The sequence below is a fragment of the Panthera pardus genome, unplaced genomic scaffold (assembly GCF_024362965.1).
Source record: "Panthera pardus isolate Hobbes unplaced genomic scaffold, ASM2436296v1 HiC_scaffold_13, whole genome shotgun sequence".
NCBI lineage: Eukaryota > Metazoa > Chordata > Mammalia > Carnivora > Felidae > Panthera > Panthera pardus.
In genome coordinates this window covers 161585190-161729368 of record NW_026526688.1, presented here as the reverse complement: position 1 = coordinate 161729368, position 144179 = coordinate 161585190, and the positions used below count along the sequence as shown (strand labels likewise).

The following is a 144179-nucleotide window of genomic DNA, read 5'->3' as shown; positions in this document are numbered from 1 at the left end:
ACCACCCCAGGGGCGCCTGGGTGGCTCAGTCGGTTAAGCGGCCAACTTCAGCTCAGGTCACGATCTCGCCATCCGTGGGTTCGAGCCCCGCGTCGGGCTCTGGGCTGACGGCTCAGAGCCTGGAGCCTGCTTCCAGTTCTGTGTCTCCCTCTCTCTCTGCCCCTCCCCCGTTCATGCTCTGTTTCTCTCTGTCTCAAAAATAAATAAATGTTAAAAAAAAAATTTTAAACAATACCACCCCAGTCCTCCTCACCTCAGCCCTGGCAACTAGTATTCTGTTTCTTGTCTCACGAATTTGACTATTCCAGGTACCTCATATGAGTGGAGTTATACAATATGTGTTCTTTGTGACTGACATTTTTCACTTAGCATAATGTTTTCAAGGTCCATCTATGTTGTAGCTTACGTCAGAATTCCTTTCCTTCTTAAGGCTCAATGATATTCTATTACATGTGCATACTATCTTTTGTTTATCCACGCATCCATCCATAAATATTTGACTTGCTTCTACTTTTGGGCTATTGTGGATAACACTACTGTGAACTTGGGTGTTCAAATATCTGTTTGGGTCTTTGTTTTCACTTCTTTTGGTATACAACCGGAGGAGGAATTGCTGGATCATGTGACAATTTTGTGCATAACTTCTTTAGGAATTGCCATACTGTTTTCCACAGCAGCCACACCATTTTACATTCTCACCAGCAGGGCACAGGGATTCCAATTTCTCCATATCGCTGTCATCACTTGCTTGTTTGTTGTTTGGGTTTTGTGTTGTTGATGCTGTTGTTTGTTTTTGCTTTTTACGTTTTTTAAGAAATGTATTTATTTGGGGGGAGGCGCAAGCAGGGTAAGGGCAGAAAGACGGGGGACAGAAGATCCGACGTGGGATCTGCACTGACAGGCTGACACCATCAAGCCCGACGTGGGGCTCAGACTCACGAGTTTGAGTTGGGCATTTAAATCCCAATCAAAATTGCCCCGGCACTCTTCTCAGAGCTAGAACAAACAATCCTGTCATTTGTATGGAACCACAAAAGATCCCAAATAGCCACAGTAATGTTGAAAAAGAAAACCAAAGTGGGAGGCATCACAATCCCAGACTTTAGCCTCTACTACAAAGCTGTCATCATCAAGACAGCGTGGTATTGGCCCCAAAACAGACACATAGACCAATAGGAATAGAATAGAGACCCCAGAATTGGACCCACAAATGTATGGCCAACTAACCTTTGACAAAGCAGGAAAGAGTATCCAATGGAAAAAAGACAGTCTCTTTAGCAAATGGTGCTGGGAGAACTGGACAGCGACATGCTGAAGAATGAACCTGGACCACTTTCTTACACCATGCACAAAAATAAACTCAAAATGGATGAAAGACCTAAATGTGAGACAGGAAACCATCAAAACCCTAGAAGAGAAAACAGGCAATAATCTCTTTGACCTCAGCCACAACAACTTCTTGCTCAACATGTCTCTGAAGACAAGGGAAATAAAAGCAAAAAGGAACTACCAGGGCCTCATTAAGACAAAAAGCTTCTGCACTGCAAAGGAAACAATCAACAAAACTAAAAGGCAACCAGTGGAATGGGAGAAGATATTTGCAAATGACATCAGATAAATGACATCCAAAATGTATAAAGAACTTATGAAACTCAACACCCAAAAGACAAAGAATCCAGTGAAGAAAGGGGCAGAACACATGGATAGACACTTTTCCAAAGAAGACATCCAGATGGCCACCAGACATATGAAAAGATGCTCAACATCACTCATCATCAGGGAACTATAAATCAAAGCCACATTGAGATACCACCTCACACCGGTCAGAGTGGCTAAAATTGACAACTCAGGAAACAAGAGATGCTGGTGAGGATGTGGAGAGAATGGAACCCTCTTGCACTGTTGGTGGGAATGCAAACTGGTGCAGCCACTCTGGAAAACAGTGTGGAGGTTCCTCAAAAAATTAAAAATAGAACTACCCTACAACCCAGCAGTAGCACTACTAGGAATTTATCTAAAAAATACAGGAGTGCTGACTCATAGAGGCACAAATACCCCGATATTTATAGCAGCACTTTCAACAATAGCCGAATCATGGAAAGAGCCCAAATGCCCATCAACTGATGAATGGATAAAGAGGGTGTGGTTTACATACACATTGGAATACTACTTGCCAATGAGAAAGAATGAAATCTTGCCATTTGCAACTACGTGGATGTAACTGGAGGGTATTATGCTAAGTGAAATAAGTCAGTCAGAGAAGGACAGATATCTTATGGTTTCACTCCTTTGTGGAATTTGAGAAACTTAACAGAAGACATTGGGGGAAGGGAAGGGGAAAAAATAGTTTCCAACAGACAGGGAGGCAAACCATAAGAGACTCTTAAATACAGAGAACAAACTGAGGGTTGATGGGGGGTGGGGCAGAGAGGGAAATGGGTGATGGGCATTGAGGAGGGCGCTTGTTGGGATGAGGCCTGGGTGCTATTATGTAAGCGATGAATCATGGGAATCTACCACCAAAACCATGAGCACACCGTATAGAGTGTACATTAGCCAGCTTGACAATAAATTATATTTAGAAAAAAAGAAGGAAGTATCTGAAAGATTAAAAAGAAGAAAAAAGAGTTGGACACTTACCGAATGACCACCCACGTGCCCTTAAAAACACATCTTTAAAGAACACATATTTTTAAAATGCCAGGAAATATAGTGGCCCAAATATTGAGATAGAGCTTACTGAGATGGAGTGTTAGAGACATGCTAATTAATAAGTGTAAAATTGCTTCCCCAAACTGTAAAGAACTAAGAAAATAATCATGAAGAATAAGAATAGTCACAAAAAAATTTTAACTCTTGTGACCTGTTTGGAATGATTGATCTGGAAGATACCAAAAGAAAATTCGTTCTTGGACTAGTCCTCGAGTAGCATAAAAACTAGTGCACATTTAGAATGAGTTCTTGGTCAGTGTCTGAATTACTTTCGTAACTATTTTTGAATTTATTCTGTCCCCTACAGTGTGATATATAGAGATATTCAAGACGTGGATATATATAAAAAGTTCGTGTTTTCTAAAACACTTTCCTCCGTGTTGAAAGTTTTATAGCACCAAACAATTTCCTTTCAGTTACTTTTATTTCCTAGACTTTCCTTATGAAGTTGAAGTTGGTAAATCTCTTCCTCAAGAGGCCAAAGCACACAGAATCAGGTATAGTCTTCAAGGTGGCCATGCCTGAGCAAAAAATTCCATTCCCAACTTCCATTTCTCTCTTTTAAAAATTTTTTTTAAATGTTATTTATTATTGAGAGAGAGAGAGAGAGAGAGAGAGAGAGACAGAGCATGGCAGGGGGAGGGGCAGAGAGAGAGGGAGACACAAAATCTGAAGCAGGTCCTAGGCTCTGAGCTGTCAGTGTAGAGCCCGATGCGGGGCTCAAACTCACAAACCATGAGATCATGACCTGAGCCAAAGTCAGATGCTTAACTGACTGAGCCATCCAGGTGCCTCACCCCCCAAACTTCCATTTCTGATACAAATTTTTAGTATGCTAGAAACAAAAAGAAGTTATTTTGAACTGGTAAGAGATATTTGTCAGATGCTAATGGCAAATATCTTACACTCACCATATCCCCCATTAAAGTTGGGAACAAGAAAAGCTGCCCACTCTAATCATTTTAGTTAACGATTTTCTGTAGGTTCTATCTAGCAAGCCATAAAAAAGGAAAGTGGATCAAGAGGTATCAGTGTTAAAAAGGAAGAGAGTTAATTATACAAATAAATAAAGACCCAAATTGTTACTCAAACATGCAGGGCAAGTTTCCAAAAAGTTTCCAAGCTTTTGAACCCATGAAGTCCAATGGCTCAGTAATATTTCTCAAAAAACCTATCTGATGGGCAGAGAGCACATATTTCTTTCAGTCTACTGAGAAATTCACAAACTTGTAAGAAGTTGTGCCAACAAAACATAAATCTGAAGTTCAGAATGCAATATTTTTTTTTAAATAAAAATGATCTATGTAAAATTAAGTGGATTCTGAATTTACAGACTATCTTGTCCTCTAATAGGCCTTGAACTTAAAATGCAGAAATATGATAATATCTTTTTTCTTTGTATTGCTTAGAAAACAATGAAATTGTATCCTTCTAAAGACCTCTCATAAAGCTGCACAATTTCATAGGCTATATTTAGAAATAAGCCATACTTTCACAGCACAGAGTACTAACCACTATATGATCACAGCAAAAATAAGCCTCCCTTCCAATCATATCAAGAATTGCAAACCTTTTCCACCTTTTGGCAATGGAACTGGTGGCAGGAAAAGAGTACTGAACTAGAAGATAAAGGCTCGCCTGGGTTTTAGCTCTTGCTCCTTTTCCTATGAGCTGTGTGTCCTTGGGCAATTGTTTAACCTTTTTGGTCTGCAGTTTTCTCTTATCTGTAAAGTTGAGAGCTGTGAAGATTAAGACATAAGTTGAGTACAGTGCTCTGCAAGCTATAAAATGCTGTGCAAATATTGAGCTTTGAGGCAGTTCCTAAATCCCAACAACTGTGAGAGTACTGACAATAAAAGATACAGTCTTTGCAATGAACAAGAAGATGGCCAGAGTGGTGATGGATGTTGAGACTTTGTCATCAGGGTTGTGGCTGAAGGCCTTGGCCAGTAAGCTGTAGACCCCATACTCAGGTTTCAGGGAGGAGGCATCAGTATTTCCCTCCTGTGCCTGGAAGTCCTGCCGTATTATTTGGTTTTCAGTAGTGTCTGATTTTAAAAAATATTTCTGTTTTATTCAGACAAGAGTTGTCCGTCCCCCCTCACCCATTTTTTTCTCTCATCATGACATTCCCTTAACCTAAAACCCAGAAAGCGTGAAGGCTGTCTTCAAATGGGGACTTTGGCTGACTTCTCTGTACTTGTAGAATCTTTCCAAGAGGGGTGGATGGCATTCAGATGCGGTCTCAGAACAAAAGTCAACACGGGTATCTGGGGTGGGGGGGAAGGGGAGGAAGCTGAAGGATATGGAAAAGGAACGGGAGGACATTGGACAAAGGTTCAACCTTTGAGGCACACGCGCACCGGAAGTACTGAGTGGCAGGTCTGGACGCCCTTGGGAATTCTCGGAAGAGCATGCTCATGACAAGAGAAGTGGGGGGCCGATACCTAGTTAGAAAATTGCGCAGGAACGCACAAATTAAGATTGATGTTTGGAGCTCCAATTTCCATACTTTCTATTGTTTCTCCTTTTTCAGAATAATGAGTCTTTCTGCCTGTCTTTATTCAATCAAGTAAGATACAGTGAGTTTAATGAGTTTTGATTTTTCCCAGTCAGGAAGACCTGTCAATATTTCATAGGCAAGCAGAAAGAGGCACTAAAAGAGCCCCATTAAAATATTTTAGTCACTTCTGAAGATCCAAAGACAGTTCCTTTTTGCAAAGCTTTATTCTCTTTTATGAATTCCTGTCTTGGCAGATTTGTCTTGCGATCACTCAAAGATCGGGCGGCTAGTACAATGTACCTGAGTCGGTTACAGATCCAGCAGGGTGGCCTGTCACTTTGCCTGGGTAGCTGTCAAGCTGCAATTCGGTGGTCAAAAATGTCCAGCTTGCTAGCTATTTACAATGTCAACAAATGTTTGCTAATATCAAACCATCTGTGAACACAGGAGTTTTGCACATTTCCTTGGCTAAAAGGGCTTCCTCAAAAAAAAAAGAAACTTGCAAAATAGTGGAGGTGTTTACTAGAGACATGAAGATATAATTTGAGTTGTGATTTTTGTCATAATAAAGAGTGAAGTGAAGTTTTTGAGAGAGCTGAGCTCTCTCATTGTGTTAATCAACAGATATGTGTATGATTATAAAACATCACTGTCTCCATGGATGTGGCTTCCGTCAATGGAAAATATTGCATTTACTTTACATAAATAATTAGAAGTGTGCTGTTCTGAGTGCTCCTTTGAAAGTTTTTTAAATTGTTACTTTATTTTTTTCCAGCTTTATTGAGGTATAATTGACAAATAAAATTGAGCATAGTTAAATTGTACAACAGAATAGTTTGCTCCTTTTTTTGTCTATTTGTACTCACAAATGTATCAAGGAAAAGCTTTCCTTCAGATAGAGTGGGGTAGATGTGAGTTGCTTTATGACACCTGGGTGTGTGAATTGTTACTGTGATCTATGTATTCGAAATGGAGTAACTTGAGTTCTTAGTCCTTACTAGCAGATTGGTAAGAAAGTCAATATTCATGCAATCCCTATCAAAATAACACCAGCATTCCTCACAGAGCTAGAACAAACAATCCTAAAATTTGCATGGAACCACAAAAGACCCTGAATAGCCAAAGCAATTTGAAAAAGAAAACCAAAGCTGGAGGCATTACAATCCCAGACTTCAAGCTGTATTACAAAGCTGTAATCATCATGGCAGTGTGGTACTGGCACAAAAACAGACACTCAGATCAACGGAACAGAATGGAAAAACCAGAAATGGACCCACAAATGTATGGCCAACTAATCTTTGACAAAGCCGGAAAGAATATTCAGTGGAATAAAGATAGTCTCTTCAGCAAGTGGTGCTGGGAAAACTGGACAGCGACATGCAGAAGAATGAACCTGAACCACTTTCTTGCACCATACACAAAAATAAACTCAAAATGGATGAAGGACCTAAACGTAAGACAGGAAGCCATCAAAATCCTCGAGGAGAAAGCAGGCAAAAACCTCTTTGACCTCTGCTGCAGCAACTTCTTACTCAACACATCTCCAGAGGCAAGGGAAACAAAAGCAAAAATGAATTATTGGGACCTCATCAAAATAAAAAGCTTCTGCACCGTGAAGGAAACAATCAGCAAAACTAAAAGGCAACCGACAGAATGGGAGAAGATATTTACAAATGACATATCAGATAAACGGTTAGTATCCAAAATCTATAAAGAACTGATCAAACTCAACACCCAGAAAACAAATAATCCAGTGAAGAAATGGGCAAAAGACATGAATAAGCACTTCTCCAAAGAAGACCTCCAGATGGCCAACCGACACATGAAAAAATCCTCAACATCACTCATCATCAGGGAAATACAAATCAAAACCACAATGAGATACCACCTGACACCTGTCAGAATGGCCAACATTAACAACTCAGGCAACAACAGATGTTGGCGAGGATGCGGAGAAAGAGGATCTCTTTTGCATCGTTGGTGGGAATGCAAGCTGGTGCAGCCATTCTGGAAAACAGTATGGAGGTTCCTCAAAAAATTACAAATAGAACTACCCCACGATCGAACAATTGCACTACTAGGTATTTATCCAAGGGATACTGGTGTCCTGTTTTGAAGGGGCACATGCACCCCAATGTTTATAGCAGTGCTATCAACAAGAGCCCAAGTATAGAAAGAACCCAAATGTCCATCGATGGATGAATGGATAAAGAAGATGTGGTATATATATACAATGGACTATTACTCGACCATCAAAAAGAATGAAATCTTGCCATTTGCAACTACGTGGATGGAACTGGAGGGTGTTATGCTAAGCGAAATTAGTCAGAGAAAGACAAATACCATAGGGCTTCACCCATATGAGGACTTTAAGAGACAAAACAGATGAACATAAGGGAAGGGAAGCAAAAATAATATAAAAACATGGAGGGGGACAAAACAGAAGAGACTCTTAAATGTAGAGAACAAACAAGGGGTTATTGGAGGGGTCAGGGGTGGGCTAAATGGGTAAAAGGCATTAAGGAATCTACTCCTGAAATCATTGCACCATATGCTAACTAACTTGGATATAAATAAATAAATAAATAAATAGCCCCGCAGTGGAAAAAAAGTTAACATTCATTATATTTTGGGGAATTTCACCCTCTTGTTAAGGTCTTCTAAAAATCCACATTGGGTGGGTGGGGTTTGCCCTGTCTAGCCAATGAGGACGGGCCAAGGTTTTAGCTGAAAGCTTTGGGCTTTACTGCTATAGCTTCTTTTTTGCTACGCGACTCTGTTGCCCAGAACAGCTCTCCCCATCTGTCAGATTCTGATGCCTAGGGCAGGCTCAAAGACATCATTCTGGTAGGGCTCTCCCCCGACCGCTGCCTCAGCCATAGTGACCCTCCCTGTTATTCCCAAGGCTGAGGTGGTCAGGCAATACTTCACTGAGACGTTGTCATTTGAATTAGACCTGAAGGAGGTGAAGAGTTATCATATAGGTGTCTGAGAGAATAGCATTCCAGGCAGAAGTTACGGTCTGTGCAAAGGCCCTGAGGCAGGAGCTTGCCCGGAATGTTTGAGGAGCAGCAAAGTGGCCAGGGCAGCTATGGCAGAGTAAAAGGGTAGTGAAAGCAAGATTATAGTAGTGTAGGGTTCTGGAGGCCACTGTGAGGACCTCAGGGTTTACTTTGAGTAAAACGGGCACCTACTGAAGTGCTTTGAGGATCAGTCTGGCAGTGTAGAGAACAGATTGCCCATTTTCCTAATGTCCACTTCCAATCTTGCCTCCACCTCTGTGTTTGGGGATTGTGCCCCTTAGATGGTGCACAGAGGAAAGCTTCAGTTGGACCCTGAGTTGGTTACGGTTCTTGTAAGTGTGCCTTAAGAAATATGTCACTTGGAAAGTGAATGCCGGTGGCAGTACGGCTTCACCTGCTGTGAGTCAAATAAACGTACAGCTGCAAACTTTGCAAAGTGCTGTCAAGAAAAAGTACGTGACTGAGCCAAGGGTTGCCAACACCCATCACAAGCTGGAAGGGGCAGGAAGCATTCTTCCCTAGAGCTGTTGGGAGAGGGCACGGTCCAGCCGACACTGAGCCTCCAGAACTGTGATGATTTGTTTTAAGTTTTTTAAAAAAACTTTTTTTAATGTTTGTTTATTTTTGAGAGAGAGAGAGATAGAATGCGAGTGGGGGAGGGGCAGAGAGAGAGAGGGAGACACAGACTCCGAAGCAGGCTCCAGGCTCTGAGCTGTCAGCACACAGCCCGACGCGGGGCTCGAACTTACGAACCATGAGATCACGTTGAGCCAAAGTCGGATGTTTAATCGACTGAGGCACCCAGGCCCCCCTCCAGAATTGTGATTATTACACCACACACGCACACACACACACACACAGAGTAGAAAGTACTTGGATAGCGTATGAGAGGAAAAGAGACTTTGGTTAAGTCTCCTTGAGCAGGAACCTCTAAACAAGATCTGGAGAACGAGTAGGGTTTAAAAAAGTGAGAATGGGGGTGGAGGGTATATTTTTGCAGATGAAACAGTATGTACAAAGGCTCTAGAGAAGGTGAAGCCAGTGTGGGATTGAAGCACCAGGGCAGGGAGAGGGACAGGGCCGAGCGTGGGACAGTACATCATGTAAACAACTTGGGTGTTAGGATTTGGCCTTAAATCTTTAAACACTGTCTTAGTGCACTCAGGCTGCTATCAGAGAAATACCACAGACTGGCCTATGAACAACAGAATTTATTTCGCACAGCTCTGGAGGCTGGAGGTCTGAGAGCAGGCTGTCAGCATACTCAGGCGAAGGCCCTTCTGGAATGCAGACTTCTTGCTGTATACACATGTGGTACACGCTGGGGAAAGGACAGTCTCTTCAATTAAATGGTATTGGGAAAACCGGGCAGCCACATGCAAAAGAATGAAACTGGACCACAGTCTTATACCATCAACTCCAAATGGATTAAAGACTTGAATCTAAGACATGAAGCTCCTGGGAGAGAACAGATGGTAAGCTCCTTGACTTTGGGGCGATGATTTCTTTGACACCAAAAACAAAGGCAACACAAGCAAAAATGAACACCAAACTAAAAAGCTTCTGCACAGCCGAGGGAACCGTCAACAAAATGAGAGGGCAACCTGCCAAGGAGAAACTGTTTGCAAATTATTCTAATAAGGGGTTAAAATCCAAACTATATAAAGAACTCCTACCACTCAATAGCAAAAAAACAAACAATCCAATTAAAAAATGGGCAAAGGAGCTGAATAGACATTTTTTTTTCAAAGAAGATATAAAGATTGGGGCACCTGGGTGGCTCAGTCGGTTTAAGCATCCAACATCAGCTCAGGTCATGATCCCATGGTTTGTGGGTTTGAGCCCCGTGTCGGGCTCTGTGCTGACGGTTTGGGGCCTGGAGCCTGCTTTAGATTCTGTGTCTCCCTCTCTCTCCTCCCCTCCTCTGCTCAAGCTCTGTCTCTCTCAAAAATAAATAAACATTAAAAAAAATTAAAAAAAAAGAAGATATACAGATGACTAATAAGAATAGTGTAAAAGTTACACTGAAATTGTACCTTTTGAATTGTGCCAACAGATACACTGAAAATATGTTCAACGTCACTAATCATCCGGAAAATGCAAATCAAAACCACAGTGAGCTATCTATCACCTCACAGCTATTAGAATGGCTCTTACCAAGACAAGAAATAACAAGTGTTGGTGAGGATGTGGAGGAAAGTGAATGCTTGTGTACTGTTGGTGGGAATGTAAATTGGTTCAGCCAGTATGGAAAACAGTATGGAGGATCCTCAAAAAATTAAAAATAGAATTACCATATCATTCAGTAATTCCACTCCTGGGTACTTATCCCAAGGAAATGAAAACACTAACTGGAAAAGATATCTGCGCCCCTGTGCTTATTGTAGTGTTATTTACAATAGCCAATATATGGAAACAACCTAAATGTCTATTGATCAATGAATGGATAAAGATGTGGTATATATATATATACATATATATATATGTATATATATATATACACACACACACACACATATATATACACATATATATATGTATATACATAAACATGTGGTATATATGTATATGAAGTTTGGAATATTATTTAGCCATAAAAAAGAAGGCAACCCAACCACTTGAAACAACAGGGATAAACTTCGAGGGCAGTATGCTAAGTGAAATGAGTCAGACAGACAAAGGCAAATACCATATGATCTCATTTATATGTAGAATCTAAAACAAAGAAAAACAGAAACATGACAAAAACTGGGTTCAAAGATGAAAGAACAGATTGGTGGTTGCCAGAAGTGAGGGGTGGGAGGAGCGTGAGTAGAATCAGTAAAGGAAGTCAAAAGGTACAAACTTCCATTTGTAAGATAAATATAAACTTGGGGATGTAATGTACAGCATGGTGGCTATACTTAATAATACTGCATTGCATATTTGAAAGTTGCTAAGAGAGTAAATTTTAAAAGTTCTCATGAGAAGAAGAATAAATTTTGTAACTCAGTATGGTGATAGATGATAAGTAGACTTACTGAGGTATCATTTTACAAGATATACACATATCAGATCGTTATGTTGTACACCTGAAACTAATATAATGCCATGCCAATTATACCTCAATTAAAAAAAAAATCCCTAGCCCCTGAGATTGGTCAGAATTGCACCAATCAGAATGAAGCGTGAGGGTGTGATACTGGGAAGGGGCCTTGGGAGAGAAGATCTCTTGTTGTAATCACTTTGTTTACATGAGGGAAGTCAGTCTGAGAATGAAACCAATGTGCAAGAGACCAGGGTTGTGAAAATCAAGGAATTACAGGATGGGAGCCCTCATCAAACTTAGCCTGAAATCTTCCCTGGGCCTTTTCAGTTAAATGAGCCAATACATTACATTTACCATTTAAGCCAGTTTGAATTAGATTTTCTGTTGCTACAACCAAAATTACCCTAATCAATGCACGTGTATCTCCTCTCTTTTAAAACTAGACTTATCTCCTCACCTCTAAGAAGGTTTCTATAATTGACCCTCTGCATCCTTATGTTACACTTGCCTGTTGAACGTTCTGCATTACCTGGCATATGCTATACTTTTTGCACCTAATAACAACTTACTATTAGTGTTTTCATAGCCTATTTTTCATTCTTTTTTTCTTTCAGTCTGTGTCCTTATATTTCAAGTGTATTTCTTGGGGTGCCTGGGTGGCTCAATTGGTGAAACGTCTGACTCGATTTCGGTTCAGGTCATGATCTTGTGGTTCATGCATTTGAGCCCTGCGTCAGGCTCTGCACTGACACTGCAGGGCCTGTTTCAGATTCTCTGTCTCCTGCTCTCTCTCTCTCTCTGCCCCTCCCCTGCTCGTACGCATACTCTCTCAGAAACAAATAAATACATTTAAAAAAAATGGAGTGTGTTTCTTACAAACAGCATATAAAAGAGTCTTTTTTTTTGTTAAAATCTAGTCTGACCATTTCTATTGGAGAGTTATACCATTTGTATTAAAGTAATAACTGATATGGTGGATTCACTGGTTGTTAATTTTTTTAAATTTTTTTTTTAACGTTTATTTATTTTTGAGACAGAGAGAGACAGAGCATGAACAGGGGAGGGTCAGAGAGAGGGAGACACAGAATCCGAAACAGGCTCCAGGCTCTGAGCTGTCAGCACACAGCCCGATGCGGGGCTTGAACTCACTGACCGCGAGATCATGACCCGAGCCGAAGTCGGCCGCTTAACCGACTGAGCCACCCAGGCGCCCCACTAGTTGTTAATTTTAAAAAATATTTCATCTGTTCTTTATTTCTTTGTTTCTTTGTTCTTCCTTTCCACTCTATTATTATTATCATCATCATCATCATCATCATATAACTTAGTATTCCATTTTATTTCCTCCACTGACTTTCTAGTAATACCTCTTGGCATTACTTTTAGTGGTTACTAAAGTTTGTGATATGCATTCTTAACCAATCCTTATTGTAATGTTTAATAAACAATGTAAGAACTTACTACAGTGTAGTTCCATTCATTATCCTTCTGACAGTATGCTATTGTTGTCATATTCTTTTTCTCATCTACTATAATACATTGCTATTATATTGACTTTTAACAGTCAATAGTCTTCTAAAAAAACATTTTTTAAATTTTTTTTTTTTTCAACGTTTTTTATTTATTTTTGGGACAGACAGAGAGAGACAGAGCATGAACGGGGGAGGGGCAGAGAGAGAGGGAGACACAGAATCGGAAACAGGCTCCAGGCTCCGAGCCATCTGCCCAGAGCCTGACGCGGGGCTCGAACTCACGGACCGCGAGATCGTGACCTGGCTGAAGTCGGACGCTTAACCGACTGCGCCACCCAGGCGCCCCTAAAAAAACATTTTTTAAAAGACTATGTTACATTTGTTCACATCTGTGCTCTTTATATTGACCTTCATGGGTATCTTCTGGAGTCATTCCCTGCAGCTTGAAAAATTTGCTCTAGTATTTCTTCATAGTGCAAGTGTTTAAGGGGACAAGTTCTCGTTTCTGTTTTGATTTTGTGTTCATTTAAAAAAAATTTTTTTTAAGTAGGCTTCACACTCAGTATGAAGCTCGATTAGGTGCTTGAACTCACAACCTTGAGATCAAGACCGGAGCTGAGATCAAGAGCTGGACACCTTACTGGCTGAGCCACCCAGCAACCCCTTGAGTTCATCTTTTAAAGGATATTTTCACTGGGTATAGAATTCTAGCTTGACTACTCTTTTCTCAGATATCATTCTATTGTGTTCTGGCTGCCATTTTTTTCTGATGAGAAGTCAACTAACATTTTTATTTTTGTCCTCCTAAGTATCATTGTCCGATTCCCCCCAAGCTGGTTGCTTTTAAGATGTCTCCATGTATAGTTCTCTTTTCATTTATGTCACTTATTGTTTACTGAGATTCTTGAATATATGGGTTGGTTTCTTTCATCAGCTTTGGAAAATTCTTTGACATTACCTCTTCAAACATTTCTTTTCGCCCCAGTATCTCCTCACTTCCTAGATTCCAGCTATCTAAATGCTAGATTATTTAATATTGCTCCATAGGTCTCTGGCCTCTCTTTGTTCTATTTTTTTTTCTCTCACAATTTCATTCTTTCTTCAGTTTGGATAATTTCTATTGGCCTATCTTGGGGTTGACTAGTTCTTTTTCCTTTGAAATATGTCTGTTAAGGTCGTCCATTGTATAGTTCATTTTATTTTATTTTTTTTTAGAGTTTATTTATTTATTTTGAGAGAGAGAGAAAGAGAGAGAATACATGGAAGAGGGGCAGAGACAGAGAGAAAATCCCAAATGGGCTCTGCACTGTCAGCACAGAGCCCAACGTGGGGCTTGATTTTTACAAACCACGAGATCATGATCTGAGCTGAAATCAGCTCATTGGCGCATGCTTAACCAACTGAGCCACTCAGGCGCCTGCACAGTTCATTTTAGATACTATAATTTTTTTTTAAGTCCTCTTTTTAAACTTTCCATTTTTCTGCTGGAATTCTCCATCTCTTTGCTCATTTCATTCACCCTTTATCCAAATTCTTTAACATATTTGTAAATAGTTATTTAAAAATTCTTCTCTGCTAATTCCAACACTCGGGTTACCTGTGAACCTGCTTTCATTACTTTTTCCTCTCGATTAGAGGTCATATTCTCCCACTTTTTCACGTGTCTTGTCATTTTTGTTTTAGGCATTTTGTGTACGTTTGTTTGTAAGTAATATTTACCCCCAGAAAAGGCAATGCCCTTTCCTCTAGCAGCAAAGCCAGTGTGAGGGGCTGATCTCTTCAGTCTACACGGAGTTCGGGGTTGGCATTTTCGTTAGTTTCAGTTCAGTTCACCTCTGGTCTCCGATGTCTTGAGTGTGATCAGCTTCTTCCCTCCAGCAGGGCTTTGAAATCTAAGCACCACGAAACAATGAGATCTCCGAGCTTTCTGGCAGAGCCATCAGTCTCTTGTGCCACAGAAGTCAAGCAGGTAATTTAAACACATGAAGTCATCCAGTCCTTGTGATCTATCTGGAGGGCAGGGGGAGCCACAGGTCAACTCTGCCCTGTTGTTACCATGCAAAGATTTGGGTCCAGCTTGTCGCTCCCTCTTTTTCTTTTTTCTAAGAGAATCCTGAAATTGAGAACTTTCTCCAAAATTTCCCAATATTTCATGTTGGCAAATAATTCAAAAATTCCTTTTTTTTTTTTGTTTAGCACCATTTATTAAGTGATCTCAGCTGTTGTTGTAGCTGCTGCGTGTCAGCTGGTTCTTAAGACATAAAATGCTCTTCCAATTCCTCTTCTCCAGGACGGAAGGCTCTTCCGGGTAGCACGCCAACAAAACAAGAGACTCCGATGATGCCAACTTCAATGATGGTGCCATCCAGGGAGGAAGAGGGTCATGGCACGTTCAACCACAGCTTCCAGAGGTTTTGTAAAAGGAGCCTTTGGGGACCCAGGCTGCCTGGCATTTTGATGCTGTTGGTGTGGGTTTTGTACTCCATAATGGTGTTGGGAGGTAGGTTAAGCACTCGCCGAAGCACTCGCTGAATCCTGGATTTGGGCTGTGGTTGCTGGGTCACTGGCAGTCTTATTCCATATTGAAATAATGTCCTCCTGAAACCGGACAGAGATCACAGCCCCACACATCTCCTCCCCAGCCATGAACTGTCTCCACAACATGGCCAGGATAAGATTCTCCCAGCGATGGGATGCCAAGCCCTTCCGCAGCCGAATAATCCACTTGCCATGGTTTTTATTTGCATCATCCTCCCACATAGGTTTAATTCCTTCTTTGAAGAGATGGAAGTCACTGTGGCCTGTCAGGCCCCTGGGATGGACCATGTGGCTGTAAAACCACAGAACTGCTCCACAGAGGCAAAGGTGCCGTTCTGTTTGATATTCTGTTCATAGCTCTGTGAGCTAGTGGGACGGCCAGGGGTTCTCCTGGAGTACCAGAAAGTATAGTTGTACTGCAGGGGATGCTCTGCTGGTCCAGGGACAACAGCCTTCCTCTTACTGCTGCCCTGACTTGTGCCTCGTTCCGTTTTTTCCTTCTCACCATCTTTCTGTGTGCTGTTTTCTTCATTCTGATCATGGTCCCCACTGTCATCGTCTTTCAATGCGTCGAACTTGTTCATCCTCTCACTGCCACCGTGGTCACTGCCTCACGGAGTGACTTCCCAAAAAATTCTTTTATTTAAAAAAATTTATTTTCTAGTTTATTCATTTTTGAAAGACAGAGAGAGACAGAGCACAAGCAGGGGTGGGGTGGAGAGAGAGGGAGACACAGAATCGGAAGCAGGCTCCAGGCTCTGAGCTGTCAGCACAGAGCCCCACGCGGGGCTCAAGCTCACGGACCGCGAGATCATGACCTGAGCCGAAGTCGGACGCTCAACCGACTGAGCCACCCAGGCGCCCCACAAATTGAATTCTTCGTCTTTTCATGCCAAAGTCTTATTTGCTCTTCATAGAGACCTATTGGCTTCAGCTGTTTACCTGGTTGGAATGACCAAGAAAGGACTGTCAGTATCTCTGCCTGCAAACGATGTTAATATTCCTGTTTCTACAAAGTTACCCGGAATATACAGGACTATGGGTGCTGGGGTGCTATATTTTGTAATCAAAACCTAAAAGCCACTCCTTGCTTGTATACCTCTTCACATACACACATGTACTCTGTCCTTCCTACCTCCCACAAGCCCAGACCCACAATCCTGAGCTGAGATGGATGCATTTGATGATGTCTTTATTTCTCCTTCCAAGCTCTGAAAGAAAAACTGGCTAGAAGCCAATGAACATTAAGAACTCATTTCTTGGCAAGCAGCTACGATTATTTGCTCAAAACATATTCAGAGTTGTCACTGTGACAACTTGGGAAGGAGATTAGAATCAGTACCATCCTTTCCCATCCCCAGGAACTTTACATTTCAATGCCTCACTCACTGAACGGTTCAGGAATAATCAACAGGACCCAGATTTTTCTCTTTCAGCTTGAAGGCGAGAAGCTTCAATGACAGGGGTGTAAAGTCTTCGAAGATTTGATTAAACCCCTTTTCCCTCTCCTGCCCCTCAATGTGGGCATTCCTGAAGAATCTGTCTTTTTCTTGTTCCACATTCTCTTCCTCAGCGTTCTCGTGTCTCCAGTGGGGACAACGATTTCTTTTATAAGATCAAGGATTGGGGCACCTGGGTGGCTCAGTCGGTTGAATGTCCGGCTCTTGATTTTGGCTCGGGTCACGATCTCATGGTTTCAAGCCCCACGTTGGGCTCTGTGCTGACAGTGCAGAGCCTGCTTGGGATCCTCTCTCTCTGACCCCATCCCCGCTCTCTCTCTCTCTCAAAAAAAAAAAAAAAAGAAAAAAGAAAAAAAAAGATCAGTGATTAACGATTTTATAAAGGATCAATGATTTCCTGCTATAAAATTTGCAGATCTAACATCGCTTTTTTTATGTGTGGCAAAATATACACAACACAAAATTTACCACGTCAACCACTTTTACGTGTGTGGTTCAGTGGCACTGATGCATTCACACTGTTGTGCAGCCACTGCCACTGTAGGCACCTTATGTGGGTGGAATCACACTTTTGTATTTGTCCTTTTGTGACTGACTTATTTCACTAAGCATAACGCCTTCAAGTTTCATCCATGTTGGAGCAGGGGTCAGAATTTCCTTCTTTTTTCATTCTGAATCATATTCATGGTATAGATATGCTACCTTTTGTTTATCTGTCCATCTGTTGATAGACATTTAGGTTGTTTCCACCTTTTGGTTATCGTCAATATAACAGATATATATAATGCTATGAACATGGATGTACAATATCTGTTCTAATGTCTCTTCTAGCAAGCTCTGTCCTGAACACCACATTTCCTTTCCTTTCCTTTCCTTTTATTTTATTTTTGTTTTTTTTATATTAAATATAATTTATTGTCAAACTGGTTTCCATACAACACCCAGTGCTCATCCCAACAGGTGCCCTTCTCAATGCCCATCACCCACTTTCCCCTCCCTCCCACCCCTCATCAACCCTCAGTTTATTCTCAGTTTTTAAGAGTCCCTTACAGTTTGGCTCTCTCCCTCTCTCTTTTTTTTCCCCCCTTTCCCCTCCCCCATGGTCTTCTGTTAAGTTTCCCAGGATCCACATAAGAGTGAAAACATATGGTATCTGTCTTTCTCTGTATGACTTATTTCACTTAGCATAACACTCTCCAGTTCCATCCACGTTGCTACAAAAGGCCATATTTCATTCTTTCTCATTGCCACGTAGTATTCCATTGTGTATATAAACCACAATTTCTTTATCCATTCATCAGTTGATGGGCATTTAGGCTCTTTCCATAATTTGGCTATTGTTGAAAGTGCTGCTATAAACATTGGGGTACAGGTGCCCCTATGCATCAGCACTCCTGTATCCCTTGGGTAAATTCCTAGCAGTGCTATTGCTGGGTCATAGGGTAGGTCTATTTTTAATTTTTTGAGGAACCTCCACACTGTTTTCCAGAGCGGCTGTGCCAGTTTGCATTCCCGCCAGCAGTGCAAGAGGGTTCCCCTTTCTCCATATCCTCGCCAGCGTCTATAGTCTCCTGATTTGTTCATTTTAGCCACTCTGACCAGCGTGAGGTGGTATCTCAGTGTGGTTTTGATTTGTATTTCCCTGATGAGGAGTGACATTGAGCATCTTTTCACTGTTGGCCATCTGGATGTCTTCTTTAGAAAAGTGTCTATTCATATCTTCTGCCCATTTCTTCACTGGATTATTTGTTTCTCGGGTGTGGAGTTTGGTGAGTTCTTTATAGATTTTGGATACTAGCCCTTTGTCTGGTATGTCATCTGCAAATATCGTTTCCCATTCCGTCGGTTGCCTTTTAGTTTTGTTGCTTGTTTCCTTTGTAGCTGAGCACCACATTTCTAACTGTTGCTGGACGTTTTCTCTTAGCCATGTTATAGCTGATCCCTCCTTCTGAATGAAACCCCCATTCCCCCAGCAATGCATGCTTAGGAAATAGAAGGTACCTTTACTTGCATCCATTTTTAGTGTCCCTGCCTGAGAGTAGGCCCTTTATAGCACTATGTTTTAATATCCTTAATTAATTGATTGACTAACTCCATTAGGCATATTGTGTGTTTTCCTGCACCAACACGGTAACTATGCCATTCTCTACACCGGAAGAGCCTTCTTTCCCTCTGTACCTTGCCATCTTTTTCTTGACACCTTCCTGTGCACTTTGCACACACTAACTTCTCCTTCTCCTGGATCTCCTTAGAGATCATTATAAACCTCTCTTTTAGCTCATAGGAAGTAAATGCCTTGGAATTTCTTTGTCCATTTTCCTCTGCCTTAGTTCCCCATCTAGGTTGTGCCTCTTGGAGTGCAAAGGCTGCATCATTTACCTATCCATTCTCCACTGACCTAGTATCTACATTTTTGGTCCTGTTCTAGGGTCAGACTGGCTTCCAGCATGCTCCTGGATTTTAAGGTGCTCACACTTTAGTGGAGATATAGCACAAAAGCAAATCATTATAATTCAACGTGAAAACTTCTTTAGAAGAACCATGGGCAGGGCTAACTTTACCAAGGTGGGGGGGGGCGCTGAAGAGGGCTTACACTTCTTGACATTTCCGCTTTGACACTGACACTGAAAATTACAGAAGTTCCTTGTGGGTGATATCTCTTGATTTTCACAATTGATTTTTCTCTCTCTAGAGAAGCCATTAACCTTTTCATACATGTGCCTGCAGTATCCACATGTATATATATATATATTTTTTTTTTTTTAATTTTTTTAACATTTATTTATTTTCTAGAGATAGAGAGAGACAGGGCATGAACAGGGGAGGGGCAGAGAGAGAGGGAGACACAGAATCCGAAGCAGGCCCCAGACTCGGAGGCATCAGCACAGAGCCTGACGCGGGGCTGGAACTCACGAACCGGGAGATCATGACCTGAGCCCAAGTCAGATGCTCATCTGACTGAGCCACCCAGGTGCCCCTCCACGTGTGTATTTTAAACCGCTAATTGTTAAGAAAAATAGTCTGGGACTAAGGAATTGGAATGACAACCCTCACCTACAATTCTACTTTATGATGGATACATGTAATTGCCCCTCCCTCAAGCGCAGCGCTCCAGGCGGGCAGGGAAGAGACAGGGTATATGGGTTACATCCCAGAAGCTTGGATGATTGATGGGGGAGGGGTGGTTTGGAGAGCACAGGCGACTGCACTCAGGTGGTACTCAGCTCTCAAAAGAAGGCATGGTAACAATGTGAGATGATGTCATTTTGATGGGAGTGGGAAACTGATAAAGAGCTGTCTTCGCTTAGCTTCTCTTCTCACGAGGCCTGTGCCCAAAAGCTGCTCAATACAGTTGATTTCATGGGCCAGAGAAAGAAAACCCTTTCCCCGCGTCCGCGGGAAAATCTACCCCTATCGGGATGCCATCCCAGCCCATTAATGCTGTGACGATGGATGTGCCTCACCTGTAAGTTCAATTAAAAGCGAGGCCATTCATTTCTTCATTAATCCATCCACTCCTTCCTTCATTCAGTAATCACTTGCGGAGGCTCTACGGGAGGGGCTCCGGGTAAGTCACGCATAGGGGGTTTATCTTAATGGAGTTGATAATCTCGGGGAGGACAAGACAAAATAGTCACAAATGAGAATAAATTAGAAATTGGTAAGTTCTGTGAAGGAAGTACAGTAGAGACGCTGGCCATAGAGAAACATGAAAAAGGATCCTCTGAGCTTGCTTAGAGAAGGGCTTTCCAAGCGGATGATATTTAAGTTGACAGAAAGCTGAGAAGGAGCCAGGCAACCTTAGAATAGAGGGAAGAGTGTCTCAGAGGAGACAGAACAGTGTGTGAGGGTCCTGGGCGAGGGGGTACAGGTAGAAAAGGGAACGAGAGAGCACAAATCCCAATTAAATACACTGGTACGATGTGCTAGTCAGAGTATAGATGAAGCTACCAGATTGCCTGGTTCAAGCCTCAGTTCTGCCTCTTACGACACGCTGTGACCTCGTGTAAATTGCGAGTTCCGTGTGTCAGTTTCCTGATCTATAAAATGGGAATGAAAAAATAATCCCTCTCTTGCAGCGTTTCAAGAGAAGCTACAAACTCAAAACTTTTTCATGTAAAATCTCCCAATTTTCAAAATGTGGTCACTAATTTTAAAAGTAGGTTTTAAGGACTGAGCAAGCTAAGCCCATCTATGAGCTCATTATGGCTTGGGACTCACCACTTTGCAGCCTTTTGTTTGGGACCTCATGTGCCATGCTACATAGTTTGGATTTTTTTCCCCAAGTGGGAATTCATTGAGGTGAACCGCCGACAGGGTCTGATCTACTTTTTAAACATGACGTGACTGCCCACTAAAAAATGGATGAGAGATGGCAACAATAAAGCAGTAAGACCTGGTAAGACTTCAGTGCAGTTTCTGGAAGAACTCCACAACACTTTAATGGCCTCGGTCTCCTGAGCAGTTACCTCCTTTCCATCCCATCCAACCAAATTCCCATTAGTTCAAAGTCGTTTTTTGAGATTTTCCTAGATCAGAGCACCTCGGTGTGTTGGTTAAGTGTCCGACTTTGGCTCAGATCATGATCTCATGGTTCATGAGTTCAAGCCCCACACTGGGCCCTGTGGTGACAGTGTAGAGCCTTCCTAGGATTCTCTCTCTCTCTCTCTCTCTCTCTCTCTCTCTGCCCCTGTCTCCCTCCCTCTCTCTGTCTCTGAAAAATAAATAAACAAATAAATAAATAAATAAACATATATATATAAATAAATAAAAATGATCGTCCTAGACATTCATTTACTTAGGGGAAAAAAACCCAACACCGTAGACATTTTCTAGAGTTGTTTTAAGTTCACAACAAAATTGAGTGGTAGGTTTAGAGATTTCCTAATTACTCCCTGCCTCAACATGTGCATAGGCTCTCCTATTATCAACATTCCCCCATCAGATTTACCCATTTTTCACAATTGATCGATCTACACTGACACAATGTTATCACCCAAAGTCCCTAGTTTACGTTAGGGTTCACTCCTGTTATTATACATTAGACATGTTATTAGACAAATGTATAAGGACATATATCCACCATTATGGTACCATACAGAGTAGTCTTCCTGCCCTGAAATTCCTTAGTGCTCAACCTATTCATCCTTCCATCCCCCTTTCCTCTGGCAACCACTGATCTTTTTACTGTCTTTATAGTTTTGCTTTTTCCAGAATGTCATGTAGTCGGGATGTACAGTGTGTAGTCTTTTCAGGTTGGTTTCTCTCACTTAGTGGTATGTATTTAAGTTTTCTCCATGTCATTTCATAACTGGATAGCTCTCTTCTTTTTAACACTGAATAATATTCCATCGTCTGGTTGCGTGACAGTTTATTCATTCACTTACCTACTGAAGGACATCTTGGTTGCATTCAAGTTTTGACAATTGAGAGTAAAGCTGCTGTAAACATCGATGTACAGGGTTTTGTGTAGACAGTTTTTCAATTCCTTTGAGTAACTATCAAAGAATATGATTGTTGTTGGATCATGTGATAAAGGTATGTTTAGTTTTATTTTTAAATTGTATTAAATTTTATTTTTTTAGAGAGCAAGAGAGCATGAGCGGGGGAGAGGGGCAGAGGAAGAGAGAAAGAGAGAGAGAAAGGAAAAGAGACAGAGCGAGAGCGAGAGTGAGCGAGCGAGAGAGAGAGCGAGAGAGAGAGAATCTTAAACAGGCTCCATGCTGAGCATAGAGCCTGATGAAGGGTTGTCCCATGACCCTGGGATCATAACCTGAGCCGAAATCAAGAGTTGGATGCTAATTGACTGAATCACCCAGGTGCCTCAAAAGTATGTTTACTTTTGTAAGAAATCACCAAACAGCCTCCCAAAGTGGCCACACCATTTTGTATTCCCACCAACAGTGCATGACAATTCCTAATGCTCCATAACCTTACCGGCATTTGATATTGTCAGTGTTCTTGTTCTGGATTTTGGCCATTCTAATGGGCACATAGTGCTATCTCATTGTTGTTTTAATTTGCATTTCCCTGATGGCATATGATGTGGAGCATCTTTTCATGCACTTATTTGCCATCTGTATGTCTTCTTTGGTGAGGTGTCTGTTAAGGTCTTTGATGCATTTTTTAAAAATCAGGTTGTTTTCTTATTGCTGAGGTGGTTTTTTTTTTTAATTTTTTTAATGTTTATTCATTTTTGAGAGACAGAGAGAGACAGAGCAAAATTGGGGTTTGGGCAGAGAGAGAGGGAGACACAGAATCCGAAGCAGGTCCCAGGCTCCGAGCTGTCGGCACAGAGCCCAACAGGGGGCTCGAACTCATGGACCGTGAGATCATGACTTGAAGTGAAGTCGGATGCTTAACCGACTGAGCCACCCAGGCGCCCCTCTTATTGCTGAGTTAAGAGTTCTTTGTATATTTTGGATTTATTTACTTTTGGAAGCCCTTCCCTACATTATCTATTTATTTGCTCATTCGTTCACTCCTTCACTTAGCAAATACTTATTTAACATTGTCCTTGATATCAGACACTGTTATAAGCATTAGTTCTCACAGCTTTCTAGAGGTAGGGACTATTATTATCTCATTTCACAGACGTCTTGCCCCAGGTCACACTTCTGGAATGGTGAAGAGTTTTTATCTGGGCAGTCTGGCTCCAGAAGGCGTTCAACGTATATTTATTGGATAAATGGACGATACTGAGATGATTTTTCTTTTTCTTTTTAAGCCATTGTCTTTCTTTCTTTATTTTAAATCTTAGTTAGTCAACATACAATGCAGTATTGGTGTCAGGAGTAGAATTCAGCGATGAGTCACTTACATATAACACCCAGTGCTCATCGCAAGTGCCCTCCTTAATGCCCATCACCCAACTAGCCCACCCCCCACTGACCTTCCTCCATCAATCCATCCTCCATCGAGTTTGTTCTCTGTCTTTAAAAGTCTCTTGTGGCTTGTTTCCCTCTCTTGAGATGCTTTTTCTAGTCACCCTTTCTGCCTGGTTCTCTGTTGTCTCTTCCCTTTTCCATGATCTCCTGATTCCTCTCCTTTCTTGTCTTCCTCAAATTTGTAATCTCTTCGCCTGACAAGAGATATTTTTCCTTTCCTTGAAGTGAAGTGGGTGCTATTTTTCCCCTCCAAATTTTCATCCTCATTTTCTAATGTGTGCTCATACAATACTGTTTCCCACTCCACCACCAAAATATACGGCAGCTTCAGCAAATGGAATCATGGGTTAAATGTAGAATACTTGAAGCATATTAACATCGAAGAAAAATAGAAGAGAAAGAAAAAAGTTCTACTTTGCACTGGAAAAAAAGGTGGTGGACAAAAATTCTCAAATGTCTTGACCTTCTAAATCTCTCAATAATAGATATTTGCTTCCCTTTGGAAACCACCTATGAAATATTTTCATGTTTTAAATTTGTTTTGGTTATTAAACTTATATAAACTACAGAAGCAGAAATTAAGTTAGAAAATTCTTGTCAGGGTTGAAAGTGGCACTAACTCATTAATCTAGACCTCTTTAAAATGAGACTATTTCTTGGGGCGCCTGGATGGCTCAGTTGGGTAAGCATCCAACTCTTGGTTTCAGCTCTGGTCATGATCTCACGTTTCATGAGTTCAAACCCCACATGGGGGTCTGCACTGAGAGTATGAAGCCTGCTTGGGATTCTCTCTCTCTCTCCTTCTCTCTGACCCTCCTGTGCTCTCTCTCTCAAAATAAATAAATAAACTTAAAAATAAAATAAAATAAAATGAGACTATTCCTTGCAATGAATTTTTTTCTCTTCTTTTCTTTTTTTAAAAGTCATCTGCATACCCAGAGTGGAGCTCAATATGGGGCTGAACCCCACGACCCTGAGATCAATACCCGAGCTGAAATCAAGAGTCAGATACTCAACCGACTGAGCCACCCAGGCACCCGGCAATAAACGTTTTTAATTTCTAAAATGCTTGTCACCTGAGACCATGCAATTACCAATAAATACAAATGGTCCCATTTTCCTGTAAACAAAAGTATTTAATAATATTTTGAACGCTAGATAGTGTTTCATGGGAGCTCTACCCAAGGTCACTGTTAGCCCCATGAGGGAGGTATACATTGAGAAGAGAGGATTCTATTTTGTAAGGGAAAAAATGGGCACCGAGAGGCCAAGTGACCTGACATTTTACTAGAGGAACAAATGAAGCTCTGGAGAACTCTAGAAAGCCCAGAGGACTTCTGGAGATCACTGGCCCTGAGGAAAAAAGGAAAGGTGAAGGCTTAGTTTGTCCTATGTTGACTTTTTTTTTTTTCAACCTTTTAACTCACATATGATACTGAACTATTCCCCACTCTTATATACCATTAGGGCACACATTTAGAAGAGCTTTCCTGGTATTTTGTGTTTGTCAAACATGAAGAAAGCACAGTGTAGCAGAAACAATAGTACGCTGAGTTCCCTTGAGTCCCGGCCCTGCCAATAACCAGCTGTGTGTCCTTGGGCACATCCCTCACTGCTCCAGCCTCAGTTTCTCAGCCAGCAGGAAGAAGAGGTAGGACAAACATGGTCATGAAGCTGTTTTTCAGTAGTAATAGTCAACACCATGATTCTTTTGCTTTATTCCTTTTTAAGTTTTGTTCTTTACAACAAGGTCACAAGAGACACCCCGCGACAGAAAAGGTGAAGTCACAGTTGATGCACATAACTTTCTCCCTTCTGGTTTTGGTTGGGTATCTAATAATTTCTTTCTAAAAAATTATTTGCTTGGGAGCCTGGGTGGCTCCGTTGGGGAAGCATCCGACTTTGGCTCAGGGCATGCTCGAATGGTTTGTGAGTTCGAGCCCCCACAATAGGCTCCATGTTGATGGTGCAAAGCCTGCTTGGAATTCTCTCTCTCTCCCTATCTCTCTGCCCCTTCAGCTCTCTCTCTCTCTCTCTCTCTCTTTCTGTCTCAAAATAAATAAGCTTAAAAAAAAGTATTTGCTTTGTGTGTTTTCACAAAAAAAGGAGCAGTTAACCACCAGTCTGGGTCATAAGAGAGTGTCCATTCTGCTCAGTGGAATTAAATCCTGTCTAGCAAGGGCAAAATTACTGGCTCACAGGTAAAGATGCTGCAGGGGGTTCCTGGCCATTGATTGATCTGATTTCATTCTGGCACCTTCTCCATGCTAACCTACTACCCAGACCTTTCCCTTACAACACATGGATAGTGAATGGCTGCCTTCCGTTCTGCTTTGCTGTTAAATCACATCAATATATGCGTACCACATTTCTAGAAAATAATGTATACAGTATGGGGAATATAGTGATGTCAAAGGCACCTCCCTACCCTAGCGAGATGCAGATGGGCATCGAGAAACGTGCTCTTTCTTTTGGGGTATGCCCCTTGTCTTCCCGTTTGTTTGAGACCTTTCAGCTGCAAAGATCAGAACACTCTAAAATTGCCCTTAGCAAAATGAGGAACTCCATTGGCTTTTCACACCCAATAATTCAGGCATAGCTGGATTTCAAGTCTCCGAGGATATCACTGGAGTCAGGTCCATCGGTTGGCTAGATCTCCCCCGTGTTGACCTTGTTGTCAGGCAGGCCTCTGTTGGAGAGGTGAAATCCAGCAAGCAGGTGGCCTAATCCCGACAGCTTGCATTCAGCAGCATATAGAGTACCCATTGCCTGGTCCCTTCAGCATAAGTGATGGCCTCAGCTGAAGTGGTCTTATTGAGTGGGGTGCCATCTCTGAACAAGCCACGGTGACCGGGGTTTAGGGGTAGAGGGGCGCAGGGACGCTCTGATTGGTCTTAGTCACACGTCAACACAGGGAGCTGAGAACGTGCTCAACCCCACCCATCTCAGAGGCAAGGGCTGTGAGTGGTGGAGGAGAAGTAATATTTCCAAAGAGAAAGGAGGGACAACATCACTCCAAGAAGCGTGAATGAATGCTGGGCCGGCCAAGAGGACCAATACTGACGTTATCTCATAACATGAATTGATTCAGAATAATAAGTGAGGGGGGGCTGGAAAGGCAGAGAGGACCAGGAGGTCTACCAGGTATAGGCTAGAAACTTGACCAGCCCAGGATGGTCTTGTGCCAAGGATCGACTGGAGTATGTACTATATTCACTATCTACTTCTCTGGTTATTTTCATCAGTATTACAAGTTAGAACTCTTACAGATCCTTGGGAAAGCTGTTCCTTACAATGAGTACCAGAGTTTTAGTACACGATTATTTAAGTGTTGAAAAGGGTTTCTTTTTTTCCTCCCTCATTGCATTCTGGCTTTTCATAGGGTGCAATTTTGCTGCATTTATAATCATTATGTACTTTGTTTGGGGAGAATGCATTTTGTCATAAAAGCTTTTCATACAGCGAGAGGAATGATCAGCCTCGCGATCAATATTCCGGCCCAACCTGCTTTTTCCCTCCGAGAATATTGAAAATAGGTTGCAAAACTCAGACACATAGCAGTTGAAAAGCTAACGCCAACTTGATTGTCTTGAGAAAGAATTCATCTGTGCATGACAATATTAGAGCTCTACAAAAAAAGACTCCGTGTATGCCTCTCACTTTCCCTTTCACAAAGTTACCATTTAAATCTAGCTTTGTTTGTGACATAATAATGCCGTGCTTGTGCACGAAGTGAGACTAAACTAACGCAAAGACTTTTCTTATGAATAGGAAAAATGAATGTTTTTTTTTTAATTTAAAGGAAACTGTATTTAAAATGTAATTTTTGGAAAATATAATAAAGTCAAACATAAATATTGTGAACAGATGTTTCTTAAGAAGTTTTTGAAATGAATAGTCGCCATCTGGAGCCATTTACAATGAGAAGAAGGTGAGCACGCACCTGTTCCTTTCTTTAAAAAGATGTAATTTCTGCACCAAATTATAAACAAGTATGGCAGTTTCCATAAAAATGCAATATTCAATTTGCCAAACTGTTTAGAAAAATATTGATAAGAGTGTGGTTTAGAAAAGGATGCTTCTAAAAGGCTCAGTCTCTTTTCAGATTCCATTGCTTACTTGTAAAATTTTAAAGATAAAACTCAGGACACCTGGGTGGCTCAGTCGGTTAAGCGTCAGACTTCAGCAGGGATCATGATCTCTCGGTTGGTGGGTTCGAGCTCCGCGTCGGGCTCTGTGCTGATGGCTCAGAGCCTGGAGCCTGTTTCCGATTCTGTGTCTCCCTCTTTCTCTGCCCCTCCCCCGCTCATGCTCTGTCTCTGTCTCTCAAAAATAAATACACATTAAAAAAAAAAAAGAGGGGCGCCTGGGTGGCTCAGTCGGTTAAGCGTCCGACTTCGGCTCAGGTCGTGATCTCTGGGTCCGTGAGTTCAAGCCCCGCGTCGGGCTCTGTGCTGACAGCTGGGAGCCTGGAGCCTGTTTCAGATTCTGTGTCTCCCTCTCTCTGACCCTCCCCCATTCATGCTCAGTCTCTCTCTGTCTCAAAAATAAATAAACGTTAAAAAAAAGACAAAAAAAAAACTTAAAAAAAATTAAAAAAAAAAAAGATAAAACTCTTCAGAGCGAGTGACTGTTCTACGTTGTTGGAGACACACACAAACCTCAGTGGCCACTGCCACTGCTGCCATCACCGTCCAAGGGCCCTATTTGCCCATGACCACAGTTTAGATACTCCACGATATGAGCTGGATCTCCAATCCTTGCAGCCTTGGTAAACTGATCACATTAGTGGCTCCCGTTCATGGTCTCCCGCAACCCCATCCTTTGCACCAAGACGTGGAGTTTTTTTCTCCATCCTTTGAATCAGAGCTGACCTTGCGACTTGGTTTGAACAGCAAAATGCAGGATAAGGGACAGCCTGCCATTTCGGAGCTTGGCCTCCGGAGGATTTGCACATTTTCATGTGTCTCGTGGAGCCCTGCCACAGCCGGGTAGATGAGCCCAGGCAGCCAGCTGAGACCCCATGGAGGAGAGCCCAGCCATCCCTGCAGGGCCACCCCAGAGCAGTCTGCAGCCAGCCGAGTCCCCAACATGTGAGAGAACCAGCCGAGATCAGCAAAGCGGCCGGTATCATAGACACTTAGGCTTTTGCTGACAGCAAGAGGAGTTTAATTTCTTGACGATCAATAATTGACAGGGGGCGATGCGGGTTGGTAAAGAATTTTGCCTTCTGGCTGCTTGTACTTTTATCTCCTTGAACAATAGTCAGGTAGTTCAAAAGAGAGGATGCAGGGGACCTACAGGTAGATCTCAATCTACAGAGTGGAAGTTCTGAAAAAATGAAATAGGAAAAAGAAATTGGATGCAAGACTATGGTTAAATAACTGAAGAGGAGAATTGCTTTTTAATAATTACAGCATAGTTTTGAATATAGTTACAAATAAGGCTAATCGCTGTGTTGAAACCCATTTCTTCTACGAGTGAATGCTTCTTGTTTCAACACCTGGTTCCACATGCTGTATGTTTTTTTTTTTTAATTCAATTAATTCATTTACACATGAATTCTACTTGTTTCCTGGCTGATGAATCTTAATTAGAATAGTTTCACCGTAACTGCACTGATTGGGTTATATTAACTCGATTAACAGAGCGACACTGTTAGCTATTGACAACGGATTTCAAAGAATAAAGCAATCCAAGGTTGTCTTTTACGTTTGTGATGATCATTTACTGGTCACCTCCCTGGCATCCGTCTTCTACTTTTCCTTCTGTCCTTCAAGATTTCTTTCCCTTGGTCATGTGATTTGGGTGGGAATAACCTTACTCCAAATTCCAGGGAGAGGCTCTGGTCTGCCTGTTCCGTGGCCACTTGTGATGGTTCTGGGGTAAAGCACAACGCAGTCGAAGTCAGTAAGATGCAGGGAGGTGTTTGCTGTTTGCCTGATGTGGAGAAGCTTGGCTGTTTCCCAGCATGACGTGAGATCTGGAATCATGGAGGTCATTTTTCTCTAAGGAGAGAAGATTCTGGAGTTGTCAGGGGGCCACGAAATGAGACCTAAGGGTGAAGCCACACCATAAAAAGTAGAAAAGGGGGGGGGGGAGGGCTTTTGAGAAACAGTTTCAACTGCTGGATCCAGCCTTGCCCGATGTTAATTTTGCCTGTGGAGTTTTCTCGGATGTGACTAACAAATCCCTATTTTTATTTAGGTCGCGTTGAGTTCTTTTCTTCTCTTGTCGCTGAAAGATCACTAACCAATGAAGCCTCTGTCTCTTACTTTATAGCTTTGCTGCAAGCATCCTAATTCCATGTGCACTCGCAGGACAGTGGTAAGCCTAGCTGCCTTCCGTGCACCTTCTTCGTTCGGGCTCTCCTTCTTGCCTGGACTATTGCAGTAGCCTCTTAATTACACTGTCTACTTCCAGTCTGTGCCCCTCTGATCTATACTTTCTCACTGAGTTAATACCTTTTAAGCGCAGCTATTATCATCATCCTCTGTTGCTTAAAAACCTTCGGTGGTTCCCCAGTGCCTACTGCATTAAAAACAAACATCTCTTTTTGACACTTCAGGCCTGCCTCAGTGGGCCCCAGCCTCTCTCCTTAAGGCTGCCTTTGATCTCCATTCTGTATTGGTAAATACAGAAGATAATTTCTACTCTTTCTTATTTGACGGCTCAGGAACGTTTAACGTGGTTGGTTGCTTTCCTAACACATTCTCTGGTTAGGAGATATTGCACTCTCTCTTTTTGGTCAGCTCCTTCTCTACCCAATCATTAACGGTTGGAGATTTTTTCCAGGCTGTATTCTAGGGCTGTTGCTCTCAGACCATACATATTTGCCGGGTGTCTCATCAAGTCCCGTGACTTAAAAATTCCTTTTAAATGTCAATGACCCCTCAATGTGAGCCTCCAACTGAGACTTCTCTAAATTTCTGACTTAAATATCCACTTGGCCATCGGGCATCTCCAATCTCAGACTTGTCATCTGATCTTCAAACCTGCCCTTCCTCCAGGGTCTCCCCCTCTCACGGGTATGTGTCACCATCTATGTGGGTGCTCAAGTGAGAAATGTGGAAGTTGTGCTTGGCTCTCCCATCTCCCGAGTCCTTCAAATCTAATCAAAACACCAAATCCTGTCAATTCTTACTGCTGAACAGCTCTTGTCTTCGTCACCTCTCTCTGCTCCCTATTATCACCCTTTACTGCAAGCCAAATCACCTGTCCCCCTAGACTGCTACAATAGTCCCCTAACTGGCTTCCTTGCCTCCACTCTGGCCTCCTTGCTGTCTTCCCTCCACCTGGGTATTATCTTTTTGAAAAGATGTAAAATATAATCATGCCAGTCTCTTGCATGTGACTTCTCGATGACTTCCTAATGCTTTGAGAATCAAGTCCAAATTCTTACCATGGCCTGTGAGGTCCTGATGAGCCAGCCCCTGCCTACTTCCCCAGCCCATCTTGGGGCCGTTCTGCCTTCCACTCTGTTCACCACACTCTGCTTTGTTCTTGGGCCACCTTGGGCTGTTTTCTGTACCAGCGATATTGTCGTCCTCCTTTCTGCTGCCCAAACTCAAGGGTCCCAGCCCAAATATCCTTCCCCGACGCCCCCGGATTGGTGGCAAACCTCTCCCCATCCTGAGCCCCCTTGCACCTCTTTTCTTCTTACGCTGTTTATACTTGTGACCTGTTGTTCAGTGTCTGTCTACTCTCCTGGACCTTAAGCTCCCTTAACGTGGGGACTGTATCTGTTCTGTATAGTTTGCCCCTGAACTTTAATTTTCCATTGGAAAAAAATACTTGGTACAAAGAAAATGATATCCAAAAAGCACCTTCTTTGGGATGCTTACCTAAAAAGAAACACAAATCATTTCTTTTTTTTTTTATTCATGTTTATATAAACATAAAGAATTGGAACTAAACTTAAAAGGAAAGTATGTGTTTTGCATAAAATAAATTTCTTAAAATATATTCCTAGCTCTTAAAATAAAGAAGTGTATACAGATGCCCTTTTTAAAAGGATATTTAAAACCCATTATTTAAATAAGTCTCTTACAAGGCAATCAATTCGGGGAAGCAAAGAAGGAAACTCTCAAACCTCTCAAACATATTTCTACTTTTGTACCTATTTGTTACAGCAGATGGAATTGCTGGCAAAAAAAGTTAGATAAATGATGTAAATAGGCAATTGCTCACGACAAGGTTACAAGTTAAAAATTTGAATTATAAACATTGACTAATTGTCATTACACACGATTTCTTTTGATAAGATCCTTTTAAAAGTAGTCCCAGTTTTAGTTTCATGCGCTTAAAGATAAAATGTATTTATCAAAAGAAAATGTGGGCTGATTGTTAGTTCAGCCTTTGTATTTGGGGTAAATGAGTCAGAATCTTCTAGCACCTAAGCTTTTCATAGGTGGTAGACTAAGATTCTTGGAAATATTTATTAACTCTTTCTAGCCACAGAAGCAAGCGTTGAAGAAGCTACTGTTTGAGAGCTGTGCTAATGGAAAACATAGGAGAGAACAGAACGCCCAAGGATTTCCTTTTCTGATTCACTCAGTAAAGTTCCTCCCCATGGCCATCGGTTATCAGAGCCTTACTTTTAGATAGTTTGTTTGTTCATTTTAAAGAGAGATAGAGTATGAGTCAGGGAGAAGGGCAGAAGGAGAGAGAGATTCTTAAGCAAGCCTCATGCTCAGCTCAGCGCGGAACCTGACATAGGGCTCGATCCCACAACCCTGAGATCATGACCTGAGCTGAAATCAAGAGTAGGACGCTCAACCGACTGAGCCACCTAGGCACCCCTAGATGGTCAGTTTTAAAAATTAGCATATTATAATTATATTTAAGGTCCCAAACACAGCAAACATAATTTTAGGTATTTTGTGATCTTAATGATAATAATTGATATTCTTCATAACATTATGCTAAGTGCCCCGCCTACATTGCCGTGTCTAACTGCCACAAAATTCCTATGTGATAGGTACTGTTATTTTTTATTTCCTTAATGCAGTGGAGGTAACAGAGGCTCAGAGAAGTTAAGTAACTTGCCCACCGTCACACAGCTCGGGGGGAGCCAGAATCATCAGCTGTGTTTCTGACCCCAAAGCCAGTGGATTCAGCCACAATGGTGTACTGACACTTGTCAGATTATGAATTTAAATGCTACCGTTCTGGTAAGGTGTGGCAATGATGCTACCAACCCCAGATTACACAATAAAAAAAAGTTTAATTTGTTAACTATATGTAATTTTTCTAACTCCGGAACTATTTTCCCTCACAAAGGGTTTTAACAACCAAACACGTTTCTTTTTTTCTCCCCCGGAAAGGAGAGGGCTTCTCCTATCTCGGAACAAACAATGGCTGTCAGTATCAGTTTGATTTTCATTTTTTTTTTTTTTTTTACGTTTATTTATTTTTGAGACAGAGAGAAAGACAGAGCATGAACAGGGGAGGGGCAGAGAGAGAGAGGGAGACACAGAACCGGAAGCAGGCTCCAGGCTCTGAGCCATCAGCCCAGAGCCAGACGCGAGGCTCGAACTCACGGACCGGTGAGATCATGACCTGAGCCGAAGTCGGACGCTTAACCGACTGAGCCACCCAGGCGTCCCTTGGTTTGATTTTCAAATACTTCTGTTTTAAAATAGTTTCAATGCTATGTATGTAGATAAGGCCTGCCCATCTCCCTGTCGGTCCAGAGGGAAGATATCCTGGAAGGCAGTCTGATGGGAAAACTGCACACAGCCCTGGGGAGATCTGCCCTGGGGAAGGTAAACTACACAGACACTTCGAAGATCGGAACATTTTCTGAAAAAATAATATAGCTTGAAGCCTACAGTCCGACTCACAGCAGTGAGTGCTGATACCGATCACAGGCCGGGTGCTGGCCTCACTATTTTTACCTGGTTTTCCTTCTTCCTGCGGCCCTCCCTCCAGAGCCTCCTGTGCCGGTTGGAGTCTGGCTGGGGCTCTACTGAAACATACACGAGTCTCCCTTTTTCCCTGCCTGTGCTCAAAGACACATCAGTAGGTTCCTACTGGCAGTGGAAAGAGAAGCACACAGGCCAGTCCCTAAGCCTGGCATTAAATGAGCAGCAGGCCATTAAACGAGCTGAGGTCACCCCACTCCATGGCTACACCTTGCGCTAGGCCGGTTTCCATCCCGATTGTGCCCCAGGACAGAAGTGGGGGGGAGTGAAGAGGCATTCAGAGGCTCCCGAGGCCCAGGGAGGAAATGACTAGGTGCCAGATAAGGACACATCATGAAAGCAGTGAGCGCTGGGGAATTTATGACCTGCGCTGCCAGGGCTCTACCTTTATCACCACCAGCCCGAGTGAGGTGAGATCACTGCGTGTCACAGAGGGGGACTCTGCGGCTCAGAGAGGTCATACGCCCACCGTCACGAAGGCGGTGCAGAACTGGGATTCGAGGCCCGGAGCGTGTGACTCTGATCCAGCCCTCTCTACCGCAGCACGGAAGGCAGGGACAGAGGCTGGGGTCCGGGGACTCAAGGCCTGCAAAAGCGCAAGGATTAGGCAGCTCCACTCAGCACCTCCAAGGCTGCGACAGCCTGGGACATGGCCCTCAGCTTTTCGGGAGGATGTAGTCTCACTTGCTCTGGGACTCCAGTCCAACAATGATTCCTACGCTTGACTGCATATTCCAATCTCTCACCTCACTTACTATTTTCTTAATGTTTATTTATTTATTTTTCAGGAGAGGGCAGAGAAAGAGGGAGACAGGTAATCCCACACAGGATCCCCATTGTCAGCATAGAGCCGGACGAGGGGTTCAAATTCACAAGTCGTGAGATCGTGACCTGAGTCAGATGCTTAACATACTGAGCCCACCCAGGCACCCTTTTCCCCTCACTTCTTTTTAAAAAAAATTTTTTTTAAATGTTTATTTATTATTGAGAGACAGAGAATGAGCTGGGGAAGAGCAGAGAGAGGAAGAGACAGAGAATCTGAGGCAGGCTCCAGGCTCTGAGCTGTCAGCACAGAGCCCGGCGGGGGGGCTCGAACTCACAGTCTGTGAGATCGTGACCTGAGCTGAAGTCGGACGCTTAACCGACTGAGCCACCCAGGTGCCCTTGAAATTCCTTTTTTAAAATGTTTCTTTCATTACCCTCCATAGCCTACGGCTTTATGATCTTTTTCTCCTAACAGCTCCTTCTCTGTTTCCTTCATTGACTCTTCCTGCTACTACCGAATCCTGGCTTCAGACATTGTGAGGTTAGGTAGGTCAAGTTCCAGTCCTTCATTTATGGACTATTCAATCCCCCTGTATCTCAGCTTTCCCGTCTGTAAGACAGAGCTAATAATGCCTATGTGCAGTGTACCCTAAGAAATGGGAAAGGAATATTTACAGCATTTAAGGTAGCTCTTGGCAGAAAGTAAGCCCCCAATAAATGGTGGTCATTGTCATGACTTCATCGTCTCTTAGCTTCCACTTGCCTTTCTGTGCTGCTCACTGAACTTCAACCTCGGGGAGCTTTTCTAGTTCCAAGACCATATTCCAGTCTGTCTTCCAGCTCCATCAGCTCAAAATATTTAAGACCAAAGCCATCTTCCCCTCACACCCACTCTAAGATAAAGTGCCTCTTCCCGTTTTTAGGATTCCTAGAGATTCAGGTTGAAATGCTCCTGGCTGTCTTTGACTCTCTCTCTTCTCTCTCCTCATCCACGTCTAAGCAGTTCCAGATCTGATTAATTCCCTCTGAGGTGCAGTTTCAAGTGTTTCTCCTCTCCTTTTGATTCCCAGCGTCACTGCTGGCCCCCTGCCCCTCCCATCTTCGTACCTCATTAGCTTATATCTGGACTATTTCAGTAACCTCTTAACCGGTTCCTCAACCCATGAAGATCTGGTGCCTACTTCTGCCTGAATAATTTTCCTAATGCAAGACTCCGAAGGCCTTCAGAATCAGGGCACAGACTCATTAGCCTGGCTTTCAAGGCTCAAGTTGCAAGCCTTTCCAAAAAGGCTCCATAAACTGACTGGTCCACACCATTTGCTTAATAAATGCTTTTCGACTATTCAGATTCCGGCCAATTCCAGAAGAAATAATGGCATTATTTCTGCCAGGTGTTCCAATTGGGATTTTGACAGCATTCTCCAAAAACGTTGTTCTTTTCCAAGTCGCGATGACCTCATAGTACCAGTTCCTATAATCATTTTTCTGTGCATTCATGTTACCCCACCTCTGGGCTGTAGGCTTTTGTGTTCCTTTACATACTTCTTCTCCTTTGCCATGATGAACGGAGTCAAGAATGATCCTAACGTTTTTAGCCTGAGCAACCTGAAGAATGGGGGTAGGAATATGGGAAGGGATGAGCTGTGTTGAAAAACAAAATTCACAGGTGATTGGGTGGCTCAGTCGGTTAAGTGTCTGGCTCTTGACTTGGGCTCAGGTCATGATCTCACGGTTCGTGAGTTTGAGCCCCGCATCAGGCTCTGTGCTTCATCACAGAGCCAGCTTGAGATTCGGTCTCCCTCTCTCTCTCTGCCCCTCCCCTACTTGCTCCCTATCTCTCTCTCAAAATAAAATTTAAAAAATAAAAATAAACTTAAAAAAAAAAAAGACTATGGTGCACTTCTGGGAGAGCTTGAAACGATAATTAGGTTAGGTATTAAGTCTCTATATGGTAACTTGGCCTAAGTGACTCCATTTTGGTTCTGTGGTTTTCTTTTTGCAGATAGAGAAATGGTGGCTGGAGATGGGATGGTTGACTGAGACTACAGATGAGATGCATAATAAAGGATTATAGGATGAGAAAATCTACAGACTACCTTGGGAGTGAGTGACTGAGGTAGGGTAGAAACAAACTCATTAGAAATGAGAAGATTAAGGGATGCCTGAGTGGCTCTGCCGGTTAAGCTTTAAGTGTCCAACTCTTGATTTTGGCTTAGGTGATGATTGTAGGGTTGTAGGGTCAAGTCCCACATAGGACTCTGCACTGGTAGTGAGAGCCTGTTTGGGGTTCTTTCTCTACCCTTCCCCTGCTCTCTCTGTCTCTCTCAAAATAAATAAATAAACAAAACAAAACAAAACAAAAAAAGAAATGCGGAGATTAAGAAAATGAGAGGCCAAGATACTGGGAAGAATATTGTAGATAGTAAAATCAGCAAGCGTTATGAGAGCACCGTGTAAAACTCTCAATATATGTCTGGTCAATTACATCAGGGAGGGAACATTTTATAGAGATATCCTAAGAGGAATGTTTAGACTAGAACATTGCTCTGAGAATACATTCCCATGCCTTATAATTTCAGTTAGAGGTGAACAAACTTTTACCCTAAAGGGCCAGGTAGTAAATACTTCAGCTTTGCAGTTTGCACAGTCTCTGCCGAGATCGGCACAATCTGGCACAAAACAGCCATAGACAATATGTGAGTGAGCATGGCTGTGTTCAAATAAAACTTTATTTATAAAAACAAGTGGAAGGTCAAATCTGGTCCACAAATTGTAGTTCCCTGACTCCCGGTCTGAATCAACACTGCCCAATAGAAACATGGTTCAAACCACAAATGCAAGCCACACATGTCATTTCTTTTTTAACTTCAAATTTTGTACTTTTTTTTTTTAATGGCTTCAGGAGTAGAATTTAGTGATTCGTCACTTACACATAACGCCCAGCGCTCATCCCAACAAGTGCCCTCCTAAATCCCCATCGCCCCACCCACCTCCCCTTCAGAAACCCTCAGTTTGTTCTCTGTATTTAAGGGTCACTTATGGTTTACCTCCCTCTCTCTTTTTATCTTATTTTTAGTTCCTTCCCCTACGCTCATCTGTTTTGTTTCTTAAATTCCACGAGTGGAATCCTATATTTGTCTTTCTCTGACTAATTTCGCTTAGCATGATATACTCTAGTTCCATCCACGTTGCTGCAAATGGCCAGATTTCATTCTTTTTGATTGCCAAGTAATACTCCATTGTATATATATACCACATCTTCTTTATCCATTCATCCACTGATGGACATTTGGGCTCTTTCCTTACTTTGGCTATTGTTGATAGCACTGTTGTAAACATTGGGGAGCATGTGTCCTTTTGAATCAGCATTTCTGTATCCTTTGGGTAAATACCTAGTAGTGCAATTGCTGGGTCGTAGTGCTATTTTTAACTTTTTGAGGAAACTCCATACTGTTTTCCAGAGTGGCTGCACCAGTCTACATTCCCACCAGCAGGCCACACATGTAATTTTAAGTTTTCTGGTAACTACGCGAATAACGTAAGGATTGTGCAAGGTTAATTTAAATAACATATTTTATTTAACCCTATTTAAGTTTTTCATTTGTTTATTGCTAGCATACAGAAATACAGCCGATTTTTATATACTGATTTTATATCAAGTAACTGTCGTTTTGAGCCAGTATTTTCTTCTTAAAGTTTTCTTCTTAGATGACATCCCCCCCTCCTCTCCACCCTGCCCCGTAGGTGATATATTTACAATATTGAATCTCCCCTCCATTTTTTAAATGTTTTATTTATTTTTGAGAGAGAAAGAGAGACAGAGTGCAATCGGGGAAAGGGCAGAGAGAGAGGGAGAGAAAACCTGAAGCAGGCTCCAGGATCCTAGCCGTCAGCACAGAGCCCCACACGGGTCTCAAACTCACGAACCGTGAGATCATGACCTGAGCTGAAGTCAAATGCTTAACCAGCTGAGCCACCTAGGTGCCCCAAATCTCCACTCCGTTTATGTGGTATACCTGTTAGTTTACGTAGGTCTTTTTTTTTTTTTTTTTTTTTTTTACTTTATCAGTATTTTGTAGTTTTCTGTGTAAGGATCTTATACATATTTTATTACATTTATACCTAAGTATTTATCTCTTTTGAGGGTGCTATTGGAAACTATCCAAAATATTATTTCTTGTGTGTAATGAACATAGGGAGTATTGAGTTATTTTACATTTTTTTCAAGCTGAGTCTTCTAAATCTCATGTATTTGCAGCACATCTCAATTTACAGTAGCCACGTTTTAAATGCTCAATAGTCATGTGACTAGTGGCTATTGTATTGGACAAGACAGATCTGGAATTTTTCTTGCTTACTTAAGATCGAAAGCTAAGTGGAAAGTAAGAAGAACTCTACTAAATTTGTATTGAACTGTTTGTTCTTGGTGTCTAAAGCTGTTCTTTTTGTAGATTTTTTGGTGGTAAAATTGTTGTCACTTGTTTTGGGCAAAGTTGAGTTGGTTTTATCATTTTAAAAAATTTTTTTAACACTTACTGATTTTTGAGAGAGAGAGACAGAGCACGAGTTGGGGAAGGGAGAGAGAGAGGGAGACACAGAATCCGAAGCAGGCTCCATGCTCTGAGCTGTCAGCACAGAGCCTGATGTGGAGCTCAAACTCACAGAGTACGAGATCATGACCTGAGCCGAAGTCCAACACTTAATGGACTGAGCCACCCAGGTGCCCCAAAGTTGAGTTGGTTTAAAGGAGTATCAGTTAAAGCAAGCCATGTCATGCTGGGGTGACAAGCAGCCCCGGTGGCTTCACAAAAGTGTCACATAATGTATTATAACACAACTTAACACAATCAAGCACATAAGCAAAATATCCACTATGAGTCAGTCATTCCCGAGTCAGGCAATGAAGGCTCCATCTTAACCCACGAGTCAAAGTCTCAGGGGCAGGAATGGGGCTATGTCTCTTAAAACTCATCGTTTGGAAGTGTAATATGTTACCTTTGTTCCCATTTCATTGGCCAAAAGCAGTTATGTGCTTACACCTAACTTCATGGACGAAAGGGAAATGAAATCTTACCTTGTGTTTAGAAGACCAGGAATTTGTGTGATGAGCCCTGGTATCTATCACAAGTCAGCAACCTGCAGACTTCCCCAAATGCCAAAAATTGAGAAACAATCGTCATCTAATAAGTGACTACTCTGATATGCCTGATTTGTAAAAATACATATAAAGGAAAACCAGGTCAAGGACTTTTCAATAAACAATGCTGGAAGGACTGCTTACCCAATCCAGTGGGAAAGCAGAATTAGATTCTTCTATTACACCATATTCAAACGTCAGTTCTGGCTGGATTAAAGACAAAAACAAAACTCTAAAACTTTTAGGAGAAGACATTAAAAAAAGTATCTGTATAAGTCCAGGGTTGGGAAGGGTTTATTAAGGCACAAAATGCACAAATCATTCATCCATTAATTCATTTCTCCATTTACTTAACGAATATTTATTGGAAATCTACTGGATGCCAGGCATTGATCTAGGCACTGGGAAGGATAAGACAAACACAATTCCAGTCTAAGGCCATACCATCCTGAACGTGCCTGATCGCATCTGATCTCGGAAGCTAAGCAGGGTTGGGCCTGGTTAGTACTTGGATGGGAGACAAATACAATTCCTAATCCCAGAGAATTTATAGTTCAGTGGAACCACAGAGGCAAAGAGGATTACAAAATGTAATTAAATCAAATTTAATTATGTTACTATAAAACCCTAATTAAATTACATTTAATTATGTGAAAATGAAAAAGCTTCTGAAGAACAAAAGGTGTCATCAACAAAATCACAAGACAGACCACAGGCTGGAAGAAGATATTTACAATGCGCACAACAAAAAAAGATTAATATCTGGAATCTATAAAAACTCTTCCTTTTTTAAAAAAGTTTTTTAATGTTTATTTATTTTTGAGAGAGAGAAACAGAGCACAAACAGGGGAGGGGCAGAGCAAGAGAGAGAGAGACACAGAATCCAAAGCAGGCTCCAGGCTCTGAGCTGTCAGCACAGAGCCCGTCGCGGGGCTTGAACCCACGAACGGTGAGATCATGACCTGAGCTGAAGTCGGACGCTTAACCGACTAAGCCAGGCGCTCCTAAAAACTCTCCCTAATCAGAAAGAAAAAGACAACCCAAGAGAAAAATGAGCAGGAGATATAGAAAAGGAAAGCTGAATGGTCAATAAACATGATGAGATGTTCAGCACCATTCATAATGAGGGAAATGCCAATTACAAATGCAAATCATTAGGTACCATTTAATGCACAGATTAGCAAAAATCACACATATGACAATACCATGTACTAGCCAGGTTGTCGACCCGTGAGACTGCTTATACAGGGCTGGGGAAAGTGCCAGTAAGTATGACTTTTGGAGAGCAATTTGGCTAAAGATATTCTTACCCTCCCACCTAGTGATTCTACTTCTCCCTACACACCTCAGTGAAATGTTTGCACCTGAGCTCAAGGGAACAAGCAATGTTTATTGCAATGTTTATTGCCGCATTGTGACTGTGAAGAAATGAAACCAATTGAAATATCCACCAGTAAGAGATTAGATACATAAACACATTGTAATCCGTTCATGCTACGGAAAAGGATTCAGCAGTTAGATGACCTTGAACTGCCTGTATCAAAATGGGCACCTTTCAAAAACATAATTTTGAGTGAAAAGAACCAAAACTGAAAACAAAAGCAAACACCATGCTCCTATGGTTGCAGATGATACTGGGTTGTTAAGTTTTAAAACTTGCAAAGCAATGCTGTACCTTGTTTATGAATATAAAACCAGATAAGAAAGGGTTGAAAACATACTTGTGAATGAAAATATTAAATTTCAGGGGAGAGGAGACAAAGGAAATAGGAAAGGAGAGAGAGCTGCAATTATTATTACTTTAATACGATCAGAATATTACAGGAAAAAAATGAAATTACGCGACAAACTTTTTTTTAATGTGTGTGTTTGAGAGAGAGAGGGACAGAGTGTGAGCAGGGGAGGGGCGGAGGGAGAGGGAGACAGAATCCGAAGCAGCTCCAGGCTCCGAGTGGTCAGCACAGAGACCTACAGGGGCTTGAACCTACAAATCTCTAAATCATGTCCTGAGCCGACGTTGGACATTGAACTGACTGAGCCACTCAGGTGCCCCAAGACAAACGTCTTTTTTTTTTTTTTTTTTAATGTTATGTATTTATTTTGAAAGAGAGAGCATGAGCAGGGGAGGGGCAAAGAGAGGGAGAGAGAATCTCAAGCAGGCTGGCTCCATGCTCAGTGAGAAAACTGATGCAAGGCTCAATCTCATGACCACCAGGAGATCACAACCTGAGCCAATATGAAGAGTCAGAGGCTTAACCAACTGTGCCACCCAGGTGTCGCCAAGACAAACTTTTTTTTAGTTTGAATCATTTACAAATAAGTGGTTGAGGGGCACCTTGGTGGCTCAGTCAGTTAAGCCTCCAACTCTTGATCTCGACTCAGGTCATAATCGTGCACATCGTGAGTTCAAGCCCCGCATCAGACTCTGCACTGGTGGTGTGGAGCTTGCTTGGGATTCTGTCTCTCCTCTCTGCCCCTCCTCCGCTTGTTCTCTCTCTCTCTCTCTGTCTCTCTCAAAATAAATAAATAAACTTAAAAAAAATTCTTAAAAAAAGAGTAAGTGGTTGATGGGGCACCCGGGCAGCTCAGTTGCTTAAGCATCTGACTCTTGATCTCAGCTCAGGTCTTGATCTCAGGCTCATGAGTTCAACCCCCAAGTTGGGCTCCAGGCTGGACATAAAGCCTATTAAAAAAAAAAAAAAATAGAAGTGGTTGATGACATTATGCCCATCAGAACTCAGGCAGTTCAATGTGTATTTTCTAAAACAAGAACATTTATTTAGATAACCAAAATACCATCATCAAAATGATGAAATGAATATTGATATTGCTGTTATCTCGTCTTCAGACCCCATTCAATCAAAATGATTTGATTCGGAATCAAGCACTGCGTTTAGTGGTCATGTGTCTTTAATCTGCTCTGTCATGGAATGGAATGGTGCCTCAGTCTTTTACTGATTTTCACGGCCCTGTTGCTTTGGAAGATTACAAGTCAGTTATTTGCAGCACGTCTTTCAATTTGGGTTTGGGTTTCCTTGTGATTAGATTCATGTTATACATCGTCAGCAGGACTATCACAAAAGCGATACTTCCTATGTCCTCACAGTTTGTCAGATGGTGACAATTTCAATTTGTCTCATTAATAATAACGTTCATTTGGATCGTGTGATTACAGTGGTGTCTCGGGAGCTTCTCTATTGTAAAGGTGCTGTCTTCTCCTTTAGAGGTAATAACTATGTGACTTTCCCATTCTTCTTCAAACACTCAGTTTACTCATTTGTTTAGAGCCGTATGGGCTCACGATTCCTGTTTTATTCAACCGGCTATACTTTATTACTGTCGTTTAATTTTATGTTGAATCATGTCCTTTTTGACCATGGGGAGCCCATTCTGTCTCACTTCTGTGTCCTTTGACAGGCCTCACCACTGTTTGCCTTCTTGCTTTCTGGTACAAGATGTTTATTCCAGGCTCAGCTTGCACTTTCTTAGTCCTAACTCTGGAATCAACCAGTCCTTCAAGAAGCCCCCACTCCCCTTAATGGAGAATGGGATTTAGAAGTCAAGCTCTGAGTACTGGTGTGCCCACTGTTAATGGAGTGTTACTGCTCCCTCTGGACAGAGCTAGGAAATATAGGTATATGTATGTGTAAACATGCATTTACATCCACTGTTTTTGTTGTTGTTGATCTCTATATATGGAAAACCATATGTTTTCACCAACATATCTAATTCCAGTCCAACATCACAGAATTTATTCTAGTTTTCTCCCTTTCCATAGAAACCTGGCTCCTATTACCCTTATTATATTTATATATTATATATATATATTTATATATTATATATTATATATATATTATTATATTTTATATATATATATTATATTATATTGCCTGAAATATGGTCATCTCCTATCTCTTCCAGCACCCTCTTCCCTATGGGAAAGCTTTCTTCTTCCCCCCCCCCGTGTAGACATCCTCCTCACCCCTCCTGGGCTCTGACTCTCCACACCCTTTCTTTCATGTGGGGGTCTCTTGTATCCATTGTGCTTAAACTTTGTTTCTCCATACTGGGCCACTGTGGCTCCTTCTCCCCAGTCATGGAGGCCTACCATGCTCTATCTACCTAAAAGGAAAGAAGAAGGGAGAAGGGATAGGAAGAGGAAGGAAAGGAAGGGGAAAGGAAGGGAAGAATGAAGAACAGAGAGAGAAGGGGAAGGGCAAGCAAGGGAAGAAGAAGCGGGGGAGAGACAGGAAGGGAAGAAAAGGAAAGGAAACAGGAAAAGCAACGTGTAGTGTTTTATTTCTTAAAAAAATGTAAAGACAGGGGTGCCTGGGTGGCTCAGTCAGTTGAGCATCCAACTTCAGCTTAGGTCGTGATCTCATGGTTTGTGGGTTCGAGCCCCACGTCAGCCTCTGTGCTGTCAGCTCAGAGCCTGGAGCCTGCTTCGGATTCTGTGTCTCCCTCTCTCTCTTCCCCTCCACCTCCCCCAATCGCACTCTGTCTCTGTCTCTCTTTCTGTCAGAAATAAATGCACATTAAAGAAAAAGGTGAAAACAAATATGGTGAAATGCTGAGATTTGACAAAGCTTGGGTAATTAATGGGTATATGAATGTAAAGTATCCTCTGTGATTGGTTTGCTTTACAAACCATACGCGGTGAAGTGTTTTTCTTTTTAAATTTCCAGCCCATCACAGGCTAACATCTTTGTAACTACAATAAAAATGAACATCTAGAAAAGAGAAATTAAAAAACCAAACACATAAGATACAGGGCCCTGAATTTTTATTATTAGATGCAACATAGTTGACTCCATGAAATCGCTATGAAAGTTTCTTTTTTTTTAATGAATTTTTAACGCTTATATATTATTATTGAGAGACAGAGAGACACACAGCGTGAGCAGGGGAGGGTTAGAGAGAAGGGGAGAACAGAATCTGAAATAGGCTCCAGGCTCTGAGCTGTCAGCACAGAGCCCGACGCGGGGCTTGAACCCACGAGCTGAGAGATCACGACCTGAGCCGAAATTGGTCGCTTAACCAACTGAGCCACCCAGGTGCCCCCACTATGAAAGTTTCTAAACACCCTCTCTCCATGCCTGCAATCTACCCTCTACTGACCAGAGTGGTTGTGGAAGGCAGCAGCCAGTCCTGGCCCGCAATGTGAGTGGCACTGCAGCCCACACTTTTGATGCAGGCTGGTGGGGTCAAAGGACCCAGAGAGGGGGGGCTCGCAGCACCCAGCCAAGAGGGTCCTTGACTTCACGCAGGAAAGAAATCGAGCATGAGCCAAGAGGAAGTGAGAACAGAGTTTCTTAAAGATATAGAAGAGTGTAGATATGGACAGAGTGTCCGGGAGACTCAGAAAGGAAAGCAGCATGAGTGCTGCCTTTGCTTGGGGCCCGCGGTTTTCGCTGGGGACAGTGGTCCGGTGCAGGTGTCTTCTCAGGTATCCAGGAGCAAAGACGAGTGTTTAGCTGTCCTCCATAAGTCACCTATACTCCAGAACCTGGGGACTCGATGAGTCAGTGGTCTTGGAAAACATTTGTGATGACCAGTCCCTCCTTAGATGTTATCTATTGGGCTGGAACACTCCAAAGAATTATTAAATCCTTGACCTTTACGAGGACACACATGGTCTGTTCTATAAGGCATGTGTAAGGTGGGGGTGTAGGTCCCAGTAAGAATAGAAGCAGGAAAAGGAGTGAAAAAAGTAGTTTTTCATGGCATCCCTTTAGTTGCCCTGTCTCATTTTTTCATGCTTCACATGACATAAAAATAATAATGATAATAATAATAATAATATTAGGATAATAATAATAACAATAATAATAATAATAATGAGATTAGGAGCACTGGGGTGGCTCAGTGATAAAGCACCCGGCTCTTGGTTTCAGCTCAGGTCATGATCTCACAGTTCATGAGTCTGAACCCTGCATCAGGCTCTCTGCTGTCAGTGAGGAGCCTGCTTCAGATTCTCTGTCCCCTCCTCCCTCTGCCCTTCCCCCACTCGTTCTCTCTCTCTCTCTCTCTCTCTCTCAAAAAATAAAATAAAATTTAAAAATTTTTTTAAAGTAAGACTTAAAAATATAATAAAACCAACGGCCCAGATTCTACTTTGAAAAGTCAAAGTGGTGCTCTTGAATTTGCGGGTGTCTGTATGAGGGCTCCAGATTCTTTTTTGCAGGCATTCATTGTTTTTTCTTTTTAATTTTTTTTTAACCTTTATTTATTTTTGAGACAGAGCATGAACGGGGGAGGGTCAGAGAAAGAGGGAGACACAGAATCTGAAACAGGCTCCAGGCTCTGAGCTGTCAGCACAGAGCCCGATGCGGGGCTCGAACTCACGGACCGTGAGATCATGACCTGAGCCAAAGTCGGACGCTTAACCGACTGAGCCACCCAGGCACCCCCAGGCATCCACTGTATTGTCAAAACATCTTGCCAAAATAATGGTGTTGGGGGACCAGAAAGGTAAGGTGCCCTGACCCTGACCTCCTGGAATCTAGGAAGGAAAGGAGGGAAGGAGCCAAAAGAGTAGGAGAAGGAAACGGTAAAATGGTGGCCCACAGAGCCATTAGAAGTCCGCTTACAGAGTAAGATCTTCTGCTGGGGAGGAAGTGGGCAAGCGTTCCCGGAAGGTTACATTAGAAAAGTTGCATCCGGGGTGCCTGGGTGGCTCAGTCAGTTGAGCATCGACTTTGGTTCAGGTCATGATCTCGCGGTTCGTGAGTTCGTGCTGTGCATTGGGCTCTGTGCTGACAGCTTAGAGCCTGGAACCTGCTTCAGATTCTGTGTCCCCCTCTCTCCGCCCACCCCTGCTTGTGCTCCGTCTCTCTCTGTCTTTCAAAAATGAATAAACATTAAAAAAATTTAAAAAAAAAAAGGAAAAGAAAAGTTGCATCTGTGTTCCTGGCACCGCCCTGGACAAGGCCAGCTCCTTTCCATCGTGCTTCTGGCTCCTGAGCCTGAGTCACCCGGCGAGGGCTGGCGGCCACTCTGAAAACCCCACCTTTGGCTCTGCGGTTTGCAGACAGGCCATCTCCCTGGGAGTCTTGTCTTCTGTCCTCTGCGTGGAGCGTCCACAGTCCCTGTCGTTTCTGGGATCCTTGTAAACAGAACCACCATGGAAGACGAAAGATAAGGAACAGATGTGATCACCACCATCTGAGAAACAAAACAAAACAAAAAAGAGGTACTGCACAGTTTCTCTACCGGCCAACACGGACAAGACTCAATCCAGATTTCCATCAAGTTGAAGTTCCCGTGGTGCGGGCTCACAGCGGGGAGCGAGCGTCCTCGGCACAGAGAGACAATGGGTGTCTCAGGGTTTCCTTCGAAGGTACATGTTTTTAGAGCAACCATTTTGATTTGAAAACATTTCAGGCTAATGCCCTCTCCCTAGGAGCCGCAAACACCATTTCTTCAAGTGTGATTTTCCCAGCAAAATATTGACCAGCTTTTTTTTTTTTTTTAAAGTACATTTAACTTGGAATTTTCCATAATAGTTCCAAATGTTTTTTTTTTTTTTAATGAACTCTTCAGTGCAGCCATGTGGAAAATATTATTCTTTATATTTCCTCTGCTAGAAGACTTAGACTGCATTTTCCTTCAGGCGAATGGTGCTGCTCTCTATTGGCTAACAAGCCACCTTGTGAGGTGGCCCTGAGAATTTTCTGGAGGCCAGGGTGAGGCCTGGACACCACTCCCAGGTGGTCTGAGCACAGGGTGTTCAGAAGCCAACTCTGCATTCTGGGTCTGGAATCATCCCTTAACTGGCTCCTCAGAGTAGTGCTGCTTTGCTCTGTGAGACCGTTTTCCTTCCAATGCATGAACCGGGATTTTGGGCCGTATGTGCGGATTAAGAAAACCCATGTCGCTTGTCACAAGCACAAAAAGAGTGTTTCAAATGTTCCTGGAAACCTTTCAACTGGTTCGTGTCCATGCCTCGGTCCTCCCTGCGACTTTTCTTAGTCCTCCGCTCCTCACGACGCGGAGAGGAGTTCCTTCTGGTGCAGAATGATTGCAGGGGTTCAGCCAGGCAGACAGGCTGGGCGTAGGTAATGGATGAAGTCATTGATGTGAATGACTAACTGACATTGTAAAGTTCTTTAGGGATGGGGTGAGGGGGGTTGCCGGGCTGGGTTTCTGTCAGCGTGGCCAAGAAATAAGATTTACAACCCATCAAGGATTTAATACCCTTTTGTGGACATGCTCCCAATGGAACTTATTAAATACAGAGGCTTATTCTAAAGCAAAGAAACCTGATGGGTGTGAAAGTACAGGGGAGAAAGCCTAGCCTTTATTTCCAAACATTTGTTCAGGACAGGATTTTTCCCAATGAAACTCCATTTAAGTGTGGTTTTTCTGATGCTGCTTGATCCCATTTGTTCTAATCTCTGACTACCAACAGAAAATGTCTAGTGAGAGCCTTCTGCATTTGTAGCCAACATTGTTTATTTTATTGACGAAGGTAGCACTAGTTCTAACCCAATGGCACGGTGGATTACTAACCCTAGGGGATCAAGGAATATTAACTTGCACCCAAAAGAATATGACTCTTTTAAAACATTTTTTCGTTTTAAAAAAATGTTTGTTTATTTTTTAGACAGACAGAGACACGGAGAGGGCGCACGAGAAGGGGAGGGGCAAAGAGAGAGAAGGAGTCATAGAATCCGAAGCAGGCCCTAGGCTCCAAGCTGTCAGCTCAGAGCCTGACGCAGCGCTCGAACTCACAAACCCGCGAGATCACGATCTGAAGCTGAAGTCAGATGCTTAACCAGCTGAGCCACCCAGGCGCCCCCAAATAATAGGAAGAATGAGAAGACATGCCACAGCCTGGGAGAAATGCTTTTGCCAAACATGTACTTGATAAAGAACCTGTATCCAAGAGATACAAAGAAATCTTAAAACTTAGCAATAAAAAAATAAGCAGTCCAATTGAGAAATGGGCAAAAGACCTGAACAGATACCCACCAAAGGAGATAAGTAAATGGAATAAGCATATAAAAAGGTGCTCAGCATAGATACCATTAGGGATCTGCAAGTTAAAACAATGGGATGTTACTAAATTCTTCTTAGAATGATGAAAATCTTAAACACTGACAAACTCCAAATGTTGCCCAGCATGTAGAATGTCAGGAACACTGCTGGTGGGAGCGGAAAATGGCACAGACACCTTGGAAGACCCTTTGGCAGCTTCTTACAAAGCTAAACAGTCTTACCATCCGATCCAGCAATCGTGCCGCCAGGGATGTGCCCAAATGAAAACAAGGTCCAGACAACACTCTGTGCACGTGAATGTTTATAGCAGCTTTATTTGTAACGGCTCAAAACGGGAAACCACCACGATGCCCTTTCATAGGCGAAGGGACAAATAAACGAGTGCACCACACAATGGAATATCACTCAGTGATAAAAAAGAAATGAGCTACCAAGTCATGAAAAGCCATGGAGGAATATTAAATGTATATTTCTAAGTGAAAGTAGCCAGTTTATACATGCCACATATTTTATGATTTCCATTGTATGATATTCTGGGGAAAAAGCAAAGCTATAAAGACAGTAGAAAGATCAGTTGTTGCCAAGGGTTGTATGGGGTGGGGGAAGGACGAAGAGGTGAAGAACAGGCTTTTTAGGGTGGTGCAGCTATCCACCCCGATAGGTAGGACACTATCATGGCAGATGCATGACAGTGTGCTTTTGTCAAAATCCACAGAACTGCACAACACAAAGAGTGAACGCTGATATTAATTGAGGCCTCTGTTAATAATTACATACCAATATTGGTTCGTCAATTGTAACAGACGTACCACACTAACGTTAAGACATTAACGATAGGGGAAACTGTGTGTCCGTGTGGGAGGGGTTTATGGGAACTCTGCATTATCGTTCCATTTCTCTGTAAACTTAGAACTGTCCCACAAAGTGAAGTCTATTAAAACAACGACAACAGCAACATGACTCAGGTGATCAGTTTTCATCCTAAAGGAAAACTCGTATCTTCTGCTTTCTTCATCTCGTATCTTCTGCTTTTCTTCATCTTCTTCGTTTCTGTGCCCTCGTCTATCTTGTCTACCACTGCATCCCCATGGCACATAGTAGGTGCTCAGTAAAGATGGCTGAATGAGTCTGCTCACAGAAGTTTAGCCAACAAAACTCTGCTCTTGTGCCTTTTATACTCTATTTGATCAGATAAACTTTGACCAACTGCAATTCACTGTAATAACAGTTCACATGTGTGGAACATTCAACGTGTTGTCAGACATTTTTCTAAACGCTTGACGTGTCGTAATTCATTCATTCCTCATAACAACCCTATGACATAGATAGTCGTTTTACAGATGGGGAAACTGAGCCATAGAAAGTTTAAGTAATTTGTCCAAGGTTAGAGGACTAATCAGTGGTAGAGGGAGGATTTGAAGCCTAGCTCCAGGGGCCCCACTCTGGACAATTCTGCTAATGTAGGAACTGTGGGAATAAGGAGATGTATCAACAAATAACCTCCTTTAAGGAGGTTATCCTTAAATATCCTTTAAGGGTATTTCAGCCCATCAGGATAGGCTGCACAAAGACTGCAAACAATAATAGAGGCCTGACCTCTTTCCATTGGAATGTTCACTCAGGGCCAGTCCAAATTGGCATGTGTCAGGCTGTTGAGTCGTTTCTCTGTGTCCTGAGTTTAGTTTCCCATTACACACCATCGCAGTCAACATTCAAGAGCTATTGACATTATCAACTAATTGCTTCCTCTGTGTTTGTCCACCACCAATTAGACTCAAACTCCTTTAGGTCAGGGATAACTTTTTATTTTTAATTAATTTTAAACAATTTTTTAACGTTTTTATTCATTGTTTGAGAGACAGAGAGGGACTGTGAGCGGGGGAGGGGCAGAGAGAGAGAGGGAGACACAGAATCTGAAGCAGGCTCCAGGCTCTGAGCTGTCAACACAGAGCCTGAGGCGGGGCTCGAACCCACGGAACAGGAGATCATGACCTGAGCCAAAGTCTGCCGCTTAACCGACTGAGCCACCCAGGCGCCCCAGGGATAACTTTTTTTTTTTTTAATTTTTATTTAATTTATTTTTAAAATTTATATCCAAGTTAGCATATAGTGCAACAATGATTTCAGGAGTAGATTCCTTAGTGCCCCTTACCCATTTAGCCCATCCCCCGTCCCACAACCCCTCCAGTAACCTTCTGTTTGTTCTCCATATTTAAGAGTCTCTTAGGTTTTGTCCCCCTCCCTGTTTTTATATTATTTTTGCTTCCCTTTCCTATGCTCATCTTTTCTGTGTCTTAAAGTCCTCATATGAGTGAAGTTATATAGTATTTGTCTTTCTCTGACTAATTTCGCTTAGCGTAATACCCTCCAGTTCCATCCATGTAGTTGCAAATGACAAGATTTCACTCTTTTTGATTGTCGAGTAATACTCCATTGTATATATATACCACATCTTCTTTATCCATTCATCCATCGATGGACATTTGGGCTCTTTCCATACTTTGGCTCTTGTTGACAGTGCTGCTATAAACATGGGGGTGCATGTGTCCCTTCGAAACAGCATACCTGTATCCCCAGGGATAACTTCTTATATGTCACTCTCTACCTGCATGGTAGGTGGTTAATATTTTTGCATTGATTAACTATTGGGAGAATGCTCAATAAGAAAACAAACTTAAGTCCAACTTTCAATAAAATAGAGCTCAAAAGTTATCGTGTGTGTGTGTCTGTTTTTTTTTAGGACTTTCCATGGCAAATTTCCACTTTATTTACATTTGATTAACTATGAAAGTCCTCATGTTTCATATGCACCATTATCTTTGATGGCCCATGAGAGGGCAAAGTGCTTGAGTAAACCATTAACCTACAGGTAGAGAGGAGCTCACCTTTCCATCCCAGAGCTCAGAGGTCAAGGGTCAGAAATCACCAAACCTATAGGGAGAGGAGTCAGTCTTGGGGCATTGGAGATCTGTGTCTTTACCCTGATATTGTCCACGACTGTGTGACCGAGGCAGATCATTTAATTTCCCTGAGCTTCAGTTTCCACATCCATTCCATGAAGCTAATTCTAGCTGCCCTGTTTACTTCTCGGTGTTTTTGTATCAACCGAGCCTTTGGTGGGTGAAAGATCAGGATGTTACATAACTTGGAAGAGAGAAGGTGATGGGAAAGGATAGTGATGGAGTATTTTGTGATTCACCTTTATTACACTCTGCATCAGAGGCTTATTGTTTGAAACAGGGCAGCATAGAAACACTTTTGTTTGCTGCTTTAGAATATACGAGTTTCCAGAGGAGAGTTTGCTCATCTGGGTCAAGGACTGCTGAAAGACACCAAGTTTAATCCCGTTTTCTCTCTTGTTAAATTTCCCTCGAATGGGCTTGAAATATTCGTAACCACTCCAGTGTGTGGAACTGAGTCGTGAGAACTGAGTGCATACTGGCTGCTAATGGCAATGACTGTAAAAGTATGTCTCCTACTGGGGGAAAATTGAAACAAGGACTGAACCATCATCATTCCACAGTTTTTCTACCGGTCAGTCGGTGGTTAAATAAAGACGAATAGCAATTAAGGGTTAATACATCACCCACATTCTAGGTCATATTTGTTGGCGGCCGTCAGAGCACTCTACCGTCATTGGTAGGTGACAGACACAATTACCAGGCTACCCAAGAAGAGTTTTTTCCAACAGTCAAATATCTCTTAAAGAATTGACAAGGTACGCTTACGATGGTATCTTGACCAGCCTTACCTTTGGAACCAGAAGTCAATAAATAAGGTTTTGAGAGCTAGATCCAGGCTCGAGTAAGAGGTATGAGAATGGTTGAAGCAGGGATATGGGCCTCTTGTCCCTTCACGTTCGCCTCCATTACCTCCCACGGATACTGCTATTGATCCCATCTGTAGGCATGAAGACAACTGGACAGGGAGCTTGTCCACTGTCCAGCCATCACTGTTCCTTCTTCCCATCCCCGGAGAATAAGGAAGCCGAACAGCCTTGACAGAAGCTCCAGAAGCAAGCTCCACCAGTGTGGAGATGGCCAGGAACTGTCAGGCTCAAGGCCACTTGACCAGTCTTTCCCCCACTGCCTCCTCAGCAAAGAGGGGTGGTACCAAAGAAGGAAGAGAAGGAAGCCTCATAATTAGGAGCCATTCCAATGTTTCAGTACATGCCCACTGTCATGAACTACTTTGGAGCAGAAGCCCTGGGGGAGGGAAGGTTGAGGGGTGTGTGTGTGTGTGTGTGTGTGTGTGTGTGTGTGTTTCCAGTTGAAGGTTCAGAAAACCACTTTGCAGTTTGGGGGAGGCACTTTGGCCCTTGGAAGTTAGTTTGTGAGACATGGTGCATTTGTCTGAAAGTGAGATATGGGAGGTGGGAGGAGGGGAGGGGGTAAGAAAATATTTGGGGAGAAGGATGCATTTCGGGGATTGCAACTTCCTGAATCACATGGATACCAAGCTCTGGGATCATTCTGCAGACAGGACTGTAGAGAGAGGAAAGAAACACAGTGGGGATACTGCCCAGAGCAGTAGCTGAGATCGAAGTCCCCTTCAGGACTAGGTTCTGGAGCCCCACACTCATGCAGGATACTGTCTGAGTTTGAGCCCCCATCCATTTCGGAGCCTTTGGCGAGGTGCTGCAAGGTGGTCCTGATGTACCCCTGGATACATACAGCCTCAGGAGACATTTCATGGTAAGAGGCAGGGGGCTGAAGAGGGTGGAAACTATTTGGGACCAGGTTACTTAATCTTTCCAGGCCCCATCTTCATCATTGGTAAAATAGAATAATAATGATCATTTCTGACCAGCAATTCTGCTTCTGGGTATTTACCCGACGGAAACGAAAACACTAATTCGAAGAGATAGATACACCCTTCTGTTCCCTGCAACATTATTTACAATAGCCAAGGTATGCAAGCAACCTAACTGTCCATCGACAGATGAATGAATAAAGAAGATGCGATATATATGCAATGGAGTATTGCTCAGCCATAAAAAAAGAATGACATCTTGCCATTTGCAACAATGTGGGTGGAGCTGGAGGGCATTATGCTAAGTGGAATAAGTCAGACAGAGCAAGACAAATACCACATGATTTCACTTACATGTGGAGTTTAAAGAACAAAACAAATGAACAAACAAAAGAAAACAGAACTGATTCGTAGATACAGGAAACAAAATGGTTGGGGTCAGGGCGGGGGGACATTAGGGGTGGGAGTGAAACAGGTGAAGGGGATTAAAAGGTACAAACTTCCACATAAAATAAGTCACAAGGATGTAACGTACAGCAAAGGGAATAAAGTCAATAATATTGTAATGACTTTATATGGTGGCAGATAATAACTAGATGTATCGAGGGGATCATTTCATAATGTATAAAAATGTTGAATCACTCTGACGCACATCTAAAACTAATAGAATAGGGGCTCCTGGGTGGCTCAGTTGGTTAAGCGTCTAGCTCTTGATTTTGGCTTAGGTCATGATCTCATGGTTCGTGGGATTGAACCCCCCGTCCAGCTCTGCCCTGCCTGCATACAGCCTACTTGACATTGTCTCTCTCCCTCTCTCAATGCCCCTCCCGTGCTTGTGCACTCTCTCTCTCTCTCTCTCTCCCACAAAATAAATAAATAATTTGCAGAAGTGAATTGCATTGGGGCGTCTGGGTGGCTCAGTCGGTTGGGCGTCCGACTTCAGCTCGGGTCATGATCTCACGGTCCGTGGGTTCGAACCCCACGTCGGGCTCTGTGCTGACAGCTCAGAGCCTGGAGCCTGCTTCCGATGCTGTGTCTCCCTCTCTCTGGCCTTCCTCCACTCACACTCTGTCTCACTCTCTCTCTCAAAAATAAATAAACATTTAAAAAAAAAAAAAAGAAGTGAATTGCATATATGCAAATCACTCCCATCTGATTATTGAGTATATTCATCTCTGTTTGTTTGTCTTTCAGGAACTGAAAGCCCCTGGGATCGAGGACCTTTTCTTATTCTTCTACATATCTGTTCCTGGCAAAGGGCCTGGCTCATGGTAAACAATGCAGAAGCTATGTCTGGTGAGTGAATGAATGAACGAGTGAGTGAATGAATGAACAAACAAATGAAAAACACACCGAAGTGAAGAAAATGGGACTCTGAGAACAACGTGTGATTCCATGTGCCTGTTATTTTTGCTTGAAAATTAATTCTCAGATCTCTGCTGGGATCTTGGCTGACATACATTTACTGGGGTTGACTAGATTATATAATTGCTGTTTTCTGTCTCTAACTACTGTGATTATGACTCAAGCAGTGGATACATTTACGGTGCTATGTAAATAATGATTATTTTAATTATGGTTTGACCTGTACAATGTCTTCTAACAACGTAGCTGGCTGTGCGTTTGGGTATGTGTACTCTCCAGAGTGGTGGAGAGATCTATTATGAAGGTACAAAGGCATCTCCCCTCCGTGCACATGGTAATTTTAGAATTATAACACAGAGAAGTACAATACCGCTGTAATTATAGCAAGTTTGCAGAAAGAAATGGCTTTGAAATAGTATATAAGTGTGTTGTATTTAGATAATATAAAATTTAATTGTATTGATATTATTGTATTTTTGGTGGCAGGAAAAGTGGGTAACGGCAATTTTTCAGGCTTCGTGTAAGATTATGAAAGCGCCTTATAAATTTAAGTGTGATTTGAGCAATGTAACTTGTGTCACATGCTAAGTCAAGTGCTTGGCGTGTAGTAAGTGCTCACTAAGTATTAGATATCATCATCTGGCAACAAGCATATATGTAAGTAAGCATTTGATGTAAATGCTGTGCTGTATGCATTTTTAGAATGATCTCCAGGAGGAACTCAAATTTCATCCACGTGGTACCTGGTAGACCATTATCAACTACAACAAATGTTATATTTTGTACTTGAAATGTACAAGGGACCATTTTAGACACTGGATGGGGTGGAGATAAGGTTGGGGCTTTTGGGTAGGATGCAAAATGAATACCAGAGCACCTGCTTCTAAGGCAGTTACAATAAAATGAAAGAAACAGAATGCTTATGGAAGAGATCTCTAACTGAGCACTTACTACTTTCCAGGCACTATTCTGGGTGCTTTACTCCTACTAATTCTTGTTTATTTTATTTTATTTTATTTATTTTTAATGTTTATTTATTTATTTGAGAGAGGTGGGGGGGAAGGAGAGAGAGAGAGAGGGAGACAGAGAATCCAAAGCAGGCTCCACACTATCAGCACAGAGCCCTCTGGGGGCTCGAACCCACAAACTATGAGATCATGAGCCAAGCTGAAGTTGGACACTCAACCGACTGAGCCACCCAGGCTCCCCACTCCTACTAACTCTTGTGATCTCCATACAGATGAGGAAACTGAGGCACAGGAAAGTTGAGTAAAGTGTCACAGAGAGCAAGTAGCTGACAAGGCTCCAATCTAGGCTGTCTGACCCTAGTCCACACTCCTGACTCCTACTGTAGATTGCCCCTCCATCGTGTGAAAACAGCAGGAACAGAAGTATCATCTTCAGAAAGGGGTAAGAAGACCGCTCCGGGAGTATTCCAGCCAAGAGATTGGGAAGGCCTCTCCAAAGACTGGCTTCTGAGTTGAATTTTTGAAAGACTGGGGGAAAGAAATGTCGAGCAAGAGAGAACAGTGTCCTAGAGCCTTTGACAGCCCCCACCACACCCTGTAATTCTGGAGCGAATGCCTCCCGTGGCTCCTACATCAGCTATAGTCCCCCGCCCTGCTGTAACCCTTACTACGCTTGGCTGCCCTTGCCTGCTTACCCGTCTCCTCCCCCATGAAACATACACGCTGGAAGTCTCTGTATCCTGAGCACCTAAGAGACCCTCAAGGGTTTACTGCTAGGATCTACCACTGATTACTCATTTTCTGAAATTAGATGTTTTACATAGCAAAATGACTACATTGAACTTAAAATACCAGTGCCCTGCAGAAATGCACATTTATATGGTGCTAAGATACACTGAACACACAGCTCATTATTTGAAACATACTTCTGCAGCTAAATCAGTAGGATTATTGGAGCCAAAGTAAACCTTTTAAATGCATATGTCACAGAGGATGAATGCCTTCCAATTATCTGGAAGTTAATATGGCATTTTAAATGAAAATGACAATAAATCCTACTCTTGTTCTCATCTGAATACTCTGTATTTTTCTATTCTACTCACACACAGAGAATGCTTAGCCTTGCCAGTCCAGTAGGGAAGGCACAGCAGCGGTTGTCAGATGGGTGCTATTTGATGGAATAGACTATCGAGGAAAATCAGGTGTGCACAAGGGAGGCTGCACACATTTAAGAAATACACATTACCAACTTATAATAATTAATGCATTTTCTCTTTTTTTTTAGTGCTTATTTATTTTTGAGAGAGATAGAGACACAATGCAAGTCGGGGAGGAGCAGACAGAGAGGGAGACACAGAATCCGAAGCAGGCTCCTGGCTCTGAGCTGTCAGCACAGAGCCCGATGCGGGGCTCGAACCCAGGGAACAAGAGATCGTGACCTGAGCCGAAGTCAGATGCTTAACCAACTGAGCCACCAGGCGCCCCAATCAATGCATTTTCAAAATTCTTGCCAGAAATATTATTTTTCACATTATTAAATTCTGTCCCTATTGTTATTGAAACAGTAGAACATTTGCAGCTTATTCCTCCCTACCCTAAAGCTACTGGCTTTAAGATCTGAGCCAGCTGAGCCCCCAATTCCTATACTGCTCTGTAGGAATAATTAAGTCCCTTAATAATTTAATGTCCCTCTTGGGAGACATTAGGGTGCTTCCTGGGCATATGGAAGGCTATTTGATTTTTTTAAAAAAAACTTACTTCCTAGAAAACCCAGATGTTCCCCTAGGGACTAAGTCATTTCTTCCTTTAGAAAACCTCTTTGGATGAACTTCAACTCTGCTTTTTTTTCCCCAGAGACTTCCTGCTCATGAATAAGCTCTGGGCTGCTTGTCTAAGAGTTGCTGGTTCATCCCTCAGGTCCCTCTGCCTGTCCACTTCTGGCTAAGCTTGTCCAGGCACCCAAGTAAAGACGCCTTCCTTCAGTGGATGTCAAAACTCCACATTTAAGGATGATATTAAACATTATTTCACTCATAGTCTAAAACAGACTGGATTTATTCACTTGTTCTTTCAATAAACATTTGTTGAGTGCCCAGCCTATGCCAAGCACTGTCTCCCAGGTGTAGGGGCTAGAGTAGTTTTCAAAGGAGACAGATTCCTCATCTTCATGAACTTTACAGTCTAATGGGACAGACAGAACAAAACCCAAAAAAAACCCCACAGGGAAACAGAAATATGTAACCATAAACTGTGGTAAGTGCTGTGTGATTAGTTCTGTGAAGGGAAGCACAGGAGGGAGCGGTCAGAGATCTCCTCAGGACAGACTTTAAATAAGTGACAGGAAGGGTGGGAGATAGGGTGGGACAGAAGGAACTTTTCCCAGGCTAAGGAAGAGGAGTGTGCTGGTCCAGAGGTGGGAAAGGGCTTGACAGATTTGAGAAGATCAGTGTAGAAACAGGAAGAGAGTGATACCGGGTGATATTGGAGGGGTAGGCAGGGCCACTTTAAGGAATCTGGGTTTTCTTTTAAATTCATCGAGAAGCCTTGAAGGTCATTAAGTGGGAAGTGATATTGGTCAGATTTATGACAGCCCACTGTCCATGAAAATGACTAAAATGAAAAAGACAGACAAACATCAAGAGTTGGAAAGGATACAAAGTGAATGGAACACTCATACTTTGCTAGTGGGGGCAGTGTCCCAACACATTGGGACATTGGCAGTATCTACTAAAGCATGTACATTTCATGACCCAGCAATTCCACTCCCAGGTATATTCCCAACAGAAATGGGTTCATAGGCTCACCAAAAGATAGGCATGAGAATGTTTATAGCAGTTATTCTTGATAGCTAAAAGCTCGAAACTATTCAAGTATCCAACAACAATGGGATGGTTAAATAAATGGTGAATTCATACAACAGAACACTTTCCAAAAATTAGAATAAACAAATTACAAGTACAAGCAACAACATGGATGAATTTCATTAACAAATGTTTACTGAAAGGAGTCAGACACAGAAGAGTACATCCTGTATGATTCTATTTATCTATGATTCATATAGAATCTGTAATTCTGTGACAACGTTTTCAAGCAGGTGAAAACCAACCAATGGTGTTGGAAGTTAGGACAATGGGTACCCTTGGAAGAAGCTAGTGTAGAAATTGCGGAAGAGGACTTCTGGGATACCAGTCATGAGTGTGTTCATTGTATATAAAATCACTGAGTTATACACTACGGTTTGTGTTCTTTTTGTATATATGTTACATTTCAACTATATATATTTGAATTCCATAAAAAAAATAAGAGTTTACATTTTAGAAAGAGTACCCTGACTGCTGTGTGGAGAATGGATTGACAGTTGGCAACAGAAGATGTAGAGAAACAACTGGAGGGTGAGTCCCGATGAGAGGAATCTCTTGGCACTAGTGGGGTGCAGTGGAGAGGGAGAAGAAGGGACAGATTTTAGATATTCTTGGAAGGTAAAATCGATAAAACTTGTTAATAGCCTGCATATGGGGAGTCAGGGAGAAGGAAAAACAAAGGAAACACCTGTCTTTGAAGCTTGGGCCACTGAGAAGATGGTGGTGTCATTACCCGAGATAGGAAAGTCTAGAGGAGAACCAAGCTTGGCTGAAAACCCATAGTTTGTAAATCAAGGCTTCCCAGCAGCTCCACTGGGTACAAGGCTGATCTCAGGGGAAGTGAAGAAGGTTAAAATGACTCAGAACACCTACAGCCTCGGGGTACCTGGCTGGCTCAGTTGGTAGGCTTGGTAGGATGTGCAACTCTTGATCTCACGATCTTGGTTTCTAGCCCCATGTTGGATGTGGAGCAAAAAAATAAAAATTTAAAAATAAAATAAAATAAAATAAAAACAACCTAAAAAACCCATCTACCGCCTTGTTAGACCTAAGAGATTCTGTGAAGAGAAAAAATGGGGAACATTCTCATTCACAATGAGATCATTTCTTCCCGGGATTTTACTGTCTGTTTCCAATCGCTCCCCACTCCCTTAGTTCTGGATCTAACATGCAAACTTCTGCCCCCAGGAAGGCCACAGGGATATCCCTATATTCCTCTCTCAGCCAGAAAGTAGAAAGTTCCCTTCTCTTCCCCTTTAGTCATAGCTAGCCGCAATGGAAGAAAACACTTTTACCAGAAATAAAAGGAAAGGAACCCAAATGTCAGCCAGAGAACATGAAGACGGGAGGAAAGCAAGAGTGTATTCTGAGTTGTCTAGGGTCTGGCTCAGACAACGGGGCGCTGGGTGTCTGTAATGCTGAAAGTGCTGGGTGTAGACAGAGATGTCATACCAAGGCGAAGCTGGGGGGGCAGCCAGGACCCTTTATGGTGGGTTTTGCAGGCTGTGCCAAAGGTTCTGGAACTTGATCTTATTGGAGTTGGGACAGACAGTTGGGAGGCTGTGATCAGTCTAGAGGAGAGATGGGGAGACGGGCTAGTCAAGGATAATGCCCAGCCTGGAGGGACCTTTTGGACTGTGATATCAACAAGTGAGGGAATGCAGGTCAAGGAGCAGGTTTAGAGAAGTAGCTTGAATTGGGTCAGTTGAATCCTGACCTGGTGACAGCTTACATCTTGATTCCCACAAAAATCCCCATGGCTCCGACCACATCCAAGCCCCAACCCCGGGGACTTGAATGAATGACCCACCGCATTTGTTCATACGCTAATGTGTGCTTCTTAACACATAGATTTTAAACTTCTGGGGATAGCGTTCTATTTCTTGAAATTTCTTTGGTGTCTCTTCCTGGCCACCTAACACCCAGCTTTGCACATAGAACGTCTTCAAAATGCCTTTAGAAGTTTGTGGCATTTATATAGTGTGAACCATAATAATAGGAAAAAGGCCCAGGAACATGAAAACCTACCCCACTCAGATTCCAGGAGGAAAAAAACATTTTACTTCTGAGTTTCTTGATTCGCAACTCTACCCCTATTATGTCCACATAGACTCTTTCTAACTGCAAAGAGCATGATGGTGGTGGGGAGACCACTGCTGGGACCCGGGAGGATGTCCGTTCTTCCCCTACCTAGGAATGACGGCTTGTATAAATCAGCAACCTCTCCTACTCAGTGTCTGTGTCACTGTTCCTTTTGCCCACGGCTGTGAGGGACATCGGATGAGCTCGCAGATTCAGGAACACTTTTGGAAGGTGGAAAATAGCATGGGAGCATGGGGGTCGCAACAGTGGAATAGAAAAACTGAAATGAAAGTGACCTGTACCTCCAGCGTCTGGATTTGAGAGTATCCGAAACACTGAAATGTTTTTCATCCACCCTTCAGGTAATATGTAGACACCGCTGGCCTTCATCCTCTGGATGGTAGGCGTGATGGTGGGGTAAGGATGAGCTATTTGCCACACAGCTTTAGAATGAAACTTATCAATGGTTATGGACAGGGCTGTGCATTTTAGCCGAGCATCTTGGCAAGATCACGGTGCTCAAAGACCAAATAGTACACAATACCCACAGTACCCATCAGACCGGCTCCTGCTCAGTCATCCAGGTGGGGTGGGGCAGGGAACTCTTGAATGGCCAATTCCACTTTCTCAGGTTTTATTGGTGGCTTGAGGGAAAGCAGACAGCACTCAGATAGGCAGATAAGATAACCACTATCTGAAGTGTGAGTCTGCACTTTTAAGCTGTCTTTTATTTGGAAATACATTCAATCTCATTTAAATAGTGGGTCAAAACTTAAAGATTCAACTCTATACAACTATAGACAACTCATTTTTTTAAGTGGGCAGAATAACATCATGTGAATTAAAAAGAAACTTTTTAATGTTTATTTTTGAGAGAGACAGAGAGAGAGACAGAGAGAGAGAGAGCGGAGGAGGAACAGAGAGAGAGGGAGACACAGAATCCGAAGCAGGCTCCAGGATCTGAGCTGTCAGCACAGAGTCTGACGCGGGGCTCGAACTCACGGACCTCTAGATCATGACCTGAGCCGAAGCCGGATGCTCAACCAACTGAGCCACCAGGCGCCCCTATAATGGGAATTTTTACCTGCAATAATAGTTTAGTAGGCTAGGTATTAGGTTACACCATCAGAATTGTTGATGCATAACCAGTTTGGGACCCACAGAGACAATAGTTAATTATGCCAGAGTTGTCAAATTTACCCCAGCTTCTGTCACTGGGAAATTCAGGTGACTCGGGGATCTTCATTTATAGAAGTCATTCTTTACCTTTTGTGTGACAGTCTGGCGTGTCTCTGATTACCACAAGGAGTACTGAAATACATCTTAAATCAAATTTACAATCATGCCACTGTGTCCTGAATTTGGTAGACGATGGGTTTGGGGCAGAGCATTAAGTGCAAAGACCTGAAGTCAGCCCAATCTTGCCTGAACTCAACTAAAATGGACATAGGTATTGGATCTCAACCATCAAAATTCTTCTTAGAGATAAGTGTGTCTGTTGTTATCTGTGTCCGTAGTAACATGACTCAGCCATAAAAGCATGAGTGTTTTTTAATCGGATAAATCACTCTTGTTTAACTGGCCTCACTGGTTCCCAAGCGGAATAAGGGGGCTCACGCACAGTAATAATATCAGGGTTTTCACAGGGCTGCCGTGGAAAACTATTGGATCAGAGATATTTTCCTCGATGCCTGCCCCTTTCAGAGGGCCATTTCCATAGGAGAACCTCGGAAAATTAAATCTTTTAGCTCCGCAGTGCAGGACAGTCTGTCCAAACACTGTTCTTGTGGTAATACGTGCAAAATGTACTACGATATTCCTTACCGGCAGGTAAAATTGTTGTTTCAGTGTCTGAGAATTCCAACAGTCAATGCCGACTAAATGTGATGGGGCACTGATATTTGTTACAGGTGCCAATTTTAGACCTTTTAATTTGAGCTGAACTTAAGCGCAGGTCCTGAGTTAGCTCTTTGAAGTCCTCAGGCGCGGGATGGAAACTGGCTGTAGTGCTCGTTGCATCCTGTGCCCTCCCCCCCCTCCGCCTTGTACTGACACACAAACCTTAGTGTTCTGAGGATGAGTCCAGACGGGGTCAGACCTTCGAGACGAATCTCCGGCTTGCTGAGGGCTGGCCTGGAACTGAACCAGTTTCTAGGGGTGACCGGGGAGTCTTAGGAAAGGGAGAGGCCCTGACCTGGTTTCTCTCCAGAGTATTCGGGAACCCTTGGCTTCTTTTTCCGGCACTAACGTGGACTTGCGGAGTGGACTTGGATCCTGAGCCGGCCTCTTGCGCCCTCTAGTGGTGCAAAGTCACAGTCGGACAGAGGTAGAACTCCGCCAGGGGTCTGGCTTTTCTTGCTTTCATTGGAGTTAACCACTTAGACGTCTACCAGTCAGTGAAGTCATTTCATAAATACACTCAGGGAGCAATGCAATAATTAACCAAATGCACACACAATAAGGGAACTGGTAACATTTTGTATTATCCTCGATGGGCCTTGGGTTCTCTGTTTTGTAAGGCAAACTCTATCTAATAGGCTGTATGTACCCAGTGGATAATTGAAAACGTGCTTTAATCAAAGGCAATCATTCTGTCATTGTCAGCCTGTGAAACATTAGCTCAGGGAGTTGGATGACAGCACGCCTTCCTCTTATCTCCGCAAGACAGCCCCACCCTCAGGATGATAGAAGAACCAGGTTTGGCTTTGTCACGAATCTCCGTTATATTCAAATTTCATGATAGCCAATCTCAAGGGAGCGGAAGGGTCTCTTTTGAACAAGGACAATCCCCTAGATGAGTGTGTTCAATCATTCTGTGATTTGGTATCAGAAAGTTACCGTTCCTTGGGGCACCAAGAACTGCCATTTCCAGAAACAGCAGAGTACGTTTTGTTGTCTTTCTACCTGCCCCAAACAAAACATTTCTCGTGGGACCTAACTTACTGAATGACTTAAAAATAATAGCAGAACATAGCCACTTTCCTCAGAACTGCATGCAGCTTTAAATAGCACCTCCTCAGGGGCGCCTCAGTTGGTTGAGCATCAGACTTGGGCTCAAGTCAAGATCTCACAGTTTGTGGGTTCGAGCCCCGCACCCGGCTCTGTGCTGACAGCTCAGAGCCTCGAGCCTGCTTCGGATCCTCTGTCTCCCTCTCTCTCTGCCCCTCCCCTGCTTGTCTCTCTCTCTCTCAAAAATAAATAAACATTTAAAAATAAATAAATATCACCTCCTCAGGGATGATTCCTTGAGGTATGGAACCAGCTCTGGCTTCCTGTGATAGGCTCGTGGGTCACCAGATGACAGCCGAGCTCTTGTCACATCTGCCATTTAATCAGGGCCTGGTTTGTTTTCTGTCTGTCTCCCCCCAGCCCCCCAGAAGCCGAGCCCAGAAAGCAGAGGTCTTGTTTGTTTCTCTACTACAGCATTCCAGAGTCTCGCACCATGCCTGGCACAGGGTTGCTGAATAAACATTTGTCAACTGACAACGTCCTGAATGCTAAGGAGACAGGCCACAGAGGAAAGCTGGTTTCCATTCTTTTCTTAGGGCTATGAGGGACCCCTTCACTCATTATGAGCTGGAAGAACATATGCTTAAAGACTCAGCGATACCTGCTTGGAGGGTTGGGAACAGCCCTAATACCTTGGCACATTTGCAGCTATGGATATAGAGCAGGGCGAGGAGAAACTCAAGTTCTCTTATTAAATTCCTGAGTCAATCAGAAATCATCATCTCCTTGCCTCGTGGGGCTGCATCTCTGCCAAGGAAGGGCCTGGTGGTGGAAGTTGACCTAAACTCCGTGGCTGTTTACCTGCAGGATCGTTTTATTACCTCAAAATGTGGGCGTGAAGTTTACCTCTCGGCAAGGGCATCTTTAAAGTGGTTAAAAACCGAACAAGGACGTAAGTATGTTAAGGATCTGGAGGCAGCAAAGAGAGAAGGCCAGAAGTGTGCAGACTGTAAGAATGTAATTAAGGGTAAGAACAGGACCCTAATGAGGAATGAAAATAGGAGACCAGGAGAAAGGGTGGGGGAGGAGAACTCATGCCTACTTCCTGTTGTTTCTTTCAGAGTCCTTTTTCTAGAAGCGCTGACTTTCCAAAGACAAATTGAGTAGGTAGCATGTCTGAATCGCGTGTTGTAAAACACACACACTTAGGTCCCACAGGAATGTTGTTAATGTCAGCACGTCAGCAGGGACACGTCCAGGTCTTGGTAGGCTTAATGGGGATGTCATTCAGCTGTGTATGTGCTTCAGCCCTTCTGTCCCCAGACAGTTTTCAGTTTTGAGTGAAGGTGATTGTAGTTAGAATGAACAAACGCTTTCTGGTTTTGTTAGTTAGCCTCAAGCTGGGCTGCCGGTAACAGAAAAATTCAAAATAAGAGGCGTAATGAGCTAGAATTTTGTTTTGCCTACATTTTCAAGAAGATAGTAGGGAGTCTCTCAGGGTTTGTTTGGAGCCTCACAGGTTGCAGACCTTCCATGTACTACACCATAGTGCATGGTTTCCATTTTCAAGGTTGCCTCGTAGTCTAAGATGGCTGCCGAAGCGCCGGTCATACATCTGCTTTCCATTCAGCAAAAAGACCAGATGGAGAAGAACGTGCCCTCTACTATTAGGGACATTTGTTGGCAGTTGGACCCACAGCTTCAGCTCATCTGCCGTTGGCCAGAGCTTTTCTTCATGACCACATCTAGCTGCAAGAGAGACATGAAAGAAAGGTTTTGTCCCAGGAAACAAAAAACATCAGAGTCTCAATTACTGAGAAGGAAGAGACATTGATTACTAGGGGACAGTATGTAATCTTTGTCACTGAAATCATATATATATATATATATATATATATATATATATATATATATATATTTTTTTTTTTTTAAATTAAATTTAATTTAATTTTATTTTTTGTCCCTGAAAATGAGCCCTACTTCAGTCTCTCCAGTGCATGGTAAGGGCTGGGGGTGAATGATAGAGGGCTAGTACCTGAGGATCCTTTGGACAAGAATCCGGCTTCAACCACGCTTGGGTCTTTTGGTGATTCAAATCTAAATGTGGATACAAAGGTACATCTAAGAGTGTGAATGATGGAAACAAGAATCTAGTATTGCCATTCATCTCATAATTAAAGCTCTCATGGTTTCATAGAATGTTTATCCGCATTCAAATACAAAGCCAGCAGATATGTTCGCCCACAATTGATACTGTTGGACTTAGATGGTAAGTGGGTAAGTGTAGCCGGCTCTTTTAATTCAACCAACTCCCATACGATCCATTGTCTGGATTCAGAGCTGAGAGCCGAATATTCAAGAGATAAAGATTGCCGGCTGTTCCTTCTCAGCTGCTTCTTTGCCCACCAGAAAATGTTGGGAGTTACCCAACACTCCATTCTGGATTTTCGACTCATTTTGACTCTTGCCTCCCTGAGGTTTTCAAATGTATCATCTTTAGGAGTGGGCTCAATGTTTTCCTTCCCAAATTTGGTTCCTTTTGTTCCCCAACTGAGTCAACAACACCAGCTATGGCCTAAACCAGAGGCTTCACTCCCCCCCCCTTCCTCCCCCCCCCACCCCCAGCCGGGGGGGATGTGCATTCTGTCAGGAGGGATGTGCATTCTATTTGTCCCTTTCACATTCACTTTCTTCAAACCCCTGCTGTTAACCCTGGGGCAAGGGAAGCATCCTCTCTTGCCAGATTACAGCAGTAGCCTCCCTGCCTTCTGGCTTCATTCAGTCTGATCTTGCCTAAAATTCAGCTCTGTTCCAGTCTCGTCCTTCCGGAAACCAATTCTGGTACTTCCCTAACATTAAGTCCAGGCTCAACAGGACCCGGAAGGCCCCACGATCTGCCCTCCTCTTGCTCCTCCCCATCTGGCCTTTTCCAAGTTCCGGCCATTCCAAACCTCTTTCACTTCTGATTACCTTGTGCTGTCTCTCACCTCCAAGTCCCAGCGCATGAGACTCCTCCCCAGGTAGATTATCATTTCTCTTAGGTTCAAAGAGCAGATGTCCCTTCTCTCTAAGAAGTCCTCACTGGCCCCCAAGTTGGGTTAGGCTCCTCGTATGTGCTCCACATCGCTGTGCTCCTCTAAAATTTGCTAACAGCACTATGGTGCAACTGTATGTTTAATTGTTTGTTCAACTAGCGTATAAACTCCATGAAGGCAGGGCTGTGTCCTTTACCACTTGGCACAGAGTCTTAGGCATCTTAGGCTCAGTAAGAATATATTGCGTTGCATTGGAGCTCCTCCCAGCCCATGCTGGAGATCCCAGTGGTACACAGGCTGGAGAGTTTGGGAAGGTTCTGTGGCCCATGATTCAAAACTACGCTTCGTCTGGCTTCCCTAGCCGTCTTCTTTTGTAAGAGTCTCACAGAGAAATGAGTGTTGGTCCAGTGAGTGCTCTCTCAAAACTCAGCAGGGAGGCTGCAATGGAGGAAACTTTGGTGGTGAGACAAGAATATTCTAGCAACTTCCCTGAAGGCAAGGAGCCTATCCATTCTGCTTACTACTGTATCCCCAATGCCTAACAGAGTCAGACACAAGGCAGACGTTCAACAAATGCTTCTTGAATCAATGAACCAACTTTCCAAAGCTGAGAAGAAATTCTGATTAGTGGACACCATGAAATTTTGATGAATTAAAAAGTGAGAAAAGTGGGGCACCTGGATGGCTCCGTCGGTAGAACATGCCACTCTTGATCTCTGGGTCATGAGTTCAAGCCCCACGTTGGGTGCAGAGCTTACTTTTAAAAAAATGGAAAAAGAAACTCTTCCAAAACCAAGGTTAGGGGGAAGTCGGGTGGGGGAGGGTAGCCACGAGAGGTGTGCGTGCATGGGACACTTTGCCCTCCCAGGGGCATCCTCTCCAAGTGAGGGCAGGGCATCAGGTGCAGAGCCCCACAAGACACCCAGAGGGTTCCCTCATGGATCCTTACCTCAAGTTCCTCATGCCAAGGCCTCCGCTTTCCTGCAGACCCCCTGGTTGGTGATGCCAGGCCTGTCTCCCATTTTTGGTCGCTCTCTTTATCCTTCCTGGCTCCCCCTCCTTCTGCCCTACCGCCCGGGGCCCCCTTTTTTGGGGAGGACCTCAGACACTGGGGAGTAATAGCTGAGAATCCAGATGTGCCTCGCCTCTTCCTTGAGGATACGAAATAGAAAACTAGACTGGCTTTCGCCCAGCTTTTGAGGCCAATCCAAGGGACCTGGCGACGGGTGCAACAGTCATTATGTCTGTGGAAAAGCCTGAAGAAGGAAAACAGGGACATAACGCACACCTTATGCCTATGTGTGCAAGTAAGGAAACTGAGGCTCAGAAACATGACCAGTCTTGACCAGATTACACAGTACCTGGAACTGGGACGTGGCCAGGCAGATTCTGGCAGGGCCGTATGCAAATTGCTTACCCCCTCTGACTTTGTTTGCTCCTCTGCTAAAAGGGGGTAATCTCGCACAACCCCCACGGTTGCCTCAGGGATTAAATAGAATAATGCCTTGATTAAATAACGTTGCCCTTATTGAAACTTATGTACCACACTTAATGTCACTGTGGGACACGGGTCCCTGTGGCTTTCCACTATCACAACGCCTCTGCTGGATTTTTTTTTTTTTTTTTTTAAACATCACAGGGTCTTGTTCTACTCCTGGGACTCCCAGAGGACAAGGCCCTTTCTTCAGTCAGCCTGACCTAAACGCAGCTGTGTGTTGGAAAGCTGGACACTCAGGCCCCTAATAAAGAGCAGACCTCCCAATCGCTTCAATGCCTCTCCCTCCCCTCACGTAGGGTTTCAAATTAAAAGTAACTAAAAGCTAAATCCTAAGGAGCAGAGGCAAGGGGGCGGGGAGGGAAGCCAAAAATATCCCGAGATGAAGGAAGTGGGGGTCTCTCCCTAGGAAAGGGTACTCTAAAATCCAGATCCAGAGAGGGGTTCAGTCCTACCACATCTTTCCCAGCTCTCAGGAGCGGAGGCCCGCCTGGGCTGGGCCACAAAGGGGAGCGCACAGTCTGCGGTCCTCAGGTCCCAAAGCAGGCTGCCTGGTGGTCGTCAGCCACAGGGAACTGCTTTCCATTTCTCCCTGGACACAAATCTTCGGAGAGAGAGAAAGAGAGAGACCCAAGGAACCCAGAAGAGACGCTGCACCCTTAGCTAGCCAGCAACCGCCAAGGAGAGGAGGTGCGCCGGGGGTCCTGGACGGAGAACTGTCACCCCAAGTTATACACGCCAGTCTGAACCTTTTTGGAGAACTGTTCCTCCTCCTTTTCCAAGACCTGGGCCTCTCTGCATCCTGAGCGTGCAAAGACGCTGGCAGCAAGCTTCCAAGCCTCAGCTGGGGCAGACCCGAGGCAAGGGCGGAGTCCTCGCCGGTCTCCCCGTGGGGACCCCGCAACTGTGCGCCACGTCCGCACGCCTCCCCTGAGCGGTCCCTTCGCGGGGCCCTGGGAGGCGGCTTTTCCAGGCGTTGGCAAGTATTGATGGCGGGGTGGGGTGGGGGGGAAGGGGCAGTTAGCGCCGTTTTCTTTTTCAAACCTCCAAACGGCCCTTCATTTTCAAACTATGAAGCTAGAAATGTGCCCCCGTCCCGTCGACTTCATGGGGGGGGGGATCATAAGTTTGTTTAACTGTGATTTGCACAACTTAACGGCTTTGATAACTACTACAACCCCAAGTCTTCTAAAGCAAAAGGGCCCTCTGAATTCCCGGAGGAAAGCAGAATTGGGGGTGGGGCTGGAGGGCGGGGGAGTAGAGGGGAAACAAAAAACCAGCTCAGCCGGGAAACGCCCCCGAGAGCCAAAGGTGTGCCTCCCGGCGTGGAGGCCGAGGCTGCGGAGGGGTGGGGGCCGCAGGAGCGAGCCCCGGGGCAGGGCAGGTGGGTGGGTGGCAATTTTTGTTTCTTTTCAGGGACCATTTTGGTTTGGTTGTGCGAAGTTTGCGGGGCCTTCTTTTTGATGGCTGGTTCTACTTCATCCCTTTTACACCCTTGCACCCAATTTTATGTCGCCTGCGGGCCTAGACGCGCGAGGCCACGCCAGAACGGCCATGCTCTCTGCACCCCCCCCCCCCGCACCCCCTCCCACCGGCTTTCACCAAACTTCTCGACCCAGCTCAACTCCGAGTTAGGCCTCCTTCCCAGAAGGTTTCAGCAACCCCCCACCCCCAACCCCGGACTCCCGGTTTGGGGAGAAAATTCTCATTTTTAACCCCATGATGATCGTACAAGGAAGAGACACGAGAGGTTAAAATAAAAACCCGGGGGCGGGCTGGGACCTTCGCACAGCTGCCCACGTCCGCGAAAGTCACTGCTAGGCGCGCGCCGGGTGGCCTGGTGCCCCGCGGTGCCCGGGACAGGAGCCGGGGGAGAGGAGAAAGGACCTCGTCGTCCGCCTTGGCCGGCGGCACTTCTGGCCCGCGGCTGCTCCAGGACCACCCAGGACCCCGGGCGCCCAGGGAGCAATCTGGAAGGATCTTAGAACAACAAGGGTAGAGTGCGGCTCGCCGCCCCCCCCCCCCCCCCCGCCCCGCCCCACCACCCGGGCTGACTACGCGGCAGACCCGTCCTCTCCCGAAAGCTCGGACCGGCGGCGGAGGGCGGACGGCAAGATTCAAACCCGCCTATGAGCCGTGGGAGGCGCGGGTGGGTGGTGGCTGCAAGGGCAGGACGCGTTTTAAGGCACGAACCGCCTCTTTGGTTCCTCCCGACCACTGGGTTTATTTTGCTTTTGCAGGGGAAGCAGATGTTGACCTCTCTCCGTCTTTGCTCGGCCCAGACTCGGCGAAGTGATGCCCCAACCATTTGCTTCCCTGCGCCACCCCCCACCGGTGCGCTATCCCGGGAGTCAGCCTCCCAGGCCTTTAAACCTTCTGGAATGTCACACATGGAAACCTTTAGCAAATGTTTGTTAATGATCATAACAAAGGCATCATTCAAATTAGGCAGGTAATTACTACCAGAAGGACAACTGGGTGCTCACTTGCTCATGCGTTCTCCATGCTTCAAACTCGCGAGGAGTTACGACCCGAAGACACTCCCGCCCAGCCTGCTTTTCGGGCTCCTTGAAGCATCTCTGAAATGAACTGTGAAGTTACCATTTGTGGGCGGGGAGCCCTGTGCTCAGGAGACCCCGACGCGACCGGGCGGGCCCTTTCGCAGAGCCTAACGGGCCTTGCCGGGCAGCCTCCCTACTTTGTCTCCTATTCATTTGGGTAGTCGCTATAAAAACTTCGACTTCACTTGTTTTTATTAATGAGATGAAAGCCAGCACCCGCCTTGTCCATTATTCCGCACTCTGATTTTTTGGGGGTCGTGCGTCCCGGTTCATTATCTACAAACATTACGGTATCCTGTTAGCATTCCGAACAAGGGGCCGTTCATATATTTGCCTTCAATGATTTCCTGAAGGAACATGTGGAAGTAATAGTGAGCAGTGCAGTCGCCCGAACTGAAGATGCACGAGAGGCGGGCGCGCAGAAGAGCTGGGGGAATGGGGCCCCTAGCCCAGCCCCAGGCGTCTTCCCGAGCCTGACACCCCAGGACCCCATCCCAGTTAAGTGCGAGATCCCTCGGAGCACTTTTCTGTGACCCTTTCCTGCCGGCTGTTCCCTGTCCACCTTCCCGATGAAGGAGGTGATGGCTGTCCGACGTTCTAGGCTCAAGCTGGCCGCCCTAGCCGCTCTGAGAGTGTAGGTGGAGTGGGGGTGGGGATAAAAAACGACCCCCTCAATCCTACGGGAGAATTCAAAATTAGAGAAGGCGGGGAAGGTGAGCGCGCTCCCCTCCCCCTCCGTCACTTGGAAGCCCCACTCGGCCGGGTCTGGTTCCTGGAGCGTCAGCGCCCCCTTTCCTTCGCGAGCAGAATCGTTCTCTCCCAGTACCATCTCTTGCCTCGCGCCTTGGGTACAGGATTTGGGGCCCGCTCAACCCCAGGGCGGCAGTAAGGTCAGCCCAAAGCGGCAGGAGGGAACCCGCGGAGGTGAACCTTCCCTGAACGCGGAGGTGGCAGGTTTTTTGCAAATGATTCCTCGAACCGCCAGGCCCGAGCCTTTTTGTGTGCGTGATAGAAGCCAAGGCAACCTCTCCCAGATAACCCCCAAAACAAAGGCACGACAAGATAAGTCCTTCCGCGGGAGTAAAGGTCGTTCTGTCGGAGAAAGTTCCAAACCTACGCAGACCCTCGATTCTTTGTACCTTCTTTCAAACCCGTTTTCAAAGCAAAGCAAAAGAAAAACAAAGACCATCATCTTCATATTGGACTCCACAGTTTGCCTGCATCCCATTTAAGGACTGGCAGCTATCCGGCATTTGCCCTAAAAGACCCCAGGTTGTAAGGACGCCACCGCTGGGAGACCTCTCTCGAAAGCCCCTCTATGCAGTTGGGCTAGGAATTTCTACAGAAGGCACATTCTCCATTCCAGATGTATATACTCTTTCTGGGCATTAACTGCAATTTCACGAGTTCTTTTTTTCTCTTTCAAAGAGAATGCAAAGCAGTATAGCAACATAGGAAAATATCCCCCTAAGTCAGGAGGCAAACTCATTCTGGAATTGATGGGCAGTTTGTATTTTCACGAACCTCTTTCCCGGCAGAACATCAACACCTCCCCCTTCCACCACCCCCACCCCATCTGGTCTGCCTCTCTCCGCCCCCCAGTTGTTGTCGAAGTCTGGGGGTTGGGGCTGGACCCCCTGATTGCGTAAGAGCGAAAGAGCGAAGGCGCAATCTGGCTGCGTGGAGAGTCAGAGCGCACGGAGTTCGAGAGAAACTTTTATTTTGAAGAGGCCAAAGGAGGGGGGGGGGGCGCTTCATTTCCTGACAGCTATTTACTTAGAGCAAATGATTAGTTTTAGAAGGATGGACTATAACATTGAATCAATTACAAAACGCGGTTTTTGAGCCCATTACAGTTGGAGCTAGAGGGAGAAAAACAGGAGGGGACTACGGGAGAGGACTGCAAGCCGTGGACATACTTTTTACTCCATATGTAGGATTTTCATTACGCATTGACATAGGAGGAGAAGGTAAGAAAGGAGAAAAAAAAATGATTTTTGTTTCTAAGAGAAGTCCTTGATCAGGCCCTTTGGGCTAGCAGTGAAGTAACTTCACTCAAACTTTAGGCGATGAGGAAAAAAAAAAAAGGAGTTGAATTCCAACTGTGTGTCCAGAGTCATTTATTTTGAATAAACTTTACTTGGAGGAAAGATAACCATAGAGTTCGAAAGTCTAGGGATTTAAAAAAAAACACATTTTCCAGACCTATTTTTAAAAAGCAGTGTTTTTCTAACAACTCTACAGTCTCCCAAAGAAATTGTTTAGGCTTACATTTTTGAGGTTTCTTTTGGGGCTGGGGGTGGTATCCGTGTATACCGGGACGAGCACCAAGTAATGCTGGGAGTGGGGGCAGAGGTGTTTGCCCTCTTCTTGGCAGTAGGTCCTGGAAGGCGACAGGTTTTTAATGAGTATTTTCATTCCTCGCCCGCGGTTTGGCGGGACAGCGCTGCAGCGGGTGGTGTGGAGCGCGGCAGGAGGACTGGGGGAGGTGGGGGGAGAAGAGCGCCGAGTGGGGCGCGTAAGGGGTTGCGAGGAGGGGAGGCGTGAAGGGCTTCGCAGGAGAGGGCCGGACCTTGGGTGGCAGCCGGGGGCACATGGCGCCGGCCGAGGGCGCGTAATTACTGGACGGCGCAGCGCCGGGTGCGAGCCGGGGCCAGACTCAGCACAACCGTGGCGGCTGCGAGAGGAGTAGAGGGGGCGCGGACGTGGGCGAGGGTTTGGGAGACTCCCCAGCTGTTTGCAGGATCGGTGAAGTGAGAAGGAGAGAGGGCGCCAGCCCCGCAGTGCGCTGGCGTTGCGCGCCCTAGCGCGGGGGCGAAGGCGGCGCGGGCGGGCGGGCAGACGGTCTGGAGTAATGACAAACACATTTGGCCCCGAGTGAAGAAGTCGTCGTCGCCTCGCATTCCAGCAAGTGGGATTTGAGGAATTTAGAACTGCGCTCCAAGGGGCCCTCCTTGTGCGCTGTGGTCCCCACCCCCACTCGTCTCTACGCGCCCCCTTTCCTCGGTGGAATCATTTTTGCAAAGCCCGGGGCTCTGCTGCTGCCCAGTCCCAGCCACAGGAAGGAAAAAAGGAAGATTGCCAGAGAAGTGCAGAACTTCTGGGGAAGTTAGGGACGACTTGGAAGGGAGAGATTTGGTTCCCAGGTAAGAGAAAGATCGTACGGGAACCGCCCTCCCCACCTCTCTCCAGGCACCTGAGCTCTGGACCCCCCTCGCGGGTCCCTTGCCTCGCGGGGATGCGTGGCACTCGCCGCCTGCACTCGCCCTGCGCTGCTTCATCCTCGCCAGTGCCTGTGTCTATTCCAGTCCTTGCGCCGGCCTCCTTGCCAGCCTCGGAGCCGGCTCCTCGCGCCCCTCCCTCCTCCTCCGTCTGTCCCTTTGGAAATCGGCTTTTACTTGTGAGACTAACTTCCCCCGGCAGCGCCGGGGGAACGGGCGGCATACATTTAGCTCGGAAACAACTGGGATCAGCGGTTCTGTTCGAAAAGGGTCGCAGCCAGCTCAGAGCAAGAGGGACCCGAGCACGGCTGCCCTAGGGGCGAGTGACCGGGTTGCCTGGCCAGGTGTGCGGGAGCTGCCAGTGCTCTGGCCAGGCGTCTCCGACGGGAAGCAGTGCTGGGCTGCCTGAATGTCGGCTGTGCGTCTTTCCAGCAGCCGGAGCGCCCGTACCTCTCTTCGCTTCCTTAGCCCTGCTAAGACCTCAGGATTTCGGAAGACTTGCCTGGAAGAACGTGCCACTCACTCCCATCTCTCAGGGTGAGAGGCAAACCCGGGCTGGAGAGGGAGCGTGGATGGCCTTTATCAGGTCCGGACTGCCCAGAGCCCGGCCCAGCCGCCTGGAAAAGCCCTGGGCTGTGCCGTGTGGGAAATGGCTTTTTGGCTCCGCAGCCGAATTGCTCAACGTTTTGGACCGACTCGTCTCGCCGCAGTCGCTCCCAACCAGAACTAGGCAGCTTTTTAGAGCAGAGTGACATCGGGCAAACGGGGGAGACAATCGGCCGCACCGCTCTAGGGACTAACACCCCCCCCCCCCCCGGGGCCCAGCGGGCGTCTGGGCAGCTGGAGGGGAGAGGTACTGCCGGTTTGCGCACTTCATCCGCAGTCGTGCTGGCTCGGGTTTTAACATCCCTCACCTTTACCCGCATCTGCCCCACTAGGATCCTAGCGCTGCGGCTTTGTGTCCCTTCCCTGTTTTCCTTTGCTCTTGGTTTCCTTCTTGCCACAATCCCATGATAAAGGGGGCCCTTCCACCGCTCCCGGACAGGCTAGGCCCCGTCCATCGTCGCTTTGACACCCTGGCTAGTCCCTGCTTCGAGGCTCTTGCACAGTCTTGCGTTTGGTTTGACCCAAATGTAGCTTGGGTGAGTCCCCAGAGCGGGTATGGGGGTGGGAGTGGGGGGCTGAGAGAGGAGGAAGAGGGGGGGAGGCACCGGGAAGGAGCGGGGAGCTGACCCTCGGCCCTTGCGCCAGTCCTTAGGTGGAAGCAGAACGCTGGCTCCCGGCCCCAGGTCTGCTTTCCTCCCGGGGCGCGGACTGGGGAGGGGAACAGGGGGAGGGGCATCGGGCCGGGCTTTCCAGCTGCAAACGCGTCTGGCGCCGAGGCGGGCCCGTTTTGTGCCTCCTGGGGACCGGCCGTGGGCGGCGCGCAGCGCCTGGACGCGTCCTGTGGACGTGGTGGCCAGCGCCTTCCTGCAGACTCCAGCGGGTGGGACTCCCTCTGGCCTCCGGGGAGCTGCGACAGGGTTACATGTTGCTGATGGACGAGTGGCAATTCTGGGGGAAAAGCTAAAAGCTCGGTGACTGAAAGGTGGGGCTCTCAACGTCCCTTGAATCTGGCTTCAAGGGGCCTACGCACAGCATCAGTCGTCGGGGTGTGAGGGGGGAGGTCCCGCGCGGGATGCAAGCTCTGGGCAAATTGCTTTGCCCCATTGCGCTCTAGTCCAGGCTCTGCCGGTCCCTGTGTTTTGCTGAAGTGGCTCTGCGGCATTTCCTTTTGTTTTAAACTGAACAGTAAGCCAGGAATCGGTTGGAAAAATAGGTTGGAGTAGCTAAAGAGGACCTTAGACTTGGGGCTCTCCCTCCCAGCCCACCGCAGTCTTCCCTTTCCCCTAGAAAGGGAAGCGAGGGGCGCAGGCGGGCGCGAGTGTGTGCTGGGCAGCGGGGACAGAGGCGACCATCGGGCAGGGGGGCGCAGGGGAAGCCGGGTTCTTGAAAGACGAGGGGTCGCAGTTTCAGCGCACCGAGGCCTTCTCCGAGAGCAGCTGCCCGCGGCCGTGCCGCTTTTGGGCCCATAGGAGGCGCTGGCGCGCGACTGTAACCCTAAACCCCCCGGCCCCTCTCTCTCCACCCCGCCCGGCCCCTCTCCCTCCACCCCGACCGGCCCCCTCTCAGGTCTCAGCCGAAAACAATGCAAACGCCTAGCGTCGTGCCTAGGGCGCCGAGGCCGCTGCAGCTCTGAGGCCAGGAGCGCGACCGACAGGGACGCTAAACTCCGAGCGGGCGGTGGTCGCCACCAGCCCCGGGGCGACAGAGCGGCCCAGGGCGTGGGGGCGGCGGGAGGAGGAGCTGCGGGCGCCAGTTGTGGGGGCGGAGGGGCAGGAGGCTGGACGGTGCGGAACGTCCGCCGAAGGTGGTGGAGCTGCGGGGCAGGCTGCGCTGTCCGGGGACCGCGAGCCGGAGCCGCCGGCGGGCGGGCGGCGGAGCGGCCGAGCCGGGTAAGATTCTCGGGGCTGCTGCGCCCTCTAGCGGCCTTCCGGAGCGCGCCCGGTCCCGCTCTCCGCCAGCCTCGCGCGCTCCGCGCCGTGGCCGCGTCGGAGTTTCAGCGCTGAGCCCGAGGGCCGCGGGCCGACTGACCTTGTCACCCTTCCCACTGCCGGGGGCCTCGGATAGACGCCTGCAACACGGTGGGGCTCGGGAGGCTCGGGGTGGGGGGAGACTGAGGAGGGGCGGGAGGGGGCAGGGTGCAGGGTTTGGGGATAGGCTGGGGGCGTCGTAATGAATTAAGCGTGGGACAAGCGGAGGGAATGGAGGGGGTAGGGTTCCGGGCGCTGTTACCGGGTAGCCGCCGACTTTTGTTTTGAGGCCCCTCGCAAGGTCCGCTGCCGCGCGGGCGGCCCCTGGCTGTTTGTTTGTCTTACAACTCTGCGCTATTGAGCCACGGGAACAGTCGTTTCCAATCAGCCGAGGTTCCCGGCCGCGCGGCCGTCGCGGCCCCCGCCGGGCTGGTTTACGAGGGGTGACAATGGCCTGCGGACAAATCGGGCTGCGCGGGCCGGGCTAAGGCGTCGCGGTCCCCACCCGGCGCGGCCCAGGTGGTGTCGTTTCTGCGGGTGGGTGCCATTCCCGGGGCGGGGACAGAGTGGGGGAAACAAAGCCCTGGATCACCCGAACTCCTCTCCAGTGGCTTCTCCTGCCGAACCCTCTGAACCTGTGCCGCCTGGGATGGCAGCGCTGTTTTCCGGGGCTCCCGAGGCCCCGCTGCCCCAGCGGATTCGTTCGCAGCGACGGTGCTGGTGCCTGTCCCTCACCGAATTTCTCCTGGGGCCCCGCGGACAATTAAGCTTTTTCGGCCGCAGTTTCCCTATTCCTGTTTCTATTCTGTGGGCTCCAAACTGAGGTCACCACGAAACCTAAAAGTACAACCCAAGAAAGGAAGAGATTGGAAGTTAAGATTTGGGATATTTTAGCACAGGACTTGTAGCCGCATCTGTCTCCGTGGACCCCGGGACGCATGTCCTTGGACCAACACTGTCATCTGCTGGCCGCCCTTGAGAACTGCAACGACCCTCTGCTGGGGGTGGGGGGCGGCGGGGGGAAATGGGCTTCGCGGAGATTCTAAGCAAGTTGCGGCATCGGGAAGATGCATTTTCTGCCTGGTAGGACCCAAGCAGAAGATGATGACTGGTTTCCTTTTCCTATGAAGCGGCAAGAATCACTGGGCTGAGCACATTTATTTTGTGGACCTTTGTGTAGTTTTTTCGCCTTAGTTCATTCTTTGCATTTGTGTGATGAGCCAAGTACTGACCTACCACATCTGATTATCAGAGCCGACCTGTGAAGAAGTTGGGCAGATACTTGCATATCCCCCCCACTTTTAAGAAATATTTATTTATTTTTAAGAGAGAGACAGAGTGTGAGCAAGGGGAGGGGCAGAGAGAGAGACAGAGGGAGACACCGAATCTGAAGCAGGCTCCAGGCTCTGAGCTGTCAGCACAGACAAGAGTGGGGCTCAAAGCCACTAATGGTGAGATCATGACCTGAGCCGAAGTCCGGCGCTTAACCTACTGGGCTACCCAGGCACCCCTTGCATGTCCCTTTATGAGTGAAGCCTTGGGGGTTGGGAGCTTGGTGACCTTGAGTTCGAGTGCCCTGAAACTTACTACACCCAGGTTATCCCATTAGGAGTCATACCAGTTTGGTGGCGATCAGAAGGAAGTGTCATTTTAGTGTCCCGTGGTTCAATATCTGATGCAGGAAGAGTAGAAAGGTTTATGAGCTCAGATTGTCCGGTAAAATGCTCCCACTTAAAAATACTCCAGCCAACACCCATCCCCGGAATGTCCCACGGAGCTCAGAGAGATCAGAACAACAAAACAGGCTCTGGTGGGGTGCAGATCCTGGCGAACACACCCTCCATGAAACGCCACCAATGTAGCCCAGCATTTGGATTGCCTGGGCTGATGTTACCAGACAGAGCAGAACATTTGTCACAGGGAAAAAGCAGGATATGTAATTTTCACAGTTAGAATTAACTTAGAGCTGAAATTAACCGAACCTCCGAAATTCGAATCTTATAGCCGTCAGTGGCTTTGGGGACTGTGAGAGTCTCCTGTGGCCTTTAATCATGCTAGGGTGGGGTGAAATTCAGTATTCAGTGGCTTTGCAGTCGGCTACACTGAGCAGTTGGTGATCGGGAAGCTAGCTCTCTGGCTTTCTGAGAATAAGATCATGCTCTTACTTCCGGAAATAGTGCCCGTGTTCTGTTTACTCTCTAGCTTAGCATGTTGTCTTTGATGATTGAGTCTCACTTAATGGCTCTTTCACTTCTGTTTGCAGGGACAGAGGTGCCAAGTTGTTAAACAATAGCGGCTCCAAACAGATTTCTTTTTCTGTTTTCATGACTGTATATGTAGGTTCCTGTTAAAACAGCTTGGCTAGTTCATCGGGCCTTCACGGAACCCGAGTTTAGATCCACTTGTCCACTATGCAGGTGATGCAAGTCGAATGACCCCTGGGCCTGACTTTCTCAGTATGTAGACGTGGAAGTCAGCCCTCTGACATCCCTGTCATCTAAAACATCTTCAGAGTCTGCAGGAGGAGTCCGTATAAAAACCCCATAGCTGCAGTTTTCAAAGCACTTTTGACTAAACTCTGTAGTTCAGTCCTTATGATAATGTAGTAAGGCAAGCCAGGAAGTCAGGTGTTACTAGTTCCCCTTTATGGAAGAAGAGCCCGAGGTTCAGAGAGAGGGACTGAGTGTCCGATGTGGGATGAGCCTAGTCCAGAGCAATTTCCATCATGCTTCTGAGAGAAGGAGAGAGACAAAAAAGTGTGAAGGAACCACACTAGCCTGACAGTGAACGTGGCAGACGTCTCTTTCCCGTTTATTTCTCTAACTCTCGGTTTTGCTTCTTTTGCGTTGTGGCTATAGAGGTCGGAGGCTGAAACCCAACCTGTAGTTGGCACGAGAGATAGGATTCTGATTTTTTAAAAACCAGATTTGGATGAAGTTCCTCCTCGTGAAGTGATTTGTTCTTGCTGACTCCTAATATGCCAGGTTTCTCTGACATAAGCATGACCTCACTTGCTTCCGTGTGCACATCTGACTTTTGGGCCAGCTGCAGGATAGAGGTTACTGATTGAGGGTGAGCCTTTACACCCAGAGGAGGTAGAAAAGTGCCAGAAACAGCAAGCCGGCCTCCCAGAGAGTCTCACTGCAGGACCAATAGGCAGGGAGCCCTCCACCCTCTCGTGTTTTCCATTACCTCCCCATAGGGCACACACTGTGCGATTATTCACTAGTAAATTGTCTGAGTTACCGATGAGTAACGACATGAAACTTCACAAATGCCCTAGGTTTCTAGCCAGAAAACTACGTTTATCAGAGAAGGGAGTTTGCAATCTGCAGCAAACACATGTTGATTCTCAGTATTCACATCATTATCGCTGGCTCGGAGGCCCTGTTTTCATTGCCCACTTTGTATGTCAGTAAATAACCCTCTCTGGCAACAGGTCTGCCGTATCTGCGTGCACAGAAGGAAATCTGGTGGGGCTGGGCCAGGGCAAAACGCTCCTCGGAGCCTGCCCTATAAAAGCAGCGAGCCCTTCTCTTAAGCTCGGGAATGCTTTAAAGATGCATCATTGGCAAGCCCTGCTAAAGAAATACAGGATATAAATGTGATAAAACCCAAGACATCAAGCTGGCTCTGGAGGGCTCCTTTGAAGTTCGCTAAGTGGATTATCAGTGGGAGGCTGATATTTATATGTACAAACATACAGGCCGTTACTGCTAATTGTGGTACGTCAGGCTGGCCGGGCTGGCTCTGGGGCCCGCTGTGCCCGTCACCACAGCAGTGAGGAAACCCTGCAACCCCCCCCCCCCCCCCCCCCCCCCCCCGGGCACATGCCAGGATCCGCAGAAGCCATCAGCGAGCCAGCATTGTGCAAATTGCATTTGGGTTCACAGCCCTGCAATTGTACTTCTCTCGCTGGGGTGAGCAGAGAAGGAAAGCCGGGCCCCAATTTGCATTAGGAAATAGTGTTGGGCGGGGGAAGGAGGGGACCCACAAGACCGAAACCCTGACCTTTCCTTGAGGGAGACCATATGGTGAATTGGAGAGAGCATGGCTTTTGTGTCACATAGACTTCGGGTTAGAATTCTGGCTTTATCACCAGCTGTGTGACTTGGGGTGAGTTGCTAAACTTCCCTGAGCCTCAGCTGGCCCTTCTTAAAATTAAATATGTGTCAAGGTTATTATTTTTTAAAAAAATTTTTTAATGTTTATTTATTTTTGAGAGACAGAAACAGAGCACGAGTGGGGGAGGCGCAGGGAGAGAGGGAGACAGAATCTGAAGCAGGCTCCAGGCTCTGAGCTGTCAGCACGGAGCCTGACACGGAGCTCGAACTTACAAACGGCGAGATCGTGACCTGAGCTAAAGTTGCACCCTCAACCGACTGAGCCACCCAGGCATCCCTCAAAGTTATTAGGTTGTTATTAACAGACACGACATAATGACAGCTTTGGCTTAGTAAATACTTGTTTCTCATTCCTGCCTTGGAGAGAACAGAATTATTGTTTTTTTTCCTGTCTACCCCCACCCCCCCACACACCATGGTTACCAGCATTCTGCCTTTCACTCTTTCTTCCTCCTGGTAGAATTCAGTGAAGCAGAAATCCGGTTTGTGCATATGGGTCACCTTAAAGCAGAAATACATGATCAGACTCGCCCAGAAATGACTAGGCTGTTATCTGCTGGATCTTTTCCAACCAAACAACCAACCAACCAAACAAACAAACAAAAACAAAACCCCACAAAACTACAGGCGCTTAACACAGGCATACATTGAATTTCTCTTTTTTGTTGTGGTTGGTTGGTATGCTTTAAGCCAATTTACTCAGGAATCGTGAACACACATCTTCGTTTCCAAAGCCCATGATGGAACCAGTTAAATCCCATGAACTCCTTCCACTGCATGCGTGGGGTTTTGAGCAACTCAGGGGCCCAGTACATCCCCGGCCAAGGCTTCGGTGACTTTTTTATGGCATATCATAAAGCTTGCACCCCTGCCCGGGCCCCTCAGCGGGGCCTCTCCAGTTGAAACTTGGGTGCACGGTTCTTCCCCTAACTGCAGTCAGATCACTTTATCAGTGATGTCATGTGGGCAGTGAAGGGGGAGATAAAATAAGGTAAGCGGGATGTGCATGAAAAGGAAGAGATAAGGAAAAGGGGGCCTTTTCAGAGGATTGCCCAGAATAGGCTGTTCAGTGGTTTCACCTCGGGGCTGCCTTGATCCTTCTTTAATGTTTCCCTGCTTTCCTGGTTTGTGTCTCCTGGACGTTCAGTTTCAGTCTCTCTCCCCACTTCTCTCTTCCCCTGCTCACATTTTGTGGCAGGAGGTTGGAGTCGAAGACTTGGTTTCTGCAGCTACTGTCACCCGATTGTGAGAATCACTCGTTGGTCTCTGCTGCATTTTATCGTGTGGTTTCCTGCGTCCTTGGAAAAAACGGGCATTCAGTCATGCTCTCCTCTCCCGTGTCCTCTCCCTGCTTCACCTGCTTTACTGCGCCATCCACTCCCACGTCCTGGGCTTCGGGTGCCTCGTTTAGCCCCACTGAGGTGCAGCAGGCCCCCGGGGGAAGACGGGCCGGGAGCCCAAGGCCTGAGCCTGGTCCGGGTCTGTGCACGGCAGAGTGACATCGTCTAAGTGACGTGGGTTAGTGGGGCTTTCACAAACCCTAGATCAGAAAGGCTTGTCAGTATGGAGATATTTGTTGTAGCCCAAGCATCTCTTGCAGAGCTTGTAGATGATGTGAGCTTCATGTACTTTCTGTAGCGAAACACAAAGCAAAGGACAACCTGTTTTGAGTGAAAACAGCTCCAGTTTGGAAGTTGCGTAAATAGATGTGCTCGTGTTTCACAGTCTTAATTTAAATGGCTTAAAAGGAACAGTTGTCCTACACTCTTGGACGCATTCTAAGACCGTAAAGCAAGGCTTTTTGGAATTCGAGAGCCACACGCAATCAAAAAGGGTTTCAGCTTCAGGTGGTTTCTGCATGATCTTGGGGTCCCATGGGACTATGCGATGACCATTTTAACCATGAATCTTAGATCGAGGTGTTTTTCACTATAACGATGCTGTTAACATGTTCCATACTGCAAAGCACAAGAAAGAGGCTTACCAGTCATTTTATTGGCTAATGCTGTTTCTGTTTGACTTTTGATTTTCCAGTTTTCCAGAATTATGGGGACTTCCCACCTGGCGCTCCTGGTGTTAGTCTGTCTCCTCACAGGTATGGGTCCCAGTTCTCCTCGAGTTCCTTGTTCTGGGGGAAGCCTTGCTTTCCAAGTTCTCTGCTCCGGGAGTGTTATTACCTGTACTCTGCAAACACAGTCCACAAGAGTGAAGGAAAGCAGAAAATTGTGAGAAGTTATCTAGAATGACCACAAACCTCCAGTCCCTTCTGCTGTATCGCACTAATTCCAGTTCAAAAAGAATGCTCGCCAGTGGCAACTTTAGCGTATGTGTGATCCTGGCCTTGAATCGTGGGAGAAATGATAGCCTAAATTTCCCCACTGTTTTTTATTTTTCCTGGGACATGGATCTCCAGTAAAGGGGATCAGAGACCTTCAAGAGTGTTCAAAAGAAATAAACAATGGAAACTTCTTTACAGGAAATCATACCTGTCTTTTTAAAAAAATTTTTTTTTTTTAACGTTTTTTAATTTTTGAGACAGAGAGCGACAGAGCATGAACGGGGGAGGGTCAGAGAGAGGGAGACACAGAATCTGAAACAGGCTCCAGGCTCCAACCTGTCAGCACAGAGCCCGACACGGGGCTCAAACTCACGGACCGCGAGATCATGACCTGAGCCAAAGTCGGCCGCTTAACCGACTAAGCCACCCAGGCACCCCTAAATCATACCTGTCTTAAGTGGAAGATGCTTAAATTGCTGGAAAAATCTTAGAGCTGCCTTTTGCCTTCGAATCTAATTGGTAGACTGTTTGACTCTTGGGTAATCTTACTAATGCTTTTCTACCAGGAGGATACTACTTGGACCATTGGCTGAAATGCTGACTGGGAATTTTTAGTTTCCATCCAGATCTTTATACATCACAGATGTTCGTCACAAACCCAATGTTTTCCTCGTCTGAGGAGTTAACTTAAGTCTGTTCGTGTCTGTAGGGCTTATCTATAAGGGCATGTTAGAAATGAGCGGTTTGGCAGTTCTAAACTCCAGCAGGAATATGCCGCCTTCAGGATAGAGGTGACCAGATCCACTTACGACTTCTGCCGTAAGCTGCAGGAATCCTAGTGGGCACATAAGTGAAGTTGGGTGGGATTCCCACACTGGGCTCCGAAGGAGATAAGAGGCCACTGATGAACAATTAAGCCATAATATCTCTTCTATCAGTTTTATAGACAGAGACAGCTAGGCTGAAATTTTAGGTTGTAAGATGAACGTAGAGTTTTCACTCTTGGACTTCATGTATTCTTACCTTTTTTTTAAGTTTATTTATTTTGAGAGAGTGAGAGAGAGAGAGAGATCAGGGGAGGAGCAGAGAGAGGAAGAGAGAGAATCCCCAGCAGGATCCGCACTGTCAGCATAGAGCCTGACATGGGGCTCGAACTCACCAACGGTGAGATCATGACCTGAGCCCAAATCAAGAGTGAGACACTTAACCGACTGAGATACCTAGGTGCCCCTGCGTATTCTTACTTTTTAAATTAGAATCTACATCATCCGGCTTGGGTTTCTGGGAAGTCATTAGAGGGAAGGCACGCCAGAGTGTCGTGAGAAATGGAAACCGTGTAATTCTTGAGCACAAATCTGCCTTGTGCTTTGTTCGGTCTCCCTGGTCCTGTTCTCATCCTGTTTCTTACTAGGGGAAACCTCCACAGGGAGTGTGGACGATAAAGAACATGTATGTGCTTCAGCCTATGCCGTCTTGGGATATTTTATGGTCACCCATGACCGTGTAAAATACGGAATTGGGATCAGATGTCCTCTCTCCATTTGAGTGTTTGGAGGGGTGAATGTAGGGGTTGGGGGGGGGGTGCTGTTGAGGCCTTTGGAGCATTCGCTGCTCTCGGCAGATGCAGTGGCCGTTATAATGGGGGGCCTTTCATGGGCATCCAGGCTAACGGATTTTTGCGGAGAAATGGTCATTGTTCGTATAAGCTGCTACTGTTGTTTCTGTCAGTTCTCTGGGTGAGACTGTCCTTTCTGGCTGCATCCTATTCAGAGCATGTTTCCTTTTACAGGACCGAGCCTAATCTCCTGCCAGCTTTCATTACCCTCTATCCTTCCAAACGAAAATGAAAAGGTCGTGCAGCTGAATTCCTCCTTTTCTCTGCAATGCTTTGGGGAGAGTGAAGTGAGCTGGCAGTACCCCATGTCTGAAGAAGAGAACCCCAATGTGGAAGTCAGAAATGAAGAAAACAACAGTGGCCTTTTTGTGACGGTGCTGGAAGTGGTCAATGCGTCGGCGGCCCACACGGGACTGTACACTTGCTATTACAACCACACTCAGACGGACGAAAACGAGATCGAAGGCAGGCGCATTTACATCTATGTCCCAGGTGAGCTGTGGTGGGTCCCCTGGGCCAAGCTTCTGGCCCTGTCTCTCCTGTTAACTGTATTCGAGTTTTAAAAAATACAAAAATAATAAATACCTATTGGAGAAAATGTGAAAAACACAAGAGGACGCACAACGGTCAAGGTCATTTGTGACGCCGTTACCGAGAAATATGTATCGTAAACATTTTGGAAGTGTGTTAAGTTTTGGAAATCATTTTCATTATGGCACATCTTTCTTTTTTTTTTTTTGGCATTGTGCAAAAACAGCTGAAATGTACTCATTTCTGTTCAACCAAGTTTGACAAATATCTGCTGTTTATTTATTGCGTGTCAGGCACTATGCCAAGTGTTGGGGACACAGAAATTAGGTAGGTCCTCTCTTGGAGCTGCTTGTAGTTCATTATAATAGCTTCCAAATAACCGGGCTATTTTTCAGATTGAATAAAACATATATTTACTCTTGATTAATTAGATGGGCTTTTTTTTTTCTTTTTAATTAAAATTTGGGGGCAAATTCCATACTAATGATGTTGTCTCCTGACCTGTGAGATGCAGACGGCAAGATAGGAGTAAGACGGGATTAAACACGCTAGGGTTTGATTAGGGGAGAAGCCTGTGGGAGAAAATGGGGAGGGGGGGACGCCGCAGAGCCTGTGAGGGCTCTCTGCCAGCACTGTATGCGTGACTCTGAAAGGAGGAGAGAGGGAAGGAAGGTGGGGTAGATGAGTCGGGGGAACTCTGTGGAAAGGAAGTCTGGGAGTCCTGCAGCCTACGGAGCCCCAGTTCCACGCAGTCTGTGGCTGTGGCTGGCCACACCTCCGGAGGGCGTGGCCTTGGCTTGTGATGGATTTCAGGGCCTGCCCCCCTACAGTGGAAGATTGTATGGCTCTTTCTCACAGCAGCCCTGTGAATCAGCTAGGCTTAGCTATGAGCTTGAGGTTCATTTGGTTTACCACCCACCTGGCATTCCTCGTAATGATCTAAATCTAAATCTGTATATATGTCTCTATCTGTATCTGCATCTTTGTCTATATCTCTATCTAAATCTATATCATGTATATCATGTATATCTGTATCTATCTATATCTGTACCTATATCTGTATCTGTATCTATACCTTTATGTCTATATCTATATCCATATCTGTGTATCTGTATCTGTACCTGTATTGGGTACCTGGGTGGTTCCATTGGTTGAGCATCTGACTCTTCATTTCAACTCAGGTCATGATCTCACAGTTCCTGGGATTGAATGCCCCACCTCCAGCTCTTGCGCTAACAGCACAGAGCCTGCTTGGGATTCTCTCTCTCCTTCTCTCTGCCCCTCTCTTGCTTGCACGCTCTTTTCAAATAAACTTAAAAAAAAAAATTACATCAGTATTGGAGTGCCTGGGTAGCCCAGTCGGTTAAGTGTCCGACTTCGGCTCAGGTCATGATCTTGTGGTTCATGAGTTCGAGCCCCACATCGGGCTCTGTGCTGACAGCTCAGAGCCTGGAGCCTGCTTCAGATTCTGTGTCTCCCTCTCTCTCTGCTCCTCCCCTGCTCGTGTTCTGCCTCTCTGTCTCTCTCCTTCAAAAATAAATAAAAACACTGAAAACAATTTTTAAATTACATCAGTATCTATATTTATGTATTTGTACCTGTGTCTGTACTTAGATCTGTATTTAGATATACTTAGATAAGACTTAGATTTGTACCAATATCTATATCTGTATATATTGGCTTCTACGAGGATAGTTTTTAGAGGAAGGACCATGATGTTTTTTAAACATTGCATAGCAAAAATAAATAAATAAATAAATAAATAAATAAATAAATAAATAAATAAAAATAAACATTGCATAGCTAGTGCATAATGGTAGGGAAGCTGTGCATTTTATTTATTTATTTTTTTTAATTTTTTTTTTTTAACGTTTATTTATTTTTGAGACAGAGAGAGACAGAGCATGAACGGGGAGGGTCAGAGAGAGGGAGACACAGAATCTGAAACAGGCTCCAGGCTCTGAGCTGTCTGCACAGAGCCCGACACGGAGCTGGAACTCACGGACCGCGAGATCATGACCTGAGCCGAAGTCGGCCGCTTAACCGGCTGAGCCACCCAGGTGCCCCAGGAAGCTATGCATTTTAAAGGGAGCTGTGGCTCATGTGTTATGGATACCAAGTATATATCTTAACCTGAAATGAATTCGGAGTTTTGTTCGCTGAAATCTTTACTAACAAGGTTCAAGGATTTGGAACTCTGAACACAAATTCAAGTAATGGCAATCTTCATATGTGATTTAAAGGAACTACAGCTAGAGTTCTTGGCCTTAAAACAAACATACGAATATTGATAACTCTTACCATCCTGTTTTGGCAGAGGTGAAATAAGGTGGTCTCCGAAGTACGTCTTCCTATTTTCCCATCTTTTCAAGTTTTTTTTTTTTTTTTTTTTTTTAAGTCAGCTACTCTTCTTCTCTGTAACTGTGGGCACTTCACGGATCTAGACCCTGTTCACTTCTTTCACGACACTCTTATCTATCTGAACCTTCCTTCCTAACAATAAAAGGTTTTGTTTTAAGAAAGGTAGGTATTCAGAACTATCACCCCAGCTTTGTGCACACATAAATGCCCCTTGCTTTGAAGAGAATGGTCGGAATGTGGGCTTGTTAAAGTTATATATGAATCCTGGAGTTTTGATCACCTAAGCTTGTCTAAAAATTCTTGTTCCTCCCCCACCCCCAGCACAAACATCACCCAAGTAGGCCCTGCACTGGTGTCAGTTAGAGATCTTTTTATTTGTAGTCGTGGGGAGTAAGGGGCCCTTCTGAAACTGATGTTTGAGTCTCTTAGTACTTTGTACCGTGGTAGCCTCCGTAGCTGGCTTTCTTTTGAAAATAAAATTCTCAGGTTATGGAATTATAAATTTTATTTGTTACTTGACAGATTATTACTTATTTATTTTTAATGTTTATTTACTTATTTTTGAGAGAGGAAAAGAGTGCACACACAGGGGAGGGGTAGAGAGAGAGGGAGACACAGAATCCGAAACAGGCTCCAAGCTCTGAGCTGTCGGCACAGAGCCTGACACAGGGCTCGAACTCATGGACCATGAGATCATGACCTGAGCCAAACCTTAATGGACTAAGCCACCTAGGTGCCCCATTGATAGATTATTTTTTAATAGACAACTTTCAGTATTGCTTTTCAATGATACTACCTATAGGCAATAAGAATTTTTGAAATCATGAATATTTTCTCTTGTTTTGAATAGACTTGATTATTGATCATGTTTTTAGTAGTATTTAAATTTTGATTGCAACGTATTTAGATTTATCACCAGTCTTTTTTATTGGAGTATAGGCAATTTGGTGTTGTTCATACTTTATTTTTTGTTTTATTTTATTATTTTTAAAAAAATTTTTAAATGTTTGTTTTTGAGAGAGAGAGAGCAGGAGCAGACAGGGGAGGGGCAGAGAGAGAGAGACACACACAGGATCTGAAGAAGACTCCAGCGCAGAGCCTGACACAGGGCTTGAACCCATGAACTGTGAGATCATGACCTGAGCTGAAGTCAGACACTTATCTAACTGAGCCACCCAGGCGCCCCCTGTTATTTATGCTTTAAAATCACCTTCTAGCTGTGATGATGATTAATGTCAGCGTGGGGACAAGTCTGGATATATGTGAGGTAGAATTCATACCTGATGTGACTCAGGCCAGCGGGATGATTTTTCTGTATGTGTGTGTAAAGGTGAAGTTAATGCCTAACATGTTTTTCTTTCTTTTCAAAACCACAGACCCAGACGTAGCCTTCGTACCTCTAGGAATGACAGATTATTTAGTTATCGTGGAGGACGATGACTCTGCCATCATACCTTGTCGCACAACTGATCCCAAGACTCCGGTTACCTTACGCAGCAGTGACGGGGTGGTACACGCCTCCTATGACAGCAGACAGGGCTTTAATGGGACCTTCAGCGTCGGGCCCTATATCTGCGAAGCCACAGTCAGCGGGAAGAAGTTCCAGACCATCCCATTTAATGTTTATGCTTTAAAAGGTACTTGTACCTTCTCTCTCCTCCTTTAAAGAAGAGTTAAAGGCAAAATAATTAGATGTATATATGATTTAAAAAAAAAATCACAGTCCCTGGTGATGGAGACCCTGAGTATTTGGGGATTTAGGACCCAGATATTTAGGACCCCACATTTACCGTACAACATTAGGCTGCCCTCTGTGGCTATAATCATACTAAGTGTGGCATTACTAAAAACAAGTGCTTCTTTGCTACCGTAAGATTTCATATTTCACCAGTTGACTTCAAAATACTGTAAGGAATTCTTTTCTTGCATAAGCCTCTTACTGTTTTACCCACATTCCTGACCACAGAGGACCTAAAAACAAACACATACCTGTGGGAGGTGGATGCCTAGATTAACTTTAGTAACTTAAGAAAAGTGATTTTGATTTTGAGAAAAGCTTGTGATTACAGTCACCCCTTTGATGTGGGTGGTTAATGTGAATGGAGGGTATAATACACGTTTGGGGCAGCAGATTATTGAACACTCACGTGCAAGAAGGCAGCAGCAGAGGGCCATTGGACTCTCGGTAAGGGCTTATTTTATGCCAGCACTGTGGTAGGTTCTAGAAGAGGGCTGAGAATAGCCGGGTAGGAGGGTGGGAGAGAGGAGAGAAAGGGTAGGGTAGGAGTGCCCCGAGCACAGTAAAGATTGGTTGAGTAAATGAATAAATACATCCATAAAGGTGATTGCAGAAGAGGAAAGCCATCATTGACCCCAATGCTAAGGAAGGTGATGTTCTGTTAAATTGGAATTTACTTTTACTATCGTTACCGTTTTGTATGTAGGTATTTGTGTGTACGTGTGTATGTGTAGGTGTGTTATTTTATAACTATATGCCCGATTGTGTATGCCAACATAAAATCAAGGCTCCTGAGACTTCAAAAATTTCTTCTTGATCACAGTGGTTTGAAAATTATTTTTCATTTCTTTTTAAAAAAGAAACCCCAACCTTAGAAGATTCTAACTATACTGTGGATATTGAGGTCCTTGTGTTTATTCTTTTTTTAAATAGCAACATCAGAACTTGATCTAGAAATGGAAGCTCTCAAAACTGTGTATAAGTCAGGGGAGACGATTGTGGTCACCTGTGCCGTCTTTAACAACGAGGTGGTTGACCTTCAGTGGACTTACCCTGGAGAAGTGGTAGGTAGCTTCTGGGCTCCTGGTGGAACGGGGTGGGGCACAGCAGGACTCAAAAGACCTGTCACTGCCAGGGCAGGACATGAGCTTCTCCAGACCTCAGCTTGCCGCCTCTGTAGTGAGCCCATTTGTCTAGATGACTTTCTGGCTTTTCGGGCAATGGAAGAGGCTGAGACAAAAGCTGGACCAGACCCTTCAGAATGCATAAAGGTTGCACCCTCAGCCTTCTTATTCATAAGTTAGAAAGAAATAGGAAAGCTCTATGGCTACAACTTAACAACCAAAAAATTAGAAAAGCAAAAGGGGGTGGCTTTTACAATTTATGAACTGCTGAGAGAGTCATTAATTCCCATTTTCTTGGCTCCCATCCTTTTGGGTTTTGAGGCATTTGATAATGTCGATGGCCTGCCCCCTTTCATTTCTGCTTCTTTGCCACCCAGGACGCTGTTCTCGCTCCTTTTGGCCTGGTCTTTCTTTGCATGGCCTGCCTTTAGTGAGCAGGCTTAACTTGAATCATTAGGCAACGATTGAGGAATGTTTGCTAAATCCCAAACACTCTGCTAGAAGCTGGCCCATGCACCAGAGGAGGGAGGAGTGCGGACAGAATTGGGGAAAGGGGAACCACATGCCAGCTCTAGGTCCCTGGGGATTTACACACACAGGGACTCATTCATTCTGACGCATTGTGATAAGTGTACAAGAGAACCGAGTGTAAATGGCTGTGACTGTCCAATGGAGTGATGATCAACAGGGCTTAATGCAGCAGCCTCATGGAGAGCAAAAACCATGTATATATTTGTATATGATTATATGTGTATATATGGGTATGTATATGTGTATATATATGTATACAATATGTATTTTTTCCCCTTCAGTCCTGATTTGCAAATTTCTGCTCCCTGCTCTTTTTGGCAATTGAGAGCTTCTCTCCTTTTATCCATTTTTCTCCCCTGTGCTCTTACTGCCCCCTCCTTCCTTTCTCTCTGGGGCATCTGACTGGAAGTTGGGCATTTTCACATATTACCGTTATCACATCACATTTTCACCTACTACCTTCACATAGACCTCGTGCATTGAAGAGACATTCATAGTCCAATATGTGTACCTCTTCTCTGAAATATGAGGCGTTTTTATTTTACCGTTCACACTTGATTGCCCTTAATCCTTAAAACATAAGCGTTTCTTTTTATTTGTTGGAGAGAGACATTTCCCCCCACTCCCACCCCCAAACCACAGTACCTGCTATATTTGGACCAAAAAAATACATAAGCACAGTATTGCTTTGTAACACAAAGTTTTCATCAGATCATAAATCATGCAGGTTTATTATTATAATATTAGAAAATTCAGAGAAACAGAGGAAAAGCCACTTCCCAGAACATCACCGTTAATATTTCAGGGAGATAAATCCTTTCAGTACTTTGTATACAAAATGCATGTGACCATTAATGGGTATTATGCTTTAAATAGTACTTTGTTAGATCCTTTTTCCTTCGGTGGTATACCACAAACACCTTACTGTGCCATTGAATGTCCTCTTAAAACATGATTTTCTAAGGAGTTAGCTTAAAAAAGAATCTTTTTTGTCAGACTTTATTGTTTAGAGCAGTTTTAAGTTGACAGTAAAATTCACTGGACGGTACAGAGATTTCCCATATAGCCCCTGCCCCACGCATGCACAGCTTCCCCCCTTATCAGCATCCCTACAGGGTAGTACATTACCATCTGGGAGTCTATACCGGTGCCCCATCACCACCCAGAGTCCAGACTTTCCATGAGGCCTCACTCTCAGGAGCTAGCTTTTTAAAGTTGGTTTTCCTCCCCTTCTGCTGTATTGTAGAAAGGCAAAGGCATCACGATGCTGGAGGAGATCAAGGTCCCGTCCATCAAACTGGTTTACACGCTGACGGTCCCCGAGGCCACGGTGAAGGATAGTGGAGATTATGAATGTGCTGCCCGCCAGGCCACCAAGGAGGTCAAAGAGATGAAGAAAGTCACCATTTCCGTCCATGGTACATTCTGCTTTCTAAAATGTCAGTCGTCCGGGCTGCTCAGGATCGATCATGTGGTAATCGTTACTTAATGGAAACTCTTCCCTGTACAGAGAAAGGGTTCATTGAAATCAAACCCAACTTCAGCCCGTTGGAGGCTGTTGACCTGCATGAAGTCAAACATTTCGTGGTGGACGTGCAGGCCTACCCCCCTCCCAGGATATCCTGGCTGAAGGACAACCTGACTCTGATTGAAAATCTCACGGAGATCACCACTGACATAGAAAAGATTCAGGAAATAAGGTAAAGAAACACCCTTCCCACGTATGCCTGTCCTCTTTATGGTGTGTCTGTAGACAGAGCGAGGTTCGCGCGTGTTTCGCAGCACAAACCGAGAATCAGTCTAGGAGATGTAACGAACCAGCACGGGAGACCCTTGGAATCAGGTACCTTTGGTGGTCACGTTGCCATGTGGTAATACTATGCTGGTAAATACTTAATAAAATTAGAAGAAAGAACTGAAAAGCTCTGTTCCCAATGAAAGACCGTTTCCTGCCTCCGGGAAGGGATGGAGGGAGGAACATAAAATTGGACCCACTTGGATTGAATACATTCCATGACATCCCCCATCTGTGTGGCAGCTAGACATGTTGGTGATTCCAGTGACGAGGCCACTATCACATAAACCTACATGAAACAAAACATCACTGGTTTAATTTGAAACACATCTGCCCTAACGAGGCCTCCACCGGAAATAAGGGTAGAGTCTGGCCAGATTTGGTTTGGAGAAAATGTACAACGACTATAGTTTGGATCCCTGCCCTCTGATAAAATAGTATGCCGCTTTCATCTCTTAACTAGGGGTGGAGTTAAGTCACCTCAGCCTCAGTTTCCTCCTCTGTAAGGTAGGGTAAATAATACCTTATTTTTTAATTTTTATTATTTTATTATTTATTATTTTTTTTTTATTAATTTGTTTTACTTTTTATTTTTTTAAATTTACATCCAAATTAGTTAGCAGATAGTGCAACAATGATTTCCGGAGTAGATTCCTTAGTGGCCCTTAACCCATTTAGCCCATCCCCCCCTCCCACAACCCCTCCGGTAACCCTCAGTTTGTTCTCCATATTTATGAGTCTCTTCTGCTTTGTCCCCCTCCCTGTTTTTATATGATTTTTGTTTCCCTTCCCTTATGTTCATCTGTTTTGTCTCTTAAAGTCCTCATATGAGTGAAGTCATATGGTTTTTGTCTTTCTCTGACTGACTAATTTCACTTAGCATAACACCCTCCAGTTCCATCATGTAGTTGCAAATGGCAAGAGTTCATTCTTTTTGATTGCCGAGTAATACTCCATTGTATATATATACCACATCTTCTTTATCCATTCATCCATCAATGGACATTTGGGTTCTTTCCATTCTTTGGCTATTGTTGATAGGGCTGCTATAAACATGGGGGTGCATGTGTCCCTTTGAAACAGCACACCTGTATCCCTTGGATAAATGCCTAGTAGTGCAATTGCTGGGTCGTAGGGTAGTGCTATTTTTATTTTTTTGAGGAACCTCCATACTGTTTTCCAGAGTGGCTGCACCAGCTTGCATTCCCATTAATAATACCTTATGTGCTTCAAGGCAAGGAATTAGACCTGATGACATTGTGAGGTCCCTCGAAGATTAGTTTTAAGCTCTGATTAGAATCCCAGAGCAGCAAGTACATCTTGAGGGACCAGCTACTCCCACGCTGTGCCGTCCTCAGAAGCCGTCCTAGGGAGACACAGGGCAGTCCTCGATTTCCAGCCTTCAGGGAAGAGGGGAAGAACCCTTCTCGTCCGTTCACTTAATCTTGGGATTTGCTTTCTTCTTTCTGAACTAAATCCCATGTGCAGTTGAGAAGTGGTATCTGAGAAAACGGAATTTTACAGCCTCTGTGGAACAGCGATGGAAAAAGTGGTGAATACAGAATCTGGAAGGCTTTCTGATGACATGAAATGAGGGTGTGCAAAGAGGTGGGCAGTGCTAAACTTTCCATTAGGTGTGAGGCCAGAGAGGAACAGGGTAATTCTGGCACGGCTAACACTTAGACGCTTGTAGGAGTGCTATACGCAAGCCATAATCAATAGTAATGACCGAGCAAAGCTCACCAACGAGAGGTTCGGGAAAGCTGCCTGTCACAGTGATTCAAGAGTCCCTCTAGGACATACCACTAGTTCCCATTGTGGGCCAGGGAGTGTGAGGAGGGAGTGTGAGGTCGGGATGTCTGGCTTCCTGAAGCTTAGAACCAGTGGATCCACCAGTTTTCTTGGCTGAGCAGGTGTAGGCATTGAGTGAGAGGACTGTTCGGTGACGCGTAGCCAGGAGCGCCTGTGGGGACTCACTCAGGAAGTCCAGGCCTGAAGCCTGTCCAGTATGGTGCAGCAGAGGAAAAGCCAGCCCAGTGTGTGCTCTTGCCCCCCGTGCTGGTGCCCAGCATCTGGGGCTAGACGACTCGACATTTACAGGGTACTTCTGAGCCCTCAAGATGCTTTCACACATATAATTTCATTTAACTAATTCTGAAAATGACAGTGCGCTATGCATACAGTTATCCCATGCTACACATAAGGGAGCTGATGCATGGAGAATTGCAGTAATGCCCAAGGTCTCCTCGCTTCCTGACCAGCACTCTCCCCCTTCCATCCCGTTGCCTTTTCCTGCTGTGATGTTTTATAAAGAAGGAAAAGAAATCAAATGGGCCAGTACTTTATTGATGTACATACATAGAGCCAAATGTCATTTATAACACACGTAAGAAGTCTTTAGGGGAAACTTCCCTTTAGTAAAGTATGAAGAAATGGAGTTTCTTAATGTATTTATTTATTTATTTATTTATTTATTTATTTATTTTTTTTAACGTTTATTTATTTTTGAGACAGAGAGAGACAGAGCATGAACGGGGAAGGGGCAGAGAGAGAGGGAGACACAGAATCGGAAGCAGGCTCCAGGCTCTGAGCCGTCAGCCCAGAGCCCGACGCGGGGCTCAAACTCACGGACCGCGAGATCATGACCTGAGCTGAAGTCGGTCGCTTAACCGACTGAGCCACCCAGGCGCCCCTTAATGTATTTATTTTTAATAGGTGATGGAATCTTGTGCATTCAAAACATTTGGACATCAAGACAGTGCATTGTAGGAAGTCTCACTCCGTTCCTGTCACCATTTTCCCAGGTCCCCCTGCCTCCCCACGCAGAGAAATACCTCCGTTAGTTTCATTAGGTTCTTCTGAAACCTTCCAGAGTTTCTTTAAGCAAATACCAACAAGTAGGAATGTTATACCCTGGTGACCTCTCCATATGAGTTTATAGACCATGTCCTCATTGTTTCTTCCAATGGTGGCCCATTGTTTGGCTGAACCACCTAAACGATGGATATGTAGGAGAAGCAAGTGTTTTTTAAAAGGTAAACATGAAGATTTTTTTTTATTTTCAAGGGAAGTTGGTGGGATATGTCTACTTTCATTCAGAAGTCAGGCCTTACCAGAGCTGATCAGTGTTCTAGCCACATAAGCTATCCCTCATCTCAAGATGTCTGGTCTTCTGTTTAAGAATTAAGTGTCGGTGGCACCTGGGTGGCTCAATTGGTTAAGTGTCCGACTTCACCTCAGGTCATGATCTCACAGTTCATAGGTTCAAGCCCGGCTCCGGGCTCTGTGCTGACACCTCTCTCTCTGCCCCTTGCCTGCTCGCACTGTCTTTCTCTCCCTCAAAAAGTAAATAAACGTTAAAGAAAAATAAATAAAAGAAAAATAAAAGAATTAAGTGTTGGGGTGCCTGGTTGGCTCAGTTGGTTAAGTGTCTGACTCTTGATCTCACCTCGGGTCTTGGTCTCAGGGCCATGAGTTCAAGCCTGTGTTGGACTCCATGTTGCGCATGAAGCCTACTTAAAAAAAAAAAAAAATTAAGTGTCTATAAGTCAGACCTTCAACATGTAGAAAGTGCATCGAAAATCCCAGAAAAGTGATGATGTGGTCAAGAAAATAAGTTGTTTTTCCTTTTTTTTTTTTTTACAAAAACAAAATTTAAATTGAACGTGGTAACTGCTTGAATGGCTGGAATCTATTTGGCTACAACCTGCTGAGACAGAGTATTTTTCTTGTCAGGTATCGAAGCAAATTAAAGCTGATCCGTGCGAAGGAAGAAGACAGCGGCCATTACACTATTGTCGTCCAAAATGAAGACGACGTGAAGAGCTATACTTTCGAACTCTTAACGCAAGGTGTGTAAGGGCAGTACAAAGGTAATGTCAGCTCAGGGAATAAGTGCACGGGTGTCCCCCAGGGAGGGTTTGGCACTATTCGCCCAGGTCGCAGAGAGAAAAGCAACACTTCATGGGAGAAGCAGGGGGTGTAGATGTCACGTGTCAGGGAAAGCTTTGTTGGGCTTAATGAATTCACGCAGTTCTGGGAAGTTCCCGGCTCTGCTCTGAAGCACCCTGACTGGGGAATTCCTAGGTTACAACACTACCTGCTTCTCAGTCTGGCACCTCCAGTTCTGGGAAGAGGAAAGTGATGCTTTTTTTTTTTTCTTTTTTTTTGTCCAGATGATCTTTAGATTGTTCCGGAGACTTTTGGCCTTTTTGCTTAGCTTCCCTTGAAGATATTGGACAATAGCCCTTAGCAGGAGGGAGTGCCTGAGTCTGTTTACGTTCAGGCTCAGCACCTGTTTACCTAGGTGCCTACCTTGTGCCAGGGACTGTCTTAGGTGGGCTCAGTTGACCCTCGCAGTAAATCTGTGATGAGGTGTTAGCATATTTCTAGCTTGTTTGACCACAGGGGCGCCTGGCTGGTTCCGTTAGTAGAGCATGCAACTCTTGATCTCGGGGTCATGGATTTGAGCCCCACATTGGGTGTAGAGATTACTTAAAAATACAATCTTAAAAAAAAAATCTAATTATTTGATCATGGATTAAAAAAAGTCTTTTAGGGGCACCTGGGTGGCTCAGTCAGTTGAGCGACCGACTTCGGCTCAGGTCATGATCTCACGGTTTGTAAGTTCGAGCCCCGCGTCGGGCTCTGTGCTGACAGCTCAGAGCCTGGAGCCTGTTTCGGATTCTGTGTCTCCCTCTCTCTCTGCCCCTCCCCCACTCATGCTCCATCTCTCTCTGTCTCAGAAATAAATAAACATTAAAAAAAATTTTTTTTTTTAATCTTTAAAACGTAGTCACATTCCACAGAGGCACTTTGGTAGATGCTGCTTTAGATTATACTCTAGCTGAATCCATTAGTCGAACCCCAAGCTGTAATACAATTTTAAGAGCCCTCTTTGCCTTTTAAGCCAAATAACCACAGGGGCTTTTTGCTTTCCTCACTCCAGATTTCAAACACCACAGGATACAAATCCCCAAACACTGAAACTGTGAAAATGCTCTTAACCAAGTGGGTCTGCCCAGACTGGAGCGTTATTATTATGCACAAAATTGCTTTCAGCCCCTTCTTGGGCGGTTACTTGCTCTGTAGGTTCAAGTGCCACGTGGACAAGTTCTGAACTTGTGTTTCAGGGGAGTTCTGGGACACAGGCCATCCCGTTCTGATTTCTTTTCCCTTCTTGCAGTTCCCTCGTCTATTCTGGACTTGGTCGACGACCACCATGGCTCCACCGGGGGACAGACTGTGAGATGCACAGCAGAAGGGACACCTCTTCCCGATATCGAGTGGATGATTTGCAAGGATATTAAGAAGTATGGAAACGAGATGTTTCTTTTCCATGTGTGGTCAGAATGTTTCCTCCTTGATAGGAAGAACTTCAAATGCATTTTCTTTCTCTTGCTGGTCATTTTCTTGTTTTTTTTTGTTGTTGTTATTGTTGTTTTTTGTATTTGTGATTCTTACTTGGCCTAAGTCTCAATAAACTACAAGGTAGGGTTCGAAACCTGGGCCTGGTGTGCACATGTGCACGTTATGTATGCATGTGCATTTGTGTGGTTGTGAAGAGACGTAAGGAGAAGGTCCGTGGCTCTCCCCAGATTCTCAAAAGGTCCCTAATCAGAAAAGAAGATGGGGGCGCCTGGGTGGGTCAGTTGGTTAAGCATCCAGTTTCAGCTCAGGTCATGATCTCACGGTTCCTGGGTTCGAGCCCCACGTCGGGCTCTGTGCTGACAGCTCAGGGCCTGGAGCCTGCTTCGGATCCTGTGTCTCCTTCTCTCTCTGCCCCTCCCCTGCTCACGCTCTATCTTTCTCTGTCTTTTAAAAATAAATTTAAAAATGCTTACAAAAATTTAAAGAAATAAAAGAAAAGAAGATGAACTTAAAGGACTACAGCGATAAGAGGATTTTTACTATCCTGGCCCACTTCACCTTTCACTTCTTATATGGTGAACTTTATTTGGTAGCTAGACTGGCATGGGAACGTAAACGAAAATATTGCCCATGTGACTGCTCACGTCATTTGCCTGCCTGCTGTTTGGCAGGAGTTACCCCACCGGTTCCTCCTATACCCCCCATTTGTGAACCTTCCATGATGGGCACTTGAGCGACATGGTCACACTTTGACCCGTGGTGACTGGTTGTGTTCAGAAGCCTTGCCTCGACTGTTTCTGCTGGAGGCTGAGACCCCTGGACCTTCCCCTTCTTTGGGGCTGAGAGCCTGGACTTAGATTTTGACGAAAGCTGGAATCTAGGTCTTGTAACTCAGCCAGGGATCACTCCAAACCTTGCGACATCTCACGGGCTGTTGACAGTGCCAAATGGAGAGAAAAGGACGGAGCCAGGCTTTTTCAAGGAGTGGAAAATGGGGATAGTTAAACATTATTTTTTTCAAATTAATTTATTTATTTGAGAGAGTGAGTGCAGGAGAGGGGCAGAGAGAGAGGGAGAGAATCCAAAGCAAGCTCTACACTGTCAGCTCAGGGCCCAACTCAGGACTCCATCCCACAAACCATGAGATCATAACCTGAGCCTAAATCAAGAGTTGGACGCTCACCCGACTGAGCCACCCAGGTGCCCCTAAACATTCTTGAGGTGGAACTGTTCCGTTTGCTCATGGGGTCAAGACTTGGGATTGGTAGTTATATTTGATTGAACTTATTTCTACCTCGTGTGCTTCCTAACAGTCAACTTTTTTTTTTAATTATTTTTTTTAAATGCTTTTATTTTATTTTTGAGAGAGAGAGAAAGGAGAGAGAGGGAGTGAGTGCGCCAGGGAGGGGCAGAGAGAGAGGGAGACAGAGGATCTGGAACAGGCTCCAGGCTCCATGCTGTCAGCACAGGAGCCCAATGCGGGGCTCGAACTCACGAACTGTGAGACTATGACCTGAGCCGAAATCGGATGCTTAACTGACTGAGCCACCCAGGCGCCCCTATTCTTTTTTTTTTTTTTTTTTTTAATTTAAATCCAAGTTAGTTAACTTGTAGGTTGACCTATGTGTAGGTTTCAACAGTTACCTTTCATTTATCCACCTATAGGTTATTCTCTCTTGGGCGTGTGCAAACAAGTTTTAGCGTTATTATGTGCATAAAATGAGAAAGTCAACCTGTAGCACCCCCAAATGTAGGCAAGGTCAGAACTGCCTGTCACCTTAAAGGAGTCTCACTGCTTCAGTCACCTCCATTATCCCGATAATTGGCTCTACACTGATGTCCTCTTTCTCTCCAGATGTAGTAACGAAACTTCATGGACGGTTTTGGCGAACAACATCTCGAACATCATCACGGAGGTCCACCGCCGGGACAGGAGTACTGTGGAGGGCCGAGTGACGTTCACCAGAGTGGAGGAGACCATCGCCGTTCGATGCCTGGCCAAGAATCTTCTTGGAGCCGAGAACCGAGAGCTGAAGCTGGTGGCTCCCAGTGAGTTGCTCTTAGACATCAGCTCAGCCCTTCCTCCCTCAGCCAGAACTTCGAGTCCCAGATGGGGGTTCTAAAGGAATGAAGGCCCCAAGGCAGAAATTCAGCTCTGAATGCTCTCAAAGGGCCTTCTCTGGGCATCCATATGGGAGCCCTTTTCTTTCAGATTTTGACCCCAAACTGCATCTCGCAGAAGCATCCTAGGCATTTTGCTTGTCTAACAGGAGAGCTGCTCAGTCTCTTTAGTCTGAGGGGGGGAGGGGAGGGGTGGTGAGGGGGAAGGAGGATCTTCTGCCTTGTTGCTCCTTACAACCCTTGAGACAGGTTGAATTCTTACAAATAATAATAATAATAATAATAATGAAGCCAGAAGTGATAGAAACACACTGCAGCCTTTCAAAATAAACTGAACTTACACAGCATTCAGTGTCATTTGTCAGTCTTTATATTCCCAGTTCACATTCTGTCTAGAATGTTAATGCTGCGGCACCCTTGGAGGAAGTATGGCATTTTGCGCAGTTTTGTGCACCTGCACGGAGTTGATTGAATTTTGTCCCTTTCTCTGCTAAGGGAAGAGACTGGACTGGTTTCATGAGCGTAGGTGATGGAGAGATGCTATTGCCCGTCCCTAAAATAAGCCAGGCAGCCTCCTGCTTCTCCACCAGCGGTGTGAGAGTTCCGGCCCAGGCACACCCCCCTCGCCTTCCTGCGCTCTGGCACGTTTGTGCGAATTCTTCACCATGCCTCTTTCTCCTCCAGCGCTGCGTTCTGAACTCACAGTGGCAGCTGCAGTCCTGGTCCTGCTGGTGATTGTGATCATCTCCCTCATTGTCCTGGTTGTCATTTGGAAACAGGTAGATATTTTCTTCAGAGAACGAAAGATACGAACAAGGAGAAGCGCAATCTAGTTCAGTGCTTGGCACAGAGAAGGAGCTCGGTCGTTCCGTGCTGAACGAAAGTGTCGCTCGGTCCTACTGTGTGTGGTCGTCTTGCTGTAGTTAAGCTTTGGTGCCTTTGGACTTTGGTAATTCACCAGCTAGTTGTCCTGGTCGTTTACAGAAACCGAGGTATGAAATTCGTTGGAGGGTCATTGAATCGATCAGCCCCGATGGACATGAATATATTTATGTGGACCCGATGCAGCTGCCTTATGACTCTAGATGGGAGTTTCCGAGAGATGGACTAGTGCTTGGTAAGCGCCTACCCGGCTGATCTCCCAAGACTCCCTTTTGATTTCTACGTAACTTTACTTTTTATAGCCTTGTGCAGGAATAAGGGATCTGGGCTTGCTTAGCAAGAGCTAGGCAATGGAAGTTGGCTGTCGGAAGTATTTTTGTCTTGAAAATGAGTTAATTGCATCACCGCAGTAGTTTTGGGTTTTTTTTTTTTTTTAAATCTTGTCCTGTAGCAAATTATGGTTAAAGAAAATTTTACAAGAGGAGAAGAGAATATGAGGAGGTCCTGCCAAAGGTAACAGGCAAAATGGCTTTGCTTTGGGAATGACACAAATTGAAAATGAGGCGAATTTCAGTGACCGAAAAGAGATGAGAAACGAATGAGGACAACCACAAAGGGTATTTTAATCCAGCACATTCTGAGGATGTATTAGATACTTCTTTAGAATATACATATTTAATAGGTACTTTTTTGGGGGTGCTCGGGTGGCTCAGGCAGTTGAGTGTCTGACTCTTTGATTTCGGCTCAGATCATCATCTCAAGGTTCGTGGGTTCGAGCCCTGCATCGAGCTCTGCGGTGACCGCCTGGAGCCTGCTTGGGATTCTCTCTCTTCCTCTCTCTGCACCTCCCCTGCTCTCTCTCTCTCCCTCCCTCTCTCTCTCTCTCTCTCAAAATAAATAAAGTAGGTACTTTTCAAAGCGGAACGTGTAAAAATAATCAAGCCAACTTCTCACAAACTTTTCAACTATTGCAATCTTGAGCTGAGACCAACTACATGAAGCTTTAGTCCAAGGGTTTTTTTTTTTTTATTTTAAGTCATATTCAGAATGAATGAAAACAAGACAAAGACAAATGAAAGAGCTAGAAGTTGTGTCATCAGGAATATGCTAACGGTATGTACTTCGGAGGATGCCAGAGGCAGTGTTTAATCCAGAGTATGGCAAGGTTAGGTCTTCTTAGAGACTTACTTAAGCTGAAATCAAATATGGTGTCCTAGCTACTTCCGAGTTCAAATATTATGGCTGGGAATTTAGCTTTCTTTATTATCTCTCTCTGCTGCCAGTCCCACCCCACCACCACCCCCTAATTTTACAAAATGGAGCGAGGAACTTAAAAGTAATAAAATGTGGTGGAAAAGGGCGACATCCCTAATATGCTAAGAGGCATTTCTATGTCTCTCTCTGCTTCTGTGTATTTCCAGGTTGCTAGGGAAGCAGTACCTTTCCGGGTGCAGCTTCCGACAATGAAAACATTCAGTCAGGGTTGCTGCTGGCCAGGGCACCTGGGTGGCTCAGTAGGTTAAGCATCCAACTCTTGACTTCGGCTCAGGTCATGATCTCATGGTTTGTGAGTTCAAGCCCCACCTTGGGCTCTATGCTAACAGTACAGAGCCTGCCTGATTCTCTCTCTCTTTCCCCCTCTCTCTGCCCCTCCCCTGCTGGCACATGTTCTCTCTCTCTCTCTCTCTCTCTCACAAAATCAATAAACATTAAAAAAAAGAGTTACTTCTGGCTATTAGTCCCTTATGAGCTGAGTCTTTTCCTGGTTTGGCTCTGCGTGGTGGGGCTGGCCACTCTGGGAAGCATTCCTTTTTAGACTGTGAGCTCTTTGGGGGCACCTGGGTGGCTCAGTCGGTTAGGTGTCTGACTTTGGCTCAGGTCATGATCTTGCGTTTGTGGATCCAAGCCCCGCATCGGGCTCTGTGCTGACAGCTCAGAGCCTGGAGCCTACTTCCGATTCTGTGTCTCCTTCTCTCTTTGCCCCTGCCCGCTCGTGCTGTCTCTCTTTCTCTCTCTCTCTCTCTCAAAAAATAAAATAAAACCTTAAAAAGAATTTAGACTGTGAGCTCTTTAAGAGTGGGGACAGCAGCTTCCATTTCCTTTTGCTCCCAGGGCGTGTTTAGCCTTTGTTGTGCCTGGGCTTTCTGACAAGCAGGCAGCTAGGACACCAGCCTGAAGTTTACTTCGTCATTCCTCGGAATCAGCGGTATCTTGAATGCTGCAGTCTTTCCAGTGGATAAGGACTTATTGATGCAAAAGATGCCTGTGGAGAACAGAAGGGTAGCGAGGCATGGGGTTTTGGGTGAGAGCCACAGAAAACGAGCACATGGGAACCTGCAGTCTGGCCCAGCGCTGGAGCTAGCCGACAGGATGCTCACCCCAGGGAGAGCTGCACCCTCCTTATTCCTCCCTGCGTTTTCCTTTTCCTTGCAAATGTTATTTGACAAAAGCAATCGTGCTAATGTCCTTCCCCGTGGGTTCGGTGCTGGTCTTGACATGGTGACTAGGAGGAATCATTATGCTTACTCCACGCTGGAAGAATGCCCCCGTTGTGCCCCCGCGAACGCTGGCCATGGGGAATAGAACTGAGGGGACACCACCGTCTGCCTGAGTTAGTGGTTCTGTTCGCCCACAGGTCGTATCCTGGGATCTGGTGCGTTCGGGAAAGTGGTCGAAGGAACTGCCTACGGATTGAGCCGGTCCCAGCCTGTCATGAAAGTAGCAGTAAAGATGCTAAAACGTAAGTGCCCCATCCTGGGATTTCTTCGAAAGTGGAGATAATAAGTGAGTCGCTCCAAACCCCACAGCCAGTAAATGCCAAACTTAGGACTAGATCTTGGTTCTTTCGACTCTAGGTTTCATGGGTAGTTAGACTCTTTTCTCAGTCGGGTTATTTAAATTATTCTTGTTGCCTGTACGTTGGAAAATCAAGAGTTGTTATTTTTGGAAACTTCTTTTTTCCCTGAAGACTTGGGATTAGTTATCAGAGTCTAGACCAAGTCACTGTGTGTTTCTCTTTTAGACCCTTCGCTAAATAAAATGCTATCCAATCACAGGATTAAAGCCATGTTGCTGGCTTTTTCTGGGAAGTAAATCAGTTGAACTGATACGTGATTTATTTCTTCAACAGCCACAGCCAGATCCAGTGAAAAACAAGCTCTCATGTCGGAACTGAAGATAATGACTCATCTGGGGCCCCATTTAAACATTGTGAACTTGCTGGGGGCCTGCACCAAGTCAGGTAGGTTTCTTGACCTGGGAGTAGGGATCTTTTATAGATCTATAGTTGGGAAGACTGCCCAGGATTTTTTTTTTTTTAATGTTTATTTATTTTTGAGAGAGAGAGAGAGAGAGGTGCAGAGAAAAAGGGGAACAGAGGATCCGAAGCAGGCTTTGCACTGACAGCAGAGAGCCTGACGTGGGGCTTGAACTCACAAACTGTGAGATCAAGACCTGAGCTGAAGTCAGACGCTCAACCGACTGAGCCACCCAGGCACCCCCTTTTTTGTTTTTGTTTTTTAAAGTTTACTTATTTTGAGGCAGGGAGAGAGAGAGAGCCTCCCAAGTGATCTCATGACTGTGAGATCATGACCTGAGCAAAGTCAAGAGTCAGATGCTTACCTGACTGAGCCACCCAGGCGCCCCTGTCCAGACTTTTTTAAACCCTCCTTCTCTCCCTGAAAACATGCCCACAAGTATAAGTCCATGAATGGAGTTGCCTGGATTCCACTGAATGGAAGCTCATTGTTTTTGAGCGATATCTCTCGCCAGCGCGAACAGCATTTCATGACTTTTCTCTTCTTCATTTTCATACCCATTTCTAAACTGCCCTTGGTTCCCACAGGCCCTATTTACATCATCACAGAGTACTGCTTCTATGGGGATTTGGTCAACTATTTGCATAAGAATAGGGACAGCTTCCTGAGCCGACACCCAGAGAAGCCAAAGAAAGAGTTGGACATTTTTGGGCTGAACCCTGCTGATGAAAGCACACGGAGGTGGGTGCAGAGGGACACGTTGCCGTGAATCGTTGTGTTACAACTGGGGAGAACCCACGTCGCGATAGAATCCGCGTCTGCAGATCCAGGGCCGGCAGGTGGCAAGAGTCCAGCTCCCCTGCCCATCATCCCATGGTGGTGACACGTGCTGGTACATCCCATGACACGGTCCTGGTGTTTTGGACCAGATATCACCTGAGGAGGCCTAACTGAGAGGTTTGAATGGAAGCAAAAGTTGGACTCATTCTGGGGGCCAGTTTGCTGTTTTTGTGTGTTCCACTTAAGACCCGTAATTGCAGCTATAAATCAAGCCAGTGGTAGTGATCGTAACTGCAGGAACTTAACAGGTGGCTATAAAGATCTCTGTAGATTTCAAGTTCCGTAAGATCAGAAAGTACAAGTTCCCTTTGTATCGAATTCCTCGACGGACACCAAACTGGCACTGAATTTATGGAGTAGCAGGAAACGTCTGCCCGAGCCATGTGGTCGTGTGGTCCGGGTTTGTGGCCTGTTTATTGTAAAACGGAGCAAGAATAAGGACAGACACACCTGAGTAGATGATCCGTGTGTTTGTGTGATTACTGATTAATCCTCATCTCATCTACCAGACCACCCCACGTGAAGGGTACACATTGGTTTTGCTTTTGCTCACCCCGGCCGCCCCCCTACTCACCACACTACCTTGCACGCGGTAGGCACCTGGTCGTCTCCTACTGAATGTTGAATGACCACCCCCGAGGGGCACCCTGAATCAGGTTTCTTTTTCTGTTTTTACAGTTACGTTATTTTATCTTTTGAAAACAATGGTGACTATATGGACATGAAGCAAGCTGATACCACACAGTACGTCCCCATGCTGGAAAGGAAAGAGGTTTCTAAATACTCGGACATCCAGAGATCGCTGTATGATCGCCCGGCCTCGTATAAGAAGAAATCTACGTCAGGTAAAAGTGTCAGTGTGTCCTCTTTGCCTCTTCTAGTGCCTTAACGATTCAGATATCCCCTGCTCTCCGCAAGTTTTGTTCGTGCCTCTCTGCTTTTATGAAAGGCCCACGTGAGTATTTGTTTTCGCTTGCCGAGAGAAATCAATCCAAAGAGGATTTGCTTCTTTGCTTTATGCCCTTTTGGCTTGCAGAGGGTTTCATAGGCATGCTCTACTTTCGGATAGTGGTAAATTCTCAGAGGAAGGTGAGCAGGTGGGGTAAGTCAGACTGTGAGGCTGTGGTCCCTAAATGCAGGTTTGCACAAGTGGGTCTGTGACGTGTCTTCAGAACATTCTGGGCTATGACTTGAAAGGAAGAACAAGAATAAAGACAAACTTAATGCAATGCATTTTCATACTTGAAATGTAAAACTTCTAAGGAATTATTTATTCTGATATAACAATCTTCCTTTCTTTGGTGTTTGTGTGTGTGTGTGTGTGTGTGTGTGTGTGTGTATTTTAATGAAAGTATGGGGATAATTGATGTTTTTTTTCCCCCCCTCAGTGCCCTTACTTGGTAAATTTAAAAGTTGGCTACCTTATATTGGTTCCCAATAGTATTTAAAAATTTTTAATCACATAAGTCTCTGATATCGATGAGTTCAGTAGCCCTTGCTTTTGGCTTTGCTAATATCCACTTTGTGATAGAAGCTGGAAGGTAGACAATTTAAGGTTATATTTTCTGACAAGGGTGTTGAGTGTTTGTACTGAACGTTGTTTGAAGGAAGATCCCGTCTAATCTTTCAAAACAGATGAACATGTGGCATAGTGGCATTGATTTGTGAACTCCAGGGAACCTAACCGATGCCCATAGCAGATGGACTACCCCACTTCTGCTGCGGGGAGACCCTTCCAGGTCCCCGTCTAATCCCAGGCTTGGAGTGGGGAGGACGTCCTGCTGGGTCTGAGGTTGACCGGTCTCTCGATTTTGTGTTCCTGGGCCTGGGCCCTCCCCTTGGTCAATGCAAAAAAATGTTGAGCTGCCATGGAAATTATTTTGTAAATCACTGATATGCTCTGCATGCTTGCGGGGTTCTTCAGTGCAAGGTACAAATGCATTTAAAAAAGAATGTGCTTGTTTTGCAAAGCTCCATACATGAGGATATTTTCCATTTCTGCAGTTCCAAGTTCCATTCACTCCTCATTGCCAAATGGGGGAATTTCCAAGCCCTTTTAAAAGATTGGCCAATGAGAGCTGTCAGAACAGTGCTTCCTCTCCCCTCCGGTATTGTTAAAAATAGTTTACATTGCTTCCCAGGCTGGACCTGGCTCCAGATGTCAGGGGAACCTGATTCATGCTCAGCCCGGGCCCTGTTGGCAGGCACGCCCCTGATTTCTGGCCTTCTCCTGGCTGGCTGGAAAAATATGAATGGTTGCACTACTCTTCACTTGCCTGAAAGCGTTCAAAAAGAAATGAGAACGGCTGGCCTAGATTACCTCCTTCCTCGAAAACCCTGGGACCCTTCCAGAGGGGACTAACTGGGCAAAGTGGACAAGTTGCAAAAGGAACTAAACGCAGAGTCAATGGCACTGACCTTTAAGATCGTTCCCTCTAGTCTGACTGGGGCTTGCTTTAATACAGGAAAGAAGCCAAATACTATGAAGGTGGCTTTAACGAGAAAAGAGAAAGGCAATTCTTAGAAGCTACTTTTTTTTTTTAATGTTCATTTATTTTTTAGAGGAAGAGAGAGAGACACACACACAGAGTGTAAGTGGGGGAGGGGCAGGGAGAGAAGGAGACACAGAATCCATCCAATGGAAGCAGGCTCTAGGCTCTGAGCCGTCAGCACAGAGCCTGACGTGGGGCTCGAACTCACAGACCGTGAGATCATGACCGAAGCCAAAGTCAGATACTTAACGGGCTGAGCCACCCAGGCACCCCAGAACCTACTTTTTCGAAGGGCCCTCATGTGTATTCATCACGTAAGATTTAAAGGTGACTATGTGACTTGCTAACTAAGGTTGAAAAAAGAAATATAGGAGGCAAACAACAAAATATGTGTGAGACCCCATTAGACTGGTCCCTATGGACACACACACACACACACACACACACACACACACCAGATATATATTTCTGCAGGCATACTTCTTTTTAATGGTAGAACCTCTGTGTGGTTTGCATCCCCACCTGCGAGGTCTGGAAACACTATAGGAAAATAATTTTAGATTTGTTCTTTGGACAAGCCTGTGCAGCCCTGTGGGAGAGCCCCCCGTGGGTGACGTTTCACGCTGTCCTCCAGCACCAACACACTTAATTCCTTTCCTGCAGACTCGGAAGTCAAAAACCTCCTTTCGGACGATAACTCAGAAGGCCTGACTCTGCTGGATTTGTTGAGCTTTACCTATCAAGTGGCGCGAGGGATGGAATTTTTGGCTTCCAAAAATGTGAGTATGTTCCCGGAACGGAGTTCTCTGTAGATCCGGGCCTGGAGCGTGGTAGGCCTGGCAGAGACTTGTAGCAACGGCTGCTTCTCCCTTCCCTTTCCCCGAAGTGTGGCAGGGCGTCCGGTCTCGTCAGGCATCTACTCTGCTCCAGAGCCTTCTCCTTCATGGGGGTGGCCGGGATGAGAGCCTGCAGGCCGTGAGCTCTTTGCTCCAGGACAGCCTCCCTGAGGTGTCCCGGGCAGCCCCAAGCACCACCACGAAGTGGCCAACCTTGCAGGGGTGAGGTGGTCTGGCGGCAGATGGACAGACTCTGTTGTTTCTTCCCTTCCCACGCAGTGTGTCCACCGGGACCTGGCTGCTCGCAACGTCCTCCTGGCGCAAGGGAAAATCGTGAAGATCTGTGACTTCGGCCTGGCCAGGGACATCATGCATGATTCAAACTACGTGTCCAAAGGCAGCGTACGTGCTCTTTTCCCCCCGTTTGACTCACTCACCTTTCCTCACTGAAGCTCTGAAACTAGGCATTGCTTCTGGCCATTCAGTGTCCATATTTGTTGTTAAATATTAAAAAAAATTTTTTTAATGTTTTATTTATTTTTGAGAGAGAGAGAGCATGAGCAGGGGAGGGGCAGAGAGAGAGGGAGACACAGAATCCGAAGCAGGCTCCAGGCTCTGAGCTGTCAGCACAAGAGCCCTACACAGGACTCAAACCCACGAATCTTGAGATCATGACCTGAGCCAAAGTCGGACGCTTAACTGACTGAGCCACCCAGGTGCCCCTTAAACATTTTTTTTAAAGTCAACTTATTTGAGAGAAAGAGAGCATGTACGTGTGCATGTGCAGTGGGGGAGGGGCAGAGAGAGAGAGAGAGAGGGAAAGGGGGAATCCCAACGAGTCTCCATGCTGTCAGAGCAGAGCCCAATGCCGGGCTTGATCCCATGAGATCATGACCTGAGCCGAAGTCAAAAGCCAGACGCTTAACCGACTGAGCCACCAAGGCATCCCCAGCGTCCATATTTTAATGTGGAGCCCACAAGATTCATGAATGGGCTCCTGGGACCAATACGGAAAGCACAAAGTCTGCAGCCAGACCGCCTGGGTGTGAGTACTGGTTCCAGCGCTTACTACTGTGGGGATTTGGGGCAAGTGACTTGACCATTCTGTAGCTTGGTTTCCCTATCGGTCACAGCGACCTGATAATAGTACCCATCTCCTGGGTTGCCTTGGGTGATTCAGTCGGTGACTTTAAGTCAAATGCTTAGGGCAGTGCCTGGCACATACGAGCCCTCAGCAAGTGTTAGCTATTAATGTGTAGATCATGTGTGCCTGTGCACCTGCATTCATTTCCAAAGAGAGCATCTTTAACTTTTATCAAATTTGCAAACGGTGTCTGTGACCCCTAAAATGTTGCGACCCTATGAGTTAATAGATCTTAGAAGCACAATTTCCTTAAAGATGGTCTTTCTCCCCATCCCTTCTACCTCTAAGCAGATGTAGTAATTTAGGATACATTTTCCACTTGTAGGGACAATTCCAAATCACCCCACTGCACTAGTTGTGAGACAGCATGGGGCTGCTGTGCCCACCCACAGAAGGCCACTGGTCTGTGTCCAGGCTCCATGTGAGACCAGCTTTAGGTACCCTGAACAAGTCAGTGGACTTTGGTGGAGCCTATTTCTCACCTGCCTAAAAAGTTGGGGCGCCTGGGAGGCTCAGCGGGTTAAGCATCTGACTTCAGCTAAGGTCATGATCTCACAGTTCTTGGGTTCGAGCCCCGCGCTGGGCTCTGTGCCGACTGCTTAGAGCCTGGAGCCTGCTTTGGATTCTGTCTCTGTGTCTCTCTGCCTCTCCCCCACTTGGGCTCTGTCTCTCTCTCTCAAAAATAAATAAACATTAAAAAAAAAGTTGATGAATCTGTGATCTCCCCATGAATTTCAGAAGGCTGAAGGATGCTAATGTGGTTCCTTTATATTGTATATCTGCTTCAGTCTTAGTATTTCCACTGGAGTTTGTACAGCCTCCCAAAAGAAGCTGCAAAATTATCATAACGTCATATTTATAGTGATAGGAAATGAATTTCTTAAAATTCAGTAATGTAATTGGTTCTCAGATCACTGGATCTGTTTCGAATTTTGTTCCTAGGAACACCGGCAAATAGGAGAGACTGGTCCAGTCAGGGCTTTCGCTTTTTGGGTAAAACATTCAGGATTAAATATTTTCAAATGTTATTCCTTGGGAGGACCTAAGAGGCCACATCAACTATCCATCATTCATGAAATATTTATCGAGTACCCACCAGGTGCCAGGCACTCTCACGAGGGTGGAGAACACAGCCCTGGACAAAAAAAACACGGGGAGATACTTACATGGACAAGGTTCTCAGTGCAAGTTATTATTAGTCCAAAAAGGACCCCTACTATTTCCGCTGCTGTGGGTCATTGGTGCGTATGCTGGATTTAATTTCCTCCCTCCTTCCATGCAGACCTTTCTCCCCGTGAAGTGGATGGCTCCTGAGAGCATCTTCGACAACCTCTACACCACGCTGAGTGACGTCTGGTCTTACGGCATTCTGCTCTGGGAGATCTTTTCCCTTGGTACGGGCCTGACATCTCTGCTCGCTTGGGTCGTTTTGGAAAAAACACTGGGAGGGAAACACTGTTTTCCAGGCTCCAGGGTGTTAACGATGTTAAGATACCTGCTGTGAGTCAAGGGCACTGCGGCAGATGAAATCACACATTGAGCACTTCTGGTGTCAGGAGTATGCCCGTGCAGACAGCCAGGAGTTTTGGGGGGCTGCACCCTCACGTCTGGCCTTTGCCGCCCCCCCCCCTCCTTTGGGCTGTGCTAGAATGACTTTCTCCCACTAGAGATGTTCCTGAGGACACCCACTCCCCAGCTGCTTTTTCACGGGGTCTTTGGGTTAAGTGGGCTCACCAGTGGTGATCGAGGCTCAGGTGAAAAGAAGTGTGGCCAGGAAAAGAGTGTGATTCCCCTTCCTGATCATCTCTCTGGAGGAGAAGAGCCTCCTAGTCATTGGGTTAGTCAGTCACCAGGTCCCAAACAACACAGGTACCCTGTGCTGCCAGGTGAAGGCCCTGAGGGAGGAGTGATTCATGACCCTGACCTCTGACAGTTTATCTCGGATAAGATAAGACTTACACATAGCAATAAACGGGGTGGTTCTGATTAAAATTGTAATGGAAGAGAAAAGGGGAAGGAGTTTTGGGGTAGTTTTGGAAGGCTTTAGAGAGGAAACTAAGCTTGTTCTGACTGTGGCCATAAAAACGGAAATGCTTCATGAATTCTGTTATCTTAATGTGGTAGTAAAGGGTTTCTTCCCTGCCTGGTCTCCTTTTTCGATCCCATTTGTCCCTGCTTGGATGTCACTGCATCATCCCGGTGTGTGGCTTAACTGAGGCTCACAGTCTACTAAAAGCAGAGAATCACCTAGATATTTCAAGCCTCAGCTTTGACTTTTGCTCTAATTATTAAACATTTTTGGTGAGAATGATTTTTTAAAAAATTTTTTTGGCTTTAGTGATTGAGAATTTCTCTTCCTTTTCTATTTTGCTTTGTATGTGTAGATCCAGGGATCAGAAACATTGAAAAACACTTGTGTGCTTTTCCTAAGATGTAGCGTCTTTGCCTAGGGTGTCTGGACTTGACCAACCCAGAAGTCCTGGTTACCTTTACGATTCCGGGCAAGCCCGTGAAGTCAAGGAGATGGTAACCCTTCATTTCCTTGCAAGAACCAGAAGTCCAAGTGGGGATCCCCAGATGTGTCCCCGAGTGTCTCAGCAGTGTAACGCACGCTCGTTAATCCTGGTTGTTCCCTTTGGTTTTCAGGGGGCACCCCGTACCCTGGTATGATGGTGGATTCCACTTTCTACAACAAGATCAAGAATGGGTACCGGATGGCCAAGCCTGACCACGCCACCAGCGAAGTGTGAGCCCCCTCCCCATCTCGTGCGCCTTGCGTTCATGCCCAGCGGGCGTGTGGGGTGGGGCGGGGGTGCCCTGACACTCCTCCCTGTGCCCACTCGGAGTTGTGTGCTTCCGCAGCTATGAAATCATGGTCAAGTGCTGGCACAGTGAGCCGGAGAAGAGACCCTCCTTTTACCACCTGAGTGAGATTGTGGAGAATCTGTTGCCGGGACAATATAAGAAGGTTTGTCTGGGCCCCTCCAAGCTGGGTGGAACGGCATGGGCAAAGGGAGAAGTCAAGAGCAGGCAGTCACGCGAGTGAGCAGCACAGTTCAACGCTGTTTTAAAGGAACGTTTCCAAAGGGGGAGGAAGATTGTTTGATCCAGTGGCCAGGGCTTTCATGGCGTGCTCCCCCAGCCCCTGGTAGCGATGATGAATGAAAACCCTCCCCTCTCCTCAGGGCTCCCCTTTTATCTCAAGTGTAGGACACCTGTAAGCACTTTATTCTCCAGATGTTCGAGTATCTGAAGCTACCGTGCAGTTAGAAGTCTCAGGGCATCCACAGCCATTAAATCGCTAATTTGAATGCACTTAAATCCATGTGAAATTGGCTTTCACCAGCTGACTGGAAGGAACAACCTCAGCTGTTATCTGTGGCTCCAGCTGGTTTTTTGCGGAATAGGAAGCATTGTTCAAAGGAACAAATGTAATTTCATGGAGCCAAGCAGGATATGTTAATAAATGAAACAACTTTCTGCCGAGATGCTGTGAAGGAGCCCCAGACACAGTTGTATAATCAATACAATTTCTAAGATTCAGGTTCGTCAGTATGTAGAGTCTTCATATTTATTGCTTGTCCTTCTCATAGAGGAGCAGCGTTAGGTCGTTGCATGAGGAACTGGGCGTTAAATACTTGTGTCTATTGATTATCTCACTGCCCGTTACAACTCCCATAAGTGAGGCAATGAGGAGGCAAAAGGAAATTAATGGTGGCTCAGTCAAAGATGCCCTGGCTGGTTAAGTAAGATGTATGGGTGGGAAGAGACTGGAATTGGTCTGGAAAATGAAGTCTTTTTAGATCCAAGTTCTGTAAGTTTTGAGTTAGATGTCTCCAATGTTTAGGGATCAGGAAGGTTTCAGGGGTGGTGCTTTCAGTGGAAGTCCTTGTCCCCTCTTATTGAGACCCATCCAAGCCCTGAAGAGACTATGTATTGGGACCAGAAGGCTCCCCGCTAGTCCCAGAGAAGGGAGTGTGTGTGCATGGAGGTGGGTGGGGACACAGTCATAGCTACCGACTCAGTGAAGGGGTTCATTGTATCTTTTTTTAAACAAGTTTATTTGGAGAGCGACCGAGAGAGTGGGGGAGGAGCAGAGGGAGAGAGAGAGAGAGAGAGAGAGAGAATCGCAAGCAGGCTCAGTGCTATGCGGGGCTCAAACTCAATAACCTCGAGATCATGACCTGAGCCAAAACCAAGAGTCAGTCGCTTAACCTGCTGAGCCACCCAGGTGCCCTTGGGGCTCATTGTATCTTAAGGAGAATGAGAGATCCCATTGGTAGGATGGCAGGAGATCTCTGCCATCAGTGGTCCTTTCCCCGTGTCCCACATCCCTGGGATGTGACAGTTGACAGCTGACTCTCCTTCAGTTGTCTCAATCCCGCATCTGTGCGGTAGCTTGGAAACACAGACGGTTAAATAATAGTTCTGAGCGTCCTTTCTGCAGTTCAGTGGGTGACACTTGGTTAACCACGTGAAACGCATATCTGCAGAGCTACGAAAAGATTCACCTGGACTTCTTGAAGAGCGACCACCCTGCCGTGGCGCGCATGCGCGTGGACTCGGACAACGCCTACATCGGCGTCACCTACAAACACGAGGAAGACAAGCTGAAGGACTGGGAAGGCAGCCTGGACGAGCAGAGGCTGAGTGCAGACAGCGGCTACATCATCCCTCTGCCCGACATCGACCCTGTTCCTGAGGAGGAGGACCTGGGCAAGAGGAACAGACACAGGTAGGGCCTCTTGCAGAGCTCCCCTCCGCCCCCCAGCTCACCTGAAGGAGGGGAGCCATTGCCCTGGCGACATCAGTGTATTTGTTCGAGGGGAGCGGTGGCAGAGCCTCCGAGGGGTCTGTTTCCATATGTAAATGCTTCCCAGATGCTCCTCATACCTGCCCCGTGGGGCTGGGGGAGGTATAGGGCAGGCAGGGTGGAGAGTCTTTGACCAGAGTCCTCAGGTGTTTTGATCAGACTGTCGCAGCCACTCTGATTATTGAGATGCTAGAAGCCTCTCTTGCTGTTTTCTGCACTGGTCATGGAACGGAGGAGAGAGCTGAGAGAGAGGCCAGCTGGGCTATTTGATGCTTCATCGGTGGATCTTACCCCTAGCTGTAAGCTCGGATCACCTGGGGAGACTAGAAAACCGATCTACGCACATCACCCAGACCAACGAGTTAGAATCTCTGGGAATGGGACCCAGGCGCTTCCTGGCTGATTTGTTCTTCCTTTTTAACTTTGTATAATGGAAGACTTCTAACGTGTCCGACTCAAGTTGTACAGTGACCTGTCAGTTGATCTGTCACCCAGTTTGAGCATGCATGAACTCATGGCCAGAATGCATGAATCCACTACTACTCTCCTTGGATTATTTTGAAGCAAATCCTAGACATCATGTCATTTCACCTGTAAATATTCCATCTTGGGTCTCTAAAAGATAAAGGCTCTATTTAAAAAATGTTTTAAGTTTATTTATTTTGAGAGAGACCGAGAATGCGAACGGGGGAGGAACAGAGAGCGAGGAGAGAGAATCCTAAACAGGCCCTACGCTGTCATCGTGGAGCCTGACTTAGGGTTCAGTCGCACAAACTGTGAGATCATGACCTGAGCTGAAAGCAAGAGTCAGGTGCTTAACTGACTGAGCCGCCCAGGCCCCCTATGACCCTATTGAAAGAAATAACTGGAGTTATTAAAAATAACTTACGATGCCATTTTCTCACCCCTCCCCCACCAATTGACAATAAATTGTTAGGAGCATCAGATATCCAGTGGTCAAATCTCCCCGACTCTCTGATAAGTATTATTTTGCATTTGTTTTATTCTAATTGAGATGCAAATTAAGAGTGACACATGGCCTTTAGTTGCTATGTCTCTATGCATTTGTCTTGCCTCTTTTTACCCACTTTGCATAGTATTTGTGAAGGACCCGGAGCGTTTGGCCATCACGTTCTCCCGTTCAGAATTTTGTTGATTGCATCCCGTAGTGCACCTTCATGTGCTTTATCTCCTGTATTTGTTGCAAACTGGTGGTCTAGAGGCTTGATCTGACTCAGGTTAGATTTTTTGGCATGTGTGCCTCTAAGATCGTGCTGTGTCCTTCCGTCGGGAGCTGCATGCTGTCCAGCGGCCTCCCCTTTTGTGACATCAACAGCCATTGTTGATCATTACCTGGATCCGTTAACTTACGACCAAAGCGATGCTAATACGCAGCCGGGACTAGAACCATTGGTTTGAACGTCCAGACGAGGGGACTGTGTCTTCGGCCTCCGCTGTCTTTGCAGGGTCCTTGAACAGAGGCAGGTGAAAGTGATGTGCCTCCTTTTTCCATCTTCATTGAGGATGTTTTTCTCCCTTCTTCCTCTTTTGGTTAGCTACATGTAATTATTTAGGCAGAAGCTTATGGCATTATTATTTTGGAGGCTTGTGATTGTGACATCCCTTGCTGTTGGTGTGAACCAGGTAATTTAAAAAAGTATAATTGCGTTTTTTTGTTTTTGGAATGGGTTATGAGGATTGGAGATTGCGCAAAGCGCTCTGACTTACCTTTGCAAAAATACGTTTGTGTTGTTTTAGCGGTACGTGTCTCCAGCTTTTGGGGATCTGTGGTAGCCCTTGACCCCAGATCTGCCATCCATTTGGTTATTTTGTATTAGGGGGCTCTGAATAATATTTCAGTGACGAAAAAGTTTTGCTTCATTTTTTCTCTTTACTTATTTATTTTGAGAGAGAGAGAGAGCCAGTGAACAAGCTGGGAGGCACAGAGAGAATCTCAAGCAGGCTCCATGCTGTGAGCTCAGAACCCAAATGGGGCTCAAACTCACGAACCGTGAGATCATGCCCAAATCAAGAGTTGGACACTTAGCCGAGTGAGCTACCTAGGCACCCCAAAAGGTTTTGTTTCTAAATTAAGTTAGAAAGTTGTAGGGACTTTCACCATTCATGAGTTTGAGCCCCGTGTCGGGCTCTGTACTCACAGCACAGAGCCTGCTTGGGATTCTCTCTTTCCCTCTCTCTCTGTCCCTCCCCTGCTCTCTCTCACTCTCTCAGAATAGATAAACTTAAAAAAAGAAAGTCGTATTGATAAATAACACAAGAAAGGTGCCCAGAACTTTTCTAGGCATATACCAGGCTGTAATGCAGAGTTTGATGTATATTACGTGGAGAGAACAATTCTAGTTGATAGAAAGTTGTTGTGTTAGATAATTAGAACCTCTGGAAGGGCAATACATTTGGTCTTCTAATTGTGCAGAGTATGTCCCAAATGACTACACCAGGTCAGGTGAAGCTGTGGTCCTCACAGATGGGCTGAGCACGGGGAATGTCTTGGTTAGCTTGGGCTGCCATAACACAAAATACCGTAGACTTGGGGGCTTAAACAATAGACATTTGTTTTCTCACAGTCCTGGAGGCTGGCAGTCCAAGATCAAGGTGTTGGCAGGTTTGATTTTTCCTGCAGCCCCCTTCCTTGGCTTGCAGATGGCCATCTTCTTAATCTGTCCTCTCGTGGTCTTTTTCTGTGTGTGTATCACAGGTGTCTCTTCCTCTTACAGGGACACCATTTCTATTGGGTAAGAGCCCCACTTTAATGACCTCATTTAACTGTGATTACCTCCTTAAAGGCCCTATCTCCAAAGATAATCACAATGGGGATTAGGGCTTTCACATGTGAGTTTTGTGGGGAGGGGAGGGGGACACAGTTCAGCCTATCCTAGTGAAGGGGGATCCCAGGGCTGAGATGCTCTAGGTCTAGGAAAGCATGATGATCCTGTGGAATCTTCTTGGGCTCAGGGGGCTTGGCCTCGGGAGGGGAATGGGTATGAGAAAGACTGGGCCTTGCTTTCTATAGAGGGTTTGGGGCTGCTGGGTCAGGAATATCAGGAGCCAGGCCCTGGGCCACAAGATGGGCACTGTGGCTTGGGACTCAGAAGTAAGCCCAGTCATCAGCTTTAGGACCACCATGAAGCCTGGCAAGCTGCAAGGATGATCTCGTGCCGAGTGTCTGTGGAAGTTAGCTTCCTCCACGCCCATACCCTTGCCTTCTCTCTGTGAGGTAGACTGGCCGAGAGAGGAGCATGTCAGGCCCAGGGGAGTCAGTGCAAGGGGAATGACTCCACTGTAGGACTCAGCTGTAGAACTTGCCCCCAAGGAGGGGACCTTAGTCCAAATCACGGCATCTAGAGCAGTCTCATAAATGCAGGTCCTGTCTGGGTTAGGGCCATCTCCAAAGGTTGACTCTGGCCAAGAGCTATTGGCCAGGGCCCCATGAACCGGGGCTGGCTTCCCAGAGAGAGAGGTTGTCGGGACAACATGGTTATCAAGACCAGCCAAGTGGACTTGGGGTTCACAGTGAGGCTCCAGGACCAGGGTGTAAGCCGAGGGGAGGGTAGAGTACAAAGTAAGAACAGAGACAGAAGCTCTCAGTCCTAGGGAAAGGCCCAATCTGTGGGGTTGTGAAAAGACACCTCAGTGTAGTCACCCTGCAGGTTCTAAGAACTCTCCAGGCCACCTTTGGGATGGATGGCAGCAGACCATTTCGCATGGGCTTCTATATGCCAGGCTCAGTTTTCTGCCTGGAAACTGAACTGACCTAGAGAGGAGGGGGAGAGGCAGAGGAGTCAGGCCTGGCCCTTCGGGAAGGAAACAGCCAGCAGGGCTGAGAGCCCCTATTGGGCACGTGTGTGAGACTGCCTCCTCTGGCTGGCCAGCCAATGGTATGGTTTCTGTGTTATGTCTACAGTTGCAGCCTCACGGTGAGAGCAGACCGTCCTGCCTATCAGCAGATAACCTGCTTGTGGCAAAAAGATATATATAGAAATTTCGCAATCCAAGGCAGGATAATGATAAGGCGGTAAGAGTTCAGAGACAGGAAGACAGGGAATCATGACGGGCTAGAGACTAGGGAGAATTATTTTTCTAAAACTCCTTGTGAGAAATTTTAGACGTTCAGAAAGATTGAGTGAATCCATCTACCACTTAGCCTTAGTAGTTGTTAACATTTGCCATGTGTGGTTTATCTAACTATACATATATATGCATATATACGCGTATATACATATATATGTATATATATGTAGTTATACCTATGTTGTGTCTATACATAATATATAATAATATGTACTACATATTTTTTTTTAAGTTTATTTTGAGAGAGAGCGAGCACATGTGTGAGCAGGAGAGGAGCAGAGAGAGGGGGGGAGAGAGAGAATCCCAAGCAGACTCCACACTGTCCGTGCAGAGCCCAGCGTGGGGCTCGATCTCATGAACCATGAGATCATGACCTGAGCCCAGATCAAGAGTCGGATGCTTAACCGACTGAGTCACCCAGGTGCCCCAATACTACATATTTAATAACATATGATATGTAAATATACATGTACCACATACACACCCCTACTTTTTTTTCCTTGCTAAAACTTTTGAAACTCCCGCGAACATCTCCTAAGAATAAGGATACTCTCTCTCTTACATAATTATAACAGCATGATCACATGTGAGAAAATTAACAACTGTTTCCTGATATCTGATATTCAGGCCCTAATCAGGTAAGGTTTGAGTGATAACAATAATAATAATAGTAATAACTAATATTTATTGGACGCTTAGTATGTTGTAGGTCCTGTGCTCAGTGGTTTATGGTTATTATCTTATTTAATTTCCCTAACAGATAGGAATATTGTCAGGTACTATTGTTATCTCATTTTATTTAATGTAATTTTTAAAAAGTTTTTATTTACTTATTTTGAGAGGGGGTATGAGCAGGAGAAGGGCAGAGAGAGAGGGAGAGAGGGAGAATCCCAAACAGGCTCCGTGCTTTCAGCACAGAGCCTGACTCAGGGCTCGAACTCATGAACTGTGAGATCATGACCTGAGCCGGAATCAAGAGTTGGATGCTGAACTGAATGAGCCATCCAGGTGCCCCTGTCATCCCATCTTATAAGCCAGGGAACAAGTTCAGGGAGTTAAGTGACTCATGTGACTCCTACAGCTACTAAGTGGTGGGTGATTCCAGACCTAAGGCTTTTTGACGATAGAACGCTCCCTTTCGGCCGCTACTCTAGTGAGTAAGGAGCCTTCACCCGCCTTCATGACTGGGGCCAGGGAACGTGGGGGGTGGGTATAAAGAGGAGGGGGAGGAAGGCATTCCAGGGGCGTGGGGTCAGATGCCGACAACACCATTTGGGTGCTCGGGAAATTTCACAGCAAGGGACTGGCTGGGCTGTGGTTTGCAGCTGATTTCATCCCCCTCTGTCTTTTGACCAGGCACTGCTTACTCTCTTTTCAACTAGGACTGTGTAGGGAAAGAATCGTGGCAGCGTGTTAGCAGCTCTGCTGAAAGATTTGACGGGAGAGAAGGAAGGCGGAAGGGTGAAGGTGACCTGGGGGTTCTTGGTTTTCCACTGGGCCCCCTGCAGTGTGGTGGATGATGACTAGCTGTCTGGCTTGGTGGCAGGATCTTGCCTAATTCGGTGGCCAAAGGATCTTGCAGAAAGAGCTCCTTTGCCTTTGGGGGGGGGGGCGGCCACCTTAGTCACACAACCGTGGTCTCGTTGGTCTGTACCTGGGCTTAACCTTTCCTACTCTCTCCCTCCACCAGCTCGCAGACCTCAGAAGAGAGCGCCATTGAGACAGGTTCCAGCAGCTCTACCTTCGTCAAGAGAGAGGATGAAACCATCGAGGACATCGACATGATGGATGACATTGGCATAGACTCCTCAGACCTGGTAGAGGACAGCTTCCTGTGACTGGCAGATTCAGGGGGTACCTTCCACTCTTGGAGCCACCTTGGATCCCTTTAAGAAAACCACTTTATTGCAATGCAAAGTTGGGGAGGAGGACTTGGACGATGTGTAAAGAGAAGTTCCCAGCCAAGGGCCTCAGGGAGCCTTCTAAATATGGATGAATGGGATATTTCGGAATGAACTTTCTTAGCGTTGCCCTCGCAATGCTTTAGTAGCATCTCAGCGGTGTGTGAAGTTTGGAGATAGATGGACAAGGAAATAATAGGCCACGGAAGGTGAACTTTGTGTTTCAAGGGCATTGGTGAGAGTCCAACATACACGATTTACATTTGCGAGAAAACTCCAGCATTGTAATTATGTAAATAACTCTAACTGAGGATGTGTTTAGATTTCTATTAACTGTCTGCTCTGGACTTCTGAAGAGACCACTCAACCCATCCATGTACTTCCTGCTTGAAACCTGGTATCAGTTGCCGTTGAACTTTCCTGGGAAGTACATGCAAAACCACTTTTGAACCTTAAAAGGTACTGGTACTATAGCATCTTACTTTTTTTTTTTTTTTTTTTTTTTTTAGTGTTAAAGAGATAAAGAATAATAATTAACCAATCTTGTTTACTAGATTTGGGTCATTTAGAAGCCCAGCCACTCATTTTCATATTGTAATCTACTGTTACTCAGTAATGCTACATGTGTAATGTGTAACACGTTTTCCCTACAGAGAAAGCACAATTTAAAAAAAAAGATTCTTACTAAGTAGGCGACAAGTTTGACAGTTTGTGACATTTATATCAAATAACCGATGTTTCTCTATAAAATATGGTAATAGCTTTAGTGGATTAAATTTAGTTGAACATAGAGAACAGTAAAAGTAGTGTCTTCCAGGAAGTCAGTGTTTTTAACTGTGTGCCGAATAGGTTCCCTAATCCGTTGTACTAAAAACAATTAACTGCCCTCTGAAGTAATGGGATTTGAAAGAAACAAAACCCCGAAATCCTAAATGTTCGCAATCTAAAGGCATAAGCCTATGCCTAACATGACTTGTCATGTTACTACCCAGTGGAAAATATAATCATCGGTAAAAAGACTGGATTTGCAGGGGTCGTTTTCATGCTTGGTGATAACTTTGGTGGATCCCCAAATCTGTGTTTTTAAAATTTTACAAAGCCTAGAAGGGTCAGAAGGATGCCTTGAATATCAGCCCCCTTTCTTTCATCTCATACCCCAAAGAGAAATAGTTTGAAACTGTGAGAACATAAAGGCATTATTTAATGAATACTGCATGCGCATTAGCCTGGATCCTTGGTTCCCAAATGGGATCGCAACTGGGAACACCAGATTCTAGGTCCCCACCCCAGATCTTCTGAATTATTAAGTCTGGTCAGGAGTAGGAACCTGTCTTTTTATAAACTCCCTGGCTGGTTTGATTAGCCAGGTTTGGGCAACACCAGCTTAGGGTACAGGAAGTTGCCATGGGAAACAGATAATTTGAAATTTGGAACTAGGCTAGAAGTCAGCCATGCAGGAAGCCTACCATTTAAGTCCTTGGCTTTGGGTCAGTGACGTTTAATGCCATATATGTGGCAATTGCTGCCCTTAATTTAACTTTCCAGTCTTAGCTGAGGCTGCGAAAGCAAAATCTTGGTTTAGCAGGTCTTTCCAAAAGTAAAGACATTGCTCCCTACTGCATGGGGGACCTGAACTTGCCACCCGGCCCCCCCCCCCCAGCCCCCCAGAGGCATGTACAGAAATGATGCGATTCAGAGTGCCAGGTCTCTGTATAACCAGGTTAATATTTTGGTGAAAACAAAAAAAACCTAAAAAGTTGTGCTGAAATTTTGGGGTGACATAGCAGGACACATTGTCACCTCCATCCAAACTGTCAGACGGATTGGGGTGGGTTCATTGGCATTCTCTGCATTTCTGCTTCATTGCTGACACCATATGAATGAAACATGGGCTGTGATCGCCGCAATCACCGTCCGTGCTCCTTGGAAGAAGTAGCAGCAGAAACAAGGTACTTGACTACCTAGTGGTATAATCTCAGTGCAAGCCCCAACTTTCTTACCCACCTTTTTCATACTAAGTGTGAAGACTGAGCCAGCTTGGCCAATTAAAAAAGAAAATCTGACTAGGTTCTGTAGAGCCAACTAGACTTGAAATACATTTGTGTTTCTAGAATCACAGCTCAAGCATTCTGTTTATCGCTCACTCTCCCTTGTACAGCCTTCTTTTGTTGGTGCTTTGCATTTTGATGTTCCTTTGAATTTTGTGTGACATCATGGGGCTGGATGAAAATTCTCAGACAAGCAGGTTCCAGTCCTAATGACTACTCCCACCTAAGTTTTTGTGTGACTGCATCTTATTTTTTTTTTAACAGTGTTTTCATTGTATCACAGACTTGTTTCCTTTTTGGCCTCCTGCAAAATCCCCAGATGAAAATTTGCCAATCCTTCCTGCTTTCTGTTTTTATGAAGACAATCAAAGCTGGCCTGAGAAACACAATTTGTGACTTTTTTTTTAAATGATCAATGATGTCCTTAAAATGTGGTCTGCCAATCTGTACAAACGGTCCTATTTTTGTGAAGAGGGACGTGACATAAAATGATGTTATACATCAATATGTATATATGTATTTCTTTATAGACTTGGAGAATACTGCCAAAACATTTATGACAAGCTGTATCACTGCCTTTGTTTATATTTTTTTGACTGTGATATTCCCCACAGGCACATTAACTGTTGCACTTTTGAATGTCCAAAATTTATATTTTAGAAAAATAAAGAGAAAAATACATAAGTGTTTCCAAAACAGTGGTGTGGTGAATGTTTGTGAAGTAACTCAATAGGTAGGGTCTACTGATAAAAAATGTATTACAGAACGCCCCGTTCGTGTTTTTGTTTTAAAACATGTAAATGAAGATCTTTATATTTCAATAAATGATATATATAATTTAAAGTTACACTAAGGTCCCAGCATTTTTGTTTTTAGCTGAATCACATAAATTAAAGCAATCTTGTTCCATGCGCTTTCTGAGCAGTATTTCAGTAGGGCTTCATATCGTGGTTTTGATGAAACCAATGGGAAATTTAAGATTTAAACGTTATTTGAGCGCGTTAGTTTTCAGACACAGCGTTTAACTTAAAGATAACCGGCACTCGGCTCGTCCTCAATCCTATTGTTTGTTTGTTTGAATAGCATTTTATTGCACCGTGTTTTTCTCCCCCGCAGGAGCACAGGAGTGCATTTGCAACATTCAAACATTGTAGGTGTGTGTGATACGAGCGATGAAAGGCTTTCTTCACTATATCTTCTTCCCTGTCCCTGTCCGGGTTCCCAGAGGCAGAATTGCATCTTTCATCTTTCCACCCTCCTCTCCGTGCATCTGCTTATGTATCCGTATATACATCTCTATTTTTGCTTCATGTTTTACCTAAATGGTATTTACTTTACGTAACGCTTTGTAAAGCGCTTTTTTTTTTCCTTTTTTAAAATCGGCTTTATTTCCTACAGCAGTTTTAGGTTCACAGCAAAAGTGAACAGAAGGTACGGAGGTTTCCCGTATACCCCCTCTCCCCACTCATGCAAAGCCTCCCCTATTATCAGCATCTCCCATGAGAGTGGTACATTTGTTCCAATTGATGAACCTATACGCATACATCATTATCAGAGCTTATACTGCTCTTCTCTTTTAATGCTATGTTTTACAGAGCTCTGTGAGAAGTACATATAGATCGACCTCCCTCGATTTTTATCAGCTATATAGTTTCTCATTATGTGCATGTACCATAATTTATGCAATCATGTTCCTATAGGTGCATTTATAGGTTCCCATTCTTCGCTACGGAAATGACTTCTTGAATAGCCTTGTGTACACATAGGAGTGTCTTGTTGGGGTAGAATCCTGGAAATAAAATTGCTAGGCCAAAGGGTGTGCGGAAAGAAATTGATGTTAAGCCCAAGCCTTCACGTCTGACCGTCACAGTAAATTTTGGAACGGGAGTCACCTGCTTTGCAGATTATTTTATTAGCCCTAGTTTTCTCGGGTCTCCTCTACCTTTCATTGCTTGCTGTGAAGTCGTGTCAGGAGGGTGTCAGTTTTTGCATTCTGAGGCATGCCGAATCAAACGACATGGATTTACAAAACAAAAATTGTATAATTCAATTTCTTTTCTTTTTTTTTAATTTTTTTTACATTTTTTTAAATTTTTGAGAGAGAGAGAGAGAGAGATACAGAGCACAAGTGGGGGAGGGGCAGAGAGAGAGGGAGACACAGAATCGGAAGCAGGCTCCAGGCTCTGAGCTGTCAACACAGAGCCCGATGTGGGGCTTGAACCCACGAACCGTGAGATCATGACCTGAGCCGAAGTCAGTTGCTTAACTGACTGAGCCACCCAGGCGCCCCTATTTTTTTTATTTATTTATTTATTTATTTATTTATTTATTTTAATTCAATTTATTTTCAGTTTCCGGTTATGGAAATTGATTGTTATTAATAATTGGAATATAGCACCCTATTCCAACAGAACTCCTTCTGGCCCATATTCAATCAGCCTGCAGATCAAAGTACACCTCCTTGGAGTTAAGTTGGAAGCTGTCAATGTAGGCTGAGTATTGGCTCTGCTTCTGTTCAGCCCCAGAAAGGAGAGGGATCATCAGGAACAATAATCCTACTGATTAAACAATAGCTGCCTAATCTAGCATCCACACAAGGCGCTAAGCCTGCAGAGAGATCTTTCTGTTCTCCCGTTTAACGTATAACTCTACCTCTCAATACAGTATAGACAACGCGGCCTTCTTTATCCCCTCGTGATGATAAAAATGACTTTTACTATTGGAGGATTTTCCAGCTTTTTCAAAGATCCTGTTCACATTCACTTCTTTTGATTCTCAAGGTGGGATTTTGAGGCAGGCAAGAGAGTTTATAGATGAGGAAACCCAGCGACTTCTAAAAATCATACAGCGGAGTGGTGAGAGCGTTAGGGCCAGAAATTCGAAATTGTACCAATTCCAGTGCTGTTTTCACCACAACAGACCAGGGAAAGCAAGAGATACTGAGAAGCCTTGCTGCTTGAGGTATTTCAAAAGACAAGTGATGGATTAGTTGGCCTATGGAAGTATTTTACACGTTTATAATAACGATTTCCTTTTAGGCTATACTACAACAGCTGTAATAATGGATATTATGACTTTAACAGTTATATGCTTCATAAAATGCAGCTCAGGAAAATGACTTAGAATATCTGAATCCATCATAAACTAGGCAATTTTCCCCAAGATAATGGCTATAGAAATGCTTCATTATCTCTGACTCCGAATACATATAAGGATCAAACCCAACCATGTTGTTACAGCAAAATGAATATACTGTGCTTATAACAGACACAATTTTTTTTCACCCCTACACTTAAGATACAGGTGAAAAAATATATATGTGGCCTTAATTAGCAGATTACAATGTTCTGTTCCACCCGGTTACATGAATAGCACCTGTGTCCTAGAGAATAATGAACGCATCCTCCAAAATATATTCCTATGTGGCTGATGTTTCCATCACCCGCATCCTAGTCCACGTATAGAGCAGTGCAGATATCAAGGACACATGGTTTCACGTGGCAGGAGGAGCATATTTGCTCCCTGTTTCTGGTTTAAAGGCTAATTGGAATTTTAAAAAGATTTGCCACATTATCCTGGCAGATGGTATTTTGCTTTATCATTATTCATGGGTATTAATGACTTCCCTCTGGAGCATGTGTATCCTGTCTATTTTGAATTTCATTACATTTCATGCTGACTGCTCCGCACAGAATCGGATCCAGTGTTTTCTGTGTGGTGCTTAAGCTGCAGATTGTTGGGTTGGTCAAAGTTTTAGACTTGATGAGGAATTAAGGAACGCTTTGAAATGAAGAAAACGTTTTTCTTCTCTGACCTGAGTATTCCATTATACATTATACATTTCTCGTTTTGTTCGAGCTTGCTGTCCCACAGGGTAGCCTGTCATATCTGGTGTCTGTGGAGACAGTTCCAGAGTGGATACATTCTTCGCCAGCCTGAGATTATTAGACACCCGTTCTTTTTCCCTGGAAAGGTTGGGGTTAGTTTCCTAAGTGCAGAAAATGCATGAGAACATGATGTAATGATCTGGCCACAGAAAATCATCTTTTAAGTTAATCTCTTCAACAAATATTTATTAGAGAGCAGCCTCTTCTTTGTTTAGGTGATCTCTAGGATATGTAAGCCTCAGTGAGGCAGCTGGCGGAGTTGATTCCAACTGGCTAATTACCTGAGGGGAACGTTACATCACAGGGCAGAGCAGCGCAGAACAGAAAATTGTGGCGGGTGGAGGCCACGGTCTGCACGTGGGAGTAACAAGCAGCCAGAGGACTATATCATGTATGTTCTGAGTGATATGGATTATAGCTCTAGGGAGCCTTCTGATAAAACCAAAGCTTTTCTGCAACCAGAGGACACAGAGTGTTGTTGGAACATTCGAGAATGGGAAGGTGGGGCCGGGGGAGCCAGACCTGGTGGATTTGCTTCCTGAAGCCCCTGTCCTAGCTTGATTCCAGATACTCTATGGCCAACTTCACATCCCTCCTCCCCAAATCGTATTCCCCTATTCTTAGATGTTGTTGAGCTAGGCACTGTTTTAGGCACTGGGATTCAGAAATTAACGCGACAGACAAGATCTCTACATCATGGGAGACAGAAATAGTCTTTCTCCAGAGCAGAAAGCAGATTTGTTTAATGGCCGGTATAATAAAGACGATGTCCCCTTCTGGGACAAATGTTGATCACATTCGCTTGCAGCCCATAATAAAAGACTGGTGCTTCCTAAGCTTAGGGCTCTTGAGCTGTGACACAAAGCCAGTGCCTGAATAGCACCCACCCAGGACACATTGTATTACCCCCACAGGGCTTGGGGGGGGCAGGGAGAACTGATGTAAATACCAAGTTCATGGTATTTACTGGATTGTGAGTAGTAAAGTCCTGTTTCTGACTTAGGAGTCTCTTGTGTTTTCTGGCAGCATCCATGAAACCGTGGTAGGCTAATTTGTTAGCTTGCAAATAGGATAAAACCTCAGACTCTTCATAGTTCTCAACACTAACTGAGCACGGTACCAGCCAAGTAAGATCTCCATCTTCTTACTTCTTCCCCAGACGATGCCCCCCATTAGCCCTGAAGGGACTGTGAGTGGGGAAGGAATTAAAAAGCTCTAGTTGGGGAAGATAGAGATGAAACTGATCATCATCATCTTTTTAACGCTGTAACCTTTCCTTCGCCTTCTTCAGTAGGTCCAAGATGGGGAAATAGAAATTAAACCTTCTCACGAAGTTCGGAGTTGATATAGTTACTATACTGGAGGAAGTAGAGAACATTTCATTATCTAAGCATGACAAAAAATGTCAAAGGGTTGATTCTAAATTTCATCCAAAAGGACAGGAAGAATGAACTCTACAGAATAGGTATGTAGGGGAAGTTATGGGACAATAATTAATTAAGGTTGTTTTCTATTCTTATACATGTTCAACCCAACCATTGCACGTCAACTCTACAGAAAACAGGGAAAAAAATAGCAATTTCCTACTTCTTGTGAGAATGATATATTTTGGTGCAGCCATTTAGCTCCTATCATAGCTCCTTTTGCCATCAGAGTGAGACTACGGTGATGGTAGAATCTAAGAGATGTCCACAGTGAGGGTAAGGTTGCAACACTCTATGATCTCTTTATGATCTGGGAAATAAGAATCCTTCCAAATCAAAGCATAGAGTGATATTTTGTCCTATTTTTTTCTAAAAAGACATTTATTTAGTCGTTACTCAACAACCATTTCTCATGTATTAAGTCCTAGGGATACTAATATCACTCATGTTCAGTGAACATTGTGGTAAATCAAATTATGCTTTAGAACTATATTCCTCCCCCTCACCTTCACAGGGGAAGTAGATATTCTCACTGCATTGATGTTAGACTTGACCATGTAACTCTCTTTGACTAACAGGATGTTAACAGACATGATACAGTGGATGCTTGAAATTTGTGTTTAGGGCTTATGCTCTTGACATCTTAGCAATATCGAGTCTTCCAACATGTGGACATGATTACCTCTGTAGTTAGTTAGGTCTTCTTTATACTAATATCTCAGTTATAAAAACTATATTTTATAGTTTTATGTATTTACATACATTCTGTTGTCATATATAACATTTTTTTCTATATCTATTTATAGCTGGTATGTAGAAATGCAATTGACCTTATATTCTGCCACTCTGTAGGTTCCTAAAAAAATTTTTTTATACAGAAAGTGATGTTATCTGTAAGTAAAGACGATTTTACTTCTTCCTACCCAATTTGGATGCCTTTCATTTGTTTCACTTATCTTATTTCACTGGCTAGGAATTCCACTACATAATTAAATGGATGTGGTTGATTAGGAAAGCTTTTTCCTGCATCTATTGAAATTATCATATACTTATTGCTCCCAGACTTTATTTTACTCCACAAGATTCTTAGGACAGTACAATTATTTATCTAAGGTCCTTATTGCTTACATTATCCGCACAGGTGTCTTTATCAAAGTGTTCCCTCCCCTGGGGCACCTGGGTGGCTCAGTCAGTTAAGCTTCAGGCTGTTGATTTCAGCTCTGGTTATGATCTCACTGTTTGTGGGATTGAGCCCTACATTGGGCTCTGTGCTAACGGTGTGGAGCCTGCTTGGGATTCTCGTTCTCCCTCCCTCTCTCCCCTACCCTGCCCAGTGCTCTCTCTTTCTCTCAAAATAAGTAAATACACATTTTAAAAAAGTTTCCTCCTCAGATGCTTTATGGCTGGGGTCTCTCTCTCTCTTTTTTTAATGTTTATTTATTTATTTTGAGAAAGAGAGAGAGTGTGAACATGAGTGGGGGCAGGCAGAAAGAGAGAGAGAGAGAGAGAGAGAGAGAGAGAATCCCAAGCAGGCTCTGAGCTCTCAGTGCAGAGCAGAGCCTGAGGTGGGACTCTATCTCACTAAGTGTGAGATCATGACTTGAGCTGAAATCTAGAGTTGGAAGCTTAACCGACTGAGCCACCCAGGCACTCCAAGTCTTTTTTTGTTCTAAGACTCTTTTATTTTTTTAATTTACTTTATTTTATTTTTTATTAAGTTTTTAATTTTAATTACATTATAGTTAACATAGTTTATATTAGTTTCAAGTGTACAATATGGTGATTCAACAATTCAACAATGTATTTATTACTCAGTGCTCATCATAAGTGTACTCTTAATCCCCTTCAGCTATTTCACCCATCCCCCCCACCTCCCCTCTGATGTGCTTTATTTTAATAAAGTACACACAGTTAAAGCTTTTTTTTTCCCAACAAGAATATTTTTTTACTTGAAGCATACTTCAGAATACGTGGTTCTAAAAGATATATATAGAACATTCCATCCTTATTCATAATGGATATTGACTTATAGTTTTCTATTCTTGTCATGTCTTTGTCTTAGTTTGTATAAAGGCAATAAAATGGCCTTATATAACGAGTTGGGACATGTTTCCTCCTCCTCTGTATTCTGGAAGAGTTTGTGTAGAACTGGTATTATTTCTCCCTTAAATGTTTGATGTAATTCATCAGTGAAGCCATTTAGGCCTGGAAATTTCTTTGTTGGAAGGTTACAAATAATGAATCAATTTCCATAAATGTAGGGCTCTTCAAGCTATCTAATTCTTGTTGAGTAAGTTGGCTAGTTTGTGTTTTTAAAGAAATTTGTCCATATCCATTATGAATATATTAGCAGAAAGTTTTTTACTTTATTGGCATGAAGTTGTTGGTAACATTTCTTATTATTTTTTAATATTGTAAGATCTGTAGTGTTGTCTCCTTGTTCATTCATGATATTGATAATTTGTGTCCTTCTTTTTTTATTGACTAGAGGTTTGTCAATTTTAGGAACAGTTTTGAAAAAAAATCAGCTTTTGGTTTCATTGCTTATTCTCTAATGTTTGTCCCATTTCTATTTTATTGATTTCTGCTTCTTATTACTTCAGGTTTAATTTGCTTTTTCTTTTCTGGTTTCTTAAGATAGAAGCTTAGATAATTTATGTAAGACCTTAATACTTCCTTCTAAGAGTTATTGTAGATGCATTCTACACATTTTGGTAAAGTGCGGTATGATATATAATATATAATTCAAAGGATTATCAAAATACAGAGAAAAAAGCTTTTAATCAATCCGAGGAATGTTGCAGAGAAGTGTTTGAATTGGCCTTTGAAAGATCTTTATCCCCCAGGCAGAGAAGGAGGTAAGAACATTCTAAGCCAAAAGAACAATAAGCCAGGATTTATGAATTGACCTTTCCTTTATAAAGTGTGCTCATGAATATTTAATAACTATAATCTACAGATAGAGCATCTCTTTGAAACACAGGGACAGAGCCAGTCATTCCCACAAACCAAAAATGATGTTGAGGCTGAAAGTTTGGGTCTTGAAGTCATCCTTTTAGTTGATACCATTTCAAATGAGAATAGTATAGGCCCAATAGAGTAAAAAAACAAGTACTGTCATGTGTGAAATTCTTGGGTATTGATCAGAACAAAGGTAAAATGAGGTGGAAATAGGGCAGTGTCTGGTTATAACTCTTAGGTATAGATCATTACAAAACACTCATTTGTCAGAGAGATATTACCTTGGAAATCCCAATTTCTCATCTACTTCTACAGTCATGAGACCTTTGTCTCTGCCTGATTTCTACCCTCTGCAGCAGATATTATAGATAGGCTCACTCAACATCTTTCTGTATATTGTTTTTTATTGCTTTTTAAAAATACGAATGTTGGAAAACAAAACACTCATTCCCTGGAACCTAGAATTTGGCCATGTGACATGATTCTGGTCAATAAGATGTGAGTATCATTTCTGGGGAGGACTTCCTTATTGCATTAAAAAGGCAAAGATGAGAAAAAGTTTTTGTCTTTCTCACATTGTCCTTCCCATTTCTTCCTGCCTGGAACTTGAAGACACTTCCTAACGTTGTAGCAGCCATCTTTTGACCATGACATTATAAACCCTAAAAATGGCAGTCCAGGAGACTGCAACAGGTTTCCTGATGACATTCTTCACAAGTGCATTAGCCCTGACCTCTATAATTCCACATTATTTTTTTTTATTCTTGCATGACAAAAAATACATGTTTAAGTGACTATTTCCATGTTTTCCATCACTTGCAATAAATGCATTCATAAGTGATGCAACTTTTTATAACAAGCAAAAAAGTTGTGTGGGGACGTCTGTAATTCCAAGTTGTAATATACTTTCTTCACTGGGTTTCCAAGACATCAACCTCTCTTGGTTTTCATCTGGCACTGCTGGTCGGTTTTAATCACTCTTTGTTGATCCTTCTCTTCTCCTGGTCTCTATTTATATTGAAGTGCCCCAGGGCAAATTCTGAACCTCATTTTTTTTCTGGTCTCATCTAAGCTCACGGCTTCACATACCATGTATATGCTGGCAATTCCTAAATGCATATTTCCAACCCAGTCCTCTCTCCTGAACTACAGATTCATGTGTCCAACTGCATTCTCAGCGTATTCATTTGGATGTCAGATAGTTGACCTCTTAACTTCGAAACTTGACCCCCCACTTCTTCCCTCAAGCTTTGTCCATCTTCAGTCTCCCTCAATTCAATTGATGGCAACCCTAATCTTCCAATTGCTTATGCTCCAAATCTTGGAGTCATCCTTGACAATTCTCTTTCTCTTTCTCACACTCTGTGTTTAATCTGCCAAAGACTTTGGTTCTACCTTAAGCCTAACCAAGTGGATTCAGAATCTGGCCACTTCTCATTAACTCCATTGCTACCTCTGTGCACCAAGTCACCATCACCTTTTGCTTGGATTACTCTTGGGTCTACCTTGCTTTGCTCTTTTCCCTCCCGTAGTACACTATTTTCAATACCACAGCCAGAGTGATCCTTTAGAAATGAAGTCAGATCACAGTTACCCCCTTGGCTCAAAACCCTGCAACGGCTCTCCATTTTACTCAGAGTAAAACATAAATTGCTGAAAAGAGGTGTCAAGGCCCTTCAAGGTGTGACCTCTGCCACCTCGCTAACTTCTTCTCCTCTAGTTCACTCCCTCCCAACCTCACTGGCCTCATTGCTGAATCACAAGAACACACTCATGCTATGGCCTTTGAATTGGCTGTTCCCTTTGCCTGGAATCCTCTTCCCCAGCTATGCTTGGATAATTCACTCATTTTCTTCATATGTCTGTTCAATTTCACCTTTTTCCATGAAGCCAAGCCTGACTGCTCTATTTCATATTGACATCTGCACCATCCACCACCTTACTCCCACACTCTCTCTCACCTCCAACACTTCCTTTTCTGCCTACCCTGCTCTACGTTTTCTTTTTTCCTCCACTTACGAGCATCTAATTTACTATATAATTTATTGTTGTGTTCATTGTTATTTCTGTCTCCTCTGCCAGTATGTAAGCTACATGATTATAGGATTTAAATCTGTTTTCTTTACTGATATATCCCTGGTACCTAGAACAGTGCCTGGTCCAGAGTAAGTGTCTAGTAAGTATTTGTTGCAGGATTGAGTGAACCACCTATCCACAGAGAGGGTAGTTACAGGAGGCTTCAGGTCAGCAGAGTAATTGAGAAAGCAACACTCTGCCACAACTCTGGCAATTCTGGAGGCCAAATTCAATGTTGACCCCGAAGCTCCTGCCCGTATGCACCGATCTAAAATGCCTGTTACATAATGGCTATGCTTTTCTCTAGTGAAAAGAGGAACAACAATCATGACAATGAATGTATGGGAAGTTTTTAGTAGGACATATTTGCAAAGCGCTGAAAAGTGTCTAAACAGAGCTTCTCTTAAATCCCCCCAAATCAAACCTCCTTCTGAATGCCTTCATTTACCATCATAACACATCTTTCAGACTTATGGGAAGAATTACGTTCCTTATTTTGAATGAAACCCAACGTTTTTAAATAATTGAAGTATAATTGACATCCAATGTTATATTAGTTTCAGGTGTACCACAGTGATTCAATCTTTGTATACGCTGCAAAACGATCACCTCAATAAGTCTAGCTACCATCCATCACCATACAAAGTTACTACAATATTACTGACTATATTCCCTGTGCTATACATTACATTCACATAGCTTATTTTATAACTGAAAGTTTGTACTTCTTGATCCCCTTTACTCATTTCACCCCCCCCCCCCAGCTCCCATTCCCTCTGATAACCACCAATCTATTCTCTGTATCTATGAGCCTGAGTTTGTTTATTGTGTTTTTTAGATTCCATGTGTAAGTGAAATCATGCGGTATTTGTCTTTCTCTGTCTGACTTATTTTTCTTAGCATAATACCTTCCAGATCCATCCATGCTATCACAAATGACAAGATTCTATTCATTTTATGGCTAAGTAGTATTCTATTTTATATATATATATATATATATATATATACACACATATGTATATATATATGTATATATATGTATATATGTATATATATATACACCACATCTTTATCTATTCATCCATCAATGGATACTTAGGTGTTTCTGTATCTCAGCTATTATAAATAATGTTATAATGAACCTAAGGGTGCATATATCTTTTTGAATTAATGTTTTTGTTTTCTTTGGATAGATACCCAGAAGTGGAGCTGTTGGATCATATGGCATTTCTATTTTTAATATTTTGTGGCACCTCCATACTGTTTTCCATGCTGGCTACACCGATTCACATTCCCATCAACAGTGTATGATGGTTTCCTTTTCATCTTCAACAGTTGTTATTTCTTGTCTTTTGGTAGTAGCATTCTCACAGATGCGAAGTGATATCTCATAGTGGTATTGACTTGCATTCCTCTGATAATTAGTGATGTTTAGCATGTTTTCATGTGCTTATCGGCCATCTGGATGTCTTCTGTGGCTTTCTATACAGATCCTCTGCCCATTTTAAATCAGATTCTTTTTGTTATTGAGCTGTATGAGTTTTTTGTGCATTTTGCACATTAGCTCCTTATCAGATGTATGGTTTGCAAATATCTTCTCCCATTCAGTAGGTTGCCTCTTTTTCATTTTGTTGATGGCTTCTGTTGATGGGCAGAAGCTTTTTAGTTTGCAATCTCACTTATTTCTTTTGTTCTTGTTGCCCTTACTTTAGGAGTCAGATCAAAAAAAAAAAAAAAATCTGTAAGACCCATGTCAGGGAGCCTGCCACCTATGTTTTCTTCTAGAAGTCTTCTGGTTTCAGGTCTTATAGTCAAGTTTTAATCCATTTTGAGTTAATTTTTATGTTATGGTGCAAGGTAGTGGTCCAGTTTATTTTTTTGGCCTGTGGCTTTCCAGTTTTCCTGGCACCGTTTATAGAAGACCTCTCCTTTCCCCATTACAATGGGGGATTCCTCCTTTGTTGTCAATCGACCATATATGCGTGGATTAAATAAAACCCAGCACTTTGCTGGAAACCTGTCCAAGCCTGGAGTGAGGCAAAAGGAAGAAAAACCAGAGGCGAAATCCTGAGCACTGTTGGAATTAAGTACATGAGTCGTGTCGAGTGGTGGCTACTTTCATGAGAAGCATTTCTTTGTATACGTAGAACCTGAGGCGAATTTCTCAGGAACGCTGACTTTTACCTCACTAAGACGGAGAGTTTGTCCCACTTCCGGTGTGAATAAGCAAACAGTGTTTAGTCTCAATTCCTCTTCAAATTCAGGACTCTTAGGTTTTGATGGAGGCTACTTGGCAAAGAACCCAGTCTACCCATAGAGGCATGCTTCAGTGTGGAGGATAGCACACAATAGTCTGCATTATGATTATGCTACAGCTGAGGACTAGCCACTTGATAGAGGTTCTCTATGTTAATGGTGCTAGAAAGGAAATTCTTTATCTGTGGAGCTGTGCTGTAGGGTGGGGATCAGGGGGCACTCACAGTCAGAAATCTCAAGTGCCTCCTTAAATTTTGCACCCTTGGCATCTCACTTACCTCACCCTGATCATTGTCCTCATCTGTTCTCATTCTGAACCAAGTGGAATGAGCATTAAGTGGTCCAGGAAGTCTAGAGTTTCCTCACACTGAGTTCCCGTAAATAGTCACTCGCCATCTTGACTGTGATACTCTCTGATGTGTCTTGGACAAGCCCTGCCCTGTCAGCATCTTGAAACTCTGGAGGGCTATCTGTGGGAACTTCATTATTTCTTAGAACAACAATAATGCCATTTTGCTTATGGAAAAGACCATTTTCCTTCTATTTACTCCCTTTCCCTCCACAGATTATCTCCCCCTCCTTCCTGAGGCATCATTTATTCCATTTATTGTGTTTGGAACAGCAACAATTAAGAATCTGGTGGGAAGTTTTTATAAACTAGCAATTAGATTTAATAAAGGCTTAATGGTCAAATTCTGTTTAGTTGGACTCCTGAAAAAGTCTAACTAGAATGATCATAAATCCAGCCATCCTTTTATACACTAGGGGAATGCTTTTTCCTGATTTTCCTTTTTTTTTAATGCTGAGTTTTATATATGATACTGCATCACGTAAGTCCAAAGAATCCAACTCCTTGTAGCTCTGTAACTGTTGCTTGAATTTATCTGAGTTCTGATAAGATACTCTTCACCTGGACGGGCACGATGCTTCATGAATATGATTCATTGATTATATTGTCAGGGGAAGAAAACATCAGAAGCTGATTTTGCTGGGAAAAGGTACTAACAGATCATATTTTTGAGGGTTAATTATAAGAATGGACATGTTTATAATGTGCAAAGACTATTATCACATATTTGAAGTAAGCCTCATGACAATCATCCGAAGTAACTCATGCTATTATTCCTATATTTTAGTTAAGCAAAAGAAAGTTCAAAGGAAGTAGCATGTCTAGAATTACAAAGGAAGAGGTGTGATTATTTTTCCACCTTAATTTATAAAAATAAAGGGGACTGAGTGATGATATGGAGAGGTCAATGCCATTGAAAGAAGATTCTTATTCCTTACATTTCCTGAGAGGAGGGAGCACACACCACATCATGCAGGACCACATGGGAACCATTGGAGTCAGTCAGGAGGCAGATGAAAAGGGGGAAATATGAGTAGTATAGGTGTAAGTTCATTGGGTTTCCAGCCAGGAAGGCAAGGCAGGGCAGGGTAGATGTCTTAGGACTCACTCATTTGAACGAGTCCAGCAGGCTTTGGGGCTTAGGAGCTGTCCCGGTTGTTCGGGTTGCTTTAGGATGGAGGAAATTGACATGGTGTGTGTGAATTAGATAAAGGAGGGGCTGGGGGGTATGAACTTGGGACTGGTTGGGGGGTTTGCAATGCCATTTTTGTGTATCTGTGACATTGGATTGTAGGGGAGATATAGACAACTCGTTAGTTTGGATCTGTGATTAATGCGTGTCAAAGACAAATACAGCCTAAGAAAATACAGTTAGAACCAGGTAGCATTAAGGCAGGAGCCTTACCCCAAATGCAAGACTCTTTCCACGAAAACCATTTGAAGTTTTCATCAAATTCTCCTTCTTGCGATCTCTATACCCCCCAACTCTTCTCCAAGCCTCCTAAGTTTGCAACAGGTATTAGCACTACCAGCTGCTTGGTTGCTTTAGTTAGTAAGCTAAGCCATCTGCTAAGTCCTTCAGTTCTAGTCCCAAGTATCTCTTCAGTGTGTCCTTCTCATTCTTTATGTTTACTACCTTTGCCATGGGTCAGACTCCCTCGGCTTTGCTCTCTCCTCATCCATCTTTTCCCCTACACCCATGCCCAACCCAGCTTCACCCGGTTTCCAGAATGAGCTTTGGTAAATGCCAGGTGTGGTGACATCACATCCTTGCTGACCTACCACATGTCTCCCTATCTCCTTCAAATTTCTCGGCAGAATATAGAGGGTCTTTCATGATTTGACTCTTGCCTATCTGCTAGCCGTCTGTCTTACAAAAGTATGGTATTGTTATGCCCATCTATTTACCCAAGCCACAATCATAAGGTTGGTACACAGAAGCTAATTAAATGTTTGGAGGATGGAGAGATAGAGATAGCAAATGAGATCAAGAGAGAGCCAGAGGTGGGGAGAGAGATTCTTAACTGTATTGGTTCTCTTAAAAGAATTGAGTTTCACTGGTGTGTAGGAAATAGTCAGTGCTAGCTTTATTTTGATTACTGTTAACTTTTTCTTGCAAGGTCTACAAGATTCCTGTGCTGAAGACAAGGATTCTAGTGCATTCAAGGTCAAGAGTTGGGAGCTGGAAGGGGTCTGGAACAGAGGCACAGAGCTGCAGATTGTTTCAAGTTCCACAAGGGGATGCTAGAGAGCAATAGAAGTTCTAAAGAAACCTAAATTTCCCCTTCTGTCCACATCCTCATTTACTTAGTTTCATAGAAGTGAGGTGTTTTCTTCCATTCGGGATTATATTTATTTAGCGGATATGGCTCTGCCTGGGTTATTCATATTTGTCTGCTTGTGATGCCAGTGTTCTTTTTTTAAAAAAGTTTATTTATTTTGAGAAGGCAGGGGGAGGGGCAGAGAGAAGGAGGGGAAGTGGGGGAGAAGAGAGAGGGAGAGAGAATCCCAAGCAGGAGAGTGCAGAGCCCGATGTGGGGCTCAAACCCATGAACCATGAGGTCATGACCTGATCTAAAGTCAGATGCTTAACCAGCTGAGCCACCCAGGTGCCCCAGTACCAGTGTTCTTTAATCCAATCCGTCCAAGTGCTTCATCTGTCTTCTTTGCTGTTTGGAGGGACTGCTAAGATGTTTTCCTATTCCTCAACTTTTTTAAAAAAATTTTTATTTTAGCTTTTAAAAGTTCTAAAAAATTTTATTTATTTTGGGAGAGAAAGAGTGTGCAACGGAGGGGCAGAGAGTGAGGGAGAGAGAGGATCCCAAGCAGGTTCTGCTCTGTCAGCGCGGAGCCCGATGTGGGGCTCGATCTCACAGGCCACGAGACCATGACTTGAGCCAAAATCAAGTGTCTGATGCTTAACCGACTGAGCCATCCAGGTGCCCTCCTATTTCTCCACTTCTTAAATGCCATCTAAATAAATGTGGTTTTCAGAAGAAAGGAATAAGGTGGGCCCATGTATCCACAGGGAACCAGCTAATACATCAAACATCTTTGTCTCCATTTCTAAAGGAAGCCTCTTATGGGTGAACAAATGGCCAAGAGTGCCACTGCTTCCTGGCTGACCTGGCCTCACCCCAGGGCAGTCTTTAGGAATTAAATTCAAGCTGGATTTCAGCTCTCACTCATTCCTTTGCTCAGGCAACCTGGAGATAGAATTCTAGAAGAATTAACGAACTGAAGGGAACTGAGAATAGCGTGAGGTGTAAACATATATTAAAAAAAAATTCTTGGGGCGCCTGGGTGGCTCAGTCGGTTGGGCGTCCGACTTCGGCTCAGGTCATGATCTCACGGTCCGTGAGTTTGAGCCCCACATCGGGTTCTGTGCTGACAGCTCAGAGCCTGGAGCCTGCTTCGGATTCTGTGTCTCCCTCTCTCACGACCCTCCCCTGTTCATGCTCTCTCTCTGTCTCAAAAATAAATAAACGTTAAAAAAAATTAAAAAAAAATTCTTTTCCAGAAATTTCGTGAGGGTGCTTTCTTTGTACAGAATGGATGTGCATCCCAAGCAGCGGAGATGTCACACTATCTAAATTGTGTGAAATATTCTAAACTTTGCAATTATTCAGTTATGGTTGTTAGATCTTACTCACAATGAGCACTATTTTTGTATTTCGTTTCTGTACACGGAATTAACATTCCTGTGTGATTCAAAGATGTTCGATTGCTAATAGACTCCCAAGGGGAGGAATTTGCCATGATCTACTTTAGCTTTTGCACTGCCAGTTCAAGACATTGTGAGAAATGTGGAAAATTTCCCTGATGATACATGAAAGAGCATTTTGTGCCTTTATGCAGCAGCCTAACCTGCTTTATTCTTTCCTGTGCATTCCTACATGATCTTGAATTCACTGTCTTGTCTGATTATCACATGGATGATGTATCGGTTAGATTATGTTTGACTTCATCTGCCACAAAATCCACACACATATCAGTAACTTACACAACATAGAGGCTCATTTTTTATTTCACATCCAAGAAGTCCGGAAATCACCTAGGCTGGAATGGTAGCTCCACAGTCATCAGAGACCCAGGAACTATTTTTCTGTCCATCCCTCCACCCTTCGTTCAAGACTGCCTCATGGTCTAAGATGGCCTCTGGAGCCCCAGCCATCAGGTCCAAGTTCCGGGGAGAAAACGAAGGAAGGTAGAAGAGCGAAAGCACACATACCTCTTTGTTGAGTCAGCCCCCTTAGGAGGGCTTTGTTAGCAGTCTCTTTCAGCCCCTTTCATCTGCATCCTGCCAGCCATCTCTACCACAACGGATGCTGTTTTCTAGGTGGGACATACAGTTTTCTAGGTGGACACACTGAGTCTTTTGACAAAACTGGAGTCTGTTACTGAGGCAGAAGAGAGAATGGATGTGGGGTAGGAAACTAACTGCCTTGACTACATATGAGAATTCAATTCTCTGATGCCCAGAAAAATACAGAGATTAAAAGCAAAATGCAAGAGGAATTCTGATGCAGAGAGTTGCTGCGCTGTCTTAACACAGTCGCCGAATGCCCATATATTCAATGGCTGTTAGGTGGAGTCGCTTGGCCTTTCTTATCTTGAACTCACCTGGCTTCATTTACCATCAATATGTTCTCTATTTCCATTGAGAACTCTCTCTGAGTTCCAAACTCACGTAGCCAATTACTGACTTGATAGCTGTTGATGGAGGACACGTAGGATCCTCAAATTCGGGAGGTCCCCAAATAAGCCCAGAGACCTGTTCCTCTCCTAGAGTCCATGTACCAGCTGCTCAAGCCCCAGATCTGGCAGTCATCTCTGGCACCTTCTCATACCTCCTTACACTCTCCAAGTTCTGCTTCCTAAGTCACTCCCAAATCTTCCTCCCTACTCACCTCCATGACCACCACCAAGGGCAAGCCCACATCACTTTTCACCTGGACTGCCACGGCAGCCTCTTTGCTAGTCTAGCCCCGTCAACTCTTCCCTGCCTCTGATCCATACTCCCACAGCAGCCAGAGAAATGATTATTTTTTAAACAACGCAAACTCCATTATGTCATTCCATAGCTTCCTACCAATCAATGGCTTCTTACTGCCCTTAGGGAAAAGTCCAGCTCGATGACAAGTACTGAAAGCCCCTGAGTGATCTGGCCCCTGCCCACGTCATGTTGTGTCACTCTCCCTTTGGCTCTGGTTTCCATGACGGTCTTGCTAATGAGCTAAGTTCTTCCCCGTCTCAGACCTTGCCATGCTCAGTTCTTGCTGCCTGGAATGCTCTCCCTTGGATCCCTACATCCCTATATCTTTGTTTAGTGACTCTCCATGCAGTCTTTGAGGTATCAGATCCACGCATGCCCAAGCCATGCTGGCTTCCTGTCAGCTCCCACAGCACACTGTACTTGTCCTTTGAATTTATCAGTTTTCTAGTTACTTGCTCAGTTGTAAGTTCCTTGAGGGCAAATCTCCTCACTTGTCGCCTTCTGTATTCCTGGTGCCCTCACTCTTAGCGCCTGTTCATTCGATGACACAATCCTTCATTCATTTACTTATTACCTCAAGAACATTTGTTGATCCCTGTCCTCATTAATGGTGCCGTGGTGGAGAAAGACTTAGTGAAGTAAGTACTCAAACAGTCACCTCAAAAGAGTTCTGATTAAGACTATAAGTAAAAAGATAGGGCATTACGAATGTACACCAAAGAGGGATCTGATCTTGTGTCAGAAGGACAAGGAGAATGGGAAGTTGATTTTTTTTTTTAACGTTTTTTTTATTTATTTTTGAGACAGAGAGAGACAGAGCATGAACGGGGGAGGGTCAGAGAGAGGGAGACAAAGAATCTGAAACAGGCTCCAGGCTCCGAGCTGTCAGCACAGAGCCCGACGCGGGGCTCGAACTCACAGACTGTGAGATCATGACCTGAGCCAAAGTTGGACGCTTAACCGACCAAGCCACCCAGGCGCCCCGGGAAGTTGATTTTCTATCAAGGACATAAGTAGGCATGTTTTTGCGATCTCCACTCTAACCGTCCTCTGCATCCGCACCCCAGCCTTAAACCTGACCAACAAATATAAACCCAGTGTGAAACGAGTTCACTTGAAGCATCTTTTAAGCCATTGGTTACCATAGTGCTATCTTCTTGGAGTTTCTGATTTCAAAGAAAAACAAATCTAGGAATGGGCTGCTGATTCCTCTGCCTCTCCATTCACCATTTTTTCCTGCTCATTTTCCTACCTTCAGACTCTCTCTGCCACCTTGGACTGGTTCTGCTCTGTTGGAACCTACATAGAACAAGGCTCCATGTGCCAAGCTAAACATCCCCCTATTTACCATCCCCTAGGGTCCTGAATTGGGCACCATGGATAAGGGAGGTTGTGGTCCCTATAATCTTGCAGGCTGCGATGGCCCCAGGATAGTGAACAAGAAATGCTTAGAAATGGCAAAGGAGCTGGAAGGGGATCCTGGGTCCTATTTTTTTTAATTAAAAAAATTTTTTTAATGTTTATTTGCTTTTGAGAGAGAGACAGAGTGTGAGCAGGGGAGGGGAAGAGAGTGAGGGAGACACAGAATCCGAAGCAGGCTCCAGGCTCTGAGCTGTCAGCACAGAGCCCGATGCGGGGCTTGAGTCCATAGACCGTGAGATCATGACCTGGGCTGAAGTCAGACACTTAACCCACTGAACCATCCGGGTGCCCCAATCCAGGTTATTTTTATATCAATAAAAATAGCAGTTTCAAAAATGCTTTTTTTCAAGTTTATATAACATTGAAGGAATATACACATAATGAAAGGATAAAGACACCAAGGAGAGCTGGGAGGCAGCTCTGATGGAGAATATGGGGTGGTCAGCCACCAACTAAGTCTCCTCCCCCGGCCATCCTTTGGCATCAGCCATTGCTTACAACCTACTGACATCCTCAAGATGTGTTGAGCTTTTGCTGACAGGCAAGAGTTAGCCCTTGAACAACCGTAAAGTTCCCGGCTGGCATTAGGAGGTCAGATACTCCATTTGTGTACTTAATTCGTTGGAGCCTCAGATTTATTGTGAGCAAACCTCCACCTCCCTTACCCACACGGTAAGGATTTTATGTAAACTCTGTGGGCAGGGAGCTGTTGGGGATCCCCTCCAGACCATCAGACTCAGACCCAGGCTTCTGAGTAGGTCCATAATCCCCAGCAAGGAAGACCTTTGGAGAGTTCATTACTTCCTGTCCAAAGCAGCAAGTTGGCCACAAGGGGGAAGCATCATACAGAGATAGTGTTCTGGCTGGACCTGCTCTTTGTTCTGGCTCTCCTATTGTCATCCACAAAAGGCAGGCAGGTGAGGCCCACCGCCTGTGGCTGTTGCTCAGCTGTGACCCTGTCCTTCTGTGGTCTTGAACACAGCCGCGCGGCCAATAGACGCTCAATGAATAGTAATTGACACGGATGAATATTCAGGACTTAACTCATTAATGAGAGTAAGCAAATCACCGAAACAGGTAAGTAGAGATGGCAAATTCTTAGATTCCGAAGATTGGTCATATGCTGAAAACTGGGAACCAGAAAATCTGGTCCCAGTGCTGGCTTGCAAGGCACTCAGTGTCCTGTGCTTTTAGGCAAGTCTCTCCTGGCCGTATCCCTCATATGCTCCCCACGGCCTCTTCCTGTCCATGTTACAGTGCGGACGTGAGGATGAAGCGAGAGAACATGGGGGAAAATGCTTAGGAAAATGGTAAAGCCGGATTAGAAGTTTACCGGCACTACAGTTTAGACAAGCACAGAAAATGCAGCTTGCTATTTCTCTACAGTGATGTGATCTTTCTGAAGTGGGGAGTGTGTGTGTGTGTGTGTGTGTGTGTGTCTCAATTTAGTGCAACTTGGTTTAAAATCTTAGCTCAAGGTAATCATTTAAACCATCAGCTCTTCAGGCTAGGGTACTGTCTTCATTCACCAGGACTTCCCCAATTTTAAACTCAAAGTCCTGTGCCTGAATGGCCCCATCAGTCTGTTTGGGATCATCGCTCAGTCTTTCCAATGTCCCCTGCTCTTTTCCCTTCTGCAAGAAGGCACTGGTATAATGGGGAAAGGTGTAGTTCACCTGACTTGCACCAGTAAAGAGGAGCCCAGGTCTTTGGATCCCTGTAAAATTCTCTGGATCCTGTCCACCTACCTGTCTTGGGGGTAGCTTTGGAGGAAGAGCAAGGAGGACTGGGCCGATTTGGACTGCTTGGCTCTTGCTCTGGGCCCACAGCTGGATTACGCTCTTGCTTGAGGCCTTTGATCTCAGCGTCTTCACCTACTTCCTCCCCCTAACTGTGCCCTCAGGGCAGGTCACCAGCCCTCAGTGGCCTTGAAGACTGTCTCTCTGGGCGTGGGCACTTCTGAGTCATCCGCTCATCATGGGCTCATTTGATTATTCCCTCTGCCACAGTGTCCATCACTGCTCTTGTCATAGTAGGACAGATAGCCCCATCAGCTGTGGGCTCTTCCCAAAGGCTTGAAACCTTCTCCCAGGATTCAAGGGAAAGTGTGCAGTAGCCCCGATGTTTTCCATCTGATTCATATCTGGGTGTTTGTGACTGCCTGTGGCGGGCAGAATTCTAAGATGTCCCCAGAGTCGGGGCCCTTGTTATGCTCACACCCTTTCCCAGTATTCAGTAGAACACTAGCCTAGGTGCTGCTGTGAAAGGATTTTGCAGATCAGTTGATCGTAAGAGAGAGAGATTACCTTTCTCTTGAGCCAGACCCGATCACATGAACTCTTTAATGAGGTCTGGAGGTCGGAGACAGGGTCAGAGGCATTGGAAGTGTGAGACAGCCTATGGAGAGGGACACACAGAAAGGCACTGAGGGCCATCCCTGGGTGACAGATAGCAAGACAGGGGACCCAGTCCTATACTTGCAAGAATAGGAATTCTGGTAACGACTGGAATTGGCTTGGAAGCAGATCTTTCTCTAGTTAACCCCCCGGATAGAAATACAAATACCTTGAGATCTGTCTTGAGAGACCCTGTGTTGAGCTAAGAC

General features: G+C 44.7%; 1 protein-coding gene and 1 pseudogene across 5 annotated transcripts; one reads left to right on the top strand and one right to left on the bottom strand.

Moving 5' to 3' along the window:
* Positions 1-14930: 14930 nt before the first annotated feature.
* LOC109275518 (eukaryotic translation initiation factor 4E type 2-like) lies at positions 14931-15897 on the bottom strand (annotated as a pseudogene).
* A 56348-nt stretch (positions 15898-72245) lies between these two features.
* PDGFRA (platelet derived growth factor receptor alpha) lies at positions 72246-123050 on the top strand. 5 transcript variants are annotated; one of them, XM_019469714.2, is made up of 23 exons: positions 72246-72489; positions 82472-82532; positions 84505-84822; positions 88599-88859; positions 89894-90024; positions 91862-92033; positions 92126-92315; positions 96146-96261; positions 97596-97722; positions 99636-99829; positions 100586-100680; positions 100886-101018; positions 103419-103523; positions 103914-104024; positions 104628-104781; positions 105559-105725; positions 108036-108151; positions 108488-108610; positions 110635-110746; positions 111999-112098; positions 112215-112320; positions 113846-114087; positions 119945-123050. In XM_019469714.2, the coding sequence occupies exons 2-23, from the start codon at positions 82484-82486 to the stop codon at positions 120090-120092; spliced, it is 3270 nt and encodes a 1089-aa protein (XP_019325259.2). In that variant the 5' UTR covers positions 72246-72489; positions 82472-82483; the 3' UTR covers positions 120093-123050. The 5 variants fall into 5 exon arrangements, with proteins under 5 accessions (XP_019325259.2, XP_019325270.2, XP_019325265.2 ...); XM_019469725.2 differs by lacking the exon at positions 72246-72489 and adding an exon at positions 73468-73665; XM_019469720.2 differs by lacking the exon at positions 72246-72489 and adding an exon at positions 75168-75328.
* Positions 123051-144179: the final 21129 nt, after the last annotated feature.

Excerpts from the sequence above, each read along its gene's own strand:
- PDGFRA (XM_019469714.2), top strand. The coding sequence starts at position 82,484 with ATGGGGACTTCCCACCTGGCGCTCCTGGTGTTAGTCTGTCTCCTCACA. Across the intron at positions 104,025-104,627 it reads GGGGGCCTGCACCAAGTCAG|GCCCTATTTACATCATCACA; the intron begins GTAGGTTTCTTG and ends TGGTTCCCACAG. Across the intron at positions 112,321-113,845 it reads TGCCGGGACAATATAAGAAG|AGCTACGAAAAGATTCACCT; the intron begins GTTTGTCTGGGC and ends GCATATCTGCAG.